Raw genomic sequence first — 133,840 nt, forward strand, 5'->3', positions numbered from 1 at the left:
GGGCCCAGACGCATCCCGTCACAAGGTTAATACGCACTAAAGGACTCAATTAAATCTCAAATACTCCGGATTCTAGGAATCCGAATCTGATTAAGAAAAACAGCCCAGACCCTATTTTCAACGCCTGGCTCTGGGCGCCGAAATCTTCGGCGCCCAGGCCTGGGCGCTGAAAATATCTGGTACGTGTTTTTTCCTAATTCTTCGTGGATTAGAGTTCTGCAATTCTATCTTTCCACGAAATCTTTCCTATAAATAGACCCTTAAGTTCGACGTGAAAAAAGACAACAACACACAATTATATTTGAGTATTGACTCTAAACCCCTAAGCCTAAGCCTCACGCTGCAAAACTGATCACGCGTTCTGTCGCAATCGATCCATAAATCGAACAGAACATATCCCGTCCCATAATTTGAGATTCGTTAAATAAAAGGAGAAATAGCAAAGTCAAAGTGGTTAGTTTTCTGAGAACCGTGACGCACCTCTCAAGGGTGCGTCGTAATGTGTCCCTTTTCCATGGTTTAATTGCTTTCCTCGCCCTTTTATGAACTGTTAAACTAACTAAAATCTGATTGTTCGATCACGCTTAATAAATATGATATTTTTGGGAAATTGGATTATCATGCTAGGTCCCTTAAAACAATCTAAATCAGATAATCGCGTTCGATCTAGTACTATATGTTGCATATTATTAAAATCAACTCAGATTAGTTTAATAGTTAACGCATGTCCCTTCAATTATTTATGCTGAGCTAGTAAGGATATCCTGCCTCTGGAGTTATCGAAGAGCGAGTACTCCTCTCGGTAGTTACAGTCCCCCGAACCCTCAATCTCTACCCTGCGGGTGTACGTTGAGCGATCCCCACCACCAGGGATCACAAGGGAACCTATGGCCGTCGTGGTCAAACATAATTGCACTCCCTTTATGTCACGATAACCGGGTTTTGTCAGTTTATCTCATTGTCGTTAAAAACTGAATGGCGACTCCTATATTACTAGTCAATTGGGTGTAAACTCACAAGAAATCCAATTACACTTGATTTGACAAAAAGAAGCGTCACACCCACGAGGGACGAGGTCACGCATTAGCCTCGTGCTTTTTCGACCCCCCTCACAGTGGCGACTCCACTGGGGATAGTGAAGGAAATACTCGTGCTTGTAGGTAATCAAAATAGCCGAAGGGTGAAACGATCCTACCCCGCGTTTATTTCCCAATCAAGTTGGGACGACCTGAAAATCAGCATATTAATGTGAACGGACAGAACAGCATAACGAATCTTGGCTCCCTTGGTGTTTCATCTTGGGAGTTGGGACTAAGGATACCCATCGCCAACCGGGGGGTGCACACGCTTCGAATGTTGTCCACTCGGCACTCTCGCTAGTAGTACACCCGTCCCAAACCCAATCGCTCGCTCATTAGGTCCCTCTCGCCTGTATGCCCCCTTGGCTTGCACTTGCGGGTTGGCCTCTTGAGCGAAATTCGTCTGCTGAAGACACTACCTCGACCGGGGCATGTGTTGGATCTACGATAGAAGCGGTACCAAGCCAGGCGCAAATAACTACCCAAAGAAGCCTATCATAAACTACATGACATATTATTATTGCCTCATGATGGAATGTTAGTTATGTGTAGCGAAATATATGATTGTGTGTGATAAACTATCCTAGAAAAACCAACGACCTTAAAAACTGCCCAAACATTCATAAACCAATTTGCCAAAGAGTTATACCGAAATACGTGTTCCGCAAACCCGAACGATCGTCACAAAAATAAGCGACGCTCGGGATGGCCCGTAACGAATCCCACAAACGCTGCACAACGCGTAAAGGACGTTATTAGGCAAGCACGAAAAATCGAAGTCGCAAAAACAAAAGTATACGCAAACAGAAAACGAGAACCAGCCACGGACGCATTTTCAACGCCCCTGGTGTTATGTTATGATACATATGACAATACATAAATCATGCGGAAAAACCATAAAGCCAGGAAAGCATATTATTTACACATAATTATTTAGCATAGTATAGATGCATACACTTTGTAGCGTGCCTTCCCTAGCTGCGCCCGAACCGAACAAGAACAAGTCTTTAGGACTCCAAATGTCGTCCCTCGGTAGATAGTCCACAGTACGTCCGGATCCGCCTCAAGATTGACCAACTAGAATCGCCCTTAAGGTGCTTAGGAATTTTCGGCTATTATTGTGCAAGAGTGTGGCTGAATTTTCTTTCAAAACTTAACCTTTTGAATACTTCAATCGTGTTTATAAATTATGACCCTAGGCCCTTATTTATAGAGGTTTGGAAAGGGAATTGGAATCCTAGTAGGATACGATTTAATTAAACTTAGAATCCTACAAGGACTCTAATTAATTAAATAATCCTAATAGGAATAGGAGTTTAATCATACACCAAATCCTAATAGATTTAGGAATTGTGCATGGACACAAACACACATGCACTGAGCCACGAGGGCGCCCGCACGCGTGCGCTCGGCCCACGCAGCCCACGCTGGGCAGCCTTGCCTTGGCGCGCTGGGCCTGCCTTGCGGTGGGCCTGGCGCTGCCTTGGGCTGGGCGTTGGCGCGCGTCTTTGCTTGCTGGGCGATGGCCTGGCTTCGTGCTGGGCCTTCGTCCGGCAGGCCTCGTCCGATGCTTATTCGTACGATACGCTTCCGATTAAATTCCCGGTTCCGGAATTCATTTCCGATACGAACAATATTTAATATTTCCGATTCCGGAATTAATTTTCCGTTTCGAACAAATATTTAATATTTCCGTTTCCGGAACTATTTTCTGATTCCGATAATAATTCCGATTCTGACAATATTTCCGTTTCCGGCAATATTTCCGATTCAGGCAATATTTCCATTTCCGATAATATTTTCCGATACGTACCATGTTTCCGTTTCCGGCAACATCTATGACTTGGATAATATTTATATTTCCGATACGATCCATATTTTCGTTTCCGGCAATATCATCGTTTCCGGAGTATTCATTTCTTGCTTGTGACGATCTCAGCTCCCACTGAAACCAAGATCCGTCGATTCCGAATATCCATAGATAGAGTATTTAATGCCATTAAATACTTGATCCGTTTACGTACTATTTGTGTGACCCTACGGGTTCAGTCAAGAGTAAGCTGTGGATTAATATAATTAATTCCACTTGAACTGAAGCGGCCTCTAGCTAGGCATTCAGCTCACTTGATCTCACTGAATTATTAACTTGTTTAATTAATACTGAACCGCATTTATTAGACTTAACATTGAATGCATACTTGGACCAAGGGCATTATTTCCTTCAGTCTCCCACTTGTCCTTAGGGATAAGTGTGCATTTCCTAATTCCTTTGTCGCTCGATGCTTGCTCTTGAACATAAGGTAAGAGTTGTCATCCTTATTATGTCCAGAGGTGTTTCTCGGTTTCAGAGTTCAACTGATCAAATAAGCAGATAATCATAGCCTATGATTCATCTGAGCACGACCACGCATTTCACAGTTTCTAGCTCTCCGAGTGGCCTTGTACAACTTTTAAGCATCTCATCCCGATTTATGGGAGGACAATCCCAATCTTGCGATCTTGAGATTAGACTTCGTTTGATAGGTGATTACCTGAGCGTTGCCTTTATAGCCTCCTTTTACGGTGCGACGGTTGGTCAACGTCAAAGCAACCAGTTCTCAAACAAGTAATCTCAAATCACTTAGGTATTGAGGATTTAGTGTCTAATAATTTTAATGAAATTTACTTATGACAGATTTTCATCTCTTACAGTAAAGTTTCATAGGTCTGTCCGATACTAGTCTTCCCAAAGTAAGTATCTATGCAAATGATTATGACATTTTCATGTCCACATAGTTCAAGAAACAGAACTACTAGTCATCTTGCATTCTAGTCGTCTAACGTTTTCTATGCGTCCAATTTTATAGAAAACTCCGACCAGGGACCATTTTCAACTTTTGACATTCAAGTTCACTTGATAGACATTTCTTAGTCACAGGACTGGTCCTGACAGTCTATCTTGAATATATCCTCAAATTGAAGGGACTCATCATTTAATAAACCACAAATTAAATGGAAAAATTAATTCTATTCATTTATTGTGAATGATTAACCAATAATGTTTTACAAAGATTTTAACTCTAAAACTTTAAAACATTAAATAAGGATATCAAAGCCATTCTCCAATATGCTTGATTCCCATGGCTGCAGTGTGCGAGTTGTGCTTCGCCTGCGGCAGAGGTTTAGTCAATGGATCTGATATGTTGTCATCAGTTCCAATCTTGCTTATCTCGACTTCTTTTCTTTCAACGAACTCTCGTAGAAGGTGAAATCTACGAAGTACATGCTTGACTCTTTGGTGGTGTCTAGGCTCCTTTGCTTGTGCAATAGCTCCGTTGTTATCACAATACAGGGCTATTGGTCCTTTAATGGAGGGGACTACACCTAGTTCACCTATGAACTTCCTTAGCCATATAGCTTCCTTTGCTGCTTCATGTGCAGCAATGTACTCCGCTTCAGTTGTAGAATCCGCAATGGTGCTTTGCTTAGCACTTTTCCAGCTTACTGCACCTCCGTTGAGGCAGAAGACAAACCCAGACTGTGATCTGAAATCATCTTTGTCGGTTTGGAAACTTGCGTCTGTATAGCCTTTAACAATTAATTCATCATCTCCACCATAGACCAGGAAGTCATCTTTGTGCCTTTTCAGGTACTACAGAATAGTCTTGGCAGCAGTCCAATGTGCCTCTCCTGAGTCTGACTGGTATCTGCTCGTAGCACTGAGTGCGTACGCAACATCCGGGCGTGTACATATCATAGCATACATTATTGAACCAATCAATGATGCATATGGAATCCCATTCATTCGTCTACGCTCATCAAGTGTTTTTGGGCACTGAGTCTTGCTTAGAGTTATTCCATGAGACATGGGTAGGTAGCCTCGCTTGGAGTCTGCCATCTTGAACCTATCAAGCACCTTATTGATATAAGTGCTTTGACTAAGTCCAATCATCCTTTTAGATCTATCTCTGTAAATCTTGATGCCCAATATGTACTGTGCTTCTCCTAGATCCTTCATCGAAAAACATTTCCCAAGCCAAATCTTGACAGAGTTCAACATAGGAATGTCATTTCCGATAAGTAATATGTCGTCGACATATAATACTAGGAAAGAAATTTTGCTCCCACTGACCTTCTTGTTTACACAAGATTCGTCTGCGTTCTTGATGAAACCAAAGTCACTGATTGCTTCATCAAAACGTATATTCCAGCTCCTAGATGCCTGCTTCAATCCGTAGATTGATTTCTTTAGCTTGCATACCTTTTTAGCATTCTTTGGATCCTCAAAACCTTCAGGCTGTGTCATGAACACAGTTTCTGTTAAAACGCCTTATAAGAAAGCGGTTTTGACATCCATCTGCCATATTTCGTAATCGTAATAATGCAGCGATTGCTAACATTATTCGAATAGACTTTAGCATTGCAACTGGTGAAAAGGTTTCATCGTAATCCACACCGTGGACTTGCCTGTAACCTTTTGCAACCAATCTAGCTTTGAAAACTTCAAGTTTCCCATCCTTGTCCTTTTTCAGTTTGAAAACCCATTTGCTTCCAATGGCTTGGTAGCCATCTGGCAAATCGACCAAATCCCATACTTGGTTTTCAGACATGGAGTCTAATTCAGATTGCATGTGCCATTGCTTGGAGCTAGGGCTCGTCATAGCTTGTTTGTAAGTCGTAGGTTCATCACTTTCAAGTAATAGAACGTCATAGCTCTCGTTCGTCAAAATACCTAAGTACCTTTCCGGTTGAGATCTATATCTTTGCGATCTACGCGGGGTAACATTTCTAGATTGACCATGATTCTCACCAGATTCTTCTAAAGATCTCTGAGTTTCATCCTGAATGTCATCTTGAGCATTCTCTAGAGTTTGTTGTTCGACTCGAATTTCTTCGAGGTCTACTTTTCTCCCACTTGTCATTTTGGAAATGTGATTTTTCTCCAAAAAGACACCATCTCGAGCAACAAACACCTTGTTCTCAGATGTATTCTAGAAGTAATACCCCTTTGTTTCCTTTGGATAGCCCACAAGGATACATTTGTCAGATTTCGGATGAAGTTTGTCTGAAATTAATCGTTTGACGTATACTTCACATCCCCAAATCTTAAGAAAAGACACATTTGGGGGCTTTCCAAACCATAACTCATATGGAGTCTTTTCGACAGCTTTAGACGGAGCTCTATTTATAGTGAGTACAGCTGTATTTAGTGCATGTCCCCAAAATTCTATTGGAAGTTCGGCCTGACCCATCATTGACCTGACCATGTCTAGCAAGGTTCTGTTCTTCCGTTCCGACACACCATTCCATTGTGGTGTTCCAGGAGGAGTCAATTCTGACAGAATTCCACATTCTTTCAGATGGTCATCAAATTCATAGCTCAGATATTCACTGCCTCTATCAGACCGCAGTGCCTTAATCTTCTTGCCTAATTGATTCTCTACTTCACTCTGAAATTCCTTGAATTTGTCAAAGGATTCAGACTTATGCTTCATTAGGTAGACATAACCATATCTACTGAAGTCATCAGTGAAAGTGATAAAGTAGCTGAAACCACCTCTAGCATTTGTACTCATTGGTCCACATACATCTGTATGGATTAAACCCAATAGTTCAGTTGCTCTTTCTCCAACTTTAGAGAAAGGCTGATTTGTCATTTTGCCAAGTAAACATGATTCGCATTTACCATAATCCTCTAAGTCAAATGGTTCTAGAATTCCTTCCTTTTGAAGTCTTTCTAAGCGTTTCAAGTTTATATGGCCTAATCGACAATGCCACAGATAGGTGAGATCTGAATCATCCTTTTTGGCCTTTTTAGTATTTATGTTATAAACTTGTTTGTCGTGATCTAATAAATAAAGTCCATTGACTAATCTAGCAGATCCATAAAACATCTCTTTAAAATAAAACGAACAACTATTGTCTTTTATTAAAAAGGAAAATCCCTTAGCATCTAAGCAAGAAACTGAAATGATGTTTTTAGTAAGACTTGGAACATGGAAACATTCTTCCAGTTCCAAAACTAGCCCAGAGGGCAACGACAAATAATAAGTTCCTACAGCTAATGCAGCAATCCGTGCTCCATTTCCCACTCGTAGGTCGACTTCACCCTTGCTTAACTTTCTACTTCTTCTTAGTCCCTGTGGATTGGAACATAAGTGTGAGCCACAACCTGTATCTAATACCCAAGAAGTTGAATTAGCAAGTATACAGTCTATAACGAAAATACCTGAAGATGGAACGACTGTTCCGTTCTTCTGATCTTCCTTTAGCTTCAAGCAATCTCTCTTCTAATGCCCCTTCTTCTTGCAGTAGAAGCATTCGGATTCAGAAGTGGGTTGATTGACCTTCCTCTTTTCAGACTTGGCGCCAGTTTGCTTAGTTGGGCTGGCCTTGTTGCCACCTTTCTTAGCATTCCTCTTCTTTCCAGATTTCTTGAACTTGCCCCCACGTACCATAAGCACATCTTGCTTATCACTTTTGAGCGTCTTTTCAGCGGTCTTTAGCATACCGTGAAGCTCAGTGAGCGTTTTGTCCAGACTATTCATACTGTAGTTCAGTTTGAACTGATCATACCCGTTATGAAGAGAATGGAGGATGGTGTCTACAGCCATTTCCTGAGAGAATTGCTGATCCAGCCGACTCATATTCTCAATGAGTCCAATCATTTTGAGAACATGTGGACTTACGGGCTCGCCTTTCTTAAGCTTGGTCTCAAGAATTTGCCTATGAGTCTCGAATCTTTCGACTCGAGCTAGATCTTGGAACATGTTCTTTAACTCACTGATGATCGTGAAAGCATCTGAGTTGATGAACGTTTTCTGCAGATCTGCACTCATGGTGGCGAGCATTAGACATTTCACATCCTTGTTGGCATCAATCCAACGATTGAGGGCTGCCTGAGTGACCCCGTCGCCTGCGGCTTCGGGCATCGCCTCTTCCAGGACATACTCCTTTTCCTCCTGCATAAGAACTATTTGCAAGTTCCTTTGCCAGTCAAGGAAGTTTTTCCCGCTCAACTTCTCCTTTTCGAGAATTGATCGAATGTTGAATGAATTGTTGTTTGCCATAATTAAAACTACAATTGAAAAGAATAAACAAATAAATAACCATTCACAGTTTCTCTTAATAAACTTAAATTCTAGCATACATGCATAATTCAATGTTCATTAAGCATTTTATTCAAGTTATGTGTTCCGGCAGGTGTGAATAAAATGATTCCAAGATCCTAAAATCCATTGAAGAATTAAGCACAGTTTGTCGACTCAATCCTAAAACATCTTAGGTAAGCAAAAACCTTTTGCCAATAGTCTAGAAACTATTCTTGGTTGATAGGCACGTCTAAGAACTTATTAGGTAAACCTATCGATTTTGCCACGACATAAAAGGACTCCTTACTTATATCGTTGAGTTTCACCAAAACTAACATGTACTCACAATTATTTGTGTACCTTGCCCCTTTAGGACCAATAAGTAACACCTCGCTGAGCGAAAACTATTACTAGATTGATGTAAAGGATATCCAAGCAAGTGTATATTTTGGCATGGCACCTTTTAACTCAATTTTTAAGTTTGGAACTTAAGGCTCTTACTATGTTGGTTAGATTTTAAGTGAACTAAAATCCTTAATCATGCAACATAATCAAGCCACAATCTCATGCATAATTAAGACATATTTAAAGCAATAAATAACTTAAAGCATGCATAAGATAAATGTGATCTAGTATGGCCCGACTTCATCTTGAAACTTCAACTTCAAAGTCCGTCTTGAAGATCTCCGTGGGAGGCACCATTTTCTTCAAATAGGATAAGCTATAATTAAACTAATTACAACTATTTGATGGTACGCAGACCATATTTGAATTGAAAAACAATTTTGGTACTTTAGACCAATTACATTCAAATTAATGGTACGCAGACCATATTTTCTATCCTATTTGGGCCATACTAGTCACTTCATAACCTGCAAAACAGTACATATACAATATATACCATTCACCAATTCATTATCATGAATGACCCTCATAGGTGGTTAGTAAAACACGTTATGCATCACATAAATATTTGCAGCAATTAATCAAGGGCACCAATAATCTACAAATTATTCAGTCCTTATTAATTCTAATCAAGTTGTTTTAACCTTAAGGATTTGTAGACCTAATCAAGAGTTTATGACTAAAAGGGCTCCCACTTAAACCAATAAATTCATACGCTTTACTAATTTTAAACATAAAAATGTATTTCTAGTCTAACCGGAAACATACAAATTTAATTAAAATTTAAAGCTCATATAAATTTATAATTGAATCCACAAATTTAATTTATTTTCAGTTGTATTAAATTAATTCATGATTTTAATTTTAGTAAAATAATTAGAATAAATGAAATTTATTATAATTATAATATTCAAAATTAAAATCCAAGAAAATAATTTAAATTATTAATTTTAAAATTAATTAAAATTACGTAAACTGAAAATTTCAAATTAAAATTTTAAAACGATCTAATCGTAACATGAGGTGCGCAACATCATCACGCAATGCACAGCCATAGGCCACACGCACGCAGCCATCGCTGGCCATGTGCGCGCAACCTATGTGCTGCGTCGCATTCGTCGTTGCACACCATCGCAAGGTACCATCGAAGCACACGAGGTAACTGCTCGCTGCGTGCACCAGCTGTAACACCCCCAAAATTTGGACCTTTTATATAATCAAAAACCTTGTTTTTATATCATAAAACAATCGTCCAAACCTTGGGAGTGTCACTGCTACATTTATTCTCCATAGAAAATAAATGCAAAGCATCAAAACAATTTAAAATCATTAAAGTCAAAATTAACTAAGTGGTCTAAAAGGTGCCCCATACAAACTACAACCAATTCCCATAAAATGAATAACAAAAACCAACTTAAACTTAAACTGAAATAGAAATTGTCTCTTGACTAGGTGGTTATTCTAAGCGTCTCCTCACTCGTAGCCAAATACCTTTACCAACCTGCAAAAATAAATAGAAAAGAGACAAGAGAGACGAACTCCCAAAAATCAGATAAACTGAGTAATTCCAACTCCATCCCGTAAAATAAAATTTTAGTTTTGAAAACGTTTTGAGTATATAAAATAAGTAATTAAACAACAAGTACAAATTTAATAATTCCATTATTAACTTATCACATAAGATCAATATTAATTAAGTGAGGGAAAAAGAGCGCTAAGGATCGCGCGTAACCCTTGGAAATGGCCAAAGTAAGACGAGTACAGAATGTCCCTAGTGTGCACACCCCTCACTAATTAACTATGGGTCTCCGCGACCGCGCACCAATAGAATTAGGAGGAAGACTAAGCAGAAAGTTTAATACAGAATAATAAAAACCTACTAGAAGCCTACCGGGTCTCCACTAAAGTGCACCGATAGAACAACATCTAGAAGGGCAACCTGTTCCTAACCCTTACGGGCTTTTCCCTCTGAGATTACACTTTACGTAATTAGTATTTTGATTGGGTTCGAAACATATAGTATACGTAGCCACAAGAACAAACATTATGGATTAATCATCATTTAGTCTTTCTTATTTACGCCTATTATGCCCAAGAGTAATCAACCCCTTATACCAAAGAGTAACCAAATAGTTCCTGCCATACAAACCATTAGCATCCAATCATCCATCCAACACTATGTCCAAGTTACACAATACACAATACTAACACTATAATCCGTAAGATATAAATCATAATCTCCATAACATAAGTACGTAGTATATAGTAGTTCAAATAATATTTTCATAGTACTACCAATATAAGAAATGCCCATGAATTCTAATCGTATAGCTTATATAAACAACACTTAGTCTCCCTAGCACATAATAGCACATAAACATGTTCAAATATTTTTCTTAACGGGATTCAAAGATGATGGACATTGAAAATTACCTTGCGTGCGCGAACTCCGTACTAGTTATCACCTTGCGTGTTTCCTAATATCCGTCTACGATTATACAAGAATAAATAAGCCTAAATTAGTACATGATACCTTAATCCATAGTTAACATTCTCAACTTTGTCCAGCAATCCTAATTTTAATTTCCAACGTTAATGACTAATCTAGTTAATTATTAATAAATAGGATAAGAGCATTAGTGCGATCATCACTATCAGTACTGAAAGTCTAGCACTCCATGGTTTTTTTTTGTTTTGAAAACGACATGATTCAATTTGCTATTTGTTAGCTTATCAGAAGGATCATGGGAAAATGAATATAGGTCAATATCATGTTCAGAATAAGATTGGACATGAAAACTTTATTAAAACTTACCAGAGAAAATAAACCAAAGTTTGATGATGGAGATGACGACGGCTGTGTTTTGAGAGGCGGGGGTTTATTAGGAGTCAATTTACACGGCATGAATTTTGAGGTTTGTGGGAGTATATATAACATACGGTGATTAGGGTTTAATTAGGATACTAAATTTCAGAACCTTTATAAAACAATCTAAAAATACTTTTTTTTTTAAACTCATTAAAACTTTTATTTTAAAATTGTAAAATTATCTTAAGTTACCAAAATAGTTTATTAAAAAATACCCGAAAGTTCGGGATATTACACCAGCGCTCGATGCACGCGAGCCATCGCTCGCTGCACGCTGTCGTTCGATGCTGGGCGTAGCGCTCGTCGCACGCGAGCCAGCGCTCGCTGCGCGCGAGGCAGTGCGCGTTGCACGCGACTGCTCGCTGCCTTGCTCTCGCCCTTGCCCACTCGCCCATCGCTCACAGCACACGACACAAGGCAGGGTTGATGCCTTGTGCTCGTGCACCATAGCCTTGCTCATTGCATTCATACCGCATGGGCGACGAGCTCCCTTGCTCGTCGTCGCATGCCCGCACTATACAACACCCCTTAAGGGTAACACGTAGCGTCCATTGCTTTGTGCGTGCAAGTTATATGAGCGAATCGCATAAAAATTAAAATTTTATTTTCAAAATTAATGACAAATTAATAAATCATATTAATTTCATAATTTTAGGGCGAAAAATCGAAAATTTATTAATTAATTTATTTCCGATTAACATGGATTCAAGTCTAGGTCATAAAAATTTAAAATTTAACACAAATTACAATTTTTATGGTGGTTTTTAATCATAGGTATCTAATTAAATTATTAACTAATTATGAAAATCAAATTAATTCTAAATTATTCCAATTTTCAACAAATTAATCATAATTACAAATTAGATTGCATAATTAACAAGGCTAGGCATTCAAACTTGTTAAACATATACAGTAGGTCAATCAAAAATTCAAGATTTATCAACGAGAATCGCAAATATTTAATTTAACATCTTAAATTTACGAAATTTTGCGTTCGAAAAACTAAAACCTCCGAAAAGTCATAGTTAGGCTTCGAATTTGATAATTCAGGGTTCGGCCGAAAAAAACTTTTTTTGTCAAAATTTTAGAATGCCTTTTACATGCGGAATTGACACAAAAATCACTCGATTTGGATGAGTAACGAAGAAACTGCCGAAAAACTGCGTACATATAATTAAATAAACGCAATTTGCAATTAATTAACAATTACGAAAATTAATCACCCTTTTTAATTCTTGTAAATTTGTAATATTTAACCATGTTTATGCAATTTAGATTATGAAAATAATAAGAGGCTCGTGATACCACTGTTAGGTTATGATACATATGACAATACATAAATCACGCGGAAAAACCATAAAGCCAGGAAAACATATTATTTACACATAATCATTTAGCATAGTATAGATGCATACACATTGTAGCGTGCCTTCCCTAGCTGCGCCCGAACCGAACAAGAACAAGTCTTTAGGACTCCAAATGTCGTCCCTCGGTAGATAGTCCACAGTACGTCCGGATCCGCCTCAAGATTGACCAACTAGAATCGCCCTTAAGGTGCTTAGGAATTTTCGGCTATTATTGTGCAAGAGTGTGGCTGAATTTTCTTTCAAAACTTAACCTTTTGAATACTTCAATCGTGTTTATAAATTATGACCCTAGGCCCTTATTTATAGAGGTTTGGAAAGGGAATTGGAATCCTAGTAGGATACGATTTAATTAAACTTAGAATCCTACAAGGACTCTAATTAATTAAATAATCCTAATAGGAATAGGAGTTTAATCATACACCAAATCCTAATAGATTTAGGAATTGTGCATGGACACAAACACACACGCACGGAGCCACGAGGGCGCCCGCACGCGTGCGCTCGGCCCACGCAACCCACGCTGGGCAGCCTTGCCTTGGTGCGCTGGGCCTGCCTTGCGGTGGGCCTGGCGCTGCCTTGGGCTGGGCGTTGGCGCGCGTCTTTGCTTGCTGGGCGATGGCCTGGCTTCGTGCTGGGCCTTCGTCCGGCAGGCCTCGTCCGATGCTTATTCGTACGATACGCTTCCGATTAAATTCCCGGTTCCGGAATTCATTTCCGATACGAACAATATTTAATATTTCCGATTCCGGAATTAATTTTCCGTTTCGAACAAATATTTAATATTTCCGTTTCCGGAACTATTTTCCGATTCCGATAATATTTCCGATTCTGACAATATTTCCGTTTCCGGCAATATTTCCGATTCAGGCAATATTTCCATTTCCGATAATATTTTCCGATACGTACCATGTTTCCGTTTCCGGCAACATCTACGACTTGGATAATATTTATATTTCCGATACGATCCATATTTCCGTTTCCGGCAATATCATCGTTTCGGGAGTATTCATTTCTTGCTTGTGACGATCTCAGCTCCCACTGAAACCAAGATCCGTCGATTCCGAATATTCATAGATAGAGTATTTAATGCCATTAAATACTTGTTCCGTTTACGTACTATTTGTGTGACCCTACGGGTTCAGTCAAGAGTAAGCTGTGGATTAATATCATTAATTCCACTTGAACTGAAGCGGCCTCTAGCTAGGCATTCAGCTCATTTGATCTCACTGAATTATTAACTTGTTTAATTAATACTGAACCGCATTTATTAGACTTAACATTGAATGCATACTTGGACCAAGGGCATTATTTCCTTCACCTGGCTGGGCGACAAAATTTCTCACGCCCCTGCTGGGCGCCAAAATTTCTCACGCCCCTGCTGGGCGCTGAAGTTGCTGCCTGGCCTTTTGGGTCAGGCACAGCAGCCTCGGTGCCCGCGCATGAAAAAATATACGTAGCAAAAAAAAAACTTCTCGTAAAAATTGCTGCAAGGGCGTATGAAAAGGCACTCGATTCTAAAAGCGACAAAAAAATAAAAATAAATAACTCTTTGTGTCGTTGTTAGGCCTCCTACGGCGACAATGCTCGGCACCAAAACCGAGCATGCTAATTAAATGACCTTGAATGTCACATGGGCAAAGTATTCAAAAAATAATGTTCGAATGAAGTCTTCAAGAAAAAATAAATGTTCAAATAAAAAATAAATAAATCCGAGTCTAGACTAGGCTATGCCGAAGTACAATCTAAATCCTAAGTCTTAGTTGTCTTATCCATAGAATCGGTCCTAATGCTTGGTTAAACCATATTGAGTCTCCCTTCCTAACATTTAAATCAATAAGCACCCATATGTAATTGTCATCCCTTGCTAAGAGTCTACGGCCTCAATACTCTCTCTCACCAATAAAAAGAATATACTATAGTATTTGCAAAATGGAAACAGTCACATTCTGAAAATCATTCCTCATGGTCGCACAACCCCCAAAGTGAACCTAAGGTGTCAATACCATTAGCAAAAAATTAATGGCCTCAAGGCTCAAGATCACATTGGGTCACGACTATCATAGTCCTCTCGAGCCACTCGCTCCTTGAAGTATTCCTAAGTACGGACTAAAAGATTTTCCATGAATGCAACATGACCAACCATAAAAATACCCAAATCGGCATACCATAAGGCTACCATTGGGGTAAAGCAATACACACTAAGAGAGAAGCCGCACTAATGATTCTAGTCTTACAAAAATGAAAATTCGATTTCCCCAACTAACTACCTTGCCAACATTAAGCAAAATGGCGCATGACAAATGAACACCCAAGGGTTAAAATCTAAAGTGTCAATAAACGAAAGTTATGGTCCAATTAGCCTAAGTCTGAGAGTCGCTTGGTCAAGTATTATAGGCTTACGCCACGTCATTATTTTGAGTCTAGGCCACCTCCTTGTATTCATACACGGGTTATAATCAGAAAGATTAATGAAAGTTCGAGTCTAAATCACAACTTCTAATTAAATCCCAGAAACTAGAATCTGAAAAGAAGCAAAAAAAAGTTATTTTCGATGCAATTCTTTCGTTAAATTTCAATAAGGTAAAAGCAAGATTTTGAATCAACGCTATTTGCACATTTTAAGAAACGACTAAATACGCTTGCAAAGTAAGACAATTTAAAAGGTCCACCCTAGGCCCACTAAAGCTAAAGGTCCACCCTAGGCCTACTAAAGTTAAAGGTCCACTATAGGCCTACCAAACGAGGCTCACTCAGTCTCGCCTCGTGACTCAAAGACCACAACCATCTACCTTTTAGCCCAAACAAAAAAGTTGATTGAAGGATTTATGTTGGGGAGAAATCCCAAGCAAAAAGAAAAAAGAGAAAGAGAAAAGGGAGAGCGAAAAGAGCCATGAAATACTTAGCCCGTACCTCCCAAAGTGCGAAATCTACCCAAGTAAACGAAGGAAAAGAATTGAGTCAACCAATCCAAATCATAAAATTCTACGATGTCTACCCTTTCCAATCCTTATGCTCTTAGATGCCTTCGCTCTGGGGTCCCTGTGCAGCTCATTTAACCCATCCATGTTCTCATTGCCATAACCCAAGAAACCATTACCTCGACTCTTGTTCTTGAACTTGTTGTCAACCGCAAACCACGCACGGCCATTGACACGTGCGTCATACCCATTATTTCCAAAGCCCAAACCTGTTCTTACACCATCATTAGCATAATGACCATATAATTTGTGTGGATATATCCTGTTGATATACCCTTTAGCCGTCCCCATGTTACTCATTGGCCTTGGTTGATGTAAACTCATGACACTAGCTTGAGGCTGCAAATTGTGAGTCCTAGAAGATGTAATCCTTATGCTTGACCAATACCTATACAACTTATCCAATCTCATTCAACCCATCTTTCAAGCCGTCTTGAGTCACAAATAAAAAAGAGACAAATGAAAAGTACATTCTACGCTCAACATAAGAATAAAAAAAAAATAAAAAAATGTAAAAAAGAAACTTTGCAAAGCGCCTCTAAAGTTAGTCTAAAAAGAAAAAGAAGAATTTAGCGCACCAAAAAAGATCCGCCCAGAAATAATTTTCAGCGCCCACTGCTGGGCGCCAAAATCATTAACGCCCCAGCCTGGGCGCTGAATCTCTCTGCTCGCTAAATTTTGTCCAGAAGTGCTCGTCATTTTATCCGCACATGCACGAAAAAATAACGAACACTTGGAGGGGTACAACACGTATTCAGACATACGTACCACCAAAAAATACATGTACTCAAAAAAATATATAAAACGTATTCAGACATACGTACCACCAAAAAATACATGTACTCAAAAAAATATATAAAACAAATTTTTGGCTTACGACAAGGCAGCAGATTAAAATAATAATAAACTTCACTTACTCTACCGTTTCAAATAATATGTTTCCACCTCAGAACGTACTTGTTTAAAATCAGCATTCTAAAAAACCATTTTCTAGACTAAGAACTACGCAAGACCTGATTCCAAATTAAATCTATTTAAGGCGGATACGTAGGCAATCCATGATTCAGTCCAACCAATTTGCAAAAATGTTAGAGCCTATAGAATAACAAGAATAAGAAATAGAGTCCCTTATTGAAATTACTTGCAATCCAAGTCGAAAGAAAAATTTAAGTCAAAGAAAGAATCCAAATCATCAAGATGCCAAAACGAGCACACATCGAAAAATAATAAGGGCACGTACCCTTGCCAGAAGGAGCACTCACACTCCTAGGCACTTAGCCAAGACTCAAAAGACCGCTTTGCCTCAATTGGATGGGGGCTAGCGCAAGCGTCCATGACCTCTAAAATACTCGACTTGACCCTCCCTAAAGCGAACTAACTCACTAAAAGACCTTCTTTCACCACTAGACATAGTCGTTCGCTTAAAAACCTTCTTTAACCCCTAGACACAGTCATAGTCGCCGACAAGTAGTAAAGGAAGTAAGCTTGCAATAAAGAGGATTGTTCTACGGCATCACCCCATCGTTCCTTCGAACTCAGGGCACCCGTTCATGGTAATTCAAATGCTTGCTAATCCCCTTTGGAAAAAATAAGACATTGTCAATAGGACTTGGCACTTAACCGAGGCTCACCCTACTCAGACATGTGACACGGGCATCTAAAATCGAAATCTGAAAGCATTATTAATGGGAAGACATAACAGCAACTGGGGGCTAAAAAGTGAAATGAAAGAGCTAGGGAAAGAACTAAGTAAACCTTGATCCTTTGTACACACATACACCAAGTAAATCTAAGTCTATTTGAAAACGGTTTATATTCCCGCAATTTTGGAAAAGATGGCCCTAAAAGCCTAAAGCATATGCCAAACGGGCACAAGTATATCTTGACGCCTGCACCCTGGCTTCCAGCAAATCCTTAGACAGCATTCCAAAAATCGTAACAGTATTTTTTGATTCACTCGTGTAATCCTGTACGAGCCCTTCTATAAGTCAACTTACTTAGGACACCTCGGATTGTACACAGTAGGATTCGGATTTTAAATAATTTTCAAATAATTTTCAAAGACTTTTTCGAACATAATAAAGTGTCGTTGGTTTAATCTAAGTATGCGTTTATCCCGATGTTGCAAGTGAGTCAAAAAGATTTCTAAATATGATTATGGGTAAAGAAAGGCACCTAGATTTTGGCCAAGGCATACTACAACATGTGACTACCTTGACCATGGCAATGTCGCACAATACGACATTTACAAGAGAAGTAGCAAAATCACTACTCGAACGTACCTCGCACTAAAACGAGTCTGGTTCAAACTATTCGTGATCCATGTCACCATGAATGCATAAAAACGTATGCCAAGCATTATAGCACCAAGCCAATCCCGTAGCTACAGTTGGGGGCTTGAGAAAAACACTCTAAAAATGCTCGAAATGACGATTTTATCGCAAATTCTCGACGCTAATGCTATACATACGTTATAGGGGCACAATCCTAAGGTTTGATCATGTAAAACGAACCTTAGAATGGCTACAACCCCTTCCAAATTCTAAGCGCTACTTAGAATATATAAAGTCACCCCACTAACAAGGGTAACTGAAAATCGCGAGTCACCAAAACTCCGATCAAACTACTACACATAACGCTCGCCCTACAAGCGCCCGTTACACAGTCTACCTCGTTCCAAAGCAAAAGCGAAAGAAAAAATCAAGGATAAGAACTGTCAAAATATACCCAGAAATCATTTTCAACGCCCAGAGCTGGGCGCCGATATCTTTAACGCCCCAGCCTGGGCGCTGAATCTTTCTGCTAGCCAAGTTTTACCCAGATATAAAAATAAGAAAGAAACACCTATGAATCCTCGCATCGAACGAAGTAATAAGCCGTGCAAACCCACGCGGAAGGTGCTACACTTGTTCGAACACCTGAACGAGGCATGACGAAGTATTCCAATGCAAAAAATAATAATGATATCCCAACACCTGGAGAAATGTTCTAATACATGTTGTTAGGCCACACAAGCCTACGTCGCACCATAAGTTCAGCCATCCCACGGTGCAAGTCTAAAAAACGAGAGTAAGGCATATTGCACTAATGTAGGCACGACCAAGAGCACGTGTAAAAGAGACAAAGACTACTTATCGCCCAAATTCAAAATGCAAGCCACACGACTTCTACATTAAGGATTAAAGGTAGAAAAATATTACCTATCACGGAAGGGATAGCTCGCACCTACACGAGCGGAACCCCAAGGCATCTTTCTCGAAAGAACCTACAAAATCGTACGCCAAAAGGAAAGCATCCCAACATGCATACTTGGGGGCTCCAAGCTACGAAACAACCATAGCAAAAAAAATAATCTCGAAGCAAATGTTTGAACAATCGAAAGGGTACGATGTTTGAGCCCACTTTATAAATGGGCCTGAACCCTATCAAGCTTCTAAGCAAACTATTCAAAATCAGTCATTGCTCAAAAAAAAAAAAAAAATAATTCAAGCAAACTGATTAATGGACCGCACACCACGGCCATTCTATGAACGCTCGTTCGCACACACATATCGTCTTTTCTAAGTATCGAACATTTACGAACGCGTTCAAAAGAAAAAAAAGAGGAAAACGGACGAACAAGAGGCCGGCTGTGTCATCAAGAAACCTCGCCAGAAATTATTTTTAGCGCCCATCGCTGGGCGCCGAAATCATTAACGCCCAGGCATGGGCGCCGAAAATGATTCCAGACCCAAAAAACAACCCTGACTTCTATAGGGCCCTGCCATATTTATTCGACTTGAAAATTGCCGATTCCTTTACTGAAAGTCGCACCTCACGGCTTTGTTAAGAGTAGCACACCATTACAAAGATCGCTCGCACTTACAAGCACAATCCCGAACACGATCAAGGACATTACAAAATGCGTATCCCCAAGGAACCCCTGTGACAAGAAATGACCGTCAAGCACGAATTCTTGGGGGCTCGAAAGAAAATATATATTATGCAAAGTAAAAACAATATTCCCAGACTACGCTGTACGAAGTCCCATGTTTGGATGTCTCAAAAAATAAAACCGGTTTACGACCTCAAGACAAAGGTCGCCGTTGATGCTTATACATAGTCCCCTAATCAAGGACCCAGGTAGTGGCAAAATTGAGCCGTAAAGACTACCTCAAAACCATAAAAGAAGATGACCACAAGACAATGGTCCGTCCAAGCACGTTGTTAACCCACATTCAGGTTGCAACTAAATCCGATCATCCCTCGAAAGAATTCGCTCCTGCGAGAATGAATAAAAAGAAATTCTCAAGAGAAATCACAAGAACAAATGAAATAGGGACTTCCCACCTCAATCGGGCAAGTTCGCGCCACGAACCGCGCGAGTTCCAAATCAAGGAAAAAAAAACGAATTCAGGGATGTCCACCCTTAGCGGACAGGGCTCGCCCACCTTCAGCGGGCGGGGTCTGCGTCACTAGCCGCGCAGGTCCTCAGTTTTCCAAAAATGAAATTTTCAAAATTCAAAATGAAACAGGCTCGCCATCTTCAGCCCGCGGGGTCTACGGCACAAACCACGTAGGTCCTCATTTTTCAAAAAATGAACACAAAACAAATTTCAAAATAGATTCGTCCACTTCTATCGGACGGGGTGTCCACCCTTAGCGGACAGGTTCGCCATCTTTAGCCGGCGGGGTCTACGTCACAAGACGCGTAGGTCCTTATTTTCAAATTTCAAAAATAGATTCTTCCACTTCTATCGGACAGGGTGTCCACCCTTAGCGGACAGGCTCGCCATCTTTAACCGGCGGGGTCTGCGTCACTAACCGCGCAGGTCCTTAGTCGCTGCAGCGATAACTTTTTCGGTTTTCCCTTTTTCCAAAAATTAAAGGATTGGTTTTCCCTTTTTTCCAAAAATTAAAGGATTGGTTTTCCGTTTTACCAAAAAAAAACGATGTGATTGGTTTTCCGTTTTTTCCAAAAAAGAGCAATGTGCTGGATTTTCCTTCGTTTTACGTCCCATAAAAACAAGGGGGTTTTCTCGTTTAGCTAGCCCTGAAAATGAGAATCTTTAAAAACATTTTTACCTCGTGGTTGGGCTTGGCCAAGCCCAATTACACTTTATAGCTTTGATTTCGAAAAACATCTGTAGCTACTCCCAATGACAAAGTGAGGGAGTTCCTACGCCTCTTTAGATACTTACAATGACAAAGTGAGGGAGTGTTCTATACTATCCGTTGACAAATCCCAATGACACGTGAGGGATATGGCGACATTTCAAGTGATGACCCTTAAGTCAAATGTTATCACTCGGGGGCTCGTGAGACCCTCGCAAAAACAGGTCACCATGGCTTGTGTGACGCACTCCGTCTAGTACTTTGACCATCGTCTTATTCCAAGACTTAGTCAAAGTGGGGGCTAACTGTAGACACCTACTTTTGTCCCCATTCCCGAAAGGGAAGGTTCGATGAAGAGAACGTAAATCTCCACTTGACAACGCATCGCCTATAAAATAACGAATCTCAACTCCCCTTTTCATTTCACCCGAAACCTGCTATTTATAGAAACCTGCTATTTATGGAAACCTGCTAAAAATAGTAACTGTCGTAATGGGTAGTTGTTAAAAGTGGCTAGTCATAAAAGATAGAAACCTGTCAGAATTAGGTGTTGCACTCCAACATAAATCCTAAATGAGATCGAAATTGCGAGAGAATCCTATTCCTAATATGATTCGAAAGTAAGAGTCACGTATTAATTAAAATCCTAACGAGCCTAGAGTTCGTAACGGGCCCAGACGCATCCCGTTACAAGGTTAATACACACTAAAGGACTCAATTAAATCTCAAATACTTCGGATTCTAGGAATCCGAATCTGATTAAGAAAAACAGCCCAGACCCTATTTTCAACGCCTGGCTCTAGGCGCTGAAAATATCTGGTACGTGTTTTTTCCTAATTCTTCATGGATTAGAGTTATGCAATTCTATCTTTCCACGAACTCTTTCCTATAAATAGACCCTTAAGTTTGACGTGAAAAAAGACAACAACACACAATTATATTTGAGTATTGACTCTAAACCCCTAAGCCTAAGCCTCACGCTGCAAAACTGATCACGCGTTCTGTCGCAATCGATCCATAAATCGAACAGAACGTATCCCGTCCCATAATTTGAGATTCGTTAAATAAAAGGAGAAATAGCAAAGTCAAAGTGGTTAGTTTTCTGAGAACCGTGACGCACCTCTCAAGGGTGCGTCGTAATGTGTCCCTTTTCCATGGTTTAATTGCTTTCCTCGCCCTTTTATGAACTGTTAAACTAACTAAAATCTGATTGTTCGATCACGCTTAATAAATATGATATTTTTGGGAAATTGGATTATCATGCTAGGTCCCTTAAAACAATCTAAATCAGATAATCGCGTTCGATCTAGTACTATATGTTGCATATTATTAAAATCAACTCAGATTAGTTTAATAGTTAACGCATGTCCCTTCAATTATTTATGCTGAGCTAGTAAGGATATCCTGCCTCTGGTGTTATCGAAGAGCGAGTACTCCTCTCGGTAGTTACAGTCCCCCGAACCCTCAATCTCTACCCTGCGGGTGTACGTTGAGCGATCCCCACCACCAGGGATCACAAGGGAACCTACGGCCGTCGTGGTCAAACATAATTGCACTCCCTTTATGTCACGATAACCGGGTTTTGTCAGTTTTTCTCATTGTCGTTAAAAACTAAATGGCGACTCCTATATTACTAGTCAATTGGGTGTAAACTCACAGGAAATCCAATTACACTTGATTTGACAAAAAGAAGCGTCACACCCACGAGGGACGAGGTCACGCATTAGCCTCGTGCTTTTTCGACACCCCTCACAACTGCTAATCCTCGCGACCATGGTATTAAGACTGTAAAAGCTCGTCCTGATCGAAAGCGAAAGGAAGTTCCTCCCCGTTCCAGTTCTAGGCCTAAAAAGGTGCCTAACACGAAGGGGCCTGCCGTTCACAAAAGAAATGCAAGCTCTCGCAGAGATCGTCGCCGGAATAATGTATGGGTTAGGAAATTTCAGCCCCTAGTAGAACTAGTGGCTAATCCAATTTATGTTGATAATCCTTCCCCTACCATTGTTTGTGCCCTTGAGGCTGAGCGGGCTATAGCTGTTCAAACTGAAAATGTTTCTGAGGCCTTGGCATCCTTGGAAGTTAGCGTCAAGGAGCCTGTTCTTATGGAGATTGATATGGGGGTAGCGCAGAAGCCTGTGGAGGTGGACCCCGCAAACATTTCCCTCTACAAAACTTTATTTGATGATCCGGAAGAACTGGAGTAGTGTAGTTCATGTTAGGGTGTAGGTGCCCTTTATTTATTTCAGTTGTGTTTGTTTTTCATTTCTTAGCACTTTTGTTTTCCTTCTTATTATTTTTAAATATTAATAGAGGCGTAATTTTATTTTTCTTGTTTTCGTTTTTCTTCTCTCCCTTTTTTTTATTTGCTTATTTCCAACACTTATGCACATTATATTTTTTATTTGATTGGACCGAATCCATAAATAGGATTGCCTACGTATCCTTGTTAAATAACTTTAACTTAGAATCAGGTCGCGCGTAGTTCTAGCTAGTATGTTCTGAGATGGAAACATATTATTTGAAACGGTAGAATAAGTGAAGTTTATTTTTTTTAATCCGCTGCTTTGCGGTAAAACAAAATTTGTTTTATTTTTTTTGAGTACATGTATTTTGCACATCATTTTTTCGTGTTTTTTTTTGTGGTACGTATATCTAAATACGTGAATACGTGCTGTACCCGCCCAAGTGTTCGTTATTTTTCCGTGTATGTGCGGATAAAAGGATGAGCACTTCTGGGAAAAATTTGGCAAGCAGAGAGATTCAGCGCCCAGGCTGGGGCGTTAGAGATTTCGGCGCCCAGCTCTGGGCGTTGAAAATGATTCCTGGGGAGATTTCTTGGCGCGTTGCTTCACATGTTCTTGCATTTATTTCTTTTTCTTTGTTTCATTTTACTTTTTATTCGTCATAAATCAATTTTGACGCTATTTCGTAAGCCTTTTGGACTGTTAGCGTTAGACGCATTTTTGTTCGGATTAATTTTCTCTATTCGTGACTCAAACGGCTTTGAAAATGGAGTTAGGGTGCGGAAGATATGAAGATCTTTGCCTAGGATTTTTGGGTAGGTTGAGGTGCGTTTTGTTAATGGTGGGGATGATGTGTTCATGTTTTATAATTTTTTTTTTGAGCAACATTTGCATTGTTTGATTTCTTTTGGTTTCTTTGGGTTGCACGGGTTTGACCTTTATGTCTTGGAAATATGAAGGGGATGGTGTGGTTTATTTTGTGGATTTTTCGGGAATTGGTTTCGATGTCACGATTCAAGACTGAGTGGGCCTTCCTATTGGGCCTATAGTGGGCTGCTTCCTTACATTTTTTGATTTTTATATTTGCAAGTATGATTAGTGCTTATTTAGTGTCAGAATAATATTTTAGGAGAAAATTTACGCCTTTATTAATTTGGAAAATAAGGAAAACACACTGAAATAAATTAATCAATATTCTAAGGGTTCCTAGGACCATATCTAGGGCTTTATTCTTTCTATCATCTAAAGAACTACTAGGCGTTTTGCTAAAGTGCTCTCTACGGCTCAAGCCTTGGGTTTGGTCTCGTAGAACCTTGGTCCTTCGCCTGTACTCATCTTGAACTCTATTCCCTTTGCGTTGACCCACTGACATGTCTTCACCCATCCGTTCTCGGCCTCTTCTAGTGTTGATGTAGGAGCGATTAAGCGAGTTGGATCGAAACTTTCATCTTGTAGGGCTAGGGTAGTCATCACAGTCTCGTCCTCCATAGGCCTCAATTCGTTAAAAAAATGTCCATAGAGCTTGGTTGTCCAATATTTCAGCTGTTTCAGTCTTGGTGAGGTGGGGTGCCTCATCCAAAGTGTGACAATCATGGAAAATTTCAAATCCGGGTTTTAGCAGGCCATCCTGAACGAAGGGTTCAGGGAAGTCACAGCATGGGTGTTCTTCTCCTTCCCGGACAAACATACCGTTAAGGGTTCTTTGATATGGGGGAAGAAGGGCGGTTTGTTTTGTCTTGGCTGGCTTGAGGTGTAGCCTAGACAAGTGGTCAGCAATATCTTCCTCCGTGGGCTCATAGCCTAGGCCAAAGGGAGTAGATTTGTTGGGTAGGGGATGGAACATGTAGTTCTTCTTCCTTATGCCCAATGGAGTTCCCGGGAAATAGCCTTGAGCTAGAAATATTTTAGGGATGACCCGGGATGCAATGACTTGGATGGCTCCATCCACTTGAAAACCGTAAAGGTCTTCTGCAGTTTCGGCCGTTCCAACCATAGTACAACTGACATCGAGAGGAGGGGCGCGTATTTCTAGAATTACCCCGTTATGGTTAAGTTTAACCATTTGGTGCAAGGTAGAAGCCACACCTCCTAAGTCATGGAGCCAAGGGCTTCCTAAGAGGAGGTTGAAATTGGGCTTGATGTCGATTATTTGAAACTCCGTGGTACGTGCCACGGGCCCGGTTTGTATTGTGAGGTTGATTTTTCCCAACACAGGCCTTCGAGAGTTATCATAAGCTCGTACCCCTTGCGTGGAGGTTTGGAAGTCATCGCTTCCTAGCCCCAAGCAATGGGCGGTTATCGATGCAGCAACTTCAGCGCCCAGCTCTGGGCGTTGAAAATGATTGGCGCCCAGCCAAGGGCGCTGAAAATGCGTCCCTGACTGGTACTCCTACTCTGTCCGCGTATCCTTTTTTCGTATATACGACTTAATTTTGCATGCTCGCCTAATAACGTCCTTTACGCGTTGTGCAGCGTTGCGGGATCCGTTACAGGCTGTCCTGGGCGTCGCTTACTTTTGTGGCGATCGCCCGGGGCTGCGGAACAGGTATTTTGGTATACTCTTTGGCCAATTGGTGTTTATGAATGTTTGGGAAATTTTTTGGGGTCGTTGGTTTTCTAGCATTATTTGTCACACACAATCACATAATTCGCTACACGTAACTAACATTACAACATGAAGCAAAATAATATGTCACGTAGTTTATGATAGGATTTTATGGGTAATATTTGCGCCGACTTGGTACAGCTTCTATCGTCGATCCAACACATGCTCCGGTCGAGGTAGTGCATTCACGAGCGAATTTCGTCCCAAGAGGCCAATCACGATGTAAGCCAAGGGGGCATGCACCAATGAGAGGGACCTAGTGGGCGAGCGATTAGGTTTGGGACAGGTGTACTACTAGCGAAAGTGCCGAGTGGACAACATTCGAAGCGTTTGCACCCCCCGAGTGGCGATGGGTATCCTTATTCCCAACTCCCAAGATGAAACATGCCAAGGGAGCCAAGATTCATTATGCGGTTCTGTCCGTTCACATTAATATGCTGATTTTCAGGTCGTCCCAACTTCATAGGGAAATAAACGCGGGGTAGGATCGTTTCACCCTTCGGCTATTTTGATTACCTACGAGCACGAGTATTTCATTAACATCCCCAGTGGAGTCGCCACTGTGAGGGGGTCGAAAAAGCACGAGGCTAATGCATGACCTCGTCCTTCGTGGGCGTGACGTCGTCAGATCAAGTGTAATTGGATTTCCTGTGAGTTTACACCCAATTGACTAGTAATACAGGAGAAGCCATTCAGTTTTTAACGACAATGAGAAAAACTGACAAAACCCGGTTATCGTGACATAAAGGGAGTGCAATTATGTTCGACCACGACGACCATAGGTTCCCTTGTGATCCCTGGTGTGGGGATCGCTCAACGTACACCCGGAGGGCAGAGATTGAGAGTTCGGGAGACTGTAGCTACCGAGAGGAGTGCTCATCAATAATACTCCAGAGGCAGGTTATCCTTACTAGCTCAGCATAAATAATTGAAGGGACATGCGTTAAACTTATTAAACTATTCTGAATTGATTTTAGCAATATGCAACACATAACACTAAATCGATCGTGATTATCTTATTTAGATTGACTTAAGGTACCTAGCATGATAATTCAATTGTCCAAGGTATTATCTTATTAGGCGTGATAGATCAATCAAGTTAATAGTTTGACAATTTTTGAAAAGGGTGATGAAAGCGATTAAATCATACGAGGGACACATTACAACGCACCCTTGAGAGGTGCGTTGTGGTTCTCAGAAAACTAACCACTTGGCTTTGCTATTCCTCCTTTTATTTAACGATCTCGGGTTTCTAAGCAATGTTCCAGTATTTAGGCTTAATTCATCAGGCTACAAGGGGCAGGATGCGTTGTGTTCGACTTTTGGGTCGATTGCGACAGAATGCTGGATCAATTTCGCAGCGCGAGGCTTAGGCTTAAGGCTAGAGTCAATACTCAGGTTGTGGAATTGTGTGTTCTTTTTCACGTCGATTTTAGGCTGTATTTATAGGAAAAGAGTGTGTGGAAAGATAGATTTTAAGATACGAATCCAAGAAGACTCCGGAGATAAACCGGCCCCAGGCATTTTCAGCGCCCAGGGCTGGGCGCCGAAGATTTCGGCGCCCAGATCCAGGCGTTGAAAATGGGATCTGGGCCGAGTTTCTTTGTCAGATTTGGACTCTTAGAATACGGAGCTTTTGAGATTTATCCGAGTCTTTTAGTGCGTATTAACTTTATGACGGAATGCGTCGGGGCCCGTTACGAACTCTAGGTTCATTAGGAATTTAATTAATACGTAACTCTTATTTTCGAATTATACCAAGAATGCAAATTCTATCTCTTTTAGGATTTATGTTGGAGTGCAACACCTAATTCTGACAGGTTTCTATCTTTTATGACTTGCCACTTTGAACAACTACCTTTTACGGCGGTTACTATTCTTAGCAGGTTTCTATAAATAGAAGTTTTGACTGGAATGAAAGGGTGATTGAGATTCGTTATTTTTATAGGAGATGCGTTGCCAAGTGGAGATTTATGTTCTCATCATCGAACCTTCCCTTTCGAGAATGGGGACAAAAGTAGGTGTCTACAGAGTGATGTCTTTGATGGGTTTTACAGTCAATCTAATTAACATATAAGCGGAATAATCCCGAATCCAGGATCCATGTAAAAAGTATAGTTTAAGAAATACATACATTTGTAGCGTGTACTCCCGAATTAGTCTACCAACACGAACGAGAACTCCAAACGTAGTTCCTCTACAAACGTCCACCAACACGTGCAAATCCGCCTTGATATTGACAACTCAGATCTTAGTCAAGGGTTTAGGATTCTGGGATGAACACGCTATGGAGGCACAGAGAGAATTGAGGATCTCAAGGTGTCCTTGGGTTTAGTGTATGACTTAGGTTAGCATTTAGAAAACATTAGGTTTAATTAATAAACCTAGGAAAGTGTGCAAGCCAACCGACCAAGGCCTTGGTCGGCCAGCCTGCACGACCTGCCCAACAGGCGCGCGCATAGGCGCTGGGCCATGGACCGTGCTGTGCTGTTACGATGTTGTTGGTGCCTCGATGCTTGGCCCATGCGCGCACACAGCCACACTGCCATGGGCCTGTGCTGTGTTGCAGCGCTGCTGCCCCCTTGCGGGTTGCCTCGCGCCCATGGGCCTTGAGTGTTATGCGTACTCGACTCGTGGGCTGCGCTTCACATGCATCTGATGGCCTTTCGGCCAATGCTTATTGTATAGTACGATATGATCCAACGTCGTACGATATGATTATTCGTTTCGCCTAGCATAAGAATATACGCAATACGATATACGATTCCGATCCAACGTCTTATCGTATATTTATGTTTTCCAAACTAATTTCCCGAAAATCCATTAAATGAATTCCCGATTCATTTAATCCGATGATATTTTTTTATGTCATTGGTGTGACCTTGTAGGTTCATTCATGAGTAAGTTCTGAGCTTAATAAGGATTAGAACTCACTTATCGGAAACATTGCTCCATCTAGCTGTTCCGATCACTTGATCTTACTGAATTAATTATTCACAATTAATCTGAACCTTTGTATTAGACTAATGCACCTTGGCTCAAGGATACATTTCCTTCAGTATCTTCCTTTGATATATAATTCATGAATCCAATGAACCCAAACTTTATCCTTTTTCTTTGCAAGGTTCCACAATAGTTTGCAAATAGCCACTTTGTTCCTGGTTTCTAAGCAAATGATATTCCAGCCACCACAAGATTTAGGTAAGCACATACGATCCCAAGCAAAGAGAGCCCTCTTTGACAAACCAAATTGTCCAGTCCACAAAAAGGTACGACAACCAATTAACTTATATAAGTTTCAACACTCTTTTTGGAAGGATGGAAATTTGGCACCAATAAGTTTGAATACCAAAAATGACTGATTTAATCAACTTGAGCCTACATGCATATGACAACAGTTTTGAAGACCAATTGTCAATTCTGGTGATTATCCTCTTTACCAGGGGTTGGCATTGCATTATAGTAAGCTTCTTGGTGGATAAGGGGACACCAAGGTACTTAAAAGGAAGCTCGCCTTTAGAAAGATGAGCCTATGCATAATGTGGTCTTGAACAAATTGAGTGACACCACTGGAGTATATATCACTCTTTGCTTGATTTTCCTTGAGACCAGAAACAGAAGAAAACATGTTGAAAGCTTTGAAGAGCTGAACGACTAAATCAAAATCACCATGAGAAAATAAGGGAAGATCGTCCGCAAAGAAAACATGAATGAGGTTCAACCTTTTACGTCTAGGAAGAAATCTAAAATCAGAGTTGTTCCTTAAACCAATCAGACATTTGTTAAGATATTCCATTCAAAGGAAGAAAAGGGAAGGTGCACTACAACAAAATAAGATTTTAATAGCGCTTTTTTCAATGAAAGACAGCGCTTTTAAAGCGCTGTTAATTAGCAGTGCTGTTAAAAAAATGACAGCGCTTTAAAAAGCGCTGTCATTATTACGTCATTTAGCAGCATTCAATATATAAGCGCTATTAAAGCTTCAATATGGCGGGAAATTGTATGATTAATTTAATTTAAATTAAATAATAGCGTGTAACTAAAAAGCGCTGTTGTTTAAGTGCATTTTTTAATTTTTGTCGGGCTCTTTTTTAATTTTAATTTTTAATTATTAAATACCTGTAATAAAATATAAAAACATTTTAGATCCTACACAAAGTAATCAAATTGAATATATATAAGATTCAACTTCATTTCTATCATATCAAATAAACTTCTCGATGTCTCGTGCATAACTTAAAATCATATATGCCTAAATACAAGTAGAATAAAAACACACTAGAAAACAGAAAGAAGTATCCTTGTCATATAGTACTTCTTTTAATTTTAAACCAATAAAATAAAATTAAAACGTTCTAGAGAAATTCTAGTCGAAAAACATAATTAATACATCACAATATTCACACGAGAAGAACATGACAGGTCCATTGAGCTCTGACTTCATCAATTTGTCCTTGATCGTAATTCGGAATATTGCAATCATGAAAGTACTACAAAATGATAAAATTAACATAATTAGTGACAATGCATATAATAATGTCTAGGCTTAATTGAACAAAGAAAAATACATACATCTTCAAATATTCGAGTTTGCTTATGGTCGATGATCTCTTTCATGTATCTCATGACATATTATCCAGAATCCATGACATTCTTTTGCCGAGGACACTACACAGGAAAAATACAATCAATTACTTTTGAAAACTTTAAAAAACAAATAAAAATTGCAATAAACATAAATCATAGGACATACTTGTATCTGTATCCACTTGGTAGAACATAAGATTATAAGCAGCTCCTGCCTAGGCTGTTTTCGTGACAACACCAGCAGACTTTATAATCTCAACACTCGAAGGGAATATCAGATAAGACCGTGGAATATATTGGAAGAAAACAATCAATTGGAGTGCATTATAGGTGCTTCAATTCTTGATTTAGACAGCTTAATTGCTCGAATTATAAACCATATCACAATCTGCAGGGAAAAAACATAACAATTTTCTTTCCATATCAACTAGTAGACATTAAAATGTTAATGTTTGGTAAAAAAAAACTAAGAATTAGTTGTACCTGAGGAAGAGGTAAAGCTGCAATGAGATCAATGAAGAAACCTGATCTGATATACCTCCTAGCAATCTCCTTCCTATCTAATACAAGTTCACCTCTTCCAAAGACGCGAGAGCTAGGTGCTACAAAAGCTGTACGGAACCTCACAAAGACATGTAACATGTATAAAAAATCAGCAAGTGATATTTCATTCAACCGTATTCTAATAGAATCCTGTACCATAGAAACTAAAGAGGATCATTAGCGAGTTTCCCCAGAGACCTAGACACTGGTTAAGATTCTTTAGGAACACTTGAGATCATACACAGCCCACATAAACACATTGGACCAGGGATTCAATGCACTGTTTTTCAGAAAATGAGTGAATATTGAACTTTCAGAAAGTACCCAAATTTGTAAACTTAACCAATGCCGATAACTGATGACTTCTGAAACATGGTTTTGGACAACTGAATTTCCTGAACAGTAAGACTAGCACTAATGAATCCACTACTACGCAGTCATTTTACCTCATCAAACAGAACTAGAGTTACAAATAAACGTATATTTGCTTCAGTCAGTGTATCTTTGCATTTGTCTAATGCTTCATACAGTTTGTCAACAGCCTGGGAAAATGAATCATAAACAGGCATCATTAGAACTCTGCAGGACACCTAGTTGCAACACCAGAACAACAAAACATAATGGATCACAAATTCAAATTCAAAAAAGTATTGACTTGATCATACGGTTCTTGCTTTTTGGCAAACCCACATCTGTAAACACCATTGTTTATTCTATCATATATCTATTCGTTAACTTCATCAGTTTGAGTTTGTAAGTAATGAGGATAAAGGTCTAAACCCCCATTCTCTGCTATATCATTGAACTTAGAGTTTAACATGCGAACTCATTGCTCACAATTGTCTGAAGTTTCTTGTCCCACATAACCCGTTGAAAACTAATTTGTAGAATAAACCACATAGTAAAGAAACCCACTGATACATTAATCATTAGTTTGAGGTGATTCCAGTTGGAGGTGAAAGCTTGTTTCAATAGCTTTTCATCTCCCGGTCATGAACTTATTTTGAACAAGAAACAAGAGAGTTTTGTCATTTTTACTTGGATTTTATTCTCGTCGGATTTTATCAAGTTTTTATTGAATCTTTTAGGCAAAACACCAGGCAATACATAATCAAGTGAAGAGCACGAATCACATGTAAGGTCATAAAAACATAACATAGTTAACTTGGTTGAAGCTAGTGTAAACTGAATGCAAATTGAATCATTAAAACCTGCTCCTGACAACCTTCCATACACAAAAAATAAACGACTAACGCAATGTAGGGTTGGTTGCTCTTTGTGAACTACTCTGTAAATCATAAATTTTCCTACCTTGATTGGTTATGTCAATGTGTGTTGATTCACAGCTTCACTGGTAATAAGTCACGCCCTTGCTTTGCTAAATTGTAACTGCCCTATAATAAACGAAGCAATTGTAACAACAACAACAAACACAACAACAACGATGATGTAAGTCCTAATTCCTAAAATACTATTTCTAAAATTCACAGAATCATAAAGTGTCTAACATTCACAGAATCAGAAAGTTCTAATAACCCCCAATATTCAGTACTAGGCGATAAACGAGCATATAAATTGCTAATAAAACTAGCAAATTTACAATTGAAAATCCTGAAAAATGCAATTGAATTGCTAATTTAGATAACACTCACAATTTATAATTAAACCACACGCTTATGTTCGCCAGATAATACATCGCTGCAGAGAAACGTTCGCCGGAGAAAAATTGAAAATACGAAAAACTGTAGATTTAGATTGAAGGGAACTCTACAATTTTGGATTTGAGAAATTTCGGAGAGTAAACTTGGATTGGGATTGAACTATTGTTGGGAACCAGATGGAAGTTATGGTGGAAGAAGTAAGGAAGATGGAGAACATGGGAAAGAAAAATTAGACGGAGCTCTAAGGGTCTGAGGCACTCAAACACTCATCATGAAGCTCTTCTAAGCTGTAAAATACACATATAAATGCGCTACCTAAACTGGGTTATCTCAATTTTGGCTACCCTAAAATCAACCAATATATGATTATGAAGTCAGGGCTTCCAAGACTGTAAGCTTCGTCATAAAATCTGTGACATGGTTTTGTTTCTGCTATTCTTTTAGAGGGCCTTACAAGGAATGGGAGACGCTCTAACTTGATTTAAATTATCTGTGCTGTAGAGAGAAGAGAATTGGTGTGGTTATTGCTTGCTGCTGGAGCTGACCCAACTGCTCAAGATGCTCAACAGGGAACTTCTTTGAACTTGAATTGAATTATCCAGCAGGTGCAGGTTCGCATTTTTCAAGTACTCGTTTAATTACTTTCTTGTTCTCCAAACTCACAAGGAAAAATCATGGTGGTGATATTCCTAGCTTGATCATTAGCAAGGAAACTGTTAAAATATGTGGTGGAAATAGGGTCACACGGAGAAACAATTTGGAATATTGTTGAACTCCGTAATGAATCAATGCTACTTGTAGGAAATGGTTTCTAAAGATAACTCTTATTAGTGTAGATAGTAAATTTGGATAAAAATATATTAGAGGGTAGCATGGAGGATTCTATTTCTGACCTAAACAAGATGTATGCATTTGATTAGGGTCTGATATCTCATAAGTAAAACGTAACTGCCATGGTTTGGTTCAATTTAGCTTCAGTTCTGTATCTAAACAAGGGCCCTTGAGATTAGAAAACAGGCTGTTAATCATGGCCATTGATGATGAGGAACCAAAATCTAAGCAAGGAGAAGAGCTTGCTACGGAGTATTCTTGCATCTCTACGGGCTGGAAGTAGTAGAGGCTATGGCAGTCAAAGTGGTCGCAGTAGTACTAGCAGCAACAGTACATGGGGCAGTAATCTAGGGGTTCGAATGGTACTATGCGGGCTAAAAAGCTCATAGGGAAGACAAGAACACAAGGCCAACAAGGTGCGACTACGAAGACAGGCTTAACAGATAGGTCTCGTGGGAGTTTCAAATACTCAAGTCCAGCAAATCCTCAACAGAACCCAACCTCATACATCTAATGGTCCATTAAAATTACACCTATGAAACGAAAGAATGAACTACCAGTGCTGAACTACTCATACATCCAATAATCCCAAGTAATATCATAAGCCCGCAACCCTTAAATATCAAAAGTATGTTCCAACTTCAGATGAAGACCATGAGAATCAAAAAGAACAATAACGACGTTGTAACTCCTAATTCCAAAACTAATATTTCTAAAATTTCCAGAATCAGAAAGTTTCTAACATTCACAGAATCAAAAATTTCTAATAAACCCCAACATCCAGTATAACTGGGTGATAAACAGGCATATCAAATTGCTATAAAACTGCAAATTTACAATTGAAAATTTGAAAACCCAATTGAATAGCTAATTTAGAAGAAATTCACAATTGATAATTCAATCACACGCATCGGGGAAATATGTTCGCCGGATAATAATCGCCGCCAACGTTCGCCGGAGAAGAAGATACATACGGAAATATCTGGATCTGGATTGAAGAGAACTCTGTAATTTGGATTTGGGAAATTTCGATTTGAGTCAACTTGGATTGGGATTGAACTCTTGAGTTCTTGAGTGCGATTGGGAACTCAATCTTAACTGTGGAAGTCGTGGTGGGAGAAGGAAAGAAGATGGAGAACGTGGGGAAATACTTAGGCGGTGGTGGTGCTGATCCGGGGAAGGGTTTTTTTTCTTTAATTTGGTTTTGGCGCGGCAGGTGTCAAAGATGTATTACTATAGGTTTTTTTTGTTTGTTTTTAAATTACTATAGCTATGAATCACAGCGTTTACAGAAAAGCGCTGTATTATATTAAGGTGCAAATTAAGGCTGCTTATTTTAACAGCAATATAAAATAAAGTGTTGTTATTTTATTTAAATATTAGCGCTTTTTGATAAGTTAATTAGGCGCTGTTAATTAATGTTTTTGTTGTAGTGGTGATATCGGATCACCTTGTCGAAGAACTTTTTGTGCATCAAAGGGCTATGTCATGTCACCATTTACCATAAACGAATAGAACACAATAGTTAAACAAGCAATGACCGATTCAATATACTGGTAAGGAAAACCGAGCTCAGGCATGAGATACTTAACAAAAGGCCACTCCATAGAATCATAGGCCTTTTGCAAGTCTATTTTAAGTATACACCAAGGTGAGAGGCCTTTCCGACCTAATTAACTCGTGACAAATCAAAATGTTGTACAAAATGACTCTGTCCTTCACAAAGGTTGACTAGCTATCATTTACAAGATAATTCAGAAAACCCTGCATTCTATTTGTTAAGATCTTAGAGATGATCTTATACAATAAAGAACACCAAGCAATGGGTCTTAAACTTTTGACAGCACAAGCGTTTGAAACTTTGGGCAACAGAGTAACACAGGTATAATTCAAGACTTTGGTAAAAAACCAGAATCGGAAAACTGTTGAATAACATGAACAATATGAGCCCCCAAATTAGTCCATGTGAGTTTGAAAAAATGCACATCATATCCATCAATACCAGGGGATTTGTGAGCATCCATACTAATCAAAGAAGAACGTATCTCCTCTGTAGTGAATGTAGAAGACAAAGTAGAATAATGTTGAGAGGAAAAAATAAGACCTCTAATCATAGGTAACGTGTCGGCAACAGTACCCATTACATTGAAGTAAACGTTTCGCACTTCTTCTTTTATGAGGTGATGGATTTGAATTCGAGAGCTATCCTCTTTGATTAGGAACTTGATTGTATTCTGACATCGTCTTTGTTTTGCTTAAGCGTGAAAGAATTTTGTGTTGGAATCACCCAACTGAACCTAGGTAGCTCTAGACTTTTGATGCCATATTTTTTCTTCTAGTGTGCTCCATTTTTATAGCTCCATCAAGGACTTCTTTTTAGCATTAATCAATATAGTATTCAGAGGATCCATGTTAAGCTGAAGTTGAATACTGTGGAGAGAAATTATAGCAGCTTAAATCTTTTCGGCAGTAACCTTAAAATATTGAGAATTCAAAGCTTTAATCTTTCCCTTAAGATTTTTAAGCTTAAACCAGATATTGATCAGCTTATTCTTATGAGTATTATGCTACCAACGATCAACGAGTATATTAGAAAAATCCTCATGATCAGCCAATACATTCAAGAAACCAAAAGGCGGCCTTCTAGGAGATTCTCCAACAACAAGATCAATCATAACAGGGCAGTGATCAGAGACTCCCCTCTCTAGCACTTCTATCACATCTCCATGATAACTGCTTAGCCAATTAATATCAGCAATAAACCTGTAAATCCTTGAATAAATTATGTCAGCATTATCTTGGTTATTGCACCAAGTGTAGTAGTCACCAACAGTCTTCACACAAGCGAGGTTATTATGATTCAAACAATTCTCAAAATCCTGAACCTCTAGCTGAGTAATAGGATTTCCATGCAATCTATCATCATAAAGTAATACAGAGTTGAGGTCACCACCAAACAACAACGGTTCTGACTGTTGAGAACACACATCAGAAATAAACTTCCACAAATAAAACTAACACCAAAGTTTAGAATTACCACTTTGCAACATATACTTTGAGCATAAGAAGAAATAGGTAAAATATCTACAACTTTTGGATCCCAAAGAATCCAAATTCTTCCATTAGCATGAGAATAGTTGTTGATCCTAGACCAACCTTTGAAATCTTTTTGAGTGATTATACTACATTTAACTTCTTTAAATCTAGTCTCTAGAAGCGCACATATACTAACTTCAAGCTTTAGCAAAAAGGACTTTACTTCCTTTTGCTTAAAAGACTTGTTTCAGCCCCGTACATTCCAACAGACAATCTTCATAATGAACCGAAGAGGATAGGATCCTCGCCCCTTAAAGATTCGCCCGCTACTTGTATAACAGGTTCTTGGTCTGTAGGTAATAAAGAATTCTTTACATGAACATTTGTACACACTACAGGAGGGGACAACCTTGTAGATAATTTTCGAGGCGCAATCCTTTGTTCAGAACCAAGTTGTTTATCAGCATTTGGCATTTTTTTTGTCTCCACTGACCACTGTTGTTTTGGATCCTGTCTAACAAGCTCTGATTCATGAGTGTTGTTGCATTCATGTCCCACCTTTTGACATTTCTTACAATAAAATGGCTCATAAATCACAGGCTGCTTGAGTTGCTTCCCATCAAGACTTTCAACCATCATAGAGTGAATTAGAGGCCTAGTAACATCAATTTCCACAAGCACTCTAGCAAAAGAGATTCTAGATTATTTAGTGGTACATTCATCCGCAAATAGAGGTGTTCCCGACGTGCTACCAATACGACTCAAAGAATCAATCCCCAACATGTGAGAAGTAAGTTAGGCAACTGCACCCATAGAGGAACAACCGTCAAAATCTCCTTCTAAAAATCAAAATCGGCCTCCCAACTCTTATCAATAACAGGCCGGTTTTCAATGGTGTAAGGTCCATATTTAATACTTTTTTCTTTCCTCAAGAGATTTGAAACGGATCACAAAATAACCCTCATTGTGATAAAAACTTCCGGTGGATATGAACAAGTCCTTTGTTAGCAATGAAAGTATTTATGTACTTAAGGGTAGGATTCTCACCAATCACATATAAAATTATAGCCTTTTCCCATTTACTAGCAGTAGTATTGAAATCAGCCGCCTCTAAGCACGCAATGGGTGAACTCAATTTCATTACAAGAGTAATAAATTTGAGTTTCATACCTTTCACTGCCATCCGTTTCTCCTCAATTCCAAAACTAGGCTGACAAACCCCAGCAATAACAACATCTATCTCCAATCGACGATGAAGAGGTCGAGAAGGGGGAGTCGTTGAAGGAATTTGCAGATTGTTCCCAAAATGAGCTTGGGTAGTACTTGAAGACGCCATAGTCGATTGCACCTCCTCATTTGCGGGACTAGAGTCAGCAACTGCTCCACTAGGTACACCAGAAGACGCCGACGTGGTCTTCTACTCCGGTGGGACGACCAGATTCTTCCTCGGACGGCCCCTCTTTCCCTTGGCCATGGTGGTGGTTGCGGTGGTGCACAATAGATTAGCACTCTTATCGTGCATCGAGAGGTTTTCAAGCCCAGGGCCAGGAACATTAATATTGATATTATTATTATAAATAATAATTATTATTTTAGTAGTATTTTGTTATTATCATTATTACTCTGTATTATTATTCAAATTATTATTATTATTATTATTATTATTATTATTATTATAGGAAAACACCAAAACGTTACAAGCTTAACAAGCTACAAAGAACAAGTGAACTACAAGAAGTTGGAGGGGAGCCGAGATACAATCTGGGCCCCCACTCCTCTAGCTATGGCGAACCCGATCCTGCTGAAAATGTGGGCAGCTGCCCGCGCCCCAATGTCCTGAGCCCTGGAGTACGTCTGGACCCGCTTCAGCAAAGAAACAGCCCCTTTCTCTAATTCCCCAAAAGAAGAGAAGGAAAAAGGAAAGAAACCGTAACCCAAAGCCCTACAACGCGCCGCATACTTATCCTGCTTCCGTTGCGCTGCAACCGCCACAACCCGACCCGGAACGAAGCCTGACAACCCCGATTGCGTCATAGGGGAAGACCCAGTCAAGTCAACACACACATCTAGACCGCCATCCCATGAGTAAAGCAAAATATCTGCAGGACGAAGAGCTCCATCACTCTCACTAGTCAGCCCAACATCAACCTCCTTGCGAGCAGAAATCCCCGACCGATAGCAAATATCCAAAAGGGTATCACGAACAACATTATGTCGATGTTTGATACCCACAATCCCAGCACAAGACACGGCATGATCCCCATAAATGTCCCCGTCGAAAACCCGAGAGCAAGCAGAACACGGCGTCGAATCAGAGAACAACGGAATACCCAACCGATAGCAAAGAACCGAACGATAAGTCTTACCGTTCATAGTCTGGCCTAAACCCGAGATGGGGACTGCCTGCAACCAAGCCGAGGAGTGATCCCCCTGCTGCGATTTCCATAGGGCAACAAGACGAGAAGATAAGGAGTAGGCGGATTCCGCATCAGCAGTAACCTTCGTGAAATATATGTCTGCCAATTTCTTCATGAGTGTGGGGGCAGCGATCTCACTAGGGCTACGCATAAGGTCGGACTCCACGGTCCTATTGAAAAGACCAAGAGCATCATCAAAGGCCGGTCCCGGTCCATCAACACCTGAAAGCCGAAGAAGCGAATCCTGCAAAGCAGAAGACTGCAAACGGGATGCAAGAAAAGTATAATGCCGAACATCACCAGCTGAATAAACACCCAATCCTCCATAAGAATAAGGCAAGGTGGCAAGGCGCCATTGCCAGTCACCGAACCCAGGCCCCGAAGCAGTCACGATGCGCTCTAAAGAAGCCCGCAGAGCCACATCAAAAGATAATTGAGCCGCTTCGAAAAGATGAGGCGGACAAGTGCGCATAGCAAAGTAGAGTTTAGAAACTCCAGTACACGCACGAAGAAGCAACAACTCACACTGGGGATCATTAAGCTTGGCTACAGCATCCATCAACACAACAGTCTTCGACACACGCTGCGAAACCAACTCCTTGCAAAAAGAGGAATCCGTACTGACTGGGCCACCAAGCAACTTAACACCGAGCGCAGGACGAGCAATATCCGCAGGAAAGACACCCTCCAGACGACTGCGGGACTAGAGTGCAATATTTTTACGAATTTTTGAGAAATCAAAAACAAAAAAATAAACGTATGTCATAATTAAATACAACTTATAATGTTCTTAGAGCATGAATAAGGGGGACTCTTAGGTAGCTCTTAAAGAGAGAGAAAAATTAAGAGCTAACTCTTAGGTGAGAAATAGGAGGCTTTTAATTAGAGCTTGTGAGAGAAAATTTTGAAATAAGAGCTAGCTCTTACAAATAAGAGCTAGTCCCACATCATATTTTTGCATAAAAATAAAATTTAAAAAGCGGATAAGAGAGCATAAGAGCTAGTGTTAAGAGTTAGTCCATTTTCACAATTTTTTTGAGGAGACTCGTATTTAAAGTTGGTGCATGGGTGTCATATGAAAGAGATTAAGAGTCCCCTAAACAAAAGTATTCCCTTATTGTTGCTCTTAGAATTGCATGGTTTTCAGAAAAGGAAGTAGTTGTTGTCGTAACAATGCCAGGATGCAACAGTGACAAGTTTATTTAGTTATTAGATCAGGTCTCGTACATGTATGAATTTTTTTTTTTTTAACAATAGCTACAAAGAACCCAACAGACTAAACAAAAGAAAGACCAAACATCCTACATCTAGTGGCCACATTATGAGCTTTGGCCACTTCTTCCCTTGGGACCTTGAGGATAGTGCATTGCCGGAAAGTAGAGCCTAAAGCTTTAATTTCCTCAATGATACCCATTACATGTATGAATTTCTAAACTTATTATTTGACCATTTTTGTATAAATATTGGATTGGAAAGTTTTCTCCCTATAGCTATTGCATTGAACATACTCATACAATCATCTAATATGAAATTTTCTTTCCTACTACTCCATACATATTACATATTTCATATGCTTAATATGCTCATTTGATCAAGATATTCCAATATACTTAATATGTTAATTTGACCAAAATATAGATTAAGTATAATTTCTATTATAATACATCAATTTGACTAAAATATTAACAAATGTTATTTTAGAAAATTATTATCACGTGTGGTATCTATTATTATTGCCATAATATATAAACCAATGTAGTTTTTCCAAACATAAAAAATTAATAAAAAAAATATGGAAAAATAAAAAATGTATAAAATATAAATTAATTTTCTAAGACAAAGTTTATAGTGGAAAAATTTTGTATCAGGATATGACACGGGTCATTTCCGTTTTGTGTTTTAGTATAAAGTTATAGATTAATTTTTACATGGATTATTATTCTTAAAGATGACTAAAATAGAGTGATGCAAATTTTCATTATTGATTATTTTATGGACTTAATGAGATTTTATTTACTTATTTTGATTATTTACTTATAATGTCTGACGTATATTTCATAAAACTATATGATTCTCCTATGAAAAGTGTATCAAATATTTTTTAAGATATGATTAAACCTTTAAAAATATTCTATCTATATTAGACGTTTTTAATAAACAAAAACTATATAGATATTAAGGATAAATATGGAGATGAAACGTGTTATTCCTAATGTGTCTTTTAGTATATGGTTATTGATATATGAAAATTGTAACATGATTAGAAGAACAATTGAACATTTTGTGTTTAAACAATAGAGACTTAACCATTGAGCTATATTAACTTACATATTATCTTTCCAAAAGAAAATATACTCGTATAATATTTCTTCATTCATGAATTTAACGGATAAAGTCATAACTATAATCTATACAAAAATCCAAGGTATGACCCAGGCCTAAAAACTAAGTAGTTAATAACAGTAAAAAGTAACTAATTAATCAGAATGTATAAATATTTTATTAAAAGGTACAACTATCTTGTTGTTCTTATACATAAGACAGTTGTATAAAAGCTTTTGTACTCTTTATCCCCCCCCCCCCCCCCCCCCCCCCCACTTAGTGTCTTTAATTTACATCATCATCTCAGTTATAAAAGAAAATTCAAGAAATGCACTCCCCCTTATATCATACTCCTTCCGCCCCACATTACTTGTTACAATTTTTTTTGCATTTTTTCCGCAATATATTTTATAGTTTCATATTAGGAATGACTAGGGATGGCAGTGGGTAATGGACCCGACCCGGATCCGTGGATCCAGATCCGTTTTTAGCGGATCTGGATCCTCAATTTTTGACCCGACGAATCCGGGTAGGATCTAGATCCTTGGTTTTAAAAACGGATCTAGATCAGGTCCTAAATCATTACCCGGATCCGGATCCGGATCCGTTGTTTACCCGTTTTTATAAAAAAAATTAAAATATAAAAATAAAGACTTAATAATTGTAGCATTATTGAAGTTTGTTGAACTTTTAATATTATTTATGTTCGATTTGTTAAATTTAATTTTAGTGAATGCTTGTATGGACAAATAGCTAGTGTTGTTATTGAAGTTTTATTAAACAATGTGTTAAGGTTAAAATGAAAATTAGGGTCGTTTGATGAAAAATAAGTTAGGATTCGTCGGATCTGGATCCTTGCCTAAAAAACAGATCTAGATCTGGATCCTAGAGGATCCGGTCCGGATCCTACCCGTTGCCATCCATAGGAATGACCCTACAATCATTATAATCTCTTCTTACTATTAATTAAAGTTTGGTCTCCATACCCTTTCTCATTCAATTAAAAAGCTACCTCACTAATTCCTGTCACTGTAGACGCCTATATTTGACCCGGCCCTCGTCCCATTTCAAAAATTTCGATGATGAAATGATAACCCACTTGTCAACAAAGCGCTCTTATTGGAAGACGAACCCTCGACTGACTGAACATATAACCCGGAGCAAAAAGTACAAAATATAGTGATTACTTAAAATATAAAATTACAAAATAAATCAGAACTCGTATATATTAAAAAAAATTACTATTTTCCAAAAAAATAAAATATATAAAATGAATCTGAACTTGTATATAGTCGCAGTCGCATCCCTGTTACGTCTTTGATACGATGTGAAGCAGTGAAATAAGATAAAAAAATCGAAAATTAAAAATAATATTTAAGCTAGCCGCGAAGACAAACCATGTTGCACTAGAAATTTTCTAGCACACAATTTGGCAGTTTCGTGCATATATCTAACTCATTTCTTGAAAAGCAGCGCACGTGGACACTTGACAGATTTCAGCGCACTTATTCATTGGCTAGAATAGTTCTAGTTCAGGGATGTTGTTTTGATCTTTTTCTAGTTTTAGTTCACGTACAATTTCTCGACCAATTTGCACTATAAAATAATGTTTTTTTGAACCTACGAACTTAATCAGTTAGTATTATGAAATTCAGTATCATCAGTTCATATACTTATCACTCCTAGTATTCTGAATTAACTAGTTTTGGGGGCCGTTCGATAAAAAGGCTGATTACATAATAGTTGTACAACAACGTTCAAAAGTTCAATTTGTTATTAAATAGAAGGTGTTTCTAGCAGTTTATTGGTTACAAAGTACTTGTTAATTGATAATTGGCATAAGTTCCGGTAATACTGTTGATTAATCCATTTTCGGTAAGGAAAACAAGTTACTCATTAATATTAGCCCTTTTATTGTAAAAAGTATATAATCTTGAAATTGATACTTTTTTCCTTCTATAGTTCTTCATTTTGCTCTCCGTCTTGACTTTAATGGTCTCATATGTCCAATATTTTGTTTGTCTGTCGTTCATTTCCCTTTTGGGTAATATTTGTGGTTTCACTTGATTTTTGCATTATGAACCTGCTATGGTTGCGGTGAAAGGTGTAGGTTGTATATCACGTGTTGTCCTATAATCCATGTAGAAGGTCCTTGCAAAGATCCTTTTGGTTGTCTCTTACCCACTCTAGTTTACCTTCTTGCACATATGTGAAGGCATCAACTTGTGTTTGATGGTGTAGTCTTCCCAAATTGAAATCTTATTTTTACTTCTTTTTCTGTTTCTGTTTCATGAAAGAAAAATCTGAAATACTATCTCATAGTGGTTGGGGTTTGCATCCTACCCTTCTCCCTATTTGCAAAAGTAAATAAACAAACACTACACTTATCATTGTGAAAACAAACAACAATCCGTGGACTATGGACCATGGTGCACATAGAGCATGGTGCACCATGTGCACCAAAAGAACACATGTACATAAACAAAAGAACATGACACTACGACAAAAGAACACGCAATATAATGTTTTACTTTTTTGTTATAAAAAATCACAATTTATTAAAAATATAAAAAAATATATGTCCATGTTCTTTTTACGTAACCAGATGTTCTTTTAATTATATACTAATGTTCTTAAGGTGCACCATGCTCTATGTGCACCATGGTCCACCTTCTAAATTGTGAACAAACAAACAAACAAACACTACACTTGAAGTGCATGCTATCCTTCCTGCGCTAGAAAAGTCAAGTGCATGTAGGTTTGCGTACCGCCGCGGCTTCTGAAGGCTTCAGTTTGTTTCGATCTTTATCTTTTCTCACAAGTTTAGTTCGTACGAAAGATTTACTAGAATGCAAATTCATCTTTATGAATTCTATTCTATCCTGAACGATATTTATATTTAGCAGCTACTATGCTGAACAGTTACTATTTTTGGAAATTACTATAAATAGAAGTTACGGGTGATCTGTTCAGTCAGTTGAAGGATCGTTTGTCGCTTAATTATAGTGCGTTGTTGACAAGTGGGTTATAGTTTCATCATTGAACTTTTTGAAATTGGACGAGGGTCAAATACAGGTTCCGCCATTTTGCTATTCTGTGGGGTTTATTCATTCCTCTGAAAGATGTATTAGATTCCTTAATCTAGTTATTCCTCTATTATGTTATTCTGTCATTCCACCATTCTGTTATCCTATTATTCAGTTTAAATTTCTGTATTATGCCATCTTGATTGATTTCGCCATATCGTCTTAATTATGCCAGTTTCAAATCTGACATTCTGCCAAAGAGTTTAAAAATATTTTGTTTTCGAAAAGCTATGCTCCTTTATCTGAGCACCTTCAATAACATTGTGATAAGGTAGTATTCATTTCAATAGATCTCCAATGACCCGTGAAGAAAAATATTGATCTTATAAGTGATGACCCTTCAGTCCAATGACATCACTTGAGGGCTCGTGAGACCCTCACACACTAAGACTAAATATCTGGACGCATCCCGTCTACTAATACTTGGGTCATCGTCTTAATAGAATAAATCAAAGTGGGGGCTAACTATAGACGTCTACATTTGTCCCTCATCTTGTATCGGAAAGTAAAATGATGAATGATAACCCAATTGTCAATCAAGCACTCTAATTGGACGAGGAACGACCTTCGACTTACTGAACAAATCATCCGGAGAAGAAGCTGCTAAATAATTACTAAAAGTAGAAAATTATCCAAAATGAATAAGTACTTGTTTATAATCGCAATTGCATCCCGATATGTCTTTGATACGAAGTGATAAAGTGAAATAAGATAGAAAATATAAAATTATAGATAGAATTTAAGTTAGCCGCGAAAACGAACCATGTCGTGTTACATATTTTTGGCGCAACCTTTTGTGAGCCAGAAATATTCCAGTGCATAATTTCATGTGCTGGAAAATTTGTAGCACACAATTTCGTAGTTTCGTGAACATATCTGACTCAAATTCTAGAAAAGCAGTCCACGTTCAAAGATTTCTAGCATTTTTCTGATGCACCTATTCCCGCGCTCGAATATTTTTAGCGCAAGTATGTTGTTTTGATCGTCTTTTAGTTCTATTTCAGGTATATTTTCTCGACTAAATTTCACTATAAAATCATATTTTCTAAACCTACGAAATTAAAAAATTAGTATTCTAAAATATATTTAGTATCATCAATTCATAGCACTTATGGTATTCTGAATCAATTCTTCTCTCTTATTTTGTAATTTTGTTAGTCGAAACCCGTCTCGGTATTTATACTTCTTATCTCTTTCTTAGCCTAGCCCATACACACAACTCCATAACGTTAATTTGGGAAAATTCTAGTCTGGGGCGAATAAGAATCTGGTAAGGTTACTCTGTAGGAATTGAATTAAGAATAAGCATCTATCAGTCAGCAACAAGGGTGTTTGAAGCCTAAAAGGAGATTTGGGAAAGAAAAGTGGTAAAATTCTGAGAATAACAAAGTAATCCAAGTATTGTTTTGCAATGTGATATTATACTATTTACCTCTTTTATTTCCCTATATAAATTGTTCATATAATTAATTTGTTTTATAACGCCTAATAAGATATTATGGATGACTTGGATTATTCATTAGGTACCTCTAATTAATTTAAAGCACCCTTTTGGCATGTTGTTTAGTCCATAATTGTTTGTACATTAAAATCAACTCATTAGTAATATAGATAACACATGTCCCTACATTGAATCATTACACAAAGTTTCAGTCTAAGAAAGACCACCGAGGGCTGATAGTGGACACTCTTCGTATTAGTAATTTTACCCCCAAAAATCCAACATCTACTCTGCGTATGTATGTTTGGGAGATTTCCATTCAACATCACAAGGGAATCAATTGCTATTGTGATAAAATATTTGAGCCTATGCAGATCTGGTATCTATAGTACTCTTATATCACAAAACAGGGTTTTGTTAGTTTTTTCCGACTAGTCAAAAACTATACGGCAGCTCCATTAAATAGTTAAGGTAGGAAGTCTCTTCCTTAATCTCAAATGCCACTCCAACATAACAAGGCAAAGTACGCGCCTTGCCCGTTCGGAAAAAGGGCGGGATGCACAACATTATTAACCCCTTCACAGTCACATCTACTTTTTATTTGATAATATTACAATTGATAACCAAAAAATCATATATCACCTAAAATCTTGTGCAATTTAAGGTGAGTGTAACGAGTAATGTGGGATGAAGAGAGTACCTCTTATGTTGTTTTTCATACTTTATTCTATTTTTTTTAACAAAATGCCAAAAGGTAAGCATAAAACCCTTCAATATTAAACCTCAACCCCCTCTTATTTCTGCGGAGTAAGAGCTACCTCATATTTAGATGTTGTACCAACCAACTTCCAAATAAGAGGAGGCTAAGAGTTACCCCTTGCAAGGACTCTCTTAGATCAATGGTAAAGGGAAAGAATGAATAAGGGAGTAATTAATTCCTGTCAATTTTAAAGGGTTGGATAGAGAGAGAAAAGTTATGAAGTAATCTATTCCACTATTTAGGGGGTATATTATTACTTTAGCCCCACCTAGGGTTACAATCTCCCCGGTAAATTTCTTCTTTAATCAAACACAAATTTCCTCCATCAAGACACCATTATTTTTGGCATCTTTCTCTCACCTCTTCATTGTACTTTTTCTTTTTGCATATCTACAAATTTTGGTGAGGTAATCGGAAAATAATTTCCAATGTTGATCTTAGACGTTAAATATGCACATGTTAATGTCATGAACATCAAAAGACGCTTTTTTTATGGTGATCTCCACCCGTTAAACCGCTATAGATGGTGGTGTTAATTAGATGATATCCATGATTGAGAGGGAGATAATTATGTCTCTGTCTCTTTCCTATATAGCTCTCTTTCCCTTCTCTTCTCTCTCTTCTTTGTTCTTCTCCTTTATCTCTCATCAACCTGAAAGAAACATTTTTTTTCTCCTTCGCTCAATTTGATTTTTGTACTTATGTATGATTTGGTGAGAAAATTGGCAAAACTATCAACGCCATTAACCGTGACCTTGGATTTTGCCCAAATTGATATCAGTAACTGTTATCCCACTTTTTGGACTAACGACATAACCGCTCTAACGTTTGATCATGTCGTGTCAGCCAGGCTCTGTCGTGTCGCAGGTAAACACAGCTCTAGGGAGATACGTCCGACGTAGCATCGTACGACGAGGCATAAACGACGAAGGACGGGCGACAACGCATAGGCAGCAGAGACGCGTCCTCAAGGAACAAGTTGATAAAGATAAGTTAACCTAAAGCCCATGATAGGCAGCGCCGTCATACTAGCAAGAATGAGTCCAAGACATGCGCGAGAAGCGCGGAGGTGGTTGAAGACTAAAGAGACGTGTGACAAAGATATCCCTATCTTTGTGGGATTCTCTCAACCGACTGGACCGTTGGAAATATCCTATAAAAGCACGAAGATGAGGATAAGCGAAGGACGTTCACTCAAGCATTACAACTCTCAAGCTATCAAGTGTTTTAGCATTCATTGTTATATTTTATTTTCAGCATTAATTCTCAGAGAAAAGCATAAACAATCATACAGAATACTTAGTGGATTGATAGCCTCATAGCTATCCGCGGTTTTTTACCTTATTCCTGGGTTTTCCGCGTCAACACTCCTCTGTGTCGTGTCCCTTTATTTGTGTCGTTAATTCTTTGCTTAGTTAGTGTCGATCCTAGCCGAAAGTCGCCCCCATACGAATTTTGGCATAAACAGTTTGGCGCCGTCTGTGGGGACATTAACTAGGTTTTACACAAAATCACTCCTTTCACCATGACTACTGGAGAGATGACGATCGCAGAGATGAAAGCGGCTTACGAGAAAGCCCAAGCCGAGCTAGCCCAAGAGAGGGCATTCAATGAAACCCTCCAGAAAGAGCTCGAGTCCGTGAAGAGCAACAAGCACCAGTCCCGCTACAAAGGTGGGAAGCCAAAAAAGCTGACGTTCGAGATGCCCGATGACTTCGAAGATATGACCGATGAGGAGGAGACCCGTGAGGAAGAAGACGGAGAAGCTCCCGATCCGGTGACCCAGCGCCTGAACAAGATGGACGCACGCATGACAAAGCACTACTCTCGCCTGATGAAGTTGATGACCAAGTTTCCCGGGGCACCTACGCCCGTGGAGACCGAGCCAACCGACGGGTACGCAGCGTCGCCGTTCTGTGAAGCGATCGCTAGAGTGACAGTTCCGCACACGCTCCGACTCCCTACCTGGACCACCCTGTACGACAGGACATCCGACCCCTACAGGCACGTCAACTTCTACAAGCAGCGCATGTGGCAGATCGGGATCCCATACGACCTAGTGGAGCCTGTCATGTGCAAATCTTTCGGCGGCACCCTTGATGGAGCAGCTTTGGAATGGATCACGAACGTCCCTCCCGGATCCATCTCCTGTTTGTCCGAGCTCATCAACGCCTTCTACCAACAGTTCGCCAGCAGTCGCCAGTTGGAGAAACAAACCAGTGATCTCTATCGGTTGGTTCAAGGGCCAACCGAGTCGGTACGCGATTATTTTAACCGTTTTAATTGTGAAAAAATTGGTATAAAAAACTGTGATGTCAGGACTGCTATTGAGGCGTTCAAAAGAGGCCTCATCCCCAATTCGGAGTTATACCGGGAAATAACCAAATACCCCTGTGCAACCTTCGAAGAGGTGCGATCAAGGGCCACCGCCCAGATGCGAATCGAAGACGACGAGGTCATCCGAACAGCATCTCAACGGTCGATAGGGGGCAGCAGCGACAGAAGATCGTACACCCCGAGGAACAACAACTGGCGACACCAACCATACGTTCGGCAAAATCAGGTACAAAGTGTCAATCAATATTATGATACTAACAATGTTTACAGGAATGAGCGGGTCGAACACCCTAACATCTCCGACTACGGCTTCAACGTCGACATCGGAGGTGTGGTGAACGCCCTTCAAAATGTAGGTGGAACAGTCAGATGGCCCCGGAAGAGCGACAGACCGGACTCCATGAAGAACATGAGCAAATGGTGCGACTTCCACCGCGACAACGACCACACGACCGAGGAGTGCATCTCCCTCAAAAAGGAGGTCGCATACCTCCTGAAACAGGGACACCTAAAAGAGCTGTTGAGCGACAAGGGAAAAGAAACGTTCTCCAAAGAGCAAACCACCCTGCCCGGCCCAACAAAAAGCAGCGAGCGACCAGACCCACCACCGTTCAATAAAGTGGTAAACGTTATTTCCGGTGATTCAGATATTTGTGGACTAACCTCTTCTGCAGCTAAAAAAATTAACAGGGGAGAATCTGAAACCATGGAAGAGGGGAAAACCGAAGACGAGGTCGCACTGCACAAGTCCCTGACCGCAATGGCTATCACTTTCGACGACTCAGATTCTGTAGATACACAGCGGGAACATCACGACGGGTTGGTAATATCGCTCCCAATAGGGAACGCTCTGATAAAAAGGATACTGGTCGACAACGGAAGCTCAGCCAACGTACTGTTCTTGGAAGCACTACAGGAAATGGGATTAGAAGAGAAAAATATTGTAAGGAGATCAACAGTTCTGGTAGGATTCAGTGGAGAGGCACTACGGACAGTAGGAGAGATATTGCTGCCTACATACGCAGAAGGCGTCAACATGATGACCAAGTTCAACGTCGTCGATTGTCCATCAGCGTACAACGTCATCCTAGGACGACTATGGATCCACAAAATGAAGGCAGTGCCATCAACATACCACCAATCAATCAAGTTTCCAACCAAATGGGGGGTCATGGAAATCAAAGGACAACAAAGAGATGCGAAGAAATGTTATGAGACGGCACTGAAACCATCCAAGTCGTCCATCTAGCAACTACAGCCAGGGTCGACATCGGACGACCCCGACGACCAACAAATCGACGAGATAGTCCTGGACCAAACAAAGCCAGACCAAGTCGTAAGGGTCGGAGCCTCACTGCCTGACAACATCAAAAGTCAGATAGTGTCGTTCCTAAGAGAAAACTCGGGCTGCTTCGCTTGGTCACACGAGGACATGACAGGAATCAGCCCAGACGTCATCACCCACAAGCTCAACGTCGACCCCAACTTCAGACCGGGCTCACGATATGTTATTCTGCAGGGCATATTATTTAAAAGATCAGCGAACGGAATGTTGATGCAATGCGCAGAAAAAACAGAATGGGAAAGACTACAAAAGCAATACCACGAAGGAGAATGTGGCGGACATGAAGGAGGACGAAGCCTGTCAACCAGAATCAAAAGAAACGGATACTATTGGCCAACGATGCTCAAAGACGCAATGAGGTACGTAGCTAAGTGCGACAAATGTCAACGACACGCAGGTATGACACATAAACCATCTGAATTTTTACACCCCACCTTAACTCCGTGGCCTTTCATGAAATGGGGAATGGACATCGTCGGTAAACTACCCGTCGCCCCAGGACAAAAGGTCTTCATGCTCGCTCTAACAGATTATTTTTCTAAGTGGATAGAAGCAGGTGCGTTCCAACAGGTAAGAGACAAAGAGGTATGTTCGTTCATATGGACTAACATTATATGCAGATTCGGAGTGCCATCAGAAATCATATGCGACAACGGATCCCAATTCATCAGCGACAAAACTAGAGCTTTCTGCAAGACGTGGAACATTGAGCTAAAGACGTCAACGCCAAGATACCCCCAAGCAAACGGACAGGCGGAATCCAGCAACAAAACAATCATCGCATCGCTAAAAAAGCAGCTAGACGATAAGAAGGGACGATGGGCCGAAGAACTGCCATCCATCCTATGGGCCAACAGGACGACGCCTAGGACGGCGACGGGACAGACTCCCTTCTCACTCGTTTACGGGTGCGAAGCAGTACTACCCCCCGAAGTGACGCTGCCCAGTGCACGATATGGACTCATGACACCAGAGCAGAACGACGTCGAACTTAGTGAAAACCTCGACAACATAGAAGACTTCAGAGAAGCAGCGTTGATAAGAATGGCGTCGCAACAGCAGATTGTGGCAAAATGCTTCAAAAAAAAACGTCAAAATAAAAATGTTCAAGGAGGGCGACTGGGTGTTGCGCAAAGTGTTCCAAAACACAAAAGAGTTAAACGCAGGTAAACTCGCGCCAGCTTGGGAAGGACCATACTTGATCGATAAAATCGTCGGAAAGGGGGCATACAGGCTCGTCACCAAAGACGGCAAGTCGGTCCCCCGAAGCTGGAACGCTACACATCTTAAACTCTACCATTTTTGAAATCTCGTCGTAACCAATTTTATCAGCCATCGTATCGTCGTCTTTATTTTTCTTTATCGTTTTATTTTCGTTTAAAAACCATTACTGACTTAAGCATCGGAGGGCCGTTGGCATCCCCAACGGCCAATCCTCCTAGCAACCCATGTTTTCTTTTGTAGAGTGCAAGACGCACGACGAATGATATCCATAAGCAACAACGTACGACTCAGAACGAGATCGCGAGAGACAACGAACAAACAGCGCAGGTATGATTTTACACATCAGTCGATTCAATACTTATTACTTCCAAAGCATCTACTACACGAAACTAAGGCATCAAAACGCGACGGGATAACCATAAGGAACAAACGACTAAGGAAAAGAAAAACAAACTTATCATACACAACGCGCGACCCCTAAGGCCACGACTTCCGAAATTCAAACACAAAATATTATCCAAACACCGCGCCGCCGCCACCGACGACGAATAAAAACATTCAAAACACGAAAACAAAACACAAGTCATCCAAACCACCTCGTCGTCGCCATCGACGACGAGTAAAGAAGTTCACAAACAAAACACAAAAACCAACAGAAATTCGAAACTACAAACTATTACATCCCTTCTTCCTGAGTAGAGGCCACGGCCTTCTGCTCCGACCCTTGCTCTGGGGGCACGACTGGCACCTCCACCGACGCCACGTCCAACGTCTCCTCTTGAGAAGCGACGGCAAAAGCCTCCTCTTCGCACCCAACAGCTAAAACCTCCCCCTCTTGGTCCGGAACAGGCGCACTCACCACCAACAAAGCCGCATCCACCTCTGTCGCCTCAGTACTGGGAGTGTCAGCCGTCTCTGCTAACTCTTCCGGATCCACCACAGGCACCGACAGGTCAGCCATGGTACCGCCATTAGCCAGATAGTCGTCCACCTCCTTCTGACACGGCCAAAGGCTAGTCTCCCCAATCAAGCAGGAGTACATCATCTGCGCCCGCGTCCTCCATATAGCGAGAGCCTCGACGTCCTTCGCCTCCTCCTGCAGGGCGTCGTACAAGCTCCTCAATCCATCTAACTCCTCCGTCGTCGAGGCCAGCTCTTCCTTCACTTTCTCCAGATCTTTAGCCACGTCGGCTAACTGCTTATCCTTACCTTTTAATTGGTCACCCTTGGCCTTAACCACCGCAGCAAGGTCCACGACCTTCTTCTCAGCAGCCTTCCACTTCGCTTCCCACGACGCGACCGCCTTCTTCGCCGTCGCCGTCAGCTGCCTCGCATTCGTCACCTCGTCGCACAGCAACGAACATTGCCTACGTACAACCAAGGCAGCCTGCGACGCCTGCGCAAAACCAATGCCAAAACAGATTTACACAACACACATCTTTCGCAAACAAAAAAGAAGAAAAAACTAAATAAAACTCACCCGCAGACTAAGTTCAGCAGCGTCCGACGCGACAGGAAGAGGATCCACCTCGTGATATCGGTACGTCGTAGGCAAGATCAAGCGATCAGCGAAAGGCCATATAACCGACGCCTCTTCATCACCCAAGAAGCTTGGGGGCAAAGTGATAACCGTATCCTCGACAGGATCCGTCTCGGCAGGACGCTTCTTGGCCGACGAAGTAGACACCTTACTAACGTCGACAGCAGCAGACGACGCCTTGAACGGCTGTGGAGGCGATGACGAAGCAATCGGATGAAAGCCTTCGGCTCCTATGACGACAGGCGTCTCGGCCGACGAACCTATCGCAGAAAACCGAGGTACGACCGTCATACCTCGTCCACCAGAAGTCGAGGACGACCTCAATCGCTTCCTTGCGCGCTCCTGAATCTCGCTCCGAGACATCCTTGACACAGGCCTAGACGACAGAGTGTGCTCTACACCCAATACAAAAGATCAAGGTCAAACACTATCCAAAGCAAAAATATATACAAACCCCGAAATAAACAAACGTCAAATACCTGAGTTGTCAGCCATATCGCCTACTTCACCTTCGGCAGACGATGAGTTTGCCACTACCTCTTCAAGCAAATCCAACCTTTTCCGACGACGAGTCAGTTGACCTGATTCCTCGTCTATTTCCTCCTCCTCGGCGACGTCGCCTGACCGGTTCGCCTCCTGCTCGTCTAAAAACTCTCCGTCACGACTAAAAGACCTATCCTCGACAGAATAACCCAAGAATTTCCGATACTTATCCTCAGAATCAGCGTTCAACTCAGTCAACGACGACGCCTTGACGACTGCAAAACAAAACCAAGTAAGGCGACGTTCAGTAAAACGACGAGAAACAAAGAAAAAACGACACATTTACCTTCCGTCGTCCATCCCTCGACCAAAAACCGCCCTTTATCTCCCAGAGAATCTTTGCCTACGAAGACAAAACGACTCTGCCAACCCCTGTCGTTCACACCTAAACCAACACCTAAGTTCGTCTTCCCCTTCTTCGTGACCAAGGTATACCTACAACACTTCTGCAGCGCTAGGTCGTAAGTATACATCAAGTCAGACAGGTCAAACGGCGTACGCCAGTTCGCAGTAACTCCGTGCACCACCGTGAAAACCCGCCATATCTGGGGCATCAACTGACCCGGGCTCAAATGGAAAACCTCGATAAAGGACCTAACTAGAGAAGTGAAAGGAAATTTGAAGGCAATTGTGAACGGATACTCATACATAACCACATACCCCTCTGGACAGTCAAAAGCTTCCTCATCCGAGCCGGGAATCTTCACTTCCGCCGACGGCGGCAAACCAGCAAGTTCAATAAACGCCGCCGGATCCACCACAGTAGAATATATCGGGTTAAGGGACTTAACCCGAGTGGAACCCGACTCCCCCTTTCCTCTCGCTACAACCGACTTAGATCTACCCATCTCACTTACAGAAATCTACAAGAAAATCGAAGAAAGAAAGCAAATTTTACCTGAAATCGAACAAACTCAGTGCGAAAATCGACTTCGCTTTCTCCCTCTTCTCTCTCCTGCTTTCGGATCTAGAATTTTTTTGAAAAAACTTGGTGTGAAGAACTTTATTGCATGTCGCGAATTGGTATTTATTACTCTGGAATTCTGAACGGTTTTATCCCACGAACTGGGCAGTTGAAGACGGTTTTGCTTTTTAAATTTGAATTGTTTCTTTTGCTTTGTGTGACTCCGGAAATTCACAATTGGGGGCAAACTGTTATCCCACTTTTTGGACTAACGACATAACCGCTCTAACGTTTGATCATGTCGTGTCAGCCAGGCTCTGTCGTGTCGCAGGTAAACACAGCTCCAGGGAGATACGTCCGACGTAGCATCGTACGACGAGGCATAAACGACGAAGGACGGGCGACAACGTATAGGCAGCTGAGACGCGTCCTCAAGGAACAAGTTGATAAAGATAAGTTAACCTAAAGCCCATGATAGGCAGCGCCGTCACACTAGCAAGAATGAGTCCAAGACATGCGCGAGAAGCGCGGAGGTGGTTGAAGACTAAAGAGACGTGTGACAAAGATATCCCTATCTTTGTGGGATTCTCTCAACCGACTGGACCGTTGGAAATATCCTATAAAAGCACGAAGATGAGGATAAGCGAAGGACGTTCACTCAAGCATTACAACTCTCAAGCTATCAAGTGTTTTAGCATTCATTGTTATATTTTATTTTCAGCATTAATTCTCAGAGAAAAGCATAAACAATCATACAGAATACTTAGTGGATTGATAGCCTCATAGCTATCCGCGGTTTTTTACCTTATTCCTGGGTTTTCCGCGTCAACACTCCTCTGTGTCGTGTCCCTTTATTTGTGTCGTTAATTCTTTGCTTAGTTAGTGTCGATCCTAGCCGAAAGTCGCCCCCATACGAATTTTGGCATAAACAGTAACCACCAAAAATAAAAGTGGTGCGGTGGTGGCTTGCTGGCAGCGATACCATGGATGATGCCTTGCCAATATAGAATTCTACATTGATCTTCAATGAAGAAAAATAAAAGCTAATAGTGACATACATGTAGTTAGTAATTATTTCTCAAATGCCAACCCTTTTAAAAGAAATTAATTAATTCTCTAATAATTTTCCTGTATAATTTACTCCTTAAACCTTCATAATAAATCTACCCGATCCATACGAGGCATAAGAGCTAGCTTTTAAGTTTCCCCCTTCCTTAAGAATGGGATAAGAATGCATCACTTTTGATACTCTTAGCCTCAAACGAAAGGGAATTTTTCAAAGTTCCAAACACGAGTAAAGAAAAAGGCGGACTGGTATTTTGTTATCCTAGATATGTTTTCCACTCCATATACAATCATGAGTACACTCCGTCCGTTTCAATTTAATCATCCTACGAAGGTTATCACACAGTTTTTTGTGATGAATTATTGTAGGGTTATTTATTTACTAGTATATTAATAATAAGGTAAAAACTAGTGGAAGGAACTTTTAATTAATGTGAGAGGACGGTAACTCCCGCCTTATATAACCTTTTATTTAGTGGGTCGAGAAGGAAAAAATATTAGTGGGTCTATAAAATAAAAGGAAGAGTGACAATTCAATTGGGATGAGCGTAAATGAAAAATGTGACGATTATATTAAACTTGGACGAAGAAGTATATGTAAGGATATCATAAGCATAACACTGAAATATAAACTATTATATTTTCCATGTTGGTTCTGTTAGGGTTTTGATGAACCTATTTAGTTGAATATCAGGACACTTCTTTAGATCACCCAAACATGTTAATATTGAATCTAAATGTAAATCAAATAGGCCTATTGATGTGTGCCTCCTTCGACCAAGAACGAAAATCAACTCTAAGCGCATTGCTCCTCTGATCTACTCATTCCATACGATACGTTTGAACCGCCATGAGAGGGGTTAGGTACAACTATGAAGGAAGAAATCTTCTCTCTCTCAAAGTGTTTATTTTGGTTTTAGGGAAATAGGTGAGAACAAACGTTAACTTTTCTAAGTAAAAAAAAAGCATGCATGTATTGCTTGGATGTTATGAGCATGTATACCATAAAATAACATTGGTAGTACCTTTCAAAGTAAAGCTAGTTATACGACCTCTCATATCAACCATAAAAATAACTATTGTTTATGCATGATGCATGCACCAAATTTTATATGAATATTGTAATTATATAAAACAAAGGTCATACAATGTATCTAGTTGATTAGCTAAATGAAAATATTTTGTATTTCTGATTGAAATGATATTGTTCTAAGTACAATATTATTTTTAACAATAAATCAAATTTTACACATTAGTAAGAATATAATAGATACAGAGTATTTATAGGGGACGCCACATTAAAAGTCGTAGATCTCAAGAATTCCCTTATAGAATAGAGTTGTAAAACCGTAAACAATGTCAAAAATAATAATAGAGAAACCAAAACTGGGAAAAATGCAAATATCTAGTAGTGAAATTTAGATGCATAAGGTTTTTTTTTTTTTGTTTATTTACTTCATACAGTAAAATTACCCATGTAACCATTACAATAAATTAAAATTTTGAACACTAATGATTTAAACATATACTTCGTACATAACATAGTTTAAAAATTAAGGCCAACATAAAATAAAAATATAAAAAATATAATATATAAGATCTAACGAACTTGACAATATAAGTATATATATTAAATTAGAAATGATAAATGAGAAATAATGTGTTCAAGGGCACTTGGGTTCTCCCTTGGAGTTCTTCTTATCTCTGTAGCAAGGACACTCATCCTTATTACCAGATGTTCCAGATGGTACACAATGACAATCTTCACAGCATATTCCACAATATTTCAAGCACCTGTCTTTATATGCTGCTTTTGAACACCTGGTATTGCATTTCGAGTCGCAAAATTCTGAGAGAATAAAGAATAGTAAAATATCATATTCGTAATTGAAACATTTCCAATTTTTTTTTTTTTTAACCATATTATGAATAATTGTAAACTTATGATGGTCGACCATATTATCTGAATAACTAAAAATACCATATTTTATAATACACTTTTTGTAACTTATCACGTTTAATTTTCGGATATTTCATGAAATACCCCCGAGGTTTAAGTTAATTCACCAGGTACCCTCGTTGTTTCAGTAATCTACCAGGTACCCCTCAGGTTTCATTTTCTCGCATGACTTAACCCTGTCGTTAAGTGGCCGTTAGAAACTTTTTTTCACCAGGTACCCTCGTAATTTATTTCACCAGGTACCCCTGAGGTTTTTTAGATTTTCACCAGGTGCCCTTGTGCTTTATGGTAATTTCACCAGATACCCCTGCTCACCAACGGCTAGTTTTTTTAAAAAAAACTAGTCGTTGGTAAGCCTTCTCTATTTAAAGGGGGAGCCGCTGCAACTCTTCACTACAAATTTCTGTTCTTCCCCTTAACCAACTCATATTTTCCCTAATTCCCAACTCACCTTCAAATGAGCTCATATTCTCAATCCCAATCTTCTTCTACAACGTATGAATCCTCATACGTTGTAGTTCCAAACAAAACATGCAACATATGTGGGAAAAAATTTGCAATAAGAAGTTCTGAAACAATGAAAAATCCTCAAAGACTATATTACAAGTGTGACTTATGTGACAACTTCAAGTGGTGCAAGGGAAGCATTGAGCAACCACTGCCAATCAGAAACAACAGAGGTAGCACAAAGGAAGGAGAAATTGAAGAAAACAGAAGCTTGGATGAAGAAATTCACCAAATGAAGAAGAAACTCAAGAAGCAAAAGAAATTAATGCATGGAACTATCAAAATTGGCATTGTAATGTTTTTTATTCTAGTATTTGTAATGAGAAAGTGAATGATGACATTTCATCAATAATATGATATTTCATTTCCGAATTAAGTAGCTTTACAAAAGTGTGCCCCCGACACGCAAAAACTTTAAGTGTAGCTCTACAAAAACTTGCTCCCATTGGCAAAAGATATACATGATAAGTTTAGCAAAAAGTTATGCATAAATCACAAAATCAAGTACGCTTCCTTTTTCCCTTACTTGATGCATTACGTTGTTGCTGTGAACTGGAAGCACCTTGATCTCCCCCTTGCTGTAAACCAGCTGCACCAGAACCAGCTGCACCAGCAGAACCAAAAGCACCAGCAGCAGCAGCAGCAGCAGCCTTCTTTTGCTTTGCAGTGGCCCCACCTCTGCATGTCCTTGCATTGTGTCCCACCTCCTTGCACTTACCACACCTCACAGTGCTATTTCTCTTTCCCCTTTTTGGATCATGTTTACCTCTTTTTCTCAGGTTAGGGGGTCTACCTGATGCTCTCTTCATGGGTGGTGGGAGGATAATAGGAAGGTCAAAAGAAGGCCATTGGGTTGGGTCAGGCATGGGGTGTATGTGCTCTGAGTAAGTTAACTTGTATGCTTGCCCTTTGAAGTAGTGAGACACAAAATCAGTAGCCTCAAGTCTTTGGTGGTAAATAACCCTAAGGCCATGTCTGCAAGGTATGCCAGATATTTGCCATACTCCACAACCACAAGTCCTTGCATCAAACTTAATAGGGTATTTGACAGCCCCCTCTTTCACTTCATATTCCCCTCCCCCAGCAACTGTTACAGAACAAAACCTGGTGAAACTAGCCGTTGGTGAGCAGGGGTATCTGGTGAAATTACCATAAAGCACAAGGGCACCTGGTGAAAATCTAAAAAACCTCAGGGGTACCTGGTGAAATAAATTACGAGGGTACCTGGTGAAAAAAAGTTTCTAACGGCCACTTAACGGCAGGGTTAAATCATGCGAGAAAATGAAACCTGAGGGGTACCTGGTAGATTACTGAAACAACGAGGGTACCTGGTGAATTAACTTAAACCTCGGGGGTATTTCATGAAATATCCGTTTAATTTTCTTTTTTTGAAACTTATCACCTTAAACTTTGAATATTACCACAAGTTAACAGTTTGTGCTAAGTAAACCCACATAACTGATAATTTTCGTTTTCCTATAATTTTTTCCTTATTTTAACGAATTTCCACTCTAACCAACTATTCTCACACTCCATATTAATTTCTCAATGTCTTCTCTTCAATTCCCACACTCCATATTCAACCACCTTCCTAGAAAAATCATGCTTACTAGTTCATAATCAACTCAATAGTATATAATCTATACAAATATTTTAAAACACAATATTTTACTTGCCATATATCCACTTCTAGGATTTCTATTTTTTTTCTTTAATTTATTACCCTTGGTAACCTAATTTTACTTTGATTTTTTTTTTTAAATGCATCATTCTCCATATATTTTTCATTAATGTTACTTACATTCATAACATCCTATTTCATCATTGGTAGAATAAATTGATTAGTTCATTGTCCCTTCAACTTGTATATCAAAGTATTTTGAAATACATAAACATGGTTAAACTATATAACCGTGCACAACACGGGTTAAAAATTATTTGCAATTAACTAACCAATTAATCGAAGAACCCTAATTTTACCAAAATATAAGAATGAGTCTTAATTGCACACAAATGATATCAATTTAATCCATAGTTGAGTGATTCACAACCCTAATTACTACTAATTCTTTTTTCAAAATTTCCCTACAAATCACATTCAATGTTTTAACTTGAATTACTATGAGTTGAGTAGAAATTTCAAATTTAATGAAGTCAATTAAAGAAGAAAATAAAATGTAGCGATAAACCATGGATAATAAGAAAAATAGAAGGAGGTAAATAAAAACCAAAGTGTAATCACTACATATGGAGAGAAAAAATGAGGGAGAGACCCTTCTACCACTACCAGACCCGTCGGAGAAGCCACTAGGTGAATCCTCATTCATTCAGCAGGTTCAACAAGGTCAAAGTAGCATCCGAAGCAGCTTGTAGGTAAGTTCCCACCCACCCACCCACCCACCCACTTCCTACCTCCAACATCTCCAACAATCATCACCCCAAGCCATTCCAAGACAAATAAATAGGAAGGGATGGTTCTTTCATCCAACCTCTTTTCTTTAAACTCCATTTTTTCTTCCAACCCACCCCCCAATTTCAACAGTTCTATAGAATTCTTCATCCTCGTTTCGGAAGAGGAAGCCAAGCCCCTCGTGTCTCAATGGGATAACTCGTTGATTATCAAGGTTTTTGGGAAATCGTTCTCTATCGAGTATCTCTTCACCTCACTCTAAATATTGTGGAAATGCTCTGGTAAAATTCAATTGATTGCGCTTGGAAGGCTTCTATAACATCTCACTTGGCTCCCCTGTTGAGAGATATTTGGTTCTCACGGCAAGACCATGGTTTATAAACAATTTTTGGCATTTATGCAACAATGGACCCCAGGTTTCAAACTGTCAGAAGCAAGTATATCAAAGGTGCCAGTTTGGATCTCCTTACCAGAGTTGGCAATAGAATTCCAAAAAATTTGAAATCCTACGAAAAATTGGAAATACGATTGTGCCCTTCCTAAAAGCAGATATTAGAGCTATTGAACAAAATAAGATGCGTTTTGCTAAGATGTTGGTGCTAATTGATCTTCTCTCCCCATTGAAAGAAATGTTATGGTTAGGATTGTTTAAACAAAGCTTGGAATTTGGTGAAATTCCATCCTTTTTCTTTGATTGCAAATCCATTGAGCATCCTAAACCTCATTGCTCGAAAGCTACAAATGTGGACCATGTGGTTGAAATGGACGTAGACACAGAGAAAGAGAAAGTAATTATGTCTATGGCCATGGAAACACCTATTACAGTGGCTTACCGACCCGAACAACAATGGCAGGAGGTCAAAATAGATGTTAAAGAAAGTTGTTGGTCAAACCATGGCAAAAAATGGAACTTAGATAAGGAGGAAAGCACTAGAAAATTCCAATTTGCATTCGTATAAAGGATGGTAAAATTCCACAATGGATCAAGGAAAGAAATCGAGGTATTAGGCCAGCCCCATAATAGAAAGGTACCATAACAAACATCAGGCGCATTATCAACCCAAAATTGTTTCCACACCCATCAAAAAAACCAACCTCTCTCCGACACCACTCTTTCGAATCTGACCCACCTCACTCTTTCACTTACCCACACCACAAACATAATCTCAAACCCTAGCTCTTCTCAAACCCTCTAGTGTTGTTGTTTATCTCTTTAGAAATACCTCTTCTCAACCCTCTAAAAAACCCACCACCTTCAACAAGCCCTTTCTCCTCAACACCAATGACCTCAACCAGCTCGGAAAGCTGCCCTGTAAAATGGGGATCAGATTCAAATCACGAAGTAGCTTCACCAAACCCGGAGATCACCCGTAAAATGATTCGCTTCGCAACCCCACAACCCAAATACAAAATACCATTCCAACAACCACCTCTCCCACTTCCATTTCCAGTGTTGTCTTATAGAGCTCCTGATTCGACGAATCATGCAATATTAACCGAAGCGCCGATCTTGACTGTTTCGAAGGTAATGTTCAATAATATATATTCCCTCAAAACCCCATCTCTATGATAACCCTCTCCTCGGCTCATATAAGGTCGTTTATTTTGGTGCCAGAGTTGGTCGAACCCCCCACCAAGATATTCTCATGGAACCGGGAAGAATGGGCCCAATTATAATAGATCTGTTGTTGGATGTCAGAGATCTTTAAGCAATTTGCCCAAGCTAACAGATGGTGGCTAAGGAAAGAGAAAAATACAAACAACCCGTTAATTATCCCAAAGGAGATATAGTTTATGGTAGACTCAACTTCACTTCTCCCTTAATCTCGACAAGATTATACGTTGATCTTAATATCCCTGAAAGAAATATTTTCTTACTTAAGAAACAAAGTGTGGGTGGGGTCAATAGTAGAGAGGTTAACCTCAGGTGAAAATTCAGAGCTTTGCGCTATAAGAGGAGGAGAAGTGGGTGTCCCAAGTGGTGATCACGTCGAGGGATAGGGAGCTACTCTGCATGGACACATGGGACTTTGCGGACGTCTTAAAGGTCATTAATCCAGCCACATTTGTGGAGAACTCGGTGCTTTACCCTACCCCTTTTAAAAATGATTATTGTCTCGTGGAATGCTCGTGGGATAGCTAGAAATGGGTTCAAAGAGAATGTGAAACACTTGATTGTTGTGCACACTCTAGATACTTTAATCCCCAGTGAAACAAAAACCTCTAGGGATCACACCAAATAGGCTGTTCAGGGTCTGCCTTTCGATAACTATGGACATGTTGAAGCAAAAGGATTATATGTGAGAATTCTTGTGTTGTGAAATTCATCTTTTGTGGATTTCCAATCCTTGGAGATGACCTCCATGCTATTCACGATGTGATCTAGGTAAAACACAATCTCATTATTTTCCGTTTTTCTTTTCTGCTATTTATGCTCAGAAGTAAAAGTTAGACTTGATATGTGGAGTGATCTTGTGAATTTGTCTGTTAATGTTAATTTTCCATGGATTTCCTTTGATGAATTAATAATATTACATGTCAATTTCAAAAATTAGGGGGTAGGCCAATTCGGTTAAGAAGGGCTACTAAGTATATTTCTTGCAAAGATAGTTGTGGTTTACTTGATATTGGCTTCATTGTTAATAGATTCACTTGGCCTAATAAAAGAAAAAATAAACCTATTTTTCAAAGGCTTGACAGAGCTTTGGTTAACATTTATGGTTACAAAAATGCGCTCCTCGACCCCCGAGGGGAGGAGCCGAAACAAGGAATTTCGCGTAAGGAAAGGTATTCGGCTGACCATTATCCCATTAATCTTACTTGTTTTAAAAATCAAATTCAAACTAGGGTGAAGGATTTTAGGATGGAACCTTTATGATATCTTCACAATGAATTTTATTTTATTTTGTTGAGACTGTGTGGGGTCAATCCCAAGGTTGTTTCCATTATAATTTGAAGCGAAGCCTGGCCTTAGAGTGGACTAATACCAATATTGTAAACATCTCTCATAAAAGGAAAGTTCTCTTAGTTAGGATTAAAGGTATCCATTCCGATTTAGAGTTTAGATCTAGGTGTAGGCATCTTCAAGACTTATATGATGAGGTGTCCAATCAACTCTTGTCCCTATACAAACAATAAGATTCGATCTTACTGGAAAATGAGAGCTAGGAAACTTTTTCTTACTAATATGGTGACCAGAACACTAAATTAATTCTTTCAAACTTCAGTTCTGGTTAGGAGGAAAATAAATAAAATTGAGAACTTGTCTTATGAGGTTGCTGAGGAGCTCCCCTAGAGCCAGATACATTCCAACTTTGTTACCTATTTTAATAAGATTTTGACCTCTAAAGAGGGTTTCAATGCTGTCCCCGTGCCTGTATCTTATGGCCATGCTATTGAGATTGTTTCCCCCCTCCAAAGGTGGGTTTCACCTTTCCCCCCACAAATCCCCGGGAGGTGATGGCTTTCATTCTCATTTATTCCAAAGTAATTAAAGTACTATGTGGAAGAACATATTTTCTTTTGTGTCCTCTTGTTTTGCCTCTAATGTTGTTCCCTCTGAGACTAATGATACTTCTATATGCCTTATCCCTAAGTCTGATAACCCTGAATCTATTAAACTATATAGACCCATTAGTTTGTGTAATATTAGCTACAAGATTGTGTCTAAAATGAAATTTAACATACATCAGCCTCTTCTTGACTCTACTATCTCTCCCAACCAAAACAGTTTTCTCTCGCGGAGAGGGTGTTATAACAATTACATTGCGGCCTGTGATATTCTCCATTATATGAAACTTCAAAAAGGAAAGAAAGATGGTTTGCTCTAAAACTTGATTTGGATAAGGCTCATGATAGAATTGAGTGGAGTTTTGATAGGTTCTACCTCTATATACATGGGTTTTATAAGGATTCCACTAACCTCATTATGAGTTGTGTTACTTCCACCACCTCTAGAATTAGAATTAAATGTGTGATGTCCGATTAGTTCAAGCTTGATAGAGGCCTTAGACAAGGAGACCCCATGTTCCTTTACATGTTTATCATTTTCATGGAATATCTCTCCTCCCTTATTGACCACTCCCATGTTGAAGGCAAGTGGAACCCTTTATTTATTAAGAAAAATGGAACTCCGATCACCCATCTCATGTTTGTTGATAGTTGATTCTTTTCGGGGCACTTCTTCTAATACCCTCAATTGTGCAATCTCCACTCTTGATACCTTTTGGGCATGTTTGTACTAAAGAATGAATGCTTCTAAGAGTAAGATTTACTTCCCTAGGAACACCTCTGATGGGGAGAAAGATTTGTTCCTCAACACCCTTTGTGTGTATGAAAGCCCTGACCTAAGGATCTACTTGGGTTTCCCCTCACAGATAAAATACCCTCTTACTCCCAAGAGAGTCACATTTCTAATAAAATTAGGGGTAAGAATGCTTCTTGGAAATCTAGGTATTTCTCGAAAGTTGGTAGACTTGTCCTTACTAAATCAACCACGCCTGTTGTTTCCAGTTATATCTCTGAAATCCTTGTTTCTTCATGAGAAAGATCTTGTTGATATTGATAATTTGTGTGCTAATTTCATCCGGATTCCTCTTCTAAAAGGAAGAGACCCCATCTTATTTCTTGTGACAGAGTTTGTTCCTCCTCCCACCTAGGTGGCCTTAATGAGAGGAAATTAGCCTCCTAAACCATTCTTCCATGATAAATATGTGTTGCAGAATTAATAGTGTTAAAGATCTTTTTTCCACCTTGGTTAGGGAGAAATATGATGATTCTAGATCCACCCCTGCCCCCTTTAACAAGGATCCCATATTTGACAGGATGTGGAAAATTTATGGACTGAATATGCTAATCTCAATGCTTGGTGTCTTGGTGATGGTTCCACTATTAAGTTTTGGATTGATAATTGGACAGATCACGAAGAGTTGTCTTCGAAATTTGATTCGATGCCCATTGTTAGAGAATGAAGCAACTGGGTGGTTAAGGATTTGGAATCTTCAAAACATCTGTTTACCTTTTCATCGTGACATAGTGACATATATGCTGGATTTATGCCATCCCCATACCATTGATAGGACTGACTTGACTTATTATTTGCTTGGTAAAGAGAATTTCTTTAACTCTAAAAAGTGTACTCCTTTCTTTGGAACAAGTCTCTCTCTCATCTAGGAAACAATAGGATTGCGATAACATTTAATGTTTGGATTGCCCCCCAAACTAAAATTCTTTACTGGGTTAATAATTTGGGATAGGCTTCTCACCTCTAGTCATCTAGATTATAGGAATATCATTCCCGTTTCTACGTATTTCTACCATCTATTCAGGGGATGTCATAGAGCTAGTGAGTTTTGGAGAGAAATTAAGATTGGTAGTAACTCCCGCATCAACCAAATGTCTTGTGTGAAAGAATGGTTATGGCATAACCTGAATTCTACAGAGGATTCTTAAGCTACGTGCCAAGAAAGAGGGTCAAGGAAGCGGATCACATTGCGAGAGAAACCATGCTAGTAATGCCAACTATCTTTACAGATGAGAATGTTAACCCCCTTTGAAGGTTAATGATGTTGTTCAAAAAAACACTAATTGTAGTTTTAATTTTGGTCCCAAGGACTTTGCCAACTCTAATGGCTAGGAGTTAGATATTGTAATAGTTGAACAAGTGCTCTTAAATTAATGTTGTGACTCTCTCTAAACCAAAAAATAATTAAAAAAAATTCAGGTTAGTCGACTCCTTATGAGAAAAAATTAACAGAAACACTTTTAAAGATGGCAAGTTTCAAAAACTGACTAATAAAATATGTTAACAATATCAAATCCTTTCGAAGTCGATCAACTTTTTTATCCATGAGAAAACAAGAACTTGAAGTGATAATTCATAGGGAAAATTACTTTAAAAATCCAACATTTTGATGATTTTCCATTAATAATCACCTATGAATTATTATCTAATAATCTAACTTTTACACCCCGTTCACTTTTAGTGCACCAAAATGATCGGGAACCTGCTAGAAAGGTCATTTTTTAAAATTATTTTTAATTAAAACTTGTTCCCTTCTTCTTTTATTTTCTTTTCGCTCCCCCCTTTCCCCGTCTATTTTTCTGGAGATTCCGTGGAAGCCAGCCATCCACCCCTTTTCTCTTTCCTCTCTCCACACCTCCTTCTCACCACCGCCCCTTCGCCTACTCACCATCCCGAACAACCACCAGACTACCCCTTCCTCTCTTTGTCTTCTTTTTATTTTCTGTCTTCCTAACCGTCATCGCCACAACATTCAACTCCTTGTTACGTACTGATGCTACTCTTCCCGAACTCTTCTCTCTCTCTCTCTCTCTCTCTCTCTCTCTCTCTCTCTCTCCTTTCGATCTCCTCTTTTTCTGGATGCTCCTCTAATTGTCTCACACCAATTATTCCATTTTATGAATCCCATGAAAGAAATCAGAAGATTTTAGCGTTATTAGTTTGAGATTTGATTACCCCAAGTCTTTCTATCCCCTCCTAAAATTTGTTATCTTCTTCAATTGATTGATTTTTTGGGTTTAATTTTCCTTTTGTTATTATGAATTTGGTTTTTCTTCAAGCTCCCTGGATCCTTTATTTTTGCTAACCTCCGATTTAATTAACAATAGAACACATACCTATGGCTTGGACCATTATTTATTGCAGTCAAGCTAAGAGGACATACAATCCATTTTGAGATTTATCATTTTTATTAAAATGAGGATTTTTCAAGATAATTAATCAACTAAACCACAATCTACCTTGCATCAAAAAATCAAAATAATAGAGACATTACATGCATTCAAGGACCCTACCTACAAAGCTAGAATAAGCTAACAATGTAGAAGGAAAAAAATGTAGAAGGTAGAAAGAAAAGTTAACAATGTAGAAGGGGGGGGGGGGGGGTTTGAATGCACGAGGAAGGAAATGAAAAGAATAAGGAAGAAAGAAAGAAAAAGAAACACAAATACTTTTTGAAAAATAAATAAATTAAAACGAATAGTTATATGACACGTGTTAGGTTATATGTTGTATCGGGCTGGTGACCGATTAGGTGCAATAAAAATTAATGGGATGTAAAGGTTGAATTATTATATAATAATCCTAATGTTGGAGTATTAACAGAAGATCGTCGAAAAGTTGGATTATTTAAAACAAAATTTCCAATTCATATCTAACTTTAAATTTAAACAAAACAATAGTAGCTTGGTTAAGTCCACGTTACTACGACTTTGCACAAAAATCCCAAAAACAAAAACTAAACTTGAAAATCGAAAAGACCAAATAGGTAACCACATAAAAATATATAATTTGTATTTAAAAAATACCTAATACCAAATTGAAAAGCGGATCAGCGTGTCTTCTGTGTAACCAGCCACTAGGGATGGCAATGGGTCCAAGACCCGATCCAGATCCAGTTGGACCCGGTCCATTTTTAAGGGTCTGGGTCCAAAAAAATTAGACCCTATGGATCTGGGGCGGATCTGGGTCTTTGTTCAATGGGGCGGGTCTGGGTCCGGGTCCAAGAATTAAAGATCCAGATCCGGTCCAGATCCGACCCACAGACCCATATATATAATTTTTTTTAATAAAATTTAAAATTTAAATATAATTCAATCTTTACGTGCTAAACTTTATTAAGTTCTTATGATACTAAACTATTTAAAAATTGTTTGACGTGACATATACATAATAATATTAGAAACTTTAAATACTTATTGTATTACAGGGCTAATATGATTTTTTTTCATAAACAAAATTAACGAATATTCCATACTTAGTGGTTTTATTAAAGCAACGTTACGTTTACATACAAAAAATGGGAGAAAAAATTACGTAATATAAGAAAAATGAGGGACAAATTTTTTTTGAAAAGAAATACGCTTAGACCCATTTAGGATCCAGATCCGACCCTAGACCCATTAGACCCAGTGAATCTGGGTCTGGATCTGATTTTTTTAGACCCAGCGGATCTGGGTCGGATCTGGATCCACCTCTTAAAAAGCGAGTCTGGGTCTGGATCTTGTCGGACCCGGTCCAGATCCGACCCATTGCCATCCCTACCAGCCACACCATCAACTTGTTGGTGTGACGTGCACGCGTAACTCCCTCGCGCGCAACTATTATGGAGAAGGTTGTAGACTGGTGTTACTTGACTTTCTATGACAATGTTACTTATATATTGTATTCGTTGTTACTTTTCTTGTTTCATTGCGGTTTAATGTTAGACGTTCCTTGTATAGACTGGTGTTACTTATACATTGTATTCGCTGTTACTTTTGTTGTTTTATTGCAGTTTCATGTTAGAGGTTCCTGGTATAGACTGATGTTACTTGACTTTCTATGCTGGTGTTACTTATACATTGTATTCGCAGTTACTTTTCTTGATTTAATTATTTCAATTTCATGTTAGAGGTTCCTTGTATAGAATGGTGTTACTTTACTTTCTATACTGGTATTACTTATACATTGTATTCGTTGTTACTTTTCTTATCTTATTGCAGTTTCATGTTAGAGTTTCCGTGAATAGACTGGTGTTACTTGACTTTCTATATATGCTGGTGTAACTTTACACCGTATTCGATGTTATTTTTCTTATTTTATTGCAGTTTATTCAATTTCATGTTAGAGGTTCCTTGTATAGACTGGTGTTATTTGAATTTCTATGCTGTTACTTTTCTTGTTTTATTCTAGGTTCTTCAATTTCATGTTAGAGGTTCCTAGCTAGAACAAACTGATGTTACTTGATTTTCTATGTTGATGTTACTTTTAGTTATTATAGTTTCTTCAATTTCATGTTAGAGGTTCCTTGTATAGACTGTTGTTACTTGATTTTCTATGCTGGTGTTACTTATACATTGTATTCGTCGTTACTTTTCTTGTTTTATTGCAATTTCATAATAGAGGTTCCTTGTAAAGTGTGCTGTTACTTTGTTTTTTATACTGATGTTACTTTTATATCCCATTCACCAATGTGTTGAGCTTTAAACAAATTGAGCTTATTTATAAGTGTGAACACGTCGTTGGTGTGGCTGGTCACATATAAGATTTGAGGAAAGCGGATATACAAATTGACCAAATTTTATTTAATTTTTAATTTTTTTTATAGTAAAAGTAATCCAATAATAAAAAGTCATACGACATCCATAAAAAAAAATTGAATCTAACAAAGACATAACAAATCGAATCAAATGAGGCTTACTTAATCAAAATTATGATCATCGAGTAAATCTTGGACTGTAGGACATCTCTCGAACATATTTCTGGAATATACAGTCTTTTCTTAAACCGACCGAATTTAAAATAGCTAGTTATGAAGTACTTGTATAATATTTATACCCTTCTTTTTCCCTCTCATTTATTTAAGTGTACTGAAAATTTAATTTATTTAACCTCCTGTTGATGTTGGATGCTACTGGCCTACAGTTCTTGATGATGTATTAATTTGGCGTTGCTGCCTACAAATCTACTGTGAATTTGAATTTGGAATTCGGCATTCCACATTTTTGAGGAGGTTGTAGCTTCACATACTAATAACAATAACTAGATAAAAAAATAAACAAAAAAAGAGGTAATTAAATTACCTGAGGCTGCCATTGTAGTATCTACCAAAGTAGCAGCAAGAAGAGCCACAACCAACAGAGATACAATAACAATCTTCATTTTCCTTAATTGAGTAGTTTCCGAACATAGACTTGAAATTAGATTTGTTAGGAGAGAATTATTGTGTGAGAAGTGCAATTTATATTCTACAAGGAAGAAATACTTAACTAGGAAAAACGTAAGGGTAAGTCTAAAGCATTTGATGAGCATTCTTTGTGCAACAACGAAACGTATAACTTACACGTAGTACAGCCATGTTTTTTGGATGATTATTCTAAATTAATACTTCCTCCGTTCCGGAAATATCGCACCACACTATTCACACAACGACTTTGGCCATTTTTTGTGATTCGCACGTAAGAAAATTTTAGTCATGTGGGTCATGTTAGATCCGTATTTGATATATATTTTCTAAATATTAATTTTTTATAATTTTTTTACTTGCACACGATTTGAGATATTAAGAGTCAAAGTAATGGTTATAGGAGTAAAAGTCAACCATGGTGCGATATTTCCGGAACAGAGGAAGTATACAAATTTTTATTTAAAGGTGATGTACAATAAAACCATCATATCCTCGACCTATCTACTGCTGCAGGACCGGGGCTATAATTACGCCACGACAATCGGACCCTGTGCCATTTCTCAAAATGAGGCCCTCTATCCATTACTTTAACTTTTTTAAAAAAATTCCAGTTTTCATTAAACAAAAATTTCAAACGGTTAATTAAAATTTTCAAAATTAAAAATTTCCTAATCCATTAATATATCTTTTTCCACTAGATTTATGCAATTGTGCAACATAATTAACACACACAGACAAACTCGATTATTAAAGCTTTTATAAAACTCGAAATTGAGTACATACTCCATTTCAAAATCAATTAGTGTATATACATAATTAATCTTTTGGATAAAACTCAGTGAAAAATAACAGTTTTATTATCAGTGTCATTATAACATTGAAGATTTATCTGTTGAAAATGTTACTCCCTCCGTTTCTTTTTGTTCTTTATTTTTTCTTTTTTGGATGTTTCAAAATGTTCTTTACATTTCCATTTATATTATCACATAAATGATTTAATATTCTATCAAAATTTGTGTTAAATGATTATTTTAACCAATTAAAGACATTAAGTCATTTAATCTCTCACACTTTTCTACTAGGACATTAAATTTTTCTCATTTTCCCAATATCAGATTAGATGAATATGCATGTGTTCCCAATGTTTCACTCGGTCAAAGACAACTCTCACGCGAAAATCAAGCAAAATGTGATGGTAAGGGGGATCGAACTCGGACACTTACTGTAACAACCCATTACCCTAACCAATGCTCCAGTTTAATTTTTATGCATATTTAGGAAACCATTTACACTATATTTAAAATTAAAATTTGGGGGTCCTGTTCCGTCACTCACCCCGCACCGCCCTAGAATCGTCCCTGTACTGCTGTAGTATTAATGATCACCCTATACAAAATATTTTAAGGGTTTCTGGCTTTACAGTGGGAGCTTCTCCCATCAAGTATCTAGGGGATCTATTTAGCCCTTGAAAATTCAAGGCAAGTGATGTCCTCGTAGACAAAATGGTTGCTAGAATTAAGGAGGGATAGGTGTTGTCAATTTTAATTGCGCGACACCAAAAATGTTTTAGTCCCATTTTGTAACATAGGCGACATGTCAGTTTTTTGCAATATTTGGTAGCAACTTTATGTGTCGCCTGTATTTAAAGTGGGACTCTGAAAGTTTTGGTGTCCCATATTAATTATAGGCGACTCTAAAAGGATGAATTATAAAGGTGATTATGTATTAGTATAGAGCTCTAGAAATATTTATTTTAGGGGGAAGAGCTCAACTTGCCAACTCGGTATTCATGAGTATCAATGTTTACGGTCACACATGTTCCTGTCCCCTAAAGCAGTTTTGAGAAGAATAAATGTAGTTTTCAAATCTATTCAGTGGGTGTGGGACCTATGCAGATAGCAGACCAGGGGACCACCTACTTTGGAACGAAGCAGTAATTAGTATACAAGCTTGGACTATTGCGATGAAGTAGGATAACCAATGGGTTAGATGGATGCATATTATCTACGCAATGTGAAGTCAAAAGATTGGGTTCAGTTTACTGCCCTTAGTGCAGCTAGTTGGGTAGTGAAGTACATCAGTGCAGTCAAGAAAAACTACAATGTTCACTTGCAGTCCACTCAATGGCTAAGGTCATCTAAGTTCTCAATCAAGGAGCTGCACAATTTCTTGAGATATCAAGGCGCCAAGGTTCCTTGGCAAGGTCATTTCTGGATTAGGCTCTCTGTGCCTAAACACAAAGTCATTCTATGGCTCACTTCGAATAATAAGTTGAATACTAAGGCTAGACTAATCAAAATTGGAGTCATTCAAGATAACTTGTATCCCACCTGCAGTGTTTGTGAAGAAATTGTGCCCCATTTGTTCTTTGAATGCCCTTTCAATAAAGAGTGCATGCTTGCCATCTTGATTTGGCTTGGTTTCACCCATAGTAAGTTTGCGATTAATAGTCTCCTTCCCTGGATTCATATATATTGCAAGAGGATGAATAACCTGTGACTGACTGACAATCCTAAAAACCATATTTCCATTTTTAGTAACTGCTATTTATAGTAATTGCTATGCTCCGCTGCCCAGAATAGTAACCATATAAGATAAGTTTTCAAGTGATTGCATTGCATTATAATTAATCCTTGAAGAAAGAATAAGAGTTGCATTCCAACCAATATCCTTAAAAGAGATAAAACCGTGAGTGAGATATAATATTCGGATAAAATGGGAAAAGTGGAAGTAAAACACCATCGCTAGATATTTCTAGCGCTTGGCACACATGCGCCACAAATATTCCAGCGCACCAAAGGCAGCATCAGAATATTATGGCGCTACAGTTTGGTTCTCACCCAATCATGGCAAAGATAAAGTTTTAAACAACTGTCAATGACACATCGCAAATCAGATCTGGCGCTTCCTTTGGTAGCGCTAGAATATAATAGCGCTCCTGATCAAAACGCTAGAATATTATGGTACTGCTAGTTGCGTTTTAGTGAACTTCTATCTCTTCCAATATCTATATTATTCCGGCCTGTTACTCTATAAATAGACCCTATGAAATCCGAAAAATAACACACAATCCCCACATAATACCCTAAGCTTGAGTATTGACCGAAGCTTCTCTCTGTCCTGTATTTGAGACCGTCTGTTGTATTAACACACTATTAAGAAGACTATGTCCGCATGACCGCTCGATCCAGTCCAATTATTGCCGAAATTCTGACCAAATCTCTAGCCTAAACACACGAAACTCTCGGAGAATCTCACCCCATAATCAGTTTGTTACCAGGAAGTTCGAATGTTAACAGGAAAGCTAGCAAAGTCAAGCTGTTAGTGTTCCTGAGAACCAAAATATAGCCTACGCTATACTGTAACCTGAAATCTACCTTTTTACCGCTTTCATCATCATATAAATCACGCCTAAATAAGATAATCTCTGGACAAACCTGTTTATTGCTAAGCACTTTGAATAAATATAAATCATTATTTTGACGTTGTTTAGTTAATTACTTGTGCATTAAAATCAACTCGGATTAGTAATGTAGCATAACACATGTCCCTTTTGTCGTCACGTTGAACTAGTAAGGACCGCCGCGTGGGCTAATGATGGCCACTCCCCGTATTAGTAAACGTGCGCCAAACTCTCAATCTCTACTCCACTGGATGTACGTTGAGAGGTCTCCATATAAGAGATCACAAGGGAACCTATGGTTATTTTGAATCAAATATGTTTGCACTCTATGCATATCACGATAACCGGGTTTTGTCAGTTTTCTTTAATATAGTTGTAAAATTGAATGGTGGATCCTAAGGACTAGTAAAACGAGGCACTAGTGGAAAAAGGCTTATTTGCATCCCCGCATTTGCCACGCCATTCTAAACATGTGACGCAAATGACAAATTTTAGCATAAAATTTAGTCATTTGCGTCGCAGCTTTGTTAAACTGCGACGCAAATGACTCTAGGATGCCCCCCAGAGTCATTTGCGTCGCAGATTAGTAAAACTGCGACGCAATTAACTCAATCAAGTGCGTCGCAGATTTACTAATCTGCGACGCAAATGACTCTGGGGGGCATCCTAGAGTCATTTGCGTCGCAGTTTAGTAATTCTGCGACGCAAATGATGTTTTGAATTTTTTCTAAAATTTAATTTTGTTGGCGCTAGCTAGCTCTCCAATGCGATATTCCACAGCGACCTAAATTGAAACCCAATTGCAAAAGCTTCACCCCTCACTGCTTCAATTCCTTCCTCCAACTTCCTCGGCCTTCCTCGTCCTCCGCCGTCAACCTCGTCCTCCGCCGTCAACCTCCGTCTTCCTCGACCTGCTGTTCGTCTTCCTGCCGCGTCAACCTCCTCTTCGCACAGCTCATTGTCCTCCAACTTCCTGCTCGTCGCCGCCCCCTGATCGTCGTTCAACCCCCGGCCTCTTCACAGGTCACTGTCGCCGCTGCTTGCTAACGCCGTCGGCTGCCACGCCGCTGGCCCTCCTCTCTTCAATTGCTCCATCGATTAATTAGGTACATTTAAATTTTATTTTGTGGATATTATTTAATTGAATTTTAATTGTGCATTTTAATTATAATTGTGGATATTATGTTTGAATTTTAATGGTACATTTTAGTTGAATTTTAAGATTGAATTTTAATTGTGGATATTATTTAATTGAATTTTAATTGTGCACATTTAAGATTTAGGTTTTGTTGAATTTTAATTGTAGTTTTTGGTGAATTGTAATAGTTGGTTTTGTTGAAATTATTTGTTTATTACAATTAGGTTTTGTTGAATTAAGGTTATGAAATGAATTTTTGGGTTTGTGTAGGTTTATGAGATGGTTTGTGTAGGTTATGAAATGATGTTTTGGGTTTGCTACAAAATTCGGGTTTGTGAATTTGTGATGTGAAATGAATTGTACTATGGGACCTTGTTATTAGTTATGGTAGGTTTTGTTGGAAGCCATGGATTTATAATGATATGAATAGCCTAGTTTATATTCTAACCTTTGACAAAATTTGGTCATATTGTTTTATCTTTAGTGGTTGAAAATGGATCGGAGTTGGATGTATGGTAGTAAACGATTTTCTACAAGGTTCTTACAAGGGATTCAAGAGTTCATTAAGGTTGCCTTGAAACATCAATCAGAACATGAATCAAGTTTAATTCTGTGTCCTTGTTGTGATTGCAATAATTCAAGGGGGTATCGGGATATTGATGATATTGTTGATCACATAGTTCGTCGCGGTTTTAAGGGTAACTACACGACGTGGACATGGCATGGTGAGAGCATAGATCATGGGGCAAGTTCTAGTATGCCGAGCTCGAGTCAGCATAATCATTGTGATAATGGTGATGATAATGAAATTGAGGATGATATTGGTGTTGAAAGTGAGGAAGAAGAGGAGAAAGATAGGATAGATGATATGATGCATGATGTGGAAGACCATCATTTCGTTGAGCGTCCCCATATGTATGATAGTATAATCAAAGCTTCCGCAACACCATTATATCCTGGTTCTACACAAACTGTACTTGGTGCCGTCATCGAATATTTCAACTTAAAGGTGGAAAACGGTTGGACCAACAAGAGTTTTTCACAGTTTTTGGAGGCCACGTCTGGTAATCTTCCTGAAGGAAACAAACTTCCAAGGTCTAACTATGAGGCCCAGAAGCTTATGTGTCCTTTGGGTATGGATTATGAGAAGATACACGCGTGTCCAAATGATTGCGTGTTGTATCGAAAGCAGTATGCAAATCTGCATGAGTGTCCAAGATGCGGATTGTCCCGTTACAAGATCGTGGAGAATGATGCAACATCAACTAAGAAGAAACCTTCTCCGGCTAAGGTGCTTTGGTATCTTCCAATTATACCAAGATTTAAGCGCCTTTTCTCAGAAGAGAAAACTGCAAAACTCTTGAGGTGGCATGCCGAGGGGAGGAAGAAAGATGGGTTAATGAGGCATCCTGCTGATTCTCCACAATGGAGGAACATTGATCGAAAGTACAAGGTCTTTAGGGAAGAAGTTCGGAATCTCAGGCTTGGTCTTTGCACGGATGGAATGAACCCATTTGGGACACTTAGTACCCAATATAGCACTTGGCCGGTTCTTCTCACCATATACAATTTGCCTCCTTGGTTATGCATGAAGCGTAGATACATCATGTTGTCGCTCTTAATCTCTGGGCCTAAACAACCCGGAAATGACATAGATGTGTATCTAGAGCCACTCATTGAAGATTTGAAATTGTTGTGGGATGAAGGGGTGTTGATGTTTGATGCATACACCAAAACCAATTTCACTTTACGTGCCATGATTTTTTGTACGATAAATGATTTCCCGGCTTATGGAAATTTGTCAGGGTATTCTGTAAAGGGAAAGAAGGCATGTCCAGTTTGTCATGATGATTTGGTCTCGAGGCGCCTAAAATTTTGTGGGAAAGATGTGTACATGGATTACCGGATGTATCTTCCTGAAGATCATCCATTTCGAAAAGAGAAGGAAGCTTTTAATGGAGAATTGGAGATGAGAGAAGCTCCTGCCCCCTTATGTGCGTGTGAGGTTTATGAACGGGTTAAAGACATTGAGACAGAGTTTGGTAAGCCTTATAAAGGTCAGCCAAGTGGTGGTTACAAGAAGAGGTCTATCTTTTGGGATCTCCCATATTGGAGAGATTTGGAAGTTAGGCATTGTTTGGATGTAATGCATATTGAGAAAAATGTTTGTGATGCCATTGTTGGGACATTGTTGAATATGCAAGGGAAAACGAAGGATGGGCCTAAAGTTAGACAAGATATGGCTGCTATGGGTCGCTCCGAGTTGGCACCTCAAGAAAGGGGAAAACGCTGGTACCTTCCCCCAGCTTGTTTCACCTTGTCTAAAAAGGAGAAAGTTAGCTTTTGTGAGTCTTTGCATGGCTTAAAGGTCCCTGCCGGTTACTCTTCAAATTTTCGTAGACTTGTGTCCATGTCTGACTTGAAATTAGTTGGAATGAAATCTCATGATTGTCACGTGTTGATGCAACAATTGCTGCCGGTTGCAATTCGAGGGATATTGCCGCCACAAGTGAGGTATACCATTACAAGATTGTGTTTCTTTTTCAACACAATTTGTAGCAAGGTGATCAATCCAACAATACTGGATGATTTGCAGGCTGATGTACTTGAGACCATGTGTCGGTTTGAAAAGTATTTTCCGCCATCATTCTTTGACATGATGCCTCATTTGATTATTCATCTTGTTCGTGAAATTAAGCTTTGTGGGCCAGTTTGTATGAGGTACATGTATCCCTTTGAACGGGAAATGGGTACCTTGAAAAATAGAGTGATGAATCCGGCCAAACCTGAAGCTAGTATTGTCCAACGAACCGTCGCGGAGGAAGTTGCTGCATGGGTTTCTCAATATATGGCACGTTTGAAAGAAGTCGGAGTACCAAAGTGTAGACATGATGGGAGACTTGGTGGTCAAGGTACAATTGGCAAGAAAAGGATATCAATCAGTTCTGAAATGATGTGTAAGGTTGAGCTGTTTGTGGTGCAAAGTCTTAGTGAAGTCCATCCATACGTGGCTGAGCACATGAACTTTCTTAGAGAGCAATATCCTTCAAAAAATGGTCCTCAACTGATAAAAGAGCATAATCGTTCATTCCTCACATGGTTCAAGCGTCGAGTGATGGATCAATTTTCCGACACGCCTAATGAGGTATCTGACATGGTGAGATGGTTGGCATATGGTCCTAAATGTCAAGTCATATCTTATGAGGGGTACGACATCAATGGCTATTCTTTTTACACGAAGCGACAAGATGACAAAACGACGATGCAAAATAGTGGTGTTACGGCAATATGTTTGTCTTCAGAGTATGCTAGTGTAAAAGATAGAACACTTGTAGATAAGACGAACTCTTACTATGGAGTCATTGAAGAAATATTAGAGTTGGAATATAAGTATTTTAAGATTCCTCTATTCCGGTGCAAGTGGGTTGATATTAGTCGCGGTGTCAAAAAGGATGAACATGGGTACCTGACACTTGTAAACTTTAGTCGAGTTGGGCATCTTGCAGATCCTTTCATATTAGCATCACAGGCAAAACAAATCTTTTACATGGTTGACCCTGCCGATCGTAGTTGGTCAGTTGTTCTGAAAGGCAAAAGAAGAATACTTGGCGTTGAGGATGTAGATGATGAAGAAGAGTATGATGAGCAGTTTAATGAGATTCCACCTTCCTCCTGGCATATCCCTCAAATGATTGACGATGTTGACATGAGTTATACACGCCGAGATCATGATGAAGGATTTTATGTTGAAAAAGAGAAATAGTGAGATAGGTACTATTTTGGCAACTATTTTTTCACCAACTTAATTTGTAGGTTCTTTGGTTCAAAGTTGGGTTCGAAAATGTCATTTTTGCCTAAATATGTACTATAACGACCCAATTACCCTTAAATGTGGAATAATAGATTAGTACGAGGCTTTAGGATAGTGGTGGTTGTTCAAAGGATGATGGATGGTTACACCTGATACTTCTTTATTCAGGGAATTTCCATACTCCTTGAATTCTTATGCAACTGGTCTCTATATTATGCTCATGGAGCTGGATATTATGTCATCCATGTTTGCACTCCCAAACTACCTCCCAACCCGGAAAAAAAACATCTTATTTGGATTTAAGTGTCTGCTAAGTTCCTGTGTACCATCTAATTGCTGGTTGTTAGTATCTGAAGGTTATTTCAGGAGCTTGGTTGTGCTTTCTTTGTTGCTTAATCTTTAAAGAACAGTCTGTTTTTGGGTGGGTTTGTGGACCAAAATTTTGCATATTCAAATTCATTCCCCAGCATTTGTACAGAACTGATCAGAACTGACCAGTTCTATGCACTGATCTGCACAGCTCAGATCAGAACTGTGCAGATCAGTGCACAGAACTGGTCAGAACTGATCAGTTCTGTGCACTGATCTGCATAGTTCTGATCTGAGCTGTGCAGATCAGTGCACAGAACTGGTCAGCTCTGATCAGTTCTGTGCACTGATCTGCACAGCTCAGATCAGAACTGTGCAGATCAGTGCACAGAACTGGTCAGTTCTGACCAGTTCTGTGCACTGATCTGCACAGTTCTGATCTGAGCTGTGCAGATCAGTGCACAGAACTGATCAGCTCTGATCAGTTCTGTGCACTGATCTGCACAGTTCTGATCTGAGCTGTGCAGATCAGTGCACAGAACTGGTCAGCTCTGATCAGTTCTGTGCACTGATCTGCACAGTTCTGATCTGAGCTGTGCAGATCAGTGCACAGAACTGATCAGTTCTGACCAGTTCTGTGCACTGATCTGCACAATTCTGATCTGAGCTGTGCAGATCAGTGCACAGAACTGGTCAGCTCTGATCAGTTCTGTGCACTGATCTGCACAGTTCTGATCTGAGCTGTGCAGATCAGTGCACAGAACTGGTCAGCTCTGATCAGTTCTGTGCACTGATCTGCACAGTTCTGATCTGAGCTGTGCAGATCAGTGCACAGAACTGATCAGTTCTGACCAGTTCTGTGCACTGATCTGCACAGTTCTGATCTGAGCTGTGCAGATCAGTGCACAGAACTGGTCAGTTCTTTATTTTTATTTTAAAATCCTGCTTTTGAAGGTATGTAATTTTGATGATTTTCCAATGCAGTAGCGTCAGGCATGGATGAAGATCAACACGCAAATTCAGGTCCTTCTAACAAATCACCAAATCAAGTGCCCCAAAAGCAAAAAAAGAAGCCAAGAGGCCCTACAAAAGGAATAAAATCCATGCCCGGGGTTCCAAGAAAAATTGAATGGGATCACTTGGACCGACCCACAGGGAAATGGGCAACGGATTACAAGAATCACATTGGCGAGATAAGTCGCGCAAAGGTTTCAATATTGATCAGAACCTGAGAAGATGTTTCACAAGGAATAAAAGACACTTTGTGGGAAGACGTCAAGGTAACCGGTTTTATTTTGGAAATTCAGTTGTACATATCTACGTGTCTTTTTCATGTGCTAAAAGACTTTCTTGTTCCTTTTCTTTTTCTTTCATTTAGAGAGAATTTCATATCACAGATGAAACTAAGAAAGAAGTTGTCTTAAAGAGTTGTGATAAGCGTTGGAGGGAATTCAAATCAAGATTGACGACTGGTTGGATTCGGGGTACAAGGAAAAGGCCAAAAGATGAAAAGATGCCATATGATTTGTATAGTTATATAACTAAGGATATATGGAAGGAATTTGTGAAGATACGTACCTCCGAAGAAGCTGAGGTATAAAAATTATTCTTATTTAAAGTCTTGTTATAATCTAAGTTTTATTTTGTTGTAATAATTTCTTTTACCCCCCTAAAATTAGGAAATAAGTGAGAAAGCAAGACAAAGTCAATCTTTCAACATATATCCTCATCATATGGGACAGAAATCATATGCTGAAATGACAAGTGAATGGCAGAGAAAAGGGTACATTCCCTCAGTTTCTTCGTCATCTGAAGGTTCCTCTGCGTCTACAATTTCTTCAAGTTTGCCGAGTAGGACATGTTTATGGCTTCTTGCAAGATCGAAACCAGATGAGAAAGGAAATCCTTACTTGCCGGATGAGGGCACACAAAAGGTCAAAGAAAATATTGTAAGTTCATTTAACAATTTTGCGTAATGTTGTGATTCCTCTAATTTCATATATGTTCTTAAATATGAAACCAAGTGTTGAACTTTTCTCAAAACCATTTGATTTCATGTAGGATGAATGGAAAAGGAAACAAGATGAAGGGGAATTTGTTCCCAAAAGTGCACGAGATGATGTCTTATCTCGTGCACTTGGTAAGACTAAAGAAGGGAGACCACTAACATTTGGTGGTGGAGTAGGCATCAAAGCTGTGTGGGGGACCGGAGAGCGGCGTAGCTTTCGACGGTATGGAGATGCGGAGATGGAGGAAATGGAAGCAAGAGTGACCAAAAGGGTCAAAGATGAGACAATACAAGAGATGAACTCCAAGATGGATGCCATGGTCATGGAGAAATTTATCACATTTGCTAAAGAACTTGGTGTCCAAATACCAAGCCATATGAGGATAGACGCAAATGTTCATAGTAGTTGTCGTTCCGGGGGTTTAGATCCATTTGCCGACATTACGGTATGATAATTTGTGTTTTTCAAGTACTTTGTTTCTAGTTAATTCTATTGAACTTTTCTAACATGTTACATTGTATTTGCGTTATTGTTCAAAATAAATAATAAGGAACCTGTCCCGTGCCATCTATACCTGAACATAGGCTCGGAGAAAGTCTTTGTTGCCTATGGTACCATATGTCCAGAGTTGCTCCTTGATCACCACAACGACGTCACGTCCGATAACGTGAAAGTGAGCGTTGATGATTTTGAGCCCGCGTACAAAGAAGCTCCCGTCCCCGTGCCTTCTCAATATATTAAGAAACTTGCTCAAGCTCATGGTACCTTCACTCAGTGGCCAAAACATTTGGTGTCGCTTACGAATGAGGAGGTAACTAACATATGCATGATAATTTGAAGTAGAACTATTATACCATGTATGCTCACTAATATGTATATCGTTATTTGAAAATCATACCTCAGGTAAACAAGCCTACAAGTAAAGAGCCTAAAGGGAAAGGGAACAAAGGGAAAGAGATAGTGGTTGGGGGAAGTGGAACAAAAGCGTCCAACACTAAATCAAAAACCTATTTCCTTGAAAATTATAAAGTGCAAAATTTGAGTGGTAAGTGCAATGTGATGAAAACTATGATGTTGGGATTAAAAGAAGGGGAGCACGTTAAGGTACATTGCACTAAAAGGACATTCAATATGGAAAAGGACTTTGAAATTAGTGTCACCGTTGAAGACACCGATCAACTTCTCTCGGGAGCATGGCTCAATATATCAATAATACAAGTTTTTGCTACGTGAGTTACCTAAATTCATATTTTGCCCCTAAATTTGATTTTTATGATTGTCTTAACGTTCTTACACTCTATATTATAGGGCTTTGAGTGAGTTGTGTTTTCACGATGATTGTCACCCCAATAGTATTGGATTCATGTGCCCGGAGATGATCTCGGCCACCATGTTAAAGTCCGATGCAGATCGAATTCTATTGTACATGACGAGGTCCATGAGTGCACTTAGTTCTAAGACATTCATCTTATGTCCATACTACGAAAAGTATGAAAATTACTTTGAACTTCGTTTTTAATTGATTGTTATAAATTTAACTTTTTTTTTTCTAACTACATACGTTTATTGTTTGTATGTAGGAGTCACTGGATGCTTTTAGTTCTTTGCTTGTCTAAACGTGAGGTCTACATATTTGATTCTCAACAGAAGAAGAGAAATTTGATGATTAAGGAGCCACTAAACAAGTAAGTAAAGTATGCATATGAAAATGCCATTTTTGCCAAAATTTTTGCCTTAGGTTCTTTAGTTCAAAGTTGGGTTCGAAAACATCATTTTTGCCTAAAAATGACCTAGGACGACCCAATTAGCCTTAAATGTGAAATAATAGATTGTAAAGGGACTTAGAAAGTTATAACTATGCATATGAGACGTGTAATAAGTTTGAAAACATTCCTTAGGTTCTTTGGTTCAAAGTTGGGTTCGAAAACATCATTTTTGCCTAAAAATGACCTAGGACGACCCAAATAGCCTTAAATGTGAAATAATAGATTGTAAAGGGCCTTAGAAAGTTATAACTATGCATATGAAACGTGTAATAAGTTTGAAAACATTCCTTAGGTTCAAAGTTGGGTTCGAAAACATCATTTTTGCCTAAAAATGACCTAGGACGACCCAAATAGCCTTAAATGTGAAATAATAGATTGTAAAGGGCCTTAGAAAGTTATAACTATGCATATGAGACGTGTAATAAGTTTGAAAACATTCCTTAGGTTCTTTGGTTCAAAGTTGGGTTCGAAAATATCATTTTTGCCTAAAAATGAACTAGAACGACCCAATTAGCCTTAAATGTGAAATAATAGATTGTAAAGGGCCTTAGAAAGTTATAACTATGCATATGAGACGTGTAATAAGTTTGAAAACATTCCTTAGGTTCTTTGGTTCAAAGTTGGGTTCGAAAACATCATTTTTGCCTAAAAATGACCTAGGACGACCCAAATAGCCTTGAATGTGAAATAATAGATTGTAAAGGGCCTTAGAAAGTTATAACTATGCATATGAGACGTGTAATAAGTTTGAAAACATTCCTTAGGTTCTTTGGTTCAAAGTTGGGTTCGAAAACATCATTTTTGCCTAAAAATGACCTAGGACGACCCAAATAGCCTTGAATGTGAAATAATAGATTGTAAAGGGCCTTAGAAAGTTATAACTATGCATATGAGACGTGTAATAAGTTTGAAAACATTCCTTACGTTCTTTGGTTCAAAGTTGGGTTCGAAAATATCATTTTTGCCTAAAAATGACCTAGGACGACCCAAATAGCCTTAAATGTGAAATAATAGATTGTAAAGGGCCTTAGAAAGTTATAACTATGCATATGAGACGTGTAATAAGTTTGAAAACATTCCTTAGGTTCTTTGGTTCAAAGTTGGGTTCGAAAACATCATTTTTGCCTAAAAATGACCTAGGACGACCCAATTAGCCTTAAATGTGAAATAATAGATTGTAAAGGGCCTTAGAAAGTTATAACTATGCATATGAGACGTGTAATAAGTTTGAAAACATTCCTTAGGTTCTTTGGTTCAAAGTTGGGTTCGAAAACATCATTTTTGCCTAAAAATGACCTAGGACGACCCAAATAGCCTTGAATGTGAAATAATAGATTGTAAAGGGCCTTAGAAAGTTATAACTATGCATATGAGACGTGTAATAAGTTTGAAAACATTCCTTAGGTTCTTTGGTTCAAAGTTGGGTTCGAAAACATCATTTTTGCCTATAAATGACCTAGGACGACCCAAATAGCCTTAAATGTGAAATAATAGATTGTAAAGGGCCTTAGAAAGTTATAACTATGCATATGAGACGTGTAATAAGTTTGAAAACATTCCTTAGGTTCTTTGGTTCAAAGTTGGGTTCGAAAACATCATTTTTGCCTAAAAATGACCTAGAACGACCCAATTAGCCTTAAATGTGACTACTACGTATATAATTGCATTTACATGTGTAAATAAAGTATATAATTGCACTTACATGTAAAATATTCTTTGCATTTACATGTGTAAACAAAGTATATATAATTGCATATTTTATCGAATGTGTAGTGCTTTTCGGAGTTACAAGAGACTAGGTGGACAATCTAAGGGAACTAAATTAACATGGATTCCAGCACAGGTATATATATATATATAATTAGTTTATTATTTACCTAAGAAATAAGTTTTTCAAAATTATAACATACAATGTGATAGAAATTTTACTTGTGTTATTTATTTTAATGCATTTAGTGTTCTCAACAACCGGGATCACTAGATTGTGGCTACTACGTCATGCGTTTTATGTACGACATAATAATGAATCATGGTAATAGTCAAGATCTTACTAAGGTATGTTCTCATAAACTACGTACTTTATATAATAAATTGAAGTACACAAAACTATTATATTGATCAATCGTTGATAAATTGAATTATTTACACTTTTTTAGGATTTTTCAAGAACATTGCCCTATTCACCGGAGGAGATTAATGAGGTGAAAGATTTTTGGGCAGATTACTTCATGAACAATGTCGAATTTTTAGCTTAATTTGTAATATGAACTTGATCTCTAGCTAGCTACGTACCTTTGTTGTAATAATTTTATGTTTGTTGTAACATGTTGGTTGATCGATCTATGACGAATTTAATTGCCTTTTATTGGGAACGTTAATTACGTTGTAAACTTTAGTGACAGGTATTAATTATAAATGTATTCTCGGTATTGGGAATGAAGCGTCTAATTTCAAAGACGATCATGTCGGAATTTCCAACTAAAATATTAAAAAACGAATATTTTTTTTTAAAAAATAAGTCATTTGCAACGCACGTTAGCTCAATGTGCGAGGCAAATGACTTAATTTTTTGGCGCTAAAATTGTCATTTGCAACGCACATTTAGCTAATGTGCGTTGCAAATGACTTTCAGCACCATGCCTGAAAAGTTATTTGCGTCGCACATTAGCTAAATGTGCGACGCAAATAAGGTTCATTTGCGTCGCACAAATGTGCGACGCAAATAACTTTTAGTCATTTGCGTCGAGAGCTTTTGCCACGCACGATGTGCGACGCAAATGTGCTTAAAAGTGCGATGCAAATGACCCTTTTTCCACTAGTGAGGCTAACGGCCACAGTTAGTTCCTACTTACTTAATATGATTGCCACATCCAGAGGGGAAAGACGTTCGAGCCATTTTCTTAATGCCCGTCCGGTATTTTTGTCCCCCTTACGGTGGCGACTCCACTGGGGACAATACTGAAGTAATTTGTGCAAGTAGTGAGTCGAAGAAGAAGCCGTATAGTAGAAATTGAACGCTACGCCATAATTATTTCCTTATTAAGTTGGGACGACCTGAATATTCAATGTGACGAATGATCGCGATAGAACCGTATACCTAATCTTGACTTCCTTGGCATGTTTCATCTCGGAAGTTGGGAATAGGGACTCCTATCAGCCCGGGGGATGCAAGCGCTTCAGATGTTGTCCACACGACACGTTCACAATGTAGCACATCCACCCAAATCAAACTGTTTATCTCCAAGGTCCATTCACGATATATGCCACTCCAGCACATATCGGATAGGCTTTGGTAAAATTCTTCATGAACTTGGCTACTCTGACAAGGGCCTGTTGGGGAATTGACGATAGGTTTGTTACAATTTTGACACCCAACCTATTATACCTTAGAGACTAGCATGATACTAAATGTGCATCTGTATCTGAATCCATGCTTGTTGTTAGTTTCGTGTAGAAATCTTATGTGTTATGTGAAACTAATCAACCAGACACTTAGTTTAAGGTAAAAAACGCTGTTAAAATCCAAAAATGCTTCAAAGCGTCGAAATAAACAAGTAAAGCTAAGAATAAAAAAATGGGAATTGCAAAATTCCACAGCCAGGGTCACAGCGCCAGAAAAAAGCTTCGCTACCCTTGGCAAAGTCATAATATTCCAACGCTCACTATGAAAGCGCCAGAATATTGTAATGCCTTCTGCGAGGAAACAAATAAGAAAATATGGCCATCGTCAGATATCAACAAAAGATGGCAAAGCAAGCGCTACAAATTTCAGGCGATGTACAACAATGAGCTATTATATTACAGCGCACGCTCTGCTTATTCCTCGCATTTAAGTCAATAATTTAGAAGTTTAAAGTCGAGCATTCGTGCAACTAATTAAAAAGACTACAATACGCATCTTCTTTAAGCGCTACATAAGTCTGGTTGAAAATACCCCCATGAAACGCATGTTCAAAATTGCGCCAAAGTTATCTTCACGGAATTAAGCTTAATTTAGTCTAAAAATAATTTTAATGCAGATTAGTCTTTACCAATCAAACCCAAAGGCCGGTACGCACGAATTACATTCTTTCGTGCCGGAATGCTGAATGTTTGATTGCACAGATGCTCAAACAAAGGGCTAAGATTAGTGAAATTCAAGCTACAGAGAAATCCAACTGACTAAAGGCCAACCTCACGAATAAATTACAAAAAGACTTGCAAGCGCTGGAAATAAACATCGCACCACAAGCCTGCACCAGAATTTTCAAGCGTGCCAAACCCAACGCTAGAATTTTCTGGCGCACACTGGTTCTATTCCCGACAACTTCAACACACTTTCGACTTAAAATAGAAAACGATTCGTAAGTAATAATATTTTCACCAATAAACCTTTTGATTGGCATAACACCATTCAATGTGAAAATTCGACGTTCACCCGAGCTAAATTTTCAAAAAACCGCTTTTACAAAACGAAATCGAGTCATCTTGAGTCTTTATCGAAATTCTGCCGAAAAAATCAGAAAAATTCGTCATCCTAAAATAGTTGTCTTATAACATAGGGTCGGTTCCGCTGCCTGGCGCAGAGATGAAGGTCAAAGATTAACGCGTCTTGTGTCTTATACCCCAATTGCTAGTCCGATTGCAGAAATAGTAACTCATGTCTCCATCTGTCATTCTCCTTTTCCAGGATCTCCAATCTTCCAACCTCAGTTCTCTCCTGCACCAACTTGCACCATGTTGCTCGAAGATCTGGCCGCACATGTCAAACTAATGGCTACTGCTATGGAATAGCTACCCATGGAAAATCAAAACTTATTGGCTACTCAGGCCCAAAATGAGCAGGATAATGAAAGGAAAATCGAGAAAATGGTCCTTGAGAAGACCATGGAAGTAAATTCTTCTCGCTCGATCCTAAACCAATTTCTAGAAAATTACTAGAAAAATTCAATTCATCCGATCTGCCCAAGTTTAAGGTGACTGATAACACCAAGACCACCTGTTAAGCTTCATGGGCGCGATGAAACTTAAAGGCGTGGACAAGTCTATGTACTTACCAACCTTCCCTCTATCCTTAGAATCAACTTCTGTTCACTGGTTCTATGAGATAGACCCAAAACCTTCCTCACTTGGGAGGACTTTACTAATATTTTCGTCCGACAGTGCTCGTCTAACTTGGACTTTCAAGTGATCATACGCGAGTTAGAAGTTCTCTCGCAGAAAAAGAACGACGGTTTCACAACTTACTTCACCCGATGGAGAGAGCATGCTGCTCAGATTATACTGTAACACCCTAATAATTCCTTGCTTTTTATAAAATATTTTCCAACTTAAAACACAGGAATTACCAAGATATTACCGCCACCGTGATAACGGCTAAGGCTATTTACCAGAATTACGCAGCGGAATTAACTAACTTTCAAAACATATTAAATAAATAGTTAATGGTCATTAAGACAAGTTGGAACCGTTGAGGCCCAAACCAAAACAAACCATTTGAAATCCATTAACTGAAATAGTAGTAGTTATGACTTTAAAATAAAATAGAGTTTATAAAATACGGAAGAAATAAACTCTCAACTCGAATCCCATGATAACTTCTCCCGCAAGTTATCTCTACGAACCTGCTTTATTGAAAATCTACTCCCCAACAACTCAAATGCAATTGATGGATCATCATAGGGTCATTAAGGCGAAGACACTGACCAGAAGACATGAAGCACGAAGTCAGCAAAAGCTGAGTACGAACAAGCTAGAATAACATTCTATCCTAACATGCTTCACTCGATGAAATAGATAATCCACATGCAAAAGCCATAAAATAAACAAGTAAACATGGAGACAAGACTCGACACGAGACACGACTCTTGACTTGTAGTTTAAAGTAAGTATCCTCAAAAGGAAAGAAAGGGTGATGGGAGCCAACCATACACCAAAATAAGTCGGGCTACTACCGACAGTCGGGCCATACCGACAGGAATTCCAATGCACAACGGCATAAAAGAGAATTAAACAACGTCTTGTATCATTCTAGGAGCACAACGGCATCCGGCAAGACTCCCCCCATTGTTCATACTCAAGGTATATACGTTCCAAGAGTTTTGAAGCTCTTTGGGTTACACTTTACGTTAATTAGTATATTATGTTCAAGGCGAATCAACACACGATAATTGAACAAATAAACAATTCAACAATGATACTTCTATTTTACTTCTTTAGGACTTGTGATCAAACATAGACTCAATTGAAATTACTCCCATTGTTCCTTCTCAAAAACACTGTTTGAGATAACCCGACATTGCCTATTAACAAGCGGGGTGTGCCCTTAGCATGAATTGTCCTTAATTCAATTCACATAGACTCTCTAACATATTCTACCCCTTTGGTAGAATATATATTGCTCACTGGCAATATTCGACTGGCTCAATAATTATGCTAGACATCCTGTACTATAGCATAATAATAATAACAACTTGCATACGCACTACTCATACATGCAAACCAACTTGAACAACATGCTTGACATAATTCAACGATTATAAAAGTCCATAACATGATAGTTCAATAGAATCTATAAAGCATAATTCAATTCATAACATGCTCGTTCATATAGATTCAACAATAATAATAACATGCTCGTTCTCAACATTAAACACAAATTCATAACAACATATTCATTCCCAATCATCAATCATGAATTCATAATAACATATAAGTTCACATGATTCGCATTCAATACACTTCACAAAGTCCTCAAGGGATGGGTGGTCACCCTAGTCTTGTACGTACCTGGAATACCTAAGTACGGGGGCCACTGTGCGAATCACGACTCACTAGAAATCAACTCCTATAAACAAAACAAGAGAACTAAATTATTATCCATGTTTACTAAATTTCCAGCAACTATTTAAGAAACTAAAACCCTTAGTTTAATTAAAAATCATTCATTAATTGGTAATTTAATAGTCTCAAATAGTCAACTCAAGTCCTAGCATAAAAACATTGACTTTTTAGCTTTAAAACCCTTAAAAACCAACCTTTTAAAGCTTATAAACATTCTGAAAATTTAGATTGATTCCCATAATTTAAATTGTCATTAAATTATGTAAATCAATCGCTCAATCAATTTAAAACCAAAACCCTAACAATGGTTTAATCCCAAAACGTGTTTTGACTTCAAAAATCAATGCTTTATAAATATATAAAATCTGAAAATTATAAAATCAATCATCAAAACCAATTTCTTTAATTAAAACATACTACTAACCCAATACGGTGTTCATAACCGTTTTAATCAATCTAAACAATCCAATAATTAAACTTTAATCACAATAATTAAATCAATTTAAACCTGAAAATTAATATTTTTGAAAACATAATTTGATTATCCCAATTCAACAACACACACACACACACAACAATTAATTGTGTTGTGTGTGTGTGTGCGTCGAGCAATCAACGCAACAACAACGACACACAACAGCACCGCACGCACCGCAACATAGCGCGCGCAAGGCGACGAGAGGGCGAGGCTGCGGGGCGGGCGAGACACACAACGCGCGACACACACATCAGCGTGGGCTGCGCTGAGGGACGAGGCAAGGAGAGGGCAAGGGCGCGAGCACGCAGGCACTTGGTGTGCTACGCTGCGGCTGCGAGGCTGGGCGCGCACGGCACGATGCGAGGGCTGGGCACCACACACACGGCACACTTGTGCCTTGGGCTGCAAGGAAAGGGTCGGACGAGAGGGGTGTGTGGGTGTGCCGCAAGGAGAGAGGAAGTGAGGAGAGAGAGGGAGTGCTGAAAATTCATGTGAGGGTTTAATTGAAGGAAATAGTGCCCTTGGTCCAAGTATGCATATAATATTAAGTCTAATAAATGCGGTTCAGTATTAATTAACAAGTTAATAATTCAGTGAGATCAAGTGAGCTGAATGCCTGACTAGAGGCCGCTTCAGTTCAAGTGGAATTAATTATATTAATCCACAGCTTACTCTTGACTGAACTCGTAGGGTCACACAAATAGTACGTAAACGGATCAAGTATTTAATGGCCTTAAATACTCCATCTATGGATATTCGGAATCGACGGATCTTGGTTTCAGTGGGAGCTGAGATCGTCACAGGCAAGAAATGAATACTCCGGAAACGATGATATTGCCGGAAACGGAAATATGGATCGTATCGGAAATATAAATATTATCCAAGTCGTAGATGTTGCCGGAAACGGAAACATGGTACGTATCGGAAAATATTATCGGAAATGGAAATATTGCCGGAATCGGAAATATTGCCGGAAACGGAAATATTGTCAGAATCGGAAATATTATCGGAATCGGAAAATAATTCCGGAAACGGAAATATTAAATATTTGTTCAAAACGGAAATTAATTCCGGAATCGGAAATATTAAATGTTGTTCGTATCGGAAATGAATTCCGGAATCGAGAATTTAATCGGAAGCGTATCGTACGAATTAGCATCGGACGAGGCCCGCTAGACGAAGGCCCAGCACGAAGCCAGGCCATCGCCCAGCGAGCCGCACGCAGCAACGCACGCCTCGACCAGGCCCAGCGCAAGGCCAGGCCCAGCCAAGGGCGCGCGCGCGCAGCACCGCACATGGGCTGTGCGCTTGTCGTGGGCCGCAAGGCCTGCGCGGGTGCACGGCTTGTACGATGCGTGTGCGGGAAATCCTAATCCTATTAGGATTCGTGCGAAGATTAAAATCCTAATCCTATTAGATTTGCTTTGTTATTTAGAGTCCTAATAAAGTTCTAATTAACAAATCCACATCCTAGTAGGATTACAATTCCTTTTCCATACCTCTATAAATAAGGGCCTAGGGTCATTATTTGAATATACGATTTAAGTATTTAAAGTGATTTTTGAGAGCAAAAATTCAGTCATATAATTGCCTACATTAGCCGAAAATTCTAAGTACCTTAAGGGCGATTCTAGTTGGTCAAGTTTAAGGCGGATCCGGACGTGCTGTGGACTATCTACGGAGGGACGACATTTGGAGTCCTAAAGACTTGTTCTTGTTCGGTTCGGGCGCAGCTAGGGAAGGCACGCAACAAAGTGTATGCATCTAAACTATGCTAAATGATTATGTGTAAATAATATGCTTTCCTGGCTTTATGGTTTTTCCGCATGATTTATGAATTGTCATATGTATCATAACCTAACATTGGTATCACGAGCCTCTTATTATTTTCATAATCTAAATTGCATGAACATGGTTAAATATTACAAATTTGCAAGAATTAAAAGGGCTGATTAATTTTCGTAATTGTTAATTAATTGCAAATTGCGTTTATTTAATTATACGTACGCAGTTTTTCGGCAGTTTCTTCGTTACTCATCCAAATCGAGTGATTTTTGTGTCAATTCCGCATGTAAAAGGCATTCTAAAATTTTGACAAAATTAATATTTTTCGGCCGAACCCAGAATTCTCAAATTCGAAGCCTAACTATGATTTTTCAGAGGTTTTAGTTTTTCGAATGCAAAATTTCGTAAATTTAAGATGTTAAATTAAATATTTGCGATTCTTGTTGATAAATCTTGAATTTTTGATTGACCTACTGTATATGTTTAACAAGTTTGAATGCCTAGCCTTGTTAATTATGCAATCTAATTTGTAATTATGATTAATTTGTTGAAAATTGGAATAATTTAGAATTAATTTGATTTTCATAATTAGTTATAATTTAATTAGAAACCTATGATTAAAAACCACCATAAAAATTGTAAATTTATGTTAAATTTTAAATTTTTATGACCTAGACTTGAATCCATGTTAATCGGAAATCAATTAAATAATAAATTTTCGATTTTTCGCCCTAAAATTATGAAATTAATATTATTTATTAATTTGTCATTAATTTCGAATATAAATTTTTAATTTTTATGCGACTCGCTCATATAACTTGCACGCACAAAGCAATGGACGCTACGTGTTACCCTTATGGGGTGTTGTATAGTGCGGGCATGCGACGACGAGCAAGGGAGCTCGTCGCCCATGCGGTACGAATGCAGCGAGCAAGGGCATGGTGCACGAGCACAAGGCAGCAGCCCTGCCTTGTGTCGTGGGCTGTGAGCAATGGGCGTGTGGGCAGGGGCGAGAGCAAGGCACGAGCAGTCGCGTGTGGGCAGCAAGCGTGCTGCGCCACAGCGCGCACTGCCTCGCGCAAGCATGCGGAGCCTCGCGCGCAGCGAGCGCAAGCTCGCGTGCCACGAGCGCTACGCACAGCGTCGATGGCTCGCGCGCAGCGAGCGCCAGCTCGCATACTGCTGCCTCGTGCGATGAGCGCAAGCTCGCGTGCGGGAAAGGCAGGCGCGCAGCGAGCGTTGGCTCGCATGGATCGAGCGCTGGCAAGCGAGCGCAGCGAGCGTTGGCTCGCGTGCATCGAGCGCTGGCGCGCGCAGCGAGCACCAGCTCGCGTGTTCGATTGATGCCTTGCGATGGTGAGGAGCAGCGATGCGACGCAGCGCATGGGCTGCGCGCACATGGCCAGCGATGGCTGTGTGCGTGTGGCCCTTGGGCGTGCGTTGCGTGGGATTGTTGCGTTGCGATTAGATCGTTTTGAAATTTTAATTTGAAATTTTCAGTTTACGTAATTTTAATTAATTTTAAAATTAATAATTTAAATTGTTTTCTTGGATTTTAATTTTGAATATTGTAATTATAATAAATTTTATTTATTCTAATTATTTTACTAAAATTAAAATCATGAATTAATTTAAATACGACTGAAATTAAATTAAACTTTTTGGATTCAATTATAAATTTATATGAGCTTTAAATTTTAATTAAATTTGTATGTTTCCGGTTAGACTAGAAATACATTTTTATGTTTAAAATTAGTAAAGCATATGAATTTATTGGTTTAAGTGGGAGCCCTTTTTAGTCATAAACTCTTGATTAGGTCTACAAATCCTTAAGGTTAAAACAACTTGATTAGAATTAATAAGGACTGAATAATTTGTAGATTATTGGTGCCCTTGATTAATTGCTGCAAATGTTTATGTGATGCATAATGTGTTTTACTAACCAGCTATGTGGGCCATTCATGATAATGAATGGGTGAATGGTATATATTGTATATGTACTGTTTTGCAGGTTATGAAGTGACTAGTATGGCCCAAATAGGATAGAAAATATGGTCTGCGTACCATTAATTTGAATGTAATTGGTCTAAAGTACCAAAGTTGTTTTTCAATTCAAATATGGTCTGCGTACCATCAAATAGTTGTAATTAGTTTTAATTATAGCTTATCCTATTTGAAGAAAATGGTGCCTCCCACGGAGATTTTCAAGACGGACTTTGAAGTTAAAGCTTCAAGATGAAGTCGGGCCATACTAGATCACATTTATTTTATGCATGTTTTAAGTTATTTATTGCTTTTAAATATGTCTTAAAATGCATGAGATCAAAAGCTTGATTATGTTTCATGATTAAGGATTTTAGTTCACTTAAAATCTAACCAACATAGTAAGAGCCTTAAGTTCCAAACTTAAAAATTGAGTTAAAAGGTGCCATGCCAAAATATACACTTGCTTGGATATCCTTTACATCAATCTAGTAATAGTTTTCGCTCAGCGAGGTGTTACTTATTGGTCCTAAAGGGGCAAGGTACACAAATAATTGTGAGTACATGTTAGTTTTGGTGAAACTCAACGATATAAGTAAGGAGTCCTTTTATGTCGTGGCAAAATTGATAGGTTTACCTAATAACTTCTTAGACGTACCTATCAACCAAGAATAGTTTCTAGACTATTAGCAAAAGGCTTTTGCTTACCTAAGATGTTTTAGGACTAAGTCGACAAACTGTGCTTAGTTCTTCAATGATTTTAGGATCTTGGAATCATTTTATTCACACCTGCCGGAACACATAACTTGAATAAAATGCTTAATGAACATTGAATTATATATGCATGTATGCTAGAATTTAAGTTTATTAAGAGAAACTGTGAATGGTTATTTATTTGTTTATTCTTTTCAATTGTAGTTTTAAATATGGCAAACAACAATTCATTCAACATTCGATCAATTCTCGAAAAGGAGAAGTTGAGCGGGAAAAACTTCCTTGACTGGCAAAGGAACTTGCAAATAGTTCTTATACAGGAAGAAAAGGAGTATGTCCTAGAAGAGGCGATGCCCGAAGCCGCAGGCGACGGGGTCACTCAGGCAGCCCTCAATCGTTGGATTGATGCCAACAAGGATGTGGAATGTCTAATGCTCGCCACCATGAGTGCAGATCTGCAGAAAACGTTCATCAACTCAGATGCTTTCACAATCATCAGTGAGTTGAAGAACATGTTCCAAGATCTGGCTCGAGTCGAAAGATTCGAGACTCATAGGCAAATTCTTGAGACCAAGCTTAAGAAAGGCGAGCCCGTAAGTCCACATGTTCTCAAAATGATTGGACTCATTGAGAATATGAGTCGGCTGGATCAGCAATTTTCTCAGGAAATGGCTATAGACACCATCCTCCATTCTCTTCAGAGCGGGTATGATCAGTTCAAACTGAACTACAGTATGAATAGTCTGGACAAAATGCTCACTGAGCTTCACGGTATGCTGAAGACCGCTGAAAAGACGCTCAAAAGTGATAAGCAGGATGTGCTTATGGTGCGTGGGGGCAAGTTCAAGAAATCTGGAAAGAAGAGGAATGCTAAGAAAGGTGGCAACAAGGCCAGCCCAACTAAGCAAACTGGCGCCAAATCTGTAAAGAGGAAGGTCAGTCAACCCACTTCTGAATCCGAATGCTTCTACTGCAAGAAGAAGGGGCATTGGAAGAGAGATTGCTTGAAGCTAAAGGAAGATCAGAAGAACGGAACAGTCGTTCCATCTTCAGGTATTTTCGTTATAGACTGTATACTTGCTAATTCAACTTCTTGGGTATTAGATACAGGTTGTGGCTCACACTTATGTTCCAATCCACAGGGACTAAGAAGAAGTAGAAAGTTAAGCAAGGGTGAAGTCGACCTACGAGTGGGAAATGGAGCACGGATTGCTGCATTAGCTGTAGGAACTTATTATTTGTCGTTGCCCTCCGGGCTAGTTTTGGAACTGGAAGAGTGTTTCCATGTTCCAAGTCTTACTAAAAACATCATTTCAGTTTCTTCTTAGATGCTAAGGGATTTTCCTTTTTAATAAAAGACAATAGTTGTTCGTTTTATTTTAAAGAGATGTTTTATGGATCTGCTAGATTAGTCAATGGACTTTATTTATTAGATCACGACAAACAAGTATATAACATAAATACTAAAAAGGCCAAAAAGGATGATTCAGATCTCACCTATCTGTGGCATTGTCGATTAGGCCATATAAACTTGAAACGCTTAGAAAGACTTCAAAAGGAAGGATTCTAGAACCATTTGACTTAGAGGATTATGGTAAATGCGAATCATGTTTACTTGGCAAAATGACAAAGCAACCTTTCTCTAAAGTTGGAGAAAGAGCAAATGAACTATTGGGTTTAATCCATACAGATGTATGTGGACCAATGAGTACAAATGCTAGAGGTGGTTTCAGCTACTTTATCACTTTCACTGATGACTTCAGTAGATATGGTTATGTCTACCTAATGAAGCATAAGTCTGAATCCTTTGACAAATTCAAGGAATTTCAGAGTGAAGTAGAGAATCAATTAGGCAAGAAGATTAAGGCACTGCGGTCTGACAGAGGCGGTGAATATCTGAGCTATGAATTTGATGACCATCTGAAAGAATGTGGAATTCTATCAGAATTGACTCCTCCTGGAACACCACAATGGAACGGTGTGTCGGAACGGAGGAACAGAACCTTGCTAGACATGGTCAGGTCAATGATGGGTCAGGCCAAACTTCCATTAGAATTTTGGGGACATGCACTAAATACAGCTGCACTCACTATAAATAGAGCTCCGTCTAAAGCTGTCGAAAAGACTCCATATGAATTATGGTTTGGAAAGCCTCCAAATGTGTCTTTTCTTAAGATTTGGGGATGTGAAGTATACGTCAAACGATTAATTTCAGACAAACTTCATCCAAAATCTGACAAATGTATCCTTGTGGGCTATCCAAAGGAAACAAAGGGGTATTACTTCTACAATACATCTGAGAACAAGGTGTTTGTTGCTCGAGATGGTGTCTTTTTGGAGAAAGATCACATTTCCAAAATGACAAGTGGGAGAAAAGTAGACCTTGAAGAAATTCGAGTCGAACAACAAACTCTAGAGAATGCTCAAGATGACATTTAGGATGAAACTCAGAGATCTTTAGAAGAATCTGGTGAGAATCATGGTCAATCTAGAAATGTTACCCCGCGTAGATCGCAAAGATATAGATCTCAACCGGAAAGGTACTTAGGTATTATGACGAACGAGAGCTATGACGTTCTATTACTTGAAAGTGATGAACCTGCGACTTACAAACAAGCTATGACGAGCCCTAGCTCCAAGCAATGGCAAGAAGCCATGCAATCTGAATTAGACTCCATGTCTGAAAACCAAGTATGGGATTTGGTCGATTTGCCAGATGGCTACCAAGCCATTGGAAGCAAATGGGTTTTCAAACTGAAAAAGGACAAGGATGGGAAACTTGAAGTTTTCAAAGCTAGATTGGTTGCAAAAGGTTACAGGCAAGTCCACGGTGTGGATTACGATGAAACCTTTTCACCAGTTGCAATGCTAAAGTCTATTCGGATAATGTTAGCAATCGCTGCATATTAAGATTACGAAATATGGCAGATGGATGTCAAAACTGCTTTTTTAAACGGCGTTTTAACAGAAACTGTGTTTATGACACAGCCTGAAGGTTTTGAGGATCCAAAGAATGCTAAAAAGGTATGCAAGCTAAAGAAGTCAATCTACGGATTGAAGCAGGCATCCAAGAGCTGGAATATACGTTTTGATGAAGCAGTCAGTGACTTTGGTTTCATCAAGAACGCAGACGAATCTTGTGTATACAAGAAGGTCAGTGGGAGAAAAATTGCTTTCCTAGTATTAAATGTCGACGACATATTACTTATCGGAAATGACATTCCTATGTTGAACTCTGTCAAGATTTGGCTTGGGAAATGTTTTTCGATGAAAGATCTAGGAGAAGCACAGTACATATTGGGCATCAAGATTTACAGAGATAGATCTAAAAAGATGATTGGACTTAGTCAAAGCACTTATATCAATAAGGTGCTTGATAGGTTCAAAATGGCAGACTCCAAGCGAGGCTACCTACCCATGTCTCATGGAATAACTCTAAGCAAGACTCAGTGCCCAAAAACACTTGATGAGCGTAGACGAATGAATGGGATTCCATATGCATCATTGATTGGTTCAATAATGTATGCTATGATATGTACACGCCCGGATGTTGCGTACGCACTCAGTGCTACGAGCAGATACCAGTCAGACCCAGGAGAGGCGCATTGAACTGCTGCCAAGAATATTCTGAAGTACCTGAAAAGGCACAAAGATGACTTCCTGGTCTATGGTGGAGATGATGAATTAATTGTTAAAGGCTATACGGACGCAAGTTGCCAAACCGACAAAGATGATTTCAGATGACAGTCTGGGTTTGTCTTCTGCCTCAACGGAGGTGCAGTAAGCTGGAAAAGTGCTAAGCAAAGCACCATTGCGGATTCTACAACTGAAGCGGAGTACATTGCTGCACATGAAGCAGCAAAGGAAGCTATATGGCTAAGGAAGTTCATAGGTGAACTTGGTGTAGTCCCCTCCATTAAAGGACCAATAGCCCTGTATTGTGATAATAACGGAGCTATTGCACAGGCAAAGGAGCCTAGACACCACCAGAGAGTCAAGCATGTACTTCGTAGATTTCACCTTCTACGAGAGTTCGTTGAAAGAAAAGAAGTCGAGATAAACAAGATTGGAACTGATGACAACATATCAGATCCATTGACTAAACCTCTGCCGCAGGCGAAGCACAACTCACACACTGCAGCTATGGGAATCAAGCATATTGGAGAATGGCTTTGATATCCCTGTTTAATGTTTTAAAGTTTTAGAGTTTAAATCTTTGTAAAACATTATTGGTTAATCATTCACAATAAATGAAAAGAATTCATTTTTCCATTTAATTTGTGGTTTATTAAATGATGAGTCCCTTCAATTTGACGATATATTCAAGATAGACTGTCAGGACCAGTCCTGTGACTAAGAAATGTCTATCAAGTGAACTTGAATGTCAAAGGTTGAAAATGGTCCCTAGTCGGAGTTTTCTATAAAATTGGACGCATAGAAAACGTTAGACGATTAGAATGCAAGATGACTAGTAGTTCTGTTTCTTGAACTATGTGGACATGGCAATGTCATAATCATTTGCATAGATACTTACTTTGGGAAGACTAGTATCGGACAAGACCTATGAAACTTTACTGTAAGAGATGAAAATCTGTCATAAGTAAATTTCATTAAAATTATTAGACAATAAATCCTCAATACCTGAGTGATTTGAGATTACTTGTTTGAGAACTGGTTGCTTTGACGTTGACCAACCGTCGCACCGTAAAAGGAGGCTATAAAGGCAACGCTCGGGTAATCACCTATCAAACGAATTCTAATCTCAAGATCGCAAGATTGGGATTGTCCTCCCATAAATCGGGATGAGATGCTTAAAAGTTGTACAAGGCCACTCGGAGAGCTAGAAACTTTGAAATGCATGGCCGTGCTCGGATGAATCATAGGCTATGATTATCTGTTTATTTGATCAGTTGAACTCTGAAACCGAGGAACACCTCTGGACATAATAAGGATGACAACTCTTACCTTATGTTCAAGAGCAAGCATCGAGCGACAAAGGAATTAGGAAATGCACACTTGTCCCTAAGGACAAGTGGGAGACTGAAGGAAATAGTGCCCTTGGTCCAAGTATGCATATAATATTAAGTCTAATAAATGCGGTTCAGTATTAATTAACAAGTTAATAATTCAGTGAGATCAAGTGAGCTGAATGCCTGACTAGAGGCCGCTTCAGTTCAAGTGGAATTAATTATATTAATCCACAGCTTACTCTTGACTGAACCCGTAGGGTCACACAAATAGTACGAAAACGGATCAAGTATTTAATGGCATTAAATACTCCATCTATGGATATTCGGAATCGACGGATCTTGGTTTCAGTGGGAGCTGAGATCGTCACAGGCAAGAAATGAATACTCCGGAAACGATGATATTGCCGGAAACGGAAATATGGATCGTATCGGAAATATAAATATTATCCAAGTCGCAGATGTTGCCGGAAACGGAAACATGGTACGTATCGGAAAATATTATCGGAAATGGAAATATTTCCGGAATCGGAAATATTGCCGGAAACGGAAATATTGTCAGAATCGGAAATATTATCGGAATCGGAAAATAATTCCGGAAACGGAAATATTAAATATTTGTTCGAAACGGAAATTAATTCCGGAATCGGAAATATTAAATGTTGTTCGTATCGAAAATGAATTCCGGAATCGGGAATTTAATCGGAAGCGTATCGTACGAATTAGCATCGGACGAGGCCCGCTAGACGAAGGCCCAGCATGAAGCCAGGCCATCGCCCAGCGAGCCGCATGCAGCAACGCACGCCTCGACAAGGCCCAGCGCAAGGCCAGGCCCAGCCAAGGGCGCGCGCGCGCGCAGCACCGCACATGGGCTGTGCGCTTGTCGTGGGCCGCAAGGCCTGCGCGGGTGCACGGCTTGTACGATGCGTGTGCGGGAAATCCTAATCCTATTAGGATTCGTGCGAAGATTAAAATCCTAATCCTAATAGATTTGCTTTGTTATTTAGAGTCCTAATAAAGTTCTAATTAACAAATCCACATCCTAGTAGGATTACAATTCCTTTTCCATACCTCTATAAATAAGGGCCTAGGGTCATTATTTGAATATACGATTCAAGTATTCAAAGTGATTTTTGAGAGCCAAAATTCAGTCATATAATTGCCTACATTAGCCGAAAATTCTAAGTACCTTAAGGGCGATTCTAGTTGGTCAAGCTTAAGGCGGATCCGGACGTGCTGTGGACTATCTACGGAGGGACGACATTTGGAGTCCTAAAGACTTGTTCTTGTTCGGTTCGGGCGCAGCTAGGGAAGGCACGCAACAAAGTGTATGCATCTAAACTATGCTAAATGATTATGTGTAAATAATATGCTTTCCTGGCTTTATGGTTTTTCCGCATGATTTATGAATTGTCATATGTATCATAACCTAACATTAATGAGGGGGTCTATTTATAGTTTTTCTCTCCCATGTGGGCTAGGTTATGGTAGTTTGAGTTGGGCTTATTACCGGGCTCAATTCATTAAATCCCTTGCAAGCTTTGTTGGGTTTAATTAAAACAAAACGGCCGGGCTTTAAGTTTATTAAATTCGTTTTTGAAATACGACCCAACAATTTCCGATTAAATAAATTCCTTGAATTTATTTAATAAAATCCGGTTTTTGAAATAATTAATATTTAAATTAATTAAAAATAAAAGCACATTTAATTCTCATTAAATGAAATTAATTTATAAAAATACACGAAATGTTTTATAAATATAATAAAATATATTTTTACTTATTAGAAAAATACGAGGTATTACATATACAGAGGCCTCTCGAACCTGATCTAGTCCAAAATTTTATTGATAAGTTGGACCCTGCTTACAAACAGCACGCTCGGTACCTCAGTCTAGACTCTTTCAAAAGGGTCTACGACGTGGGCATTAAAATTGAAGATAATCTCTTCAAGAATACCCAAAACATGCGGCAAGACCACAGTACACGCCTAGAAACAATGCCTACAAGAAAGGCGAACCTTCCCAAACGCAAGAAGTCCACGTTGTTGAAGGGAACCACCCGAGGACTAAGAGTTGGGTCAGGGACCGAAAATTTACCCCACTAGGGTCTACATTACAGGCGGCCTACGACCGACTCTATGCTCAAGGCAAGATGGCTCCATTAGGACCAACACCTGAGCCTGGAGTCAAAGGAAAATACTGGGACGGCTTCGCTTACTGAAAATACCATAGAGGCAAGGGCCATGATGTTTAAAATTGATGGTACCTCAAGAATACAATATAAGATATGATATAGGATAACATTATCCTTCTACCCAATATTCACAAGCGAAGCAACGACAAGAGCCCTCTTGGAACTTGTCGCATAACACTCGATTATCTTGAGTGCATGCACAGCTTTTGATCACTTGATCTACATAACACCTCAAGGAGAACCGTTGGCCCAATCACCAACGGTCAACCAATGTGGCGACACCTGTGGCATTTGGGACGCCGACGCCGACGATGTCTATTTGTTTCAAGATGAGACCACGTTTACTTCACTAAAAATTGGCATGCAGTACCATTCACCTAACCTTCTCCGGCAGAAACCGATAACTTAACTGGATTCGGAAGAATATACCAACCTGATATCAACCCACAACATGTAGGAGATTCCTGGTTCGGCAAAACCCCAAAAACACTCGTCCTAATACCATATCCGAAGTCATAGAAGATCCCTTCCTAAAACAATTGGAGAACACCAAGGCAGAAATAACCATCTGGGATCTAATGTGCACCTCAAAAGTGCACCGTGACAAGGTGATCAGGTCCCTCGACCACGTTTCAGTCCCCACGGACATCACTCCGGATTCACTAGTAAATCAAGTTACTGGGAACTTTGAGGATCAGGGAATAGTCCTTACCGAAAAAGACTTACCCAAAGAAGGAAGTTCCCACAACAAGGCACTTTACTTGATAATCGGATGCAAAGGTCAGAACATCCCTCTTGGACTGGTAGACAACGGTTCCGCCGTAAACGTTTGCCCGCTCCGTACAGATAGATTCCTAGGCTTGAAAGACGCCGATTTTCAGCCATCTAACCAAGGAATAAGGGCCTACGACAATTCCAAACGAACAGTGCATGTCAAACTCAAACTTACCATTCAGACCGGACCTGTAGCAAGAACTACGGAATTTCAAGTAGTGGACATCAAGCCCACGTTTAACCTCCTACTGGGGAGTCCATGGCTCCATGATTTAGGAGGTGTAGTATCAACTCTGCACCAAATGGTTAAGTTAAACCATAACTGAGTGACAATAGCCATACATTCCCCGCCACTTGACGTCAGTTGTTCCATGACTGAAGTCACGGGCAAAGGAGAAGACTTATATGGTTTCCAAATTGAAGAAATCGTCCAAGCCATTGAAACAAACGATACGACATTCTTGGATCATCAAGCATTGCAAATTATACCAAAAATGATGTTATCCCAAGGATACTTTCCAGGGATGCCACTAGGCATAAGGGAAAAAGACATGACTTACCTCCCATTACCTACATTCTCCCCTCTCTTTGGTTTGGATTATCAACCAAAAAAGGGAGAAATCATCCCACGCAAAAGACAAATGCGCATACAATCTGAAAACAGGGGCGGACAAGAAGGACCCACCCTAAAACCATACCAGTGGACTCTGAACGGTATGTTTGCACGGGAAGGCGAAGACTACCCCTGCTACAGCTTTCCGGAGCCATTTATTAGTAACAGCACCCGAAAACCCGACTTTGATTTTTTCCATGACTGCGATCTCTTGGGCGAGGCACTGTACCATATCCTCGAGGGGCCCGCAGACGAGCTATCCATAGAAGAGCAATCTTTGCGGTCACTTTTCAATTAGTTACGGCCATTCCAGGAAAAAAAAGCGACTTGATCACCCTGGCGATGCAGGACAAGAGCTTCGACCCGATCCAGTTAATCACTCCATCACCCATCACTGCTACAGAAATTAAAGAAGCTTGGCGTCGGACCGTCAAATGAACCAATGTAAAAGGAATCAAGTTTGAAATAACCATCAGAGAGGGACCAGAATTCTTCGCAAGTAAAATTGCAACCGAGCTAGAACCCCCACGTCTAGTCTAAGTCTCAAACCTAGGATAGTGTCGCTTAGGCCCATTTAAATTTTCTTTCAATAAATCCCGGACGCCACTTCCCGGGAAACTTTAGTTAAATGTACTCTTTACTTTATTCCGGTTTCGTTTTTTCTTTCAAAATTTCAATAAAAGTAGCAACATCCTTTGAGTCCACGATATTATGATCTAGAGTTAAAACTTTGCGAAATACCAAGGCCCATCCTAGGCCCACTACACGGAGCCACGAATGAGAGCGGCAAAAAATTATGGCGCCAACGAACAGAGCGCAAGATTTTTCTAGCGCATGCATATGAAGCGCTGGAAATATCTAGCGCTTGGTCAAGAATCTATCGAACTTTTTTCTACACTTTCACGGAAAAAAAAAATCCTTTGCCTAACCAAAAAGCTTAAGCTCCTAATAGCTATCAAGCGCGAATAAACTAAACACACATCAAGACTTCGCAAAAGCATAATTAACTAAATACAACATCCTATAACACACGACCAAATTTGCAAATTACATACACAGAAAAATACGAAAATTCGCGAACATACTCCCCAAGTGCCAGAAAATTAAGGCGCACCACTTTAAAGCGCTAGAGTATTCTGGCGCACCAGAATAAAACGCTAGAATTTCCTGGCGCACCGACTTAAGTGTCTCAAACTTTTTTCTGCACTTTCACAGAAAAACTTCGAACACTTGGGGGGTACATAATGTATAAATTCGTACAATTTTTCTCATGCAAAAAAATTCTTTAAGGAGTTTTTAAGGCAAATAAAGCCTCACTCAGATTTATTTCGCGTACTCCCTAGATAGAAATACGCGCGACCAGGTTCTAAACTAAGTTTACTTAGGGCGGATACGTAGGCAATCCTAAAAATGGATTCGGTCCAAATAATTTGCAAAAATATATATAAGTCCACGAATTTGCTAAATAGAATACTTTATTGAAATTTAAAAGTGCAAACGCTCGCAATCCGAGCTTTAACAAAAAAATAAACGCAAGGAAATGAAAAAACAAAGCCAAGACAATACATCAAACTAAAGCAAAAATAAAAAGGGCACAGGCACCCTAAAATATCCTAGAGAATTACTCTAAGTCTTCGGGATCTCCAAACAAAGCCTTGTGGAAGTCTGAACGTACTTTAGTCAAAACAGTAGACTCCTTGACCGCTCGAACGTCAACATCCATAGAAAAGTCTAGCCCACGAACACCCATTTCCATAGATGCCAAAGCATCAGTCACTTTATCAGCATTTATGTCAACTAAATTACTAGCAGGCGTAGCTACATGGAGAGGCGCACTAATGCTAGGAGCTTCAACTTCTACACTTGCAGGAGTAGAAGTCTTCTTAGCCCATGCCTGCCTTTTACCTCTCTCGCGACGACGACCCTTACCTGTGGCCATTTCTATGTCCTTCTTGGGCGCAACAGCATCACGCCCAACAGGCTTATGTCTAGGCCTTTTATCAGCATAAGGATGGTCAGTTATACATCTCCTATCTTTCTGCCTCTTCTGAGGTCTAGCACTGGCATCCCGAGACCTCGACACCACATCCCGCTCATACCTAGGTCTATTTCGTGATCGCAACAGTTCGGCAGGTTCAGTACTACGAGCCTTGGTCCTCTCTCTAACATCATCCGAGTTCATCCAAAGCTTGTAACTTTCAGACAATGCAATATTCCCCTCCGCGGTAACATCCCAATGGGGTAGGCTGTCATAATATTCTGCCCACCCGCGGGAGGAAGGTTGTGCTTGGTGGAGTAGTATTTGAAGAGGGGATAATCTGCTGCAAGTCGTACTGCCTCATAATACGTACATAAACAAATAGGTGGGATGTGTCAGCCCTACAAGCCGTGTGAAAACAATGCATTCCCCCCCGCCTACCATTGACCGCAGACCCCACCACGGGATCACCCACTTGACAGAACTGAGGCCGTGAGTAAGATATGAGGTCCATTCGGCCTCATTTTCTCCTTGGTGTCGATATCTTCTACTTCCAAGAGCCCGATGGCAGTAAGTCCCAAGATCGGATGGAGCTTCTAAAATTCTCAACCGCTCCATAAGCCAGATCTGCAAATAAAAAGAAAACAGGAATCAGTTGTACAACACTCGTACATATTCGCCAAATCAAGACCCGAAGAAAACGAGTAAAACCCATGATAAAAAATAAGCAGCGCTGTAAAATTCCACCACATAATTATTAAGCACCAGAATATTCGAGCGCTTGATATTGTAGCGCTAGAAAATAACAGCGCTGCTTTTCCAATTATAAAATCGTTACAATATTGCAGCGTATTAAAATTTGCGCCCCAATTTTGCAACTGACACTAGTAGAAAAAACCCATGTTGCAGCCCCCTTGTTGCAGCGTACATGTATTAATACGCTTCAATAACCAGTCGGTCAACGCGGGTCAAACCTTTTAAAGGGTTGTTGCAGCGTACAATTTAATTGTTCCCTGCAAAAAAGTTTGTTGCAGCGTACAATTTAAAAGCCCCCTGCAATAACCTATTTTTGTCGCAGCGTACATTTAAAAGCCCCCTGCAATAGCCCGGGTCAAAAAAAAATTCGCTGCAATATTAAAATTTCATTTCTCGCGCTTAACTCCCCTCTTCTTCCCTTACCTTTTCCTGCGTAGTCCCCAAAAAAAACCCTTCCTGCGTCGCCATAGCTTACTCGTCGGTGGTTCTGGCCTCCTCGCCACTCGCCACCTTTATTCGAAACCCTCTCCTCTTCCAAGAAAAACCACGAGCAGCTAGTGAGCTACCAGCCTACCCTCTCAGTCCTCCCATCTTCAATTCTCTGAACCTGTACCTTTCTTTCACGAAAGCCGGCCACCAAGGGTAAGACGGATTTGTAATCTCGAAATTCTGCCGCGTTCACCACCGTCTCACCACCTTCCGATGGAGATCCAATTGGGTTCAACTACCACCGTTTCTCACCAATCGCGTTTCTCACCACCACCACCACCGCCCGTTTTTCTTCAAATTTAAGTGAATTTATGCACTACGGAGGTATATATCTCTATTCAATTTAAGATTCGGCTTATTCAATTTTTGTAAAATTGAATTAACTATTTTCCCCCAAATTTTAGGGTTTTGGCTCCATTTTATTTTTTAATCGAAAGAGGGAACGATCTACTAAGCTAGGGTTTCCTTTTTTCCTCTTTCGTTCAGAATTAGGGATTTGAGGACGCTTAATTATCAGGATTTCATCCGCAAACTCTGCACTTAGATTTTGGGATATGGGTTGAGGTTGATTCTTTTTGGTTATGCTACTGCTCTTTAAGTATAGGCATCGGTATGCTTCTCTTATTTGTTCTTTAAGATTTACATAATTTTTAGTGTTGATTGAAGTTGGATTTGCTGATTGTTAGAGGTTTTAGTAATCTTGTATGATATAGTAATTTATGGCAGATATGAACTATTTAAGTTTTGTTAACCATCATTTTGCCTTTAATCTCTTTGAAGAAGTTAAAATAAAATAAGACTTAAAGTTTTAGTTAGGGAACGATTAGAGCTGAGAAATACCATGTTTATCAAGTAATACTGTCATTTGATGGGAATTAGGATGTTCACTTCATATTATTAGAAGAATTGAATCCATCTTTACTAAAATTCTTCTTTCATTGAGATGTTAATGTCTCAGGATTGAATATAGCTTTGCAATTTCACTACAATAGTATAGATTTGTGATAATTTGGGTTTCATTGTTCAACACCAGCAAAGCAAATGGAGAGGCGTCGAGATTAGGTTTCAGAAATTGATGGTGTTTTTAATGATTAAATAAGACAGCTGGTGTTGGAAATGCTGCTGGAGTTGGAACTCATTCCTGTACTGAATGTGTTTCTGAATGTGCTGCTAAATGTATGCTTCTCTTCTTTCTTCTTCAAGATTTGTATTATTACATGGTTTACATAGTTTTTAGTATTATATTGAGGTTAGTGGATGTTTGAGGTTTTTTGTTATTCTTATATGACATACTGATTGTTAAGTAGATATGAACTAATTAAGTTGCTAACTTTTTGACACCAGACCATACACAGCTCAAGTCAACAATGGCCCATGTTGACCTAACAACTGCAAACAGTATCCAACAAACTCACTCCCAACTGAGAAAGAGAAAGCAATGGAGAAAACGGTGGCGACATTGGAGAAAGGAACAGTATGCTCAGCTTGGAATTACAGCGCTCAAAGATTAGCTACTGGTTCAATCAATGGTCTTCTCACCATCTTCGATTCTCCTGACCCTGCTTCCTCTTCTCCCTTCTCTCCTTCTTCCTCTTTTCAGGTCTGCTCCTCCTTATTTTCCCAATCAATTGCAATTTTTTTTTTGGAGACAAATTCATTTCTTAATTGCCCATCTTTGTGTTTATACTATAATGTATGATATTTTCAGTTAAATATACAATCTTTTATTTGCTGAACTTTATTTCTTTCTAGTGGTATGTTTGTTTTTCTATGTATGAAACAATTTAATTTATGATGGAAGTTTGTGAATGTTGGTTACTTGATACTATGGCGCATGGTGATCTTTCCGATTTTAAAAATGTTAACAATTATTAATCTTAGAGCTGTCAAATTGGTGTTTTGGTCGGATTGTGTGTTCGTCGAATCATCCCCGGTAGATCATCTAAGGTCCGGTAGCTCTAATTATAATGTATGTGAGATTTTGATGTAATTCCGAATTATGATTCAATTTAACATTTTTCAGTGTATCAATATTTGGGGGTTTATCAAAATTATGTTGAGTTTTTGAGAATTAAGTTGGAGGGTATATATCTAATTTCTTCCATTGAAGCTTCTGAAGTAGTATGATGCAACTTTCATGTGACAATTAACATGAGATTAGATTGTGGTTTTAGGTGCATGAGGGTAGCATTGTGAAGGTGGCATGGGTTCCTCCAGAGTATGGAGATGCCATCGCGTGTATTTTGGATGATGGGACGTTATCATTATGGGAAGAAGTTACAGGAGGTAACACTAACTCAAACCTCTTGTTACATTCATACAAAGCAATCATTTCTGCACATGTCAATTTACACCATATTGTCTTTTCTATAATGACTGTACTTCCCTTCTTAAAGAATGAGTTGTGAAATTGTATGCTCGTGTAAGCTTTCTAGCCGAGAGAATTATGTTGCCAACTACTTTCAGATCTCCGCATTACAAGTAGAGTAATGATTTACAAATCTTATGCTACCCTTTTGGCCTTTACCCTAATGACTACTAGTAATAAGTAAGACATTGATTTCAGAATTGATACGAGAGTGGTGTTATTGGTGTATGGTTACGAATGATTTAAAAATCTAAAACATTTGCGCTTCCCTTTTCCATTCAGAGGGGCAATCACTTCAGTGGAAGATCTGTACCAAGTTTCAGAATAAAAGTGCCCGTGTATTAGATATTCAATTTGGAGGATCCTCTACTTGTTTGAAGTTGGTAAGTGTTAGATAATAAAAAACTTGCTGAATGTGTTCTTCTTGGTGCATGGTGAAATCCTCTGACTTTATAATTGTGTCATGCATTTCTTTGCTTGTAGGTTGTTGCATATTCAGATGGGTATGCCAAAGTCTATGAGCTCCAAAATCCTTTGGAACTGAACACTTGGCAACTTCAGGTATATTTCCTGCTTGAATAATTGAATAAAAAATTTAAATGCTCCATTAACTTGATGCCTACTTATCTAAGGAGCTTTCGTTTAGTTAGAGTATCTGTAATAGTCGGAGCCCTCTGCAGCTGCTCTTGTAACTTATTAAGTACAAGTTCGGATTTCTGTTAACAAACTTCTATTGTCAAATTGTGGTGTAGGCCGAGTTCCAGAATGTCATTGACTCTGTATCTAAATTTGCGAAAGCTTCATGCTTATCAGCATCCATTTCATGGATTCCACAAATAGGTGAAAGCCAGCAATTGAGCTTCGTTCTGGGATTCAATTCAGATATACCACAACTCAATTCTTCCAAGGTATTGTTGAGTCCAATAAGTTTTGCTGAGTATTCTAACTTTTCTTTTTCTTTTTCGTTCACATGCCCTTATAGCATTGGTAGTTATGTTGTTCTAGGCCTTCTAGCGTATATATAGAGAGAGTATACATGTGATTCGCCCTCTTCTATCACTTTTCATTGTGTGTGGTTGCTGTAACTAACCTTTGCCTTTTTTGCGTATGCTTTAACGTTTATTCTTAGTTACTGATATCACTCTTTATGCCACTTTGTTTTCCTCTCCCGGGATTTAATTATTGCTACTAAAGTAGTAGTACTCCTCTAGTGCTCCTCTCGTCTCAGAAGTTGTGTTCATAGTAAATAGTTTGGAATCAGCCTCTTTGAATGCTGAATGATAAAAGGTAGGCTATATGCAATTTGACTTCCCAAATATAACATCAGTATGGGGATCCACCGTGAGTGTTGTTTTTCTTACTATTGTTTGTTGTGAGATGAATAAGATGCTTGTGCTTCGCCGACTCATATCATATGTTTAACTTCGGCTCACTTACAAGTTACAACTGACAAGTATTAGCTTTTTTACTTTAGGTCTTTAGTACTTCGTATTGTTTCAATTTTCTTTTTGTTTGTGTGTGTGTGTGGGGGGGGGGGGGGGGGGGGGGTTGGTGTAAAACTTTACATAATTGCATATATATATATAAGAACATATAGGTGTGTAAATCTAAACTGAAACTTTTCACGAAGCAATTTTATATATGTAGAAAACATAGCCACCATGAGTTTTGGCGCCAAATTGCCAACAATGTCTAAGAAAACTATGCTATTATTGTATTATCTGTCAGAGGAAGATCAACCCCAATCCTGCAACTTAGAACAGAGGTCTGGATTTGGTTAGGCTTTGTTTTGTTCGACTTATTTTCGACATGTTTAATATGCTTAGTTTTAAGTTTCTAAGACTTATTCTAACTACTTATACACATTTAAGGCTTGTTTGGTCGTTATAGGACATATTTAGGCTAAAATGACATTTTCGCTCCCAACTATGAACCAAAGAACCTAAGGACTCATTTTAAACTTACTAAATGTTTTATATGCTTATTTTTAACTTTCTAGGACTCATTCCAATCCATTTATGCACATTTAAGGCTCATTGTGTCGTTATGGGTCATATTTAGGCTAAAATGACATTTTCGCTCCCAACTTTGAACTTAAGAACCTAATGACTCATTTTAAACTTATTATATGATAAATATGCTTAGTTTTAAGTTTCTAAGACTTATTCTAATCTACTTATACCCATTTAATGCTTGTTTGATCGTTATAGGTCATATTTAGGATAAAATAAGGCATTTTCGATCCCAACTTTAAAATAAAGAACCTAAGGACTTATTTTAAACTTATTACATGTTTAATATGCTTAGTTTTAAGTTTATAAGACTCGTTCCAATCCATTTATGCATATTTAAGGCTCATTGTGTCGTTTTAGGTCATATTTAGGCTAAAATGACATTTTCGCTCCCAACTTTGAACTTAAGAACCTAAGGACTCATTTTTAAATTATTATATGATTAATAAGCTTAGTTTTGAGTTTCTAGGACTTATTCTAATCTACTTATACCCATTTAATGCTTGTTTGATAGTTATAGGTCATATCTAGGCTAAAATAAGGCATTTTCGCTCCCAACTTTAAAATAAAGAACCTAAGGACTCATTTAAAACTTATTACATGTTTAATATGCATAATTTTAACGATCTAAGACTCGTTCCAATCTATTTATGCACCTATAGGCTCATTGGGTCGTTATAGGTCATATTTAGGCTAAAATGACATTTTCGCTCCCAACTTTGAACTAAAGAACCTAAGGACTCATTTTAGACTATTAGGACATTGTCATTAGTTTCTTGAATGTTAAAATGTGATATTTAATTTGTATTTAATCTAATGTTTAATTTAAATTTCTGTTTTTGTAAAGGTCTACACTCCGAGGATTGCGCCTTATGCGAGGAATTTGATGTGGTTCGTGAGCAATGGGCTAAGTTTTTTACCAACAAGTATTTATTATTGGCTTTAGCGCGCTTGATCGAGTTGGTTTAGTTGTTATAGAATAAATTTTATATTAAAATGTATGTTTATGTTGAAATTGGAACATATATTTAAATGTAATATGTGCACTTTGGTTTTGGGATATATAGTATACAAAACTCCAGTTGTTGTTTTTATATTTGTTATACAGGTTGCGTTATTCTATTATTGTTTTGACAGGTTTCTATATTTGGTGCAAGGCACTCTAGGTATCCCTAAACAAAATTAGAATTTTCCCGCCAAAAGTGCTTTTTTGCAGCGTACATATATGTTGTACGCTGCAACAAGTGCCAAAAAATTGGCAAAATTTTGGACTTGTTGCAGCGTACAAATAAATGTACGCTGCAAAAAATTGAGTAATTCAGACTTGTTGCAGCGTACAAATAAATGTTCGCTGCAAAAAGTTGAGTCTTTTGCAGCGTACATATATATGTACGCTGCAACAAGTCCAAAATTTTGCCAATTTTTTGGCACTTGTTGCCGCGTACATCTAAAAGCCCGCTGCAACAAATCACTTTTTGCAGCGAACATTGTACGCTGCAACAAGTTCAGACTTGTTGCAGGCCCCCCAGTTGCAGCATACGATGTACGCTGCAACAGGGGTCTAAAAGCCCGCTGCAATAAGGGTTTTTTCTACTAGTGTGAAGGAAATAATTCCCTTGGTCCAAGTTTGGATTTAATGTATTTAATGCTAAGTCTAATAAATGCGATTCAGAATTAATTAAGAAAGTTAATTATTCAATGAGATCAAGTGATCTGAATGCCTAGCTAGAGGCCGCTTCAGTTCATGTGGAATTAATGTAATTAATGCAACAACTTACTCTTGACGGAACCCGTAGGGTCACACAATTAGTACGTGAACGGATCAAGTATTTAGTTGAATATTATATTCAATGAATACTCTAATTATGGATATTCGGAAATGACGGATGTTGGTTTCAGTGGGAGCTAAACAAACCGTCAAGAGGCAAAGAAAGAATATTTTCCGAAAATGAAGATATTAACGGAAACGGAAATATGGTTCATAACGGAAATATAAATATTATCGAAGTCGAGGATATTGCCGGAAACGGAAGTATGGTTCGTATCGGAAATATTATCGGAAATAGAAATATTGCCGGAAACGGAAACATTATCGGAATCGGAAATATTTTCGGAATCAAAAATATTATCGGAATCGAAAATATTATCGGAAACGTAAATATTGTTTGAATCAGAAATAAATTCTGGAATCGGAAAAATGAATCGGAAGCACGAAACGAGCGAGGGACCATTGCACGAAGCAATGTCCCATCGCTCATGGGCCAAGGCACAAGCGCGCACCAAGGCACAAGGTTAACGTTGTTGACCAGAGCTCATGGGCCAGCATAGCTGCGCCTTGCTCACGGGCTAGCGCTGTTGGCTTGTGCATGGCCAGCGCTGCTGGGCCGTGTGCACAAGGTCGTGCACGCAAAGGCCATAGCTGGTCGATTTTCTTGCCTTGCAAGCAGCCGACCAACCCTAGTGTTTTAGGGGTTTTGGTTTTGGTAAATTCCTAAAACTTTCCTAAAACGTTCTAGGGTTTTGGCTCCTAGGGTTTTTCCTATTTCCTATAAATACATGGCCTATGGTCATGAATAAACACATTAATTGAAATACAATTCAACACACTTTGCATATCACATTAAAAGTGAGATCCCGAAATCATAAACCTTATATTATATCCTAGTTGGTACGATCTAAGGTAGATCCAAACATACTGTGGACTTTCTACGGAGGGACGACGTTTGGCGTTCTAACTTGTTCTTGTTCGGTTCGGGAGAAGCTAGGGAAGGCACGCATCACAAAGTGTGTTCACTAAATTATGCTAAATGAGAATGTGCATTTAATTTAGATTCTGGAATTTATGATTTTTCCTCATGACATTAGATTATTCAGAACCTAATTTCGCATGTAAATGGCGTTTTAAAATTTTGACAAAAGTACTATTTTCCGGTCGAACCCAGATTTCTCAAATTCGAAGCTTAACTATGACTTTTCGAAGGTTTTAGTTTTTCGGATGCATAATTATAATTTTAATGATATTAAAAATTAATATTTGCGAATCTTGTTTAATAATCTTGAGTTTATTAAAGACTACTGCATAAGATTAAAAAATTTAAGTTTTAAATTCGTTAATTATGCTACATAATTTGTAATTATAATTAATTTGTTGAAATTCAAATAATTCGGAATTTGTTTTGATTTTCATAATTAATTAGTAATTTAATTGGGATATTATGACTAAAACACCACCTAAAATTTGTTAAATTTTGAATCTTTAAAATTTTATGAAACCTATTTTAATCCCTAAATGTATATCAAAAATTATTTTAACCTAATTTATGAAATTAATATGATTTATTGATTTTTCATAAATTTTGAAATATATTAAAATATTGATTTTATAAATGTTGATAAAATTGCACGCACGAAGCAATGGAAGCCTAGTGTTACCCTTAAGGGAAGTTGCAATGATACGGGCATGCGACGACGAGCAAAGGAGCTCGTCGCCCATGCGGTACCATAGCAATGAGCAAAGCGCAAAGCACGCACATGGGATATGGCTTGTGCGTGTGCTATGTGCGAGTGAACGAGCATAGGCGAGAGAACGAGGCAAGGCAAGCATCGATGGGCAGGCACACTTGTGCACACTGCCTTGCGTGCCTGTTCCCTATGCGCGCAACAACAAGGTGAGCGCTGGCCTCGGCTAAGCGTGCTGCCTTGTGCACACAAGCACATGGGCGATGCAGCAATGCACGCGGCCCATGGCCTGCTGCCGTGCAGTGGCCTTGGCGATGGACAAGCGCGGGACAGCAAGGCTGGGCGAGCCAGTGAGCGATCACTCGTTGTTGTGTTGCACTCCAGCGTAGTTGTGCCGTGCGCATAGGGGCTTGGTGAGGCGTAGTCTTTGTGCTCATAGACATGCCTTGGCCCAACATTCGATTTAATTTTCATTAAGCGACGAATTTAATTATATTTAATTTCGTGCTTGTAATGTTTTCTCGGAATTTAATTTTATTAGTTTAGTTATTATAAATAATTTTTTATACTGATTATTTAATAAAATTGAAACCTTGAATAAATTATGATTAATTTTTTTTAATCAACTAAAATTAATCAAAAGGGATTTAAAATATTAAATATATGAGCTTTAAATTTTTAATTAAATATGTGGTTTCCGATTAGGCTTGGAAAGACATTTTTATGTTTAAAATTAGTAAAGCATATAATTCTTGGTTTGAGTATGAGTTTTATTCATGAATGGTTGAACTCTTGATTAGGTCCTTGTTACCTTAGGATTAATAAACTCGATTAGAACTAATAAGGTCAAATAATTGGTAGATTCTTGAGCCTTAATTAGTTGTTGCAATTATTATGTGATGCATTTTCTGCTAACTCGCTAAGTGGGCCATTTATTGATAAATGAATGGGTGAATGGTACATTGTAAATACATTGTTTTGTAGGTTGCGGAAAGTGACTAATATGGCCCAAATAGGATAGAAAATATGGTATGCGTACCATTAAATTTGAATGTAAAATACGGTCAAAAGTACCATGGTTTTTATTTGAATATGGTTTGCGTACCATCAATTTGTTGTAATTAGTTTAATTATTGCAAGTCCTGTTTGAAGAAAATGGAGCCTCCCATGGTGAAATTCAAGAACGAAGTTCCAATCCATTTTCAAGACGAAGTTTGAAGTTGAAGCTTCAAGATGAAGTCGGGCCATACTAGATCACACTTAATCTTATGCATGGCTTAAGATATTTATTGTTTTAAATATGTCTTGATATTATGCATGAGATTGTGGCTTGATTATGTTGCATGATTAAGGATTTTAGTTCACTTAAAATCAAACCTACATAGTAAAAGCCTTAAGTTTCAAAGTTTAAAATTGAGTTAAAAGGTGCCATTCAAAAATAACACTTACTTTTTGTAGACACCTAATTTGTGTCTCCCCTAATGGGATGATGACGAAACCATTATCCTTGCTAGGTGGTTGGTGCAACTCCGTGCGGAAGTCCCAATTGCTAAGATATATTCCAAAATCCAAAGTCGAATTCCCGAGCCCGTTCCCATTTCGGAACTCGGTATAAAATTCAATTTCCAAATATCAAATTATAAATCCAAACACAAACTCACCCAATTCACCTCTCCGTTGGTTTTACAAGGTTGTTTCCAATCGAAATGACATTAAGCAATCCAAAATCGGACGCCGACCTATAAAACCGAGCATGTCGGGCCCCGACCCGTAAAACCGAATACAAATTACAAAATACGAATACGGAAAGGGAGTCTTTTTAATCAAACTTCCTTAGCCTCCAAGAAAAGTTATGTTCCAAACAACGTACAATTCGTACAAAGGTACAACGCTACAAAACATTTAAATAATGTCATTTCAATATCACACGTTCAATACCGCACTTTCAATACCGCAATTTCAATATCGCACATTCAATACCACAATTTGAATAACGCACTTTCAATATCGCACCTTTATTTTATGCTTGCAATTTCAATTCCGCGCTCTTTACTCACCTTTTTTAAGGTGATGTGGTTTTGTACGCATTTCAATAATTCCTACTATTTGTGATGATGCTTTACATGTTTATTTCTTTCATCACCCCACATGCTACATACAATAATAAACAAAAGGTTACATCCCGCTTAACAAAGCTAATTTTTGGACAAACTGGCCTTAGGTTCTCTAAATTAACTTTAAAGCAAAGTGACTGCGTACAAGTAGCAAATACAATGTTCTAAATGCATGATTCAACCCGCCTAGCGCCATGATTAGGATTTCACGAAAACGATCCTTGTCTTGTGTTTGAACGTACTTTTCAAGTTTGCCAAAAATAAGCGGTTCGTTCCCCTAACCGGATCTCACCCGTCCGGTTTCAAGATTCAATGCCTTATCCAACAAGAGTCATACTAAGGTCTTTCCAAACTAGACCATTAAACATGTTTGGTGGCGACTCCTTCGAATTTCAAAATTTCAAAAGCCGTTGGGGCGTCTACGGGAAAATACAAAAAGAAATCAACCCCCTACAATCTGGCGACTCTTTTGGGGAGTTCAAATTAAATTTCAATTTGAGTATGCGGGCATTTCATGAGCATTCTTCCACTGTTGCGCTCAAGTGATGAGTGCCAGCAATAGCACTGGGCGTAGCCCCTGCGTCTGGCGCTATTGCCTGCAATCAACACAATGGCCTACAGTGTCTCACCTCCCATTTTTTCCCAAGTGCTCGAGTGGGAGTTTAAGCTCGGAAATCCTGAAATTCGAAGGGAACTCCAAACTACGAGAACGAACGCCGAAGGGAAAGCTTTTCAAGTACAATGTTCAAATACGATTGTGTTTTAGGAATATCATTGCATATTTTCGAAAACATTTATCTGTGGAAAATGAATTTCTACCTTGCCCATCATGAATGTGTTCTACATTCGTGCTAGCCCGGGGGCAACGGAATGGTGATTCTCCTTACGGTTCCTGACCAAAGTGTCTGACCATTCCCGCGCCTACCGAAACTTGACATTTTCTTGACGTTTCTTGACATTTCTGACGTCAAGCATGGAGGTCGTCCACCAACCGGCACCTCTCCTATGAGGAGGTGAAACAGTTGTTGAAGGATCCGCCTCTTAGCCAAGCACCCTTTCGACACCCAAGCCGACCACTTGCATCATACAAAAATTAGACCGACCTTAGGTTGAGAACATTGCATGTCGTATTCATATTCATGCTAGTGTGACAACGTGCTATTGTGCATTGTGTGGGCGTCTTTGCACGCGTGAATGGCTAACCTAGAGTTCTAGCTTTGCCAAAACCATTATCCTCCAACTAGAAAACCTAACCCCTTGGAGCATCATCCAAACCTCATGCATCTAAAGTCGCTGATATAGGGTCTTCTAGGAGTTCCACTCCATTCGATTCGAAACCCCTAAACACGCCTCACGCGTAAATGCCAAATGCCCAATTCCAAATTCAAATTCCAATCCAACGGCGTCATAATGCCGGATTTTCGAGTCAAATTCCAAATTTCAATTCCAATCCAACGGTGTCAAAATGCCGGATTTTCGAGTCAAATATCAAATTCCAAATTCCGATCCAACGGCGTTATAATGTCGGATTTCCGAGTCAAATTTCCGAATTCAAGCCTTAAAAACCAAATCCAACGGCGTTATACTTCCGGATTTTCGAGTCAAAAATCCCAATTCAAATTTCAAAAGTCTAATCCAACGGCGTTATAATGCCGGATTTCCAAATCCAATTTCCAAATCAAAATTTCAAAAATCCAAGTCCTCTATGCAAGTTCCCATGTTCAAATGTCCAAATCTATGATGGCGTAATGCCAAATTTTCAAGTCCTTACTCAAAACCTTTCAAAATCAACTTCCAAATCCAATTTCAAAAAGCCTCAAACCTATGGCGGCAAAATGCCGGATTTTCAAGTCCAAAAATTCAAAGTCCTTCAAATTCCAAATTCAAAATCTCATACAAAACTTCTCTTGAAGAATTCCAAATTCAATTTTCAATTCAAAACTCAAGTGTCAAAATTCAATGTTCAAACTACAAATATTCTTGTCCACCATCACTTTCAAATACGAATTCCAAAAACATTTCCAACGGGTTGAAAATCACTGGAAATAGTACAAGTTCCTAAAACATTTCTAATGGGTTGAAATTCCCTTGAAATATTCCACATGCTATCAATGGGTTGAAATTCCCTTGAAATATTCCAAGTTCTATTTTGGGTTGAAATTCCCTTGAAATATTCCAAGTCCTATTTTAGGTTGAAATTCCCTTGAAATAGTCTAAGTTCTATTTTGGGTTGAAAATGCCTAGAAACAATACAAAGTCCAAAACATTTCCAATGGGTTGAAAGTCCCTAGAAATAATACAAAACCCAATTTCATTTCCAATGGGTTGAAATCCCCCCGAAATAGTTACAACGAGTTGCAAATCCGGGAATAAATATTCCAAATCCAATGGGTTGTAATCCCCCAGAAATAGTTCCAACGAGTTGCAAATCCCGGAACAATTATTTCAAATCCCAATAGGTTGAAATTCTCTTGAAATAATACAAAATTCAATGTCATTTCCAACGGGTTGAAATTCCCCTAAAATATTCCAAGTTCTATAACTGGGTTGAAATTCCCCTAAAATATTCCAAGTTCTATAACCGGGTTGGACTTACCCTAAAATATTCCAAGTTCTATAACCGAGTTGAAATTCCCCTAAAAATATTCCAAGTTCTATAACCGGGTTGAAATTCCCCTAAAATATTCCAAGTTCTATAACCGGGTTGAAATTCCTCTAAAATATTCCAAGTTCTATAACCGGGTTGAAATTCCCCAAAAATATTCCAATTTCTAATTCCGGGTTTTAATTCCCTTGAAATAATACGAGAAAGTAGCCTCCACAAAAGAATGAAGCTCCTTTTAAAAATATTTCCAACAAGTTGTAAGTACCGATACAATTACAAATTCTTATACAAATACGAATAGGTTGAAATTCCTTTGAAATATTTCCAATTGGTCGCAAATCCCAATACAAGTACAAATATCCAAAATCCCGAGTCTTCAGAGTGGTACTTAGAGTCAAGTCTAGGTTTCATTCATTGCATGCATGTCATACCATGTGTCGGGAAGTCCAAGTTCTAAAGTCATGTCGTGTAATCCTAAATAGGAATCAAAGGATCTTGTGGGTTCGTCGAAGAGGAGAAAGGTTGAAGAGAGCTCCGTCAGTCCTATCCTCCTTATAGCCGGCATCGAACAGGCAACAAGTCTGTCTCTTTCAAATCAAACTTCAAACCCCTTTCCAGAATCAATTCAAGAGCCAATGGCAACAGTTGACCAAATCACCCAGCTCATGGTCGCCGTAGCCAGTCTCAACACCAAATTGGAACTTGTGAGTAACCGTCTGGGTGTAGTGGAACAAACCGCAGCTCCAGTTGATCTTACTAAGAAAATCGAAAGCATGGTCAACAAGGTAACCAACAAGGAAAACTACTTCGACACCTCGGTGGAGGATGATCTCAAGGGGAAGGCCAATTTGCCCGACCAATTCTCTGCCAATGATATCCCTAAGTTCAAATCAACAAACAACCCCAAGTACCATCTCAAAAACTTCAGAGCCACCATGGCAATCAAGGGAGTCGATCATGACCTATACCTTGTGGTGTTCCTATGTCCTTGGAGCCAATCTGTCAGAAATGGTACTATTCCCTCAAGGACCATCAAACTGGAACTTGGGATGAGATAGCTCAAGCATTCATGGAGCAATACCAACCAGACATACAACTTCAAACCACTCTTCGAGAATTGGAGGTTCTCAGACAAGGACCCAAGAAGGTTTCACCAATTACCTCAACCGATGGAGGGAAATGACATCTAAAATGGTCACTCGACCCTCCAAGAGAGAACTAGTCAAGATCTTCATTGTCGGGTTCTCTTACCAAAATACAACACTCATATGAACTATCTGGGCCTAGAGAGTTTTTAAGAGAACCTATGATATCGGGTGTGACATATAAGATGACCTCATGAAAGCATCCACGGCACCGGTTCCACAAGCTAAGAAGTGAAAAGGCAAGAAGGCCAAGATGACACACAAGGTCCACGAGGTCAACGCCTTAGAAGCTCCTCAAGGTCCGAAATCAAGCAACTTCAAAAGCAATGCCAATCAGCGCAATTTCCAGAACAGGCCCCAAAGGGTTTTCACCAACCTTGGAATGTCCTACGCCGATCCCTTTGACCGGTTGGTAGAGAAGCAAGTAATTCAGTTATTCCGGGACAGTTAGGATTCAACTGATTTTCTAAGATATTGTAATTATACTCTAACTCGATTTCTAAATGAAAGTTTCTTTTCGACTATGACTCTAAAAGAGTTGTTGACCCTAAAACTTGAAATGTGTCATTTCCTTTTTATGTGGTTTTTCTGTTTGAGTGAGTCGGTATACCTCCAAGAAAGAAAATACCTTGGACTAAGGCAAGAAGCTGGAAAATGGCCTATTTTTCGCAAATTGGATTTAATGCACGAACAGACAAAAGAAGTTATAAGTACACAGAAATGCAAGAATATGTACAAAGTATGAAAGCACGAATACCAACATGGAAAATGCTACATGTCTAAACAAATACATGTACATGGCCTACTAAGGGGGCCCGCTAAACCCCGGAGGGAAAGGATCATCCTCCTCATCTGGAGCACCTCCACTCGTACCCGCACCCTGCGAGTTATGAAGTCCACCAAACTAGGCATCAAGCTGAGAAGATCCACAACACCCACCCGGTGCTGAAAAGCTGCTGAAATGGTTGAGGCTGCCAACCGGCCTGGAATGGCTGAAATGGGAAAGCCTGCCAACATATCTAAGACACCGGCACCCCAAACGGACCAGTATATCTCCTCCTGGGATTAGTTTGCGGCCGCATAGGCCTCTGTCCTAACCCGGCGTCTGAAACACGGGGCCTCGCATGCGACCCAAAGGCACCATGATCACCCTCAAAAGAGCGTCGGTCCCTCCGAGCAGTCTGCACCATCTCCTGTGCACGAGCCTGCGCCGCTCCAGTCTGCAAAACACAGATGACAAGTCAGCACACATCTAATCAACTGACGAATACAGCAAAATGATCAGGCATGCTACCTAAGTCGAACACGGGTTGCGGCAAGATAGAGTCGCCCGAGTCGTGGACAATGCGGCCTTTAGCCGGTTAACCACCCTGACCACCTGGTTAACTATGATAACAGGTACCTGACAGGAACAGAAAAGTTAGCAAACATACGCAAAATAAAATACATAATAAGTATAGCTGCCAGACATACAAGAGTTCATGCCGCACGAGCATTTGCAGCAACTAGCGGGTGAAACCCCTCCTCATCAGGGATGGCAGGCACCTCCTCCGTCAACCTAGAACCACGCTCCGTGGTATAATGAATCACACAGTGAGGCGGTACCCAATCATCATGATCAGTAGGCTCAAACTGCAACGCAGACAATCTATTAGTTAAACACAACAAGAAAAGAGCAAACACGTGCATATCAACAAAGTTCAAGATTACACGTACCTCGACGACCGGGGGAATCCGACACCGTGACTGGTGTCGAGCTTCCGTTAACGTTGTCTCGCCCAGCCGAGCCCAGCAAAACCAACCCACATGCTTGCAGAATTAAACAAAAAAACAGACAGGTCAAGTAACTCGCATAAAACGAGACAAGGTGAAAAGAAAACTAACTACACTTACCACGTCAGGGTGCGCAATCATGATCATGTCTCTGAATCTCGCCATAGTGGGCCGCTTCTTCAACTTTCCGGCACCACCCCAACAATTGGCCACGCGGTAACCCCGTCCACCCTACCGGACCGAGGGGCAAAAAATGGCAAACGCTTAAAGGCCCACAACTGTAAAAAGCAATAACAGTAAAAAAGACGGGTTAAAATAAATACTCAATCCATTTAACATCCCTAAAGAGTAAACAAGGCACGTAGCTTAATAAATAGCGACACGACACATAGAGAAATAGGCCTCATAGGCCCATCTGGACCATCCAGAACCCTCACGGCCACACTCATGTGACCGATCAGGTTCGCATAAGCTGGCTCACCCCAGCAAAACGAACCCATCTCAGATAGATTCTACACCAACGGAATCAGCCAGGGGTCAACCCTCTCAGAACGGTTCGACAAGATCGTCGAACTCAGGAACATCATATAGAAAATGCGAGCATATAACCTCGCAAAAACACCAGAAGGGCGACCCCCCGCCAAAACTGACACCAACAAAGAGTATGGCATCCCCTTCCCTCCATACTTCGCCACCTCGACAACCAACTTCTCACCAATACACTCCCTAACTATCTTATCCGACTGCAACTCCCCGTCCCTAAGGAGAAAAATCGAGGTACATGTAAAGGAAAAACCCGTAAGGGAAGCGTAGTCCTCAGGAGTAATTGTCATCTCCCCCAGGGAAAGTGAAAAGTGTTATTGGTATCCCACCACCACTCCAAGATCAACCGCAAGAACCGCCTAGATGCGTCAGGGCGCACCACCTCCCTAAAAATGCACACGGTCTGATATAATGGGCAGTCCTCCACTACCCTCCACGTCCTCTCATCTAGCCCATCCAAGCACTACACGAACACATACCCACCGTAAGACCGGCAAGCAGCATCCGACCCAGCTCTACCGGCCCAGAATCGAGACACCGCGTGATGCCCCAGATCATGATGCAGATCGACCCCGTCGAACTCGATAGGGCCCAACCAAGCAAGCTCCTCCTCAGGGTTAGACTCCTCCTCTCCCACAGCCTCTGCCTTAGAAGTCGAAGGACTACCCCTAGTTTTCTTGCAACCCGAGTGGCTCGACGAGTGGGCTCACGCCACATCGGACGAGAAGGAACGACACGTGGTTGTACCACATAGTCCGAAATATCCTCTTCCTCAAAAGAAGACGTAAGATCACCTTACATGCTAAATTTTGCAAGAGAAACACGAAATATGTAAGGCATCATACCTTAAACCCAACAATGCAGGAAAGTAACATTCCAAAATTCTGAGCACATCAAATTAGTGATATCAAACAATTTTATTCCCTAACTATGAACATTTTGCTAAGTTCAAAATTATTAATGAATTCATACATGCAAAATTGACCACAAAAAACTCCGAATATCAAATTCATGCATTTTCTATCATTCATAGACAATGTAAATCGCAAGCAACACACCAAGAACACCTAAATTATGTCCCAATACCAATTCGAAGGCACACTTGGGGCTAATTTTTAAAATGCTCAAAATTACCCAAAATCAATATACTTGCAAAAATTAACATGCCTAGGCACTTATACATGTTATAAACATCATATACAAGCAAACAATTGCAAGAAATTGGGGCAAAATCAAGAAACCCCAATTCAATTTGAGCATGAAGTTCCATACGAACTTTTACCCAAAATCAAACCAAAACTCAAGTTAAATCTGAAATTACTTTCATAGATCTAGGATGACTTGGGAACAATTTTGGTTAAGCAGTCAAGCAAATCCGAGAAAAAATCAGTGAAGGAAGTTGAGAGAAAACTTACGAAATACGAAACAGCAGCAGGAGAAAATGATGAACTGCCGCACTGCTGCTCGCATATAAAGAAAGCACGCGCTGGAATTTTCCAGCGCATAAATGTGAGCGCTGGAAAATTCCAGCGCAACACAAGCACGCGCCAGATTATTCTGGCGCATCATTATTCTCACTTAGAAAACTGTCGGGCCATTTCGCCCTTTGCACGCCAAATATCCGTTAACTCCATTCTATTTTCCTTCCAGCGGAAAAAGTAACGGTATTTCAAAAAGAAAATATTCTTTTATTATTATTTTCAAAAAATAATAATTTATTTCGTTAAGCCCACCAACATGCAGCGACATTTTGGGAAATAACCATACCCCCCTTTAGGTAAGGTCCTCTAGAAATTCATAATTACCAAATTTTCCAGAATCCAAGAAATTCCCAGTTCAGAGGTTACCCGATCCTCATTCCAAGTTAGAGGCTATCCGATCCTCGTTCCTAGTTAGGGGTTACCAGATCCTCATTCCCAGCTAGAAGTTACCAGATCCTCGTTCCCAGTTAGAGGTTACCAGATCCTCGTTCTCAGTTAGAGGTTGCCAGATCCTCGTTCCCAGTTAGAGGTTGCCAGATCCTCGTTCCCAGTTAGAGATTGCCAGATCCTCGTTCCCAGTTAGAGGTTGCCAGATCCTGGTTCCCAGTTAGAGGTTACCAGATCCTCGTTCCCTGTTAGAGGTTACTAGATCCTCGTCACTAGTTAGATCACCCGAACCTCATTCCCAGTAGAGGTTTACCCGATCCTCGTTCCCAGTAGAGGTTTTACCCGATCCTCATTCTTAGTTTGAGGTTTACCCGTTCCTCGTCCCAGTTTGAAGGTTATCCCTTCCTTATCAGTAAAAGGACCATATTCCATATTCTACCCCATCATCAAAAATCAAGTAAAGTATCTATTTATGAAAAGATCTGTTTACCATCTGAACGTCTTCAATGACTCTGTGAGAAGTCAGTTCACATCAATAGATTCCCAATGACTCATGAGAGAACTATTGTCATTCCCAGTGATGACCCTTAAGTCAAATATTATCACTCAGGGGCACGTGAGACCCTCGCTTAAATTTGGTCTCAATCGGACTAAGTTTTCAGACTCACTCTGTCTACCAATACTTTGATTATCGTCTTGCCCAGACTCAATCAAAGTGAGGACTAACTGTAGACGCCTACATTTGTCCCTAGGCCCAAATAGGTGTGTTCGATGATGAAACCAAACACTGCTTGACTAAGCTTTCCTAAGCATGCTACGAATAACCTGTGACTGACTGACAATCCCAAAAACCATACTTCCATTTTTAGTAACTGCTATTTATAGTAATTGATATGTTTAACCGCTGCCTAGAATAGTAACCATATAAGATAAGTTTTCAAATGATTGCATTGCATTACAATTAATCCTTGAAGAAAGGATTAGAGTTGCATTCCGACCAATATCCTTAAAAGACATAAAACCGTGAGTGAGATATAAAATTCAGATAAAATCGGATAAAACTAGAAAAGTGGGAGTAAAACACCAACACTAGATATTTCTAGCGCTTGGCACACATGCGTCACAAATATTCCAGGGCACCAAAGCCAGCGCCGGAATATTCTGGGGCTACAGTTTGGTTTTCACCCAAACACAACAAAGAGTTTTAAACACCTGTCAATGACTTAGCGCAAATCAGTTTTGGCGCTTCCTTTGCTAACGCTAGAATATAATAACGCTCCTGATCAGAGTGCTAGAATAGTCTGGCGCTGCTAGTTGCATTTTAGTGAACTTCTATCTCTTCCAATATCTATCTTATTCCGTCCTGTTACACTATAAGTAGACCCTATGAAATTCGGAAAATAACACACGATCCCCACATAATACCCTAAGCTTGAGTATTGAACGAAGCTTCTCTCTGTCTCGTATTTGCGACCGTCTGTCGTATTAACACACCGTTAAGCAAACTCTGTCCGCACGACCGCGTGATCCAGTCCAATTACTGTAGAAGTTCTGACCAAATCGCTAGCCTAAAGACACGAAACTTTAGAAGAATCTCACCCCATAATCATTCAGTTACCAGGAAGTTCGAACGTTAAAAGGAAAGATAGCAAAGTCAATTGGTTAGTGTTCTTGAGAACCACAATATAGCCTATGCATACTGTAACTTGAAATATACCTTTTTACTGCTTTCATCACCATATATATATGTTCACCTAATCTATTTTATTAATCAAGCCTAAATAAGATAATCTTTTGACAACCCTGTTTATTGCCAACAACCTTGAATCAATCTAAATCATTATTTTGACGTTGTTTAGTTAATTACTTGTGCATTAAAATCAACTCAGATTAGTAATGTAGCATAACACATGTCCCTTTCGTCGTCACGTTGAACTAGTAAGGACCGTCGCATGGGCTAATGTTGGGCACTCCCCGTATTAATAAACGTCCCTTGAACTCTTAATCTCTACTCCACTGGATGTACGTTGAGCAATCTCCATAACAGGGGTCACAAGGGAACCTATAGTCGTTGTGAATTAAATATGTTTGCACTCCATGCATATCACGATAACCGCATTTTGTAAGTTTTCTTCAATGTAGTTGTAAAACTGAAAGATGACTCCTAAAGACTAGTACAAAGAGGATAACGACCACAGTTAGTTCCTATTTACTTAATATGATTGCCACATCCAGAGGGGAAAGACGTTTGGGCCATTTTCTTAATGTCCGTCCTGTATTTTTCGACCCCCTCACACCTTTGCACAAAGTTTTAGGTGATACTAGTATAGTACCCGTGCGATGCACGATTTATAATCTACATATAAATTTGTATGAAATCTAGTAGATAATTTTCATCAAAATAGAGTTTATAGATATTCTCCAAATAAAACATAATTAATGATGGATAAATTTGTTATTGCTCATTCGTTGTCTTATTTATTAAAACAATTTAAACAAATAAGCGTACATATATAAAATTATTTTCATTCTCATTCACCACATGTTTCAAGGATAAATTTATCTCGATCACCCGCCCTTCACTTCGATGATAATTCCCACTTAATACTTGCACACTCGCCCCATCAACCTCATGACCCGATCACTTAACACAAATCTCGACCATATACTTTATCGAGTTAGAGATGACATTGAAGCGGGGCAGAGTCTGCACACCCGCACCAGCCTACTATTCTCATCTGCATCCCCTCCATCTACGATAGGAACGATACCCAACCTCCAACCCCCATCTCGAGAGGTACAAAATAAAATTCATCCCCTCTTCATCACCTCCCTTCCAGTGCACCCACACCCACCCTTAGACTCGACTTTTGTTTTGGTAAGAGAGTTTTGAATTTTAAAATTCTATTATATAGAGCCTTTGAAAATACGTTTGTCTGATTAGAGTTATTGAGTAAATAAACAAAACATTATAATATGTAAGTTAATAGTACTTATACATATATATATATATATATATATATATATATATATATATATATATATATATATATATATATATATATATATATATATATATAATCAATATGATGAAGGATTAGCGACTCGTATGGGTCCAATCTCAAATCCATCCTCGCCTTTCACCCGCGACGAATAAATTTTTTAACCCCATCACCCAATAAATGAACTTTCCTTCATAGCCGCCCACTTGAGGCGGATGCACAGAGGATCTCCCAAAAAATTCGCCTCACTGACAATCTGACATCCCAATATTCTATAAATAATCCAATTTTCCTTTCAACTAAATTTTAAATATATTGACATAATTTTATTATGAAGTATCAAAATGATTTTATTAGTAATAATATTGACAAAAATATTAAAAATTGACATGCATAATTAGGATTAGGTGAGTGTTCACAAATCCGATCAATTCGAACTCGCCCCATCACCAAGGTGGGTACATGTTATCCTTATACCTATCCACCAAAAATATCTTTTTGTTAGTCAACATTAGTCATCATCTATATTTAACTTTGTCGTCAAACCAATCTAAAAATTCAAACTCGCCTCATCATCAAGTGTGATTCACCATTTACATATATAAAATTTTGCACGAAAATTTAAAGTGATATTTCTATCAATTACATATATATATATATATATATATATATATATATATATATATATATATATATATATATATATATATATATATATATATATATTGTTATTGCAGACATATTAATAATAAGGAAACTTAGTGATCTAGATAATATGACTTTGGACATAGCTGATTACGTTATATTAGTAAAAATTTCAATCAACATGCTCTTAAAACTTCAATAATATGAGCGAATAAATTATTATCCGTCATCCGTATAAAAATAGTCGATTATTACCATAAGTAATTAGAAGATTTTACGTAAAATATATACGAAGTATATTAATTATTTTATCATAGGTTAGTCACCAATATTATAAAAGAGGAAAATTAGAGCGACATTTGTCAGTTCCCCATCAATTTGCAAATATTTTTCGTTGGGTTACCAATATCATTTTTTTGTTTACTACTTCTTCCATTTTTTGTGGATAAACCACTTTTGTTTTCACGGTTGTTAGTAAATAACTTTAACTATTAATATCTTAAATTATCAATTAGTAAAAATTATTAAAAAAATTTGTAGTATTATGTAAGTATTTAGACAAATCCAATAAAATACTACGGAGTACATGACTATGTTGATCGTAAAGTATTAATAATCAACAAAAAAACATAAAAAGTAGAGGTATGTGTGAATATAATAGCTAGTGTAAACATCAAATAGTTAAATCTAAAAATTTTAATTATCACATAGTAAAATAGTAGATAAATAAGATTACACAAGTTTTTCTCATGTTTAAAGAAGTTATATAACTTTTTTAAAGTAGTAAAATATTAGTATCAGTTGCGGTGATAATTATCGAATTTAGTTGCTAAATATACTACGTATAAAATAGTACAATCGATGACGGTTATAATTATCTCATTTAGTTGCTAAATATACTACGTATAGAATAGTACAATCAATGACTTTTTATAATTATATATCGCATTTAGCTGTTAAAAAATTATAGATTACTATGTAATTTTTTTATACAAGTACTCTTATTCATACTTGATTGATTTTTTAATTTATTTGTGTTCAAATTATGTAAGTACGCAATAAAATAAGTAGACTACTCTTGAATATTTATAAAAATCATACTATGTACTCCGTATAGTGGATTAATTTTTTATAAAAATATAATTTTATATTGGTTATATTTATTACCAAATATAGAAAAAATACATGATATATAATTTAAAAATGGATTCCCTATGTACAAAATAAAATCTTTTTTTATTTTGAGGAAATAAGAATCAAATATAATTTTTTAGGTAAATGTTAACAAAATAATCATAGAATCAAGTATTTTTTAATATTTGTTTTATAATTTTTTATATTTGTAAGAGAGGTCAATCAATGAGTAACATTTGTCATCACCACATTGATTTCCTCTCTTTTAGTATAATATATAGATGTGGTTGTTTGGTTATCATTTGTTATTTTATTGAAAAATAGATGTGATAGGAGTTAGTGGGGTATTTTTTTAATTGAATGAGATAGGGTGTGGGGACAAAAAAAATTTAGTGAGAAGAGAGAGACAATATAATAATTGTCGGGTCATTCCTAATTAAGAATTGTAACAACTTATATGGGATGGACGAAAAAAGGAAAGTGTAACCACTAATCTGGGATGGAGGGAGTAATAATTATATTTTCCTTTGAATAACTGATTTCGAGAAGAAAAAAAAACTTAAACCAATTTGTTTTTTTAATAAGATTACTCAAGCTTAAGTTAATTTACTCAAATTACCCAATCTTTCCAAAATTTAACCCTAGAGAAACTGTCACATACTCAATAGAAGTTCAAAATCAACATAAACTTCAAAAACATTACCTAATTCCTAGAAAATGAAAGCAAACTTTCAAATTCAAACAAAAATCCAAGCCCCAGGCTTGCTGAATTACAAATTATAAAAACATAAATTGATATTGTAATTCTTTCAAAACCCAATTTCCAAAAAAAAAAAAAATAACAGTTGCATTAACGAACCCCCAACCAAAATCAAATATAATTTCGCCCCCATTTCAAACAATGTCATCACAACTATCATAAAAATATAAGAAAATCCACAAACAAATCGTAGAAACACTTAAATTAAGAGAGATGAAGAGGGAGATAGAGAGATACAGGGATGAGATGATCCGGAAGCTTGTGAAGAAAAACGAAGTAGAATAGAAATTCAGTGATTCAGAGAACAGGAAGAAAGCAGAATTTAGATTTTAATTTTCTGTATTAATGAATAATATTATTACAACAGTGAAGCATATATATAGAATAGCAAGGAGTCTAGATTCTTCCAAAGTTTGTTATAACAAACTCATAACAGATTTGCTGACTGTATGCTGACAAAGCAAAAGCAACATAAGAAGTAGTAGTATGAATAGAAGTAGTAGTATGAATAGAAGCAGCAGCATGGAGGCAACAACATGTAGGAAGTACTTATGTTATAATCAACATCCCCCCTCAAGATGGAGCATCACAGGCTCTAATCTTGGATAGAAGAGTTTGAAATTGTGCAGAACATAATGGCTTAGTAAAGATGTCTGCTAATTGTTGTTGAGTAGGCAAGTAGTTTAGATGCAACAAGCCTTCCAAAACCGTATCTCTGGTAAAGTGACAGTCAATTACTATGTGTTTAGTTCGTTCATGAAACACTAGATTTTTAGCTATGTGAAGAGCTGATTGATTGTCACTATGTAAGGTGATTGGCCTCAAATTATGAACACCCAAATCCTCTAATAAGTTAGCTATCCAAGTAACCTCTGAGGCAGCTGCTGCCATTGCTCTATATTCAGCTTCTGCAGAGGATTTGGATATTGTCCCTTGCTTCTTTGACTTCCATGATACTAGTGAGCCACCAAGTAATAAAATACACCCTGTAATTGATCTTCTAGTATCTGGACAAGATGCCCAATCTGAATCAGAAAAGGCTTGTAGGCTAACAGTGTCTGATGCTTTCAGCAATATCCCTTGACCTTCAGTGTATGCTAGATATCTTAGAGTGTGATGCAGAGCAGCAACATGGTGTTCTCTAGGATTCTGAAGAAACTAACTGAGGGTTTGAACAGTATAAGAAAGATCAGGCCTTGTGTGGGTTAGAAAATTGAGCTTCCCTACCAAGGATCTATATTTTTCAGTATCAGAATAGAACTCTCCTTTTGTGTTTTATAATTTAACATTCATAGGCAAAGGAGTGATTGCTCTTTTGGAGATGTCAAAACCACAAGAATCAATAAGTTATCTGGTGAACTTTTTCTGACTTAGAATGATTCCATCTGTAGTATAACCCACCTCCATACCAAGAAAATAGTTTAGGTTGCCCATATCCTTAATACTAAATTCTTGATGTAGATGTGCCTTTAAAGTCTGAAGTGTATCAACATCAGTGCCTGTCAAAATTATATCATCTACATAGACAGCTGCAATATTGATGTGACCATCTTGTTTGTTGATGAAAAAATTGTAGTCATGTTTGGATTGAATGAAACCTTGTGTCTCTAAGGCAGTCAACAATTTCTCATGCCATTGTCTTGAGGCTTGCTTCAAGCCATAGATGGACTTGACTAATCTGCAAACTTTGTTGGTTGGATTGTCAATTCCTTCAAGCATCTGCATGTAAACTTCTTCTTTGAGATCCCCATGTAGAAAGGCATTGTTTACATCTAGTTGAAAGAGAGGCTAATTTCTACTTGTTGCCACTGCAAGTAAACATCTTATAGTACTCATCTTCACAACTGGACTAAAGGTTTCCTTATAACAAATACCATATTTCTGGTTGAACCCTTTAGCCACTAATCTTGCCTTACACCTTTCTAGTGCACCTGTTGACTTCAGTTTCACTTTGAATACCCATTTGCAGCCTATAGCCTTTTTTCCTTTTGGTAATTCCACCAATTCCCAGGTGTATTCCTATCCAAAGCCTCCAGTTCTTTCTTCATTGCTTCAATCCATAGTTGATGTTTAGCAGCTTGAGTATAGGTTGTTGGTTCTATGATGGTATAAACTTGAGACAAGAAAGCTTGAAACTCATCTGGAAATGTGACATAGGAAACTAAATTACACCAATGCTTAGTGACAGCATGTGTTTCAGTATTGGTGGATGATACTGCAAAACACTCATAAGCATCTAAGTAAGCTGGAGGCTTGTGTGTTCTTGCAGATTGCCTTATAGTAGGGTAAGGTAGAGGTTCATAATTAGAAGAGCTGGAAGTGTATTCTGTGGAATGAGTTATTTCTGTGTTGGGTACAGAAGAAGAACTGGTGGTGTTAGGAGAATGGTTGGTGTTTGAGGAAGTTGTAGATGGAGAGGAATTAGACTGTGTGTATAGAGTTTGTAGGTGTGGTTGGTTCTGTGGATTATTGTGGATGGACAGGCATAGAATGAGGTGGGAATATGTTTGTAGAAGAAGTGAAATCAGGTGGATCAAAAGTTGTAGGTGACATGAAACTAGGTAAATAAATGGCATTAGTGTATGGAGAAGGAGAAGGGGAAAGAATGTGTTTTAGATAGAGATGAAAAGGGAAATGTTTCTCATGAAAATGGATGTCTCTGGTCACAAAGAATCTATTTGTATCTATCTCCAGTACTTTGTATCCCTTCTGAGTAGTAGAGTATCCCATAAACACACATGGAGTTGCTCTAGGGTTCATCTTGCTTCTCCCAACTTTAGATGTGGATGCATAGCAAAGACATCCAAAAGTCCTTAAATGTGAGAGGTTTGGAGTTTGTTTAAACAATCTGTAGTAAGGTGACTCAAGATCTAAAGATTGTAAAGGCATCCTGTTGATCAAATAAGCAGCACAAAGTACACACTCTCCCCAAAATCTCTCTGGCACCTTAGATTGAATGTACAATGCTCTTGCTGTTTCTAATAAGTGTTTGTGTTTCCTTTCTACACCTCCATTCTGCTTTGGGGCATGACTACAGCTAGTTTGAGTCAAAATCCCAAGTTTCTGGTATAGCTTTTTCATATCACCTTCACAAACTCTTTTGCATTGTCTGGTCTGATGCATTTTGCTGTAACCCCAAATTGTGTTTGAACCATGTTCAAGAAATTGCTCATGACAGTAACACAATCACTTTTATGCTTCAAAAAATGTAACCAAGTAAATCTGGTATAATCATCCACAATTGTCAGAAATTGATTACATCCAGTAGGAGTTTTTACAGAATGAGGTCCCCAAATGTCTATGTGTGTAAGATCAAAAGGACCAGTTGACTTAATGCTACTAGAAGGAAAGATAAGTCTAGTTTATTTAGCAGCAGGACACACTTGACAAATAGTATCCTGTAAACAAGGTGTGATCACACAGCTAGGATTTATTAGTTTCAACCTATTTAAAGGCAAATGACCAAGTCTCAAATGCCATAATTTGCCATTATCTATAGTAGAAAGACAAGCTACACTACATGTATGTGTCTGCACAGAATTAGCTTGCACAGAATTAGCTTCTCCCAACTTCTTTTCTGCCAAATTGTATAAGCCTGACTTCACATCACCAAGAGGAATCAACCTCCCTTGCTGGCAGCAAACAAAACACTTGTCATGAGTAAAGTGAATCTCACCATTTAAATCCTGACACAATTTGTGCACAGATATTAAGTTGTACTTAAAGTCTGGTACATATAGCACATTATTCAGGGTTATGTCATCATTAAGAATTACTGAACCAATGTGAGTGACTGCTATTTTACTTCCATCGGGTATAGTTATGTAGGTGTTTTGTTTCTCAACAGTTTTATAACTAGTGAACTGTGACAGGTCATAACAATAGTGGTCTGAAGCACCATTGTCTAAAAGCCACTTAGAGTTTGTATGAGACAGTAAACAGATTTTACCTGCCATCATGGCTGAGTTTGAGCCAGTTCCTGCATTCTGTTGTTGCTTAGCCAGCATTTCCATGAGCTGCTAATATTGCTCCACAGTAATCACTGGATTAGTTTCAGGTTGTGCCACTGTTGTCATTCCTTCATCAGAATTGTCCCCAAAAGAGACAACAGCCATTTTATTGTCCCTAAAAGTCTTAAAACCAGGTGGATAACCATGAATTTTGAAGTATCTCTCCACACTGTGACCCTGGGTTTGACAGTAAGTACAGTAGTAATTGGATCCTGGTTTACCATATCTTGCATCAGTTTTCTGAAAACCATATTGAAATCCTGTCTGTTGAGTCTTGTAATTCTTGTTGTTATTGTTCCAGTGGTCTCCACTGAATCTTCTCATTTCAGCTGCAAATGCCAATGTTTCCACTTGATTACTAGCTTGAGACACTTCTTTGTGTCTTTCCTCTTGAGCAAACAATCTGTAAGCTTCAGAAACCTTTGGCAAGGTAGGCACCATAAGTACATTGCCTCTAATTGTTGCAAATTGATCATTGAGCTTCATCATGAAC

At 38.9% G+C, this 133,840-nt stretch overlaps 4 protein-coding genes, 1 long non-coding RNA gene and 1 pseudogene across 10 annotated transcripts; 3 read left to right on the forward strand and 3 right to left on the reverse strand.

The window, feature by feature from the left end:
* Nucleotides 1–29,872: 29,872 nt before the first annotated feature.
* Nucleotides 29,873–34,545, reverse strand: LOC110793421 (uncharacterized). Of its 6 annotated transcripts, XR_008930424.1 has the most exons (7): nt 34,220–34,540; nt 32,152–32,234; nt 31,287–31,382; nt 30,781–30,908; nt 30,464–30,685; nt 30,283–30,378; nt 29,873–30,200 (listed from the first exon to the last, which is right to left on the reverse strand). It is a non-coding gene; the product is annotated as an uncharacterized lncRNA (long non-coding RNA). The 6 variants fall into 6 exon arrangements; XR_008930426.1 differs by having other exon boundaries at nt 30,464–30,660; nt 30,781–31,382; nt 34,220–34,545; XR_008930421.1 differs by having other exon boundaries at nt 30,781–31,382; nt 34,220–34,544.
* Nucleotides 34,546–35,899: 1,354 nt separating this feature from the next.
* LOC110793428 (uncharacterized) lies at nt 35,900–37,704 on the reverse strand (annotated as a pseudogene).
* Nucleotides 37,705–47,919: 10,215 nt separating this feature from the next.
* Nucleotides 47,920–49,980, forward strand: LOC110793427 (uncharacterized). Its single transcript, XM_056839083.1, has 2 exons — nt 47,920–48,626; nt 48,714–49,980. Exons 1-2 carry the CDS (start codon nt 47,920–47,922, stop codon nt 49,978–49,980), a joined length of 1,974 nt encoding a protein of 657 aa, XP_056695061.1.
* Nucleotides 49,981–51,770: 1,790 nt separating this feature from the next.
* LOC110793423 (uncharacterized) lies at nt 51,771–70,022 on the reverse strand. Its single transcript, XM_056840251.1, has 4 exons — nt 69,815–70,022; nt 53,320–53,598; nt 52,781–53,235; nt 51,771–52,696 (listed from the first exon to the last, which is right to left on the reverse strand). The coding sequence occupies exons 1-4, from the start codon at nt 69,891–69,893 to the stop codon at nt 51,977–51,979; spliced, it is 1,533 nt and encodes a 510-aa protein (XP_056696229.1). The 5' UTR covers nt 69,894–70,022; the 3' UTR covers nt 51,771–51,976.
* Nucleotides 70,023–79,506: 9,484 nt separating this feature from the next.
* LOC130469669 (uncharacterized) lies at nt 79,507–102,399 on the forward strand. Its single transcript, XM_056839085.1, has 5 exons — nt 79,507–79,859; nt 79,958–80,173; nt 80,259–80,528; nt 80,641–81,021; nt 101,998–102,399. The coding sequence occupies exons 2-5, from the start codon at nt 80,093–80,095 to the stop codon at nt 102,397–102,399; spliced, it is 1,134 nt and encodes a 377-aa protein (XP_056695063.1). The 5' UTR covers nt 79,507–79,859; nt 79,958–80,092.
* Nucleotides 102,400–107,297: 4,898 nt separating this feature from the next.
* Nucleotides 107,298–111,250, forward strand: LOC110786440 (protein SEH1). Its single transcript, XM_056838028.1, has 6 exons — nt 107,298–107,509; nt 108,084–108,195; nt 108,560–108,660; nt 108,761–108,838; nt 109,030–109,185; nt 111,137–111,250. Exons 1-6 carry the CDS (start codon nt 107,348–107,350, stop codon nt 111,233–111,235), a joined length of 708 nt encoding a protein of 235 aa, XP_056694006.1. The 5' UTR covers nt 107,298–107,347; the 3' UTR covers nt 111,236–111,250.
* Nucleotides 111,251–133,840: the final 22,590 nt, after the last annotated feature.

The sequence above is a fragment of the Spinacia oleracea genome, chromosome 3 (genome assembly GCF_020520425.1).
Source record: "Spinacia oleracea cultivar Varoflay chromosome 3, BTI_SOV_V1, whole genome shotgun sequence".
NCBI lineage: Eukaryota > Viridiplantae > Streptophyta > Magnoliopsida > Caryophyllales > Amaranthaceae > Spinacia > Spinacia oleracea.

What these genes read in the sequence shown, in the direction of transcription:
- LOC110793427 (XM_056839083.1), top strand. Translation starts at nt 47,920, where the DNA reads ATGACTACTGGAGAGATGACGATCGCAGAGATGAAAGCGGCTTACGAG. An exon ending in CAAACCAGTGATCTCTATCG is followed by an intron (nt 48,627 to 48,713) that starts GTTGGTTCAAGG and finishes CTGTGATGTCAG; the next exon opens with GACTGCTATTGAGGCGTTCA.
- LOC110793423 (XM_056840251.1), bottom strand. Translation starts at nt 69,893, where the DNA reads ATGAAGATTGTTATTGTATCTCTGTTGGTTGTGGCTCTTCTTGCTGCT. An exon ending in CGATATGGCTGACAACTCAG is followed by an intron (nt 53,236 to 53,319) that starts GTATTTGACGTT and finishes TATTGGGTGTAG; the next exon opens with AGCACACTCTGTCGTCTAGG. An exon ending in CTGCTGAACTTAGTCTGCGG is followed by an intron (nt 52,697 to 52,780) that starts GTGAGTTTTATT and finishes GGTTTTGCGCAG; the next exon opens with GCGTCGCAGGCTGCCTTGGT.
- LOC130469669 (XM_056839085.1), top strand. Translation starts at nt 80,093, where the DNA reads ATGCCATATGATTTGTATAGTTATATAACTAAGGATATATGGAAGGAA. An exon ending in GTACCTCCGAAGAAGCTGAG is followed by an intron (nt 80,174 to 80,258) that starts GTATAAAAATTA and finishes CCCTAAAATTAG; the next exon opens with GAAATAAGTGAGAAAGCAAG. An exon ending in CCGGGGGTTTAGATCCATTT is followed by an intron (nt 81,022 to 101,997) that starts GCCGACATTACG and finishes TTTGAGGATCAG; the next exon opens with GGAATAGTCCTTACCGAAAA.
- LOC110786440 (XM_056838028.1), top strand. Translation starts at nt 107,348, where the DNA reads ATGGAGAAAACGGTGGCGACATTGGAGAAAGGAACAGTATGCTCAGCT. An exon ending in ATGGGAAGAAGTTACAGGAG is followed by an intron (nt 108,196 to 108,559) that starts GTAACACTAACT and finishes TTTTCCATTCAG; the next exon opens with AGGGGCAATCACTTCAGTGG. An exon ending in TGAACACTTGGCAACTTCAG is followed by an intron (nt 108,839 to 109,029) that starts GTATATTTCCTG and finishes ATTGTGGTGTAG; the next exon opens with GCCGAGTTCCAGAATGTCAT.